Source organism: Vicugna pacos, chromosome 1 (genome assembly GCF_048564905.1).
Source record: "Vicugna pacos chromosome 1, VicPac4, whole genome shotgun sequence".
Lineage (NCBI taxonomy): Eukaryota > Metazoa > Chordata > Mammalia > Artiodactyla > Camelidae > Vicugna > Vicugna pacos.
The window spans coordinates 25,977,998-26,101,527 of NC_132987.1; the positions used below are offsets into that span (position 1 = coordinate 25,977,998).

Genomic DNA, 123,530 nt, shown 5'->3' on the forward strand with positions numbered 1-123,530 from the left:
AAAGTAATTATTGACAAGCATGTATTTATTGCCATTTTGTGAATTGGTTTTATGTTGTTTTTGTAAGATTTTTTTGTTCCTTCTTTTGTTCTCTTCAGTTGTGATTTAATGACTATCTTAAAGTGATGTTTGGATTCCTTTCTTTTTTCTCTGTGTGTGTCTATTATAGTTTTTTGGATTTGATTACTGTGAGATATATGTACACACACACACACATGTGCATTTCTACTCTCCCACCAACATTTACTGGTTTAGATATCTTATTTTACATCATTTTGTTCTGTGTATCCCTTAACTACTTATTGTGGAGATAGATGCTTTTACTACTTTTGTCTTCCAACCTTCCTATTAGCTTTATACATGGCTGATTTACTTTTACTATATATTTGCTTTTTCCTTTTGTAATTTTAATCTTTCTAATTGTGGCCTTTCCTTTTTCACTCAGAGAAATCCCTTTAACATTTCTCGTAAAGCTGATTTGGTGGTGCTGAACTCTATTAGCTTTTGCTTGTCTGTAAAGCTTTTGATTTCTCCATCAAATCTGAATGAGAGCCTTGCTGGGTAGAGTATTCTTGGTTGTAGATTTTTCCCTTTCATCACTTTAAATATATCATGCCACCCGCTTCTGGCTTGCAGTTTCTACTGAAAAGTCAGCTCATGGCCTTATGGGAGTTCCCTTGTACGTAACTTTTTGCTTTTCCCTTACTGCTTTTAATATTCTCTCTTTATCCTTAATTTTTGTCATTTTAATTACAATATGGCTTGTTGTGGTCCTTTTTGAGTTGATCCTGTTTGAGACTTTCTTTGTTTCCTGGACCTGGATGTCCATTTCCTTTCCCAGGTTAGGGAAGTTTTCAGCTATTATGTCTTCAAATATGTTCTCTGACCCTGTCTTTCTCTCTTCTTCTGGGATTGCTAAATTGTGAATGTTAGTATGCTTCATGTTGTCCCAGAGATCTCCTAAACTGTCCTCATTTCTTTTTATTCTTTTTCCTTCTTTTCTGTTCAGCTTCAGTGATTTCCACTACTCTGTCTTCCAGCTTCCCGATCCATTCCTTAGTATCATCTAATCTACTGTTTATTCCTTCCAGTGAGCATTGTACTTCAGTTATTGTATTCTTCATCTCTCTTTGGTTCTTCTTTATATCTTCTAACACTGTTAAACTTCTCACTGTGTTCACTCATTTTTCCCCCAAGTTCTTTGAGCATCTTTACAATCATTACCTTGAACTCTTTATCAGGTAGATTGCCTATCTCCACTTGACCTAGTTCTTCTTCTGAGGTTTAGTTTGTTCCTTCATTTGGAATATATTCTTCTGTCACCTCATTTTGCCTAATTTGCTGCTTTTATTTATATGTATGTGGTAGGTTGGTTATATTTCTCAACCTTGGAGAGGTGGCCTTTGTAGGAGACATCCTATGTATCCCAGCAACACTCTCCTCTGGTCACCAGAACTATGTGCTCTAGGAGTGCCCTTTATTGGGGTCTCTCTGTTGTGGCAGGCTGACTGCTGTGGGTAGTCTGAAAGTCATGGCTGGCCTTCAGTCCAGTTGGTTGCTATACCCTACTTTGTATGGAAGCTTCTGGTTGCTGGTATGTGGAGCTGGATCCCAGGGCCACTGACTGAGGAGCTGTGATGTTCCTGGGGCTGCTGCCCACCCACTGGTGGGTGATACCAGATCCTGGCTGCAGGACCCTAGAGGTCCAGGGGCTAGTGCTAGTGCATTGGTGTACAGGGCCAGGTCCTGGGCCCTCTACTGGACAGGGTTGGGTCTCAGAGTGGCTGTGGGCTTAGGAGGTCTTAGGGTAAGGGCCTGGTAGCAGCTGGGGCTAGTTCTCTGCCTGACTAGTTGCTTGGCCTGAGATGTCCCAGTACTGGGGCTCTCAGACTGGTGGAGCTGCGTCCCAGCACTAATAAGCTAGAGGGAGGATTCTAAAATGATGCTTGCCAGAACCAGTGTCCTTGTGGTAGAACCAGCTCCCCCAAATGGCTGCCACCAGCGTCTATGTCCCTAGGACAAGCCTCAGCTGCCTTCTGCCTCTCCAGGAGGCTCACCAAGATCAGCATGTGGATCTGACCAAGGCTTCTCTCAAATTGCTGCTTCCTGCCTGGGTCCCTGAGCATGTGAAATTTTGTGCACCCTTTAAGTGTGGAGTCTAATACAAATGGCCAATAGGCACATGAAAAAATGCTCAATATCACTAGTTATCAGAGAAATGCAAATCAAAACAATGAGGAATCACCTCACACCAGTCAGAATGGCCATCATTAAAAAGTACACAGACAATAAATTCTGGAGAGGGTGTGCAGAAAAGGGAACCCTCCTACACTCTTGGTGGGAATATAGTTTGGTGCAGCCATTATCAGAGAAATGCAAATCAAAACAATGAGGAATCACCTCACACCAGTCAGAATGGCCATCATTAAAAAGTACACAGACAATAAATTCTGGAGAGGGTGTGCAGAAAAGGGAACCCTCCTACACTCTTGGTGGGAATATAGTTTGGTGCAGCCATTATAGAAAACAGTATGGAGATTCCTCAAAAAACTAAAAATAGGCTTACCATATGATCCAGCAATCCTGGGCATATATCCAGAGGAAACTCTAATTCACAAAGATACATGTACCCTCAATGTTGATAGCAGCACTATTTACAATAGCCAAGACATGGAAGCAATCTTAATGTCCATAGACAGATGACTGGATAAAGAAGCGGTGGTATATTTATACAATGGAATACTACTCAGCCATTTAAAAAAAAGAATAAAATAATGCCATTTGCAGCAACATGGATGGGCCTGGAGATCTTCCTCCTAAGTGAAGTAAGCCAGAAAGAGAAAGAAAAATACCATGTGATATCACTCATATGTGGAATCTTAAAAAAAAAAAAAAAGACACAAATGAACTTATTTACAAAACAGAAACAGACTCACAGACATAAAGAAAACAAACTTATGGGTACAAGTGGGGAAAGGGAGTGAGAAGGGATAAATTAGAAGTTTGAGATTTGCAGATACTAACTACTGTATATAAAATATAGAACAAGTTTCTTCTGTATAGCATGGGGAACTATATTCAATCTTGTAGTAACCCATAATGAAGAACATGAAAAGGAATATCTGTATGTATATGTATGACTGAAGCATTATGCTGTACAACAGAAATTGACACAACATTGTAAACTGACTATACTTCAATAAAAAAATTTTTTTTTAAACAGTAGGGTCTAATTCCCACAGCCCTCTGGCTCTCTGCAAGGTAAGTAAATCCCACTGACCTTCAAAGCCAAATGTTCTGCGTGCTTGTCTTCCTGGTACAGAACCTCTGGGCTGGGAAGCTCAATGTGGGGCTCAGATCACTTGCCTTGTGTGGAGAACGTCTGCAGTTGTGATTACCCTCCTGTTTGTGGGTTGCCCATTCAGGGGTGTGGATCTGGACTATACCATGTCTCCATCCCTCCTACTTGGTTGTGGTTCCTTCTTTATCTTTTTAGTCGTAGGAGATCTTTTCTGCTGGTCTTCCAGGTTTTTTTTTCAATAATTTCTCTATAAATATTTGTGATATTGGTGTGCCATGTTAGGAGGTGAGCTCAGAGTCTTCCTGCTCCACCAGCTTGGCCACTCCCTTGCAGGGTACCACTTAACAAGATGCATGGGTTATTTCTATTTGCATAAAAATGGGGAGTGGTTCTTATATGTGCATGAAATGGTTACCTGTAGAAAGCAGGACAGGGGTTGGAAGATTTTTCACCATAAACTTTTTATGCTTATTTTGGACTATTAAAAAAGTTATCTATTCAAAAGTGAAGTAAAATAATTAAAAATACATTTATAATAATAAATAGCTTATTCTATCCCTTTCTTACAGTCAAAAAATCCATTTCAGTATTGAAATACTGCTCTAGTTATCTATTTTCATATTTTTTTAAACTGAGACAATTACACAGTGTTCTATTTATTTTAGCCCTGCCCAACTTTCAATCTTTTTGAAATCAATAAAAATATAAAGAAAATCCTATAAAATCTCCAAAATGGAAAAATCAAATCTTTAAAGAATATGGATTCCTGTATTAACCTCTGCCTTCCTTTTTCTTCTTTTCCTTATTTAAACTTCACCTTAAACATTAACCAGTAGTCTTGATTATTTACCTGCCATTTAAGACCTTAACTTTTAAGTCTCCAATCCAGAAGATTCTGCAGGCAGGGGACATTTCATGCTGTCTGTGTCACGGGTGTGTCAGAAACACCCAGCTGTCCCTACCAGCTGAGCATATTCCCTGGGAACTGCTAGCCGCAGGGCCTCTGTTCCTTTAAAGCAGTTTTTCTCCTGACCTCAGAAAGCATCAAAACACCTTTTCTAGACAGTTACTATTTCTTTCAGAGCCTATTTGTCTTTCAGAACTTATTTGTCTAGGAGGTCTGTCAGACGGATTGGTAGAACCGTTACATTTGATAAAAGCCATTCTTCTGCTGGTCTCCGGGGGGTCTGGTCCCTTTCTTACAGACATCCCTTTGTGACTTTCACATACAGTGGCCACACAGTTTCTTGATGAATTTGAATTTGATTCTAGCTTAACACGCCAGAATCATAAGGGAGGATCACTTCAGGGCAGGTGGCTGGGCAGCTCTGCCTGTCTCCCTTTGGGAGAGCCCACTTGCCTCCAGAAAGGGCTGCCCTCAGCTGACACCAGCAGAACTTGCCAAAGAGTTCACATGCTAATTTCCTGATAGGCCCAGCAAGGTTAGATAGTATCACCTCTCCTAAGCTTTTGGCCAGGCCCGCAGCCGGCTGAGTCCTAATGATGTACCATGACAGAAGTGTTTGGGCTGCAGTCCCCTGCTTGGCAGTGGAGCAACGTAGTATCAAATTCTGGTGACGGCTTTTTGCTCTGTAGTATTCAAGGAAGATCCTGGGCTGCAGAAGGGGCTTTCCTGATGCAAACTGACAGAGAAAAATCTTCAGCTCAAGGTCAGTCCATGCTGCATGGAGTCAGCGTACCCACAAATCCTTAAACTATTGATTGCAGTTCTGTTTCCGGAATAGAGATGTTAGGAGACTGTGAGTCCAAAATCCTTACCAGTTAAGGTTAACAATGTGGGTGGTTTACAAATGGTTAAGGCTGTTTAAATCCAAGTCAAAAATTATCTCCATCATCCAACAGAGCCAAATCTGAAATATTTGGGGAAACAAACATTTTATCTGGTCATAACAAACTTGAAAGTTCATCAGAAGGAAAAGTGAAAGCACCAGATACCTGTCTTTAAGAGCCATGTAATTAGAACCAGAAGTGAGTTAGTATTTTATAGCTCAAGGACCATATTGATCTATGCAGAATAGTAAAAAGTCACTTGTTCTCACCTTAATGGAAAAAAAGTGCTTAAAATATATATTTGGGGAAAAAACTTAGATATTCCTTAAAAAGCTTAAGTACCAGGACTGAGGAAATTTCTCCTTCTACATAAATACCTTTTCAATTTACAAATGACCACAACAGCACTAGGTATTCATGGTTTCAAGAATTATAGGTTCCTATAATTGCTCTATGTGCGAAATAGTGATGCATCTATCAATGCAACTTCTGAAAACATGTTGCTTTATTAAGAAGCCTATTTTCAAAAATCTTCAGTAATCATTTCAAGCAAAATGATATGTACTCATGCATGACAAAAATACCTCTGGGCAGAGTCTATTTACTGGCTCATAAAAGGCATATTCACACCTTGAAGGTAAACAATTTCTTGACCTCTCAGTTTCATCATTTTTGTCTACAAAAGGGAGCTAGTAATAGCTCCTGCCCAGGGCTGTTGGAAAGATTGAGATCATACGTGTACTTCTTACCCCTTACTGTGCCTGATACTCAATTTGCTCTCAAAGTAAGTGTCTGTCTTCCTTCAACCAGAACTTCTTTTTCTCTCTCATTGTCGGTGAAATATTTTGTCCTCCATAAGAAGACTTTTAGACAGGTGGGGATATTTCAGGAGTTTAGAACATTCCAAGAAATCATCAAGCCTTTGTTCAGAGACCCCTCCCTGGAATCAGGAGTAAGTGGTCGAATCTATTCTGGGAGCTGCTTGGGAGTTTCTAGGAGGGAAGTAACATATGTCCTCTGACACCAGCTTTTCAGGACCCGGTGCTATCTTTGCGCTTTTTCATTCCCACCCCCACTCCTCTGCCTGCCCATGGGCTAGAGGCCTCTCTCAGCCTTCCTCTCACATTCATCCATCTTCTACTTTCTGCCTCTTTCTCTCTTAGAGACTCTTCTTCAAAAATCCAATGCCCCCTTTTTTTCTCTCTATCAAAAGGAGAAGCAGATGGTGGGAGCTTATTGACATAGTGCCTGCCTACATCGGCAATGAGTATCTCTGAGGGCCTACATTCTGGGGAATGTTTTGCCTCCCACTTAAATTTCAGTGAGGCAGCACAGCTTAAGAGGCCCAGACTCACTACTCTTTACTAAAATGACCCTGAGCAATCTTCTAACTTCTCCAAGTCTCAGTTACATCACCTGAAATATAGGGACAATAATTCTGCATGAACTAAAGAAAGTCATTTTCACCTCATGGAAAAGAAAAAAATAGTGCAAAACAAAACAAAAAATAAAACTCTGTTTTGTTTTCAAACATTATGCTCAATAGACATCCCTCAACCTCACTCTCACCTTAGAGGTTCGGGGCTGAGACTGAACTCAGAGATGCGGTGAGCTTGAGGGACGGGGTGTAGTTCAGTGATGTGAAGAGGGTTCAGGTTGGGTGGGGGTACTTGTTGCAGCCTTTAGGGTTTTATTTAAGATGGAAGCTTAATTTTTTTTTAAAGAAGAATAAAACTGTTGCTAGAGTCCCAGTGGCCTTGTGAAAATATTATGTATCCAGCTGGGTTACCTGATGGGCTGTTTTGAGGACCGAATTGTGCCATTCACAAGACAGTACTTCCTATAATATACATGTTGTGACCTTGTGGTTTGACAAGGTTCTTTCTCCATGTTTTCTGCTCTTTAGGCAAAACTCCTATGGTTGATAGATCACAAAGACTTCAGATTGTAATGAACCACGGGGTCATGTTTTCTAATCCTTCTCAAATGAGGCCCTGAGTATACACATGCTGGACAAGTAGAAGCAGATGGCACTGATGTGCTTAAAAAATGTAATTCTCTAGTAATACACATGGGGACTTAGATTCCCTTCTCTCTCACTGTACCATGAGTGGACATAAGGTCATCCTAAGACATAATCAATTTGTATAAAAACAATAACCTCCATTTTTCATGATTGTAGCCAACTTTGGCAGTGAACTTTGAAAGTTACCTGCCATTCCTATAAAGTTAAATATACCATACTATACAACGCAGCAACCTCACTCCTTGTACTTGAATATTCACGGAAGCTTTATTCATAAAACCCAAGTAGAAGCAACTCCAGTATCCATCTGCTGAATGGAGAAATACATTGTGGTGTATGCATACAAAAGAATTCTACTCAGGAACAGAAAGCAATGAACCACTGATACTCAACAACATGAATAAATCTCAAAAGCATTATGCTAAGTAAAAGAAGCCAAACACGAAAGCATACATACCGTATGATTGCATTTATTTGAAATTCTAGAAAAGGTAAATGTATATGAACAGAAATCAGACCTGGGATGGGATTGACCACAAATATACAGAAGGGAAGTGTGGGGGATAATTGTGGTGATAGTTATACAACTGCATATATTTGTCAAAGTTCATTGAATTATATCCTTTTAAAAAGTGAAATCACTGTATATAAATTATGCCCTGATAAAGAATTTTAAGGAAAAGGTAACTGTCAAAGAGATTCTCTTAATTTTCAGTCTTATAATAGTTAATTTAAATAATTTAACTCACTAGCTAAAAGATAACAAATATGATAACTAAAACTTGAAAGGTGAAAATATTTGAAATGTTCAAGAGTTGAAGAACCTGGACAACTTTATCCCTCCTTTTTGGCCACATTCATATTGTTATTATATTATATTACTGGTAGAATAAATAATAAAAGTAAGATTTAAAAATCAAGCAATTACTTTGTCTTTTTAAGATTTTAAACTAATTACAGAAGGTTATTCCCATCTGGATCAGTTAGCCCTGTCTCTCTAATTTATGAAATTTTCATTTTACTGACGACTCACTACAAAAACCTCCAGAGTCACCCAAATTGAGCTGAAATTTCATCTTCTGTGCTCTACTCCCACCAGAAACCTCTGATCACTTAATTATTTACTAATTAATTCCACATTCTTTCCCCAATTCCAAAGGATCTCAAGCAACTTCATAAACAAGTCAGGCAGGATAATAATGGGGAAAAAAGTTAAAGCACAAATAAATGCAGGATGGAGAGCCTAAATAACTACTCAAAGCAGTTGCAAATTTTGCCCTAAGCCTCTAAGTGGCTTTAAAAAAAAAGAGGGAAACGTGTGTTGAGGTAAGACTCAAAATGTCTATAAGAAAAAAACTAAGTACTAAGAAGTGCAGCATTCTTTCTGATACCAAGACCAATGTGAAAATTTCCCCATGGATCCTCTGAAAGAGGAAATTGTGTAACACAGCAGACATCTTCAACAGTCCACAGGAAAAGCCACAACAGTGGGTTTTCTGTGGAATTCCATAGTGAGTTTACTTAAAGCCACAGAAAAAGTCAAGAAGATAATGCCACTCTAAGGAGGAGAACATGGTTTCTGGGGGGACAATGTAGCAGGGGAGAGTTACTTTTCACCGTACACAAATTATTCTGCAACTTTTGAGTAGTGCACAATGTACACACATTGCCAAACAGTGGTTAGTGTACAGACTGGAGAGGTAGGTCACCTGGCTCAAATCACGGCTCTAAAATTTACTACCTGCATAATGTTGGGCAAGCTCTGTGCCTCACCTCTAAAGTGGGAATTAGAGAGTACTTCATTCGATTGTTGGGAAGATGAGTTAATATGTATAAGAAGCTTAGCATCAGGTATGTGTCAGCTATTATGCCAAAGTACAGTTTTATAAAGGTTGTCCTGTGATGGGACAAAATGTTGTTCATGTATAAAGCTCAATGATATTCAGATTTTAATGGAAAATATAGATGTAGAGTATCTAGTGGATATGAAAATCAGCTGTCATGTCTGGTTTCTGCAGCTAACAAGCCTGATTTGTTTGAGTTTTGTTGTGTTTTAAAAGGCAATAAAATACTAAACATTGTTGAAAGAAAGGAGAGATTTTAGTAAATGAAAAGACATCCCATGTTCATGGATCAGAAGGCTTAAACTGTTAAGTTATTAATACTCCTCAAATTGATCTATAAATTCAATGCAATCCTATCAAAATCTCAGCTTCCTTTACTGCAGAAATTAGTAAACTGATCCTAAAATTCGTATGGAAATATAAGGGACCCAGAATAGCCAAAACAATCTTGAAACAAGATTAAAAAATAGAGAACTCGCTCTTCACAATTCCAAACTTACTACAGAACTGCAGAAATCAAGTCAGTGTGGAACTAGCATTAGTATAGACATATATATGAATGGAATAGAATTGAGTCCGGAAATAGAATTGTCACATTTATAGTCAACTGATTTTCAACAAAGGTGCCAAGACAATTCAGTGGGAAAACAAAAGTGTTTTCAACAAGTGGTACTGGGACAACTCAATATTCACATGCAGAAGAAAGAAGCTGTATCTCTATTTCACACCACACACAAAAATTAACTCTAAATGGATTACAGACCTAAATTTAAGAATTGAATGTACAAAACTCTTAGAAGAAAACATAAGAGTAAATCTTCATGACTTTGGGTTAGGCAATGGTTTCTTAGATATAACACCAAAAACATAAATAAAAAAGAAAAATAAATAAATCTGACTATGAAGAAATGTAAAACTTTTGTGCTGCAAAATGCACTAAGTGGAAAGTCAACCCACAGAATGGGAGGATATATTTGCAAGTCATATCTATATGCATATCATGTATATCTGATAAGGGACCTGTATCCAGAATATATGAAGAACTCTTCCAACTTAGTAATAAAAAACCAACTCAGTTAAAAAATGAGTAAAGTGTTTGAACAGACATTTCTCCAAAGAAAATATTCAAATGGCCAATAAGCACATGAAAAATGTTCATCACTAGTCATTAGGGAAATGCAAGTCAAAACCACAACAAGATACCACTCCAAACCTATTAGGATAGCTATAATAAAAAAGACAATAACAAGTATTGGCTAAGAAGTAAAGAAATTGGAACCCTCATACTAGTGGGGATGCAAAGTGATACTTAAAACTTTGGAAAACAGCCTGGCAGTTCTTGAAATGGTAAACACAGAGTTACCATATGATCTAGCAAATCTACTCTTGATATATATCCAGGAGAAAGGAAAACATATATTCACGCAAAAACTTGGAATCTAATATTCACAGCAGCGTTATTCATAATAGCTAAACAGTGGAAACTATCCAAAAGTCTACCAACATATTTATCTATGAAATGGATAACTAAGATGTGGTATATCCATATAATGAAATATTCAGCCATAAAAAGGAATGAAATACTGATGCATGCCACAACATGGAAGAACCATGAAAGCATTTTGCTAAGTGAAAGAAGCCAGTTACAAAAGACTACATATACGCAAATCTCTATAGACAAATCTGCAGAGACAGAAGGAAGATTAGCAGTTGGCTAAGGGCTGAGGGAAAAGGAGAGAACAAGGCGGGTTCTAATGGGTACAGGTTTCTTTTTGGGTGATGAAAATATTCTAAGCTTAGACTGTGGTGATCTTTGCACAACTTTGTGAAAATACTAAAAACCACTTAATCGTATTCTTTAAATGGTACACTTTAAATTGTATACTTTTCATAGTATGTGAATCCTATCTCAGAAGATTTTTTTTTTTAAGGCAATGTAACTAGTCGCCAGGCCTTTGCAATTTGTGGACTTTTGGCCTCACAGGATAATCTTTCTTGAAACTAAGCTTCCGATTAGAAATGGACAGGGCTGTGGTCACTGACAACAATTCTGGGTATGAATTTTGTGAGTTATCAATTAAGGGCAAAGTTTTAAGTAGTTAGTTATCTAGTTAGTTCCTGTGTCTGGCCAGATGTGGGACATCTATTTCATGGACAGTCTGTGGGAACCATTTGTGTCTTAGGCCAGCAGCTTGCCCTCTGCTTTGGAATATATTTCTAGGTCAGTTGCTTCGACCACCAATTAGTATGTGTGCTCAAGGGAATGCAAACTGATTTCAGCGCTATCTTAAACAAAACATAATTAGGAAGGTAAGTATCCTGCCAAAAAATTATGTAATGCATTCCAAAGCCAGCTAAAAAATCAATTTGAACTAACCAGGCTGCATGTACGCATTTAGCATAGATTTAAGTGGCTAATAGTTATATGTACTCATGCAGAGTACAGATTTTCTTTTTAAATTAAATCTTTCTTTTAGGAATCAGAAGTCCTGCCAGTTTAAATTTCACAGGAAAAAATAAACAAATGAGTCTTAAACATTTGTCTCACTACAACGTGCATGTCTATCTACTACCGCAAAGCCTTATAATCCAGAATGTTCGAATACCTTGCTATTCAAAGTTGGTCCACAACCTGAAATCCTCCAAGACCACTAAGTCAGAGTCTGCATTTTTATATTTTAACAAAATCCCCAGGCAATTTGTGGGCACATTAAAATTTTTTTTATTGAAGTATATTTGATATAGAATGTTGTGTTACTTTTAGGTGTACAACAAAGTGGTTCAGCTATATATACATATATATATACATATATACACATATACATACATATATATTTACACAAACATTCTTTTTCAGGTTCTTTTCCATCACAGACTACTACAAGATATTGAATATAGTTTCCTGTGCTATACAGGGATACAAAACCTTCTTCATCCTGTAAAATGAGGATACAAAACTACTTCACAAAACTACTTCACAATGGATCCTTGCTGTAAATATACTATATATATATTTATTTTATATATAGTAGTGTGTATATGTTAATCCCAAACTCCTAATTATCCTTCCCCTCAACCTCTTCCCCTTTAGTAACCAGAGTTTGTTTTCTATGTCTGTGAGTCTATTTCTGGTTTGTAAATAAGTTCATTTGTATATATTTTTTAGATTCCACATATAAGTGATGTCATATGATGATATTTGTCCTTCTCTAGCTGATTTACTTCACTTACTATGATAATCACTAGGTCCATCCATGTTGCTGCAAATGGTATTATTCCATTCTCTTTTATGGCTGAGTAATATTCCACTGTATATATATAACATCTTTATCCATTCATCATTTAGGTTACTTCCATGCCTTAGCTATTATAAATAGTGCTGCTATGAACATTGGGGTGCATGTATCTTTTTAAATTAGAGTTTTCTCTAGTTAAGTGCCCTGGAGTGGGATTGCTGGATTATATGATAACTCTATTGTTAGTTTTTTAAGGCACCTCCATACTGTTCTCCATAGTGGCTGCACCAATTTATATTCACACCAACAGTATGGGAAGGTTCCTTTTTCTCCACACCCTCTCCAGCATTTATTATTTGTAGACTTTTTAATGATGGCCATTCTGACTGGTGTGAGGTGGTACCTCATTGTGGTTTTGATTTGCATTTCTCTAATAATTAGCAAATATTGGGCATTTTTCATGTGCCTGTGGCCATATGGATGTCTTAGTCGCATCACATTTTGAGAAGATGTGATCTCATACCTACTGAAGCTGAATGCAGAACAGGCCCAGGAAAACCAGCCACTGTTGGTAATCTCAATTAAGACAACATGCAAGAGTAGACTGTAGCAACTTCAAAATGTCCCAATTTGGTTCAATGTGGTAACAGCTGTTAAGTTTTTGTTTCTGCAGATATGCATGAAACACCTGTAGTGACTACTTTTACTGAAACTTGCTGGGGGATGGGGCAGAGAGGAGCTTGTTCCTAAGGGAAGCTTACCAGTTCTGGTTGTCACCAGGCCTTTTTGGCCCCAGAACCACAAACTGCAGAAGCCCAGCCTGGACATTTAGGCTTCAAGAAGAAGGTGATCAAGGGCCACTGATGGCAGGAGGGTTCCTGGGTGAAAGATGGAAACTCCACTCTTTCAGGTCCATTTATCAGTATGAAAAGGAGCAATTCAGACCCGGAAGCATCACTCCGTTTTCCCTCTCCCCAGGCTGGTACAATTCACATATAGCCTTTATATTCCTTAAAGAGCTCCAACTCTTCTAATCCTAAAGACTTTGAATAAGTGGAAACCCATTCATTGCCCCCACATTTCCACTTCCTGCAAAGGAGGTTTATAATGTCAAGTAACCAGGTGGTCTTCCCTAGGGTATCAGTGGTCTCCCTGCCATGGTAGGGATGGGGGAAAGGATTCAAGAGAGTCTCCCAGAGGGTGGCAGTCTGGGCTAAGGACCACAAATTTGCATTTTAACAAGTGTCCCAAGGTCCAGGCCTACACTAGAGGAAACGGTGGTATAATTGGTTTGAGAGTAGCAATACCATCTTTACAAATAAATCACTTGTTCTAAAGCAGCTATTTCAGGTGTTGTCAGCTTCCTGCTAGGCTTCCACTCAGCGCTTACTGAGCAGAGACTTGTACTTGCTGTGCTGTTCTTCTGGTTGTGTTTGGGCTGGATGGAAGAGACGGGGAGAGAAGGGTGTGATCACGTTAGGGAGCTATTTCTCAACTTCCTAGAAGAATGACAAATTCACCTTTTCATGTCTTATGAAACAGATTAGCCTAAACAACTATATTGCCCAACCAGTTACCATAATTTTCTGACTTTTATCATAGCAGCGTACCAGAGATGTCATGGTCTTGCCGGTAAAAAGGTCACTTATGTAAGGAAACTAACTGCCATGGTTCAAATCCTCCCTTCTCTACTTATATGATATGACCATAGACAAGTAATTTAACTTTCGGTGCCTCAGTTTCCTCGTCTGTAAAATGAGGATACAAAACCTATTTCATTGAGTTAATGTGAAGATTAAATGAAAACACCTAAATATGTAATTGATGCAGAGGACCCCAAGAATCTAATATACGGAAGAGTCATTCTGCTTTTCAGCTAAGGCCACCAAGCATTTCTAAGAACACTAAGAAATGCTTCTAGAGGCTGATTTAGAATTCTAGGTGAAGAAAGGGGAATTAAAATTTAATTCAGGCAGTTCAGACGAATTATTATAACTATAGTGATAACAAACAGGAACTAGGATTTTCTGTTTGGTAAGTTCCCTAACCCTTGGCTTCTTTGGGAGTTTGTCCCACTTACGCCACAGTCTGCCCCAAAGTCCCCCTCCAAATCTTTGACTGGGGTGGGGGGGACGACACGGAGGCTCGCGGTCCCAGGCAGGTGCCCCTTGAGAGCAGGACCAGGACCGGAGGGGCCGAGGAGATGCACCCAGAGCCCAGACCCAGGGGTGGAAGGGCGGACTGAGGACCCAGCCGGGTCCCGCAGCCCCGGGGCAGCCTCCCGGGCCGGCCGCGCGGCGGGGAGGATGCCGAGGGCGCGGGGAGCGTGCGCGGCCACGTGACGGCAGCTATAAGAGCGCTCCGGGCGGACGCTCGGCTCCCGCCGCGCCTCCTCGCTGGCCGCGCTCCCTCCCGGCGCCGGGCTTCTCCGAGCCTCCAACCTGCGGCCGCGGCGGCCGCCCGCGCCCCGGCAGCACCATGACAGGTACGCGCCGCGCCGCCTCCCTTCTCCCCCTGCGTCCGCCCGTCCGCCCCGGGGCAGCTGCCGGCTGGACGAGGACCGGCGCAAAGTTGCAGGCTGGCCGCAGCCGGGCGTGTCGCTTCCTGCGTCGGCCGCTGCCCCGCCGCCCCGGGGAGCCGAGCGGCCGTCCGGACCCCGGAGGCGCAGCCCTGGGGGCCCGCCCGGCGCGCCGGGGCCCTCCGCCGGAGCCCCCGTTCCTGCTTCCGTCTCCTTGCCCTTCCTCCTGCGCTCGCCGTGAAGGGCGGGCGGAGCAGCTGCGCGGGCGGCGTGGGGGCGGGGAGCCGGCTCCCCGGGGGCGCCGGCCCCGAGCCCCGGAGCGCGGCGGGGCGCCGGCGCTCTCCCCACCGCCGGCGGGCCGGAAGCCTTGGAAGGGGCGGCCGCGAGGCCAGGACGCCGGCGGCCCCGGCCCGGCTCTTCGGCCGCCCGCCGCGGCGCTGGCCGCCACGCCGAGCCTATTTTTAGGCCTTCGGGGCTGGGTTGCGGGAAGTGGGAGCCCGGGGAGCGGGCCCCGCGCGGTGTGAGGGCGCCGGCCGACTTGTTGCAAGGTGACGGGGCTGCACGGCGAACCTGCCCCCGAGGACCGGAGGCCCCGAGGTAACTGGTCCTTCCCGTGCTGTTCAGGCGAGTAGCAGGGGTATTTCAGCAGTTGAACTGCGGAAAGATTGCAGACATAATCCGTAGTTCTGCCAGGCTGAACTCCTAGCCAACTGTCATTGGTCTCTGCTGTTCCTTTATAATGTTGGCTAGGTCTGGCGCTCTAGCCTATGTTCCTAAGCATTTGATCTGTCCCTTGCATCGTCTTGGAAATAGTCCATATCCCTGCTTCCCCAAATCCTTGAAACTTACTACCTTATTAAACATTTCTCCACCATCCCCCGGAATCAGGACCACTTTTACATTACATCATTCATTATGCCCCTTGGGCAGGCTGACTGAAATGGCTTCTTATGATGGGTTGAAGGAGCAAGTACTGACAGAGGTTGATGGGTATGTCAAGGGACAGAGGGCACTGTTCTGAGCTTCCCTAGGGTATGACTGGCTGGGATGCCAGTGGCCCTGCGGGGATGGGGAACACCAGTCTTTCTACAACTTAAGGGAGAGTCCAACACTATGTGTAAAGGAGGCCCTGGGATCAGAGGCTGGGGTGTGTGTTGGCCCACTTGACAACCTGCAACTTCCTCTCACTTCTCAGTGGAATTTCCATGGTCTCCAGCCTCCACTTTGGAAAATGGGCCAAGGGAGAATGAGAAAACCTAAGACAGAGAATGATTTCATGACAAACCCAACTGCCTGCTTGGGCCACAGTGCCCCAAGTGAACCCTGCCAGAGCTTGATCCTAAGTCTCCTGTACATTTGGATGGCCACCAGCTTGCTAATGTCAAAACCCCTTCGGAGACAGCGTGTGCCCCAGAATCATCCCAGGAAAGGCCTGGAGAAATCCTAAAGGCTGTGCTGGTGGCCTTGGGTGCCTGGGGTGTGTTCAGGAGGAAATAATTCACGTGTTTGCTTTCAGCCCTAGTGATTATCGGAGATTGATTTTTGAGTGTGTGAAAGAGTGTTGGGAGGGCCCTAGGGTACAGGATAGGGGGTACTGCTTGTTTCTCCAAGGGAAAAGAGGCAGGTTTCCTAGAGCTTGTGCGGCTGTCCCTAAATCCATTTAACAGCAATGGGCCACTATTTAGATAGAAGCATCGATTTGGCAAGGTGATGTTTGAGAGAGTCTTTGCTCCAGGTTGAGGAAATAGTATAAAAAGCCTGAGATTTGGCAGATGGAAGCAGCAGAATGAAGAATATGGCCCCTGCATTAGGATACTCTCTGTTGAGTTTGTTGGCTGGATTTGTGCTTGGCTGAAAATATTGTTTAGGGTACCTTGTAGGAGAAACAGAAAGTGCACTTCTTGCTCTCGTCATTACTACCTGTTAATTGTCTGAGGTTCACCCTCTGGGTGTTAAGCTGCTGTTTAGTCTGAGAATTTAGCTCGTGTGGACTCTAAATTGGATTTAATTTTTATAGCTCAATCAGCCTCTTGGAGGTTGCCAGAGATTCCCTGCTAAAGAACAGTCTGGAACCATTCTTAAAGTGGGCACTTGGGTTCTCCCTCCCACGCCACCCTCCAAGAGGCTGCTCCTTTATTGAGGGAGCTAGTTAATCTCAGAGGAATTGATTTTGCCAAATACTCACTAAAGAGGGTCCTGGGGTAATGTTTAATGAATGTGTTTCTTTCCTTGCATCAAGATCAGGCCTTTGTGACGCTGACCACAAACGATGCCTACGCCAAAGGAGCCCTGGTCCTTGGTTCGTCTCTTAAACAGCACAGGACCACCAGGAAGCTGGCTGTGCTCATCACCCCACAGGTCTCAGACTCCATGAGGTGAGGACCTTGCTGCCGGCTGTTGCTGGAGCTCTGACATCCCTCTCCCCTGTTTCTGGCATTGGTGGACATTGAGGCCATACCCTTTCCATGGGTTGAGTGCCGGTGAAGAGAGATGAGAGTTGCTGAGTGAAGAATTCCTGGGCATGAAACCTCTTCCTCCTCCTTGGGAGATGCTCCAACCAAGCTCCCCCTGGGAGGTGGTGTTCTCGCCCAGGAGATTCCGACCGGGAGCAGGGCTCTCTGTGGACAGGCTCTCTCGGGGTGATCCGAGTGAGTGTCTCGGTCCAGCCACCCCCGGCACGTCCTCAGACTTCACTTGCACGCCTTTCCCCAAATGCAGCAGGCGCTGTTTGCTCCTATTTCCAACCAGGGAAACCTAGGGTGACTTTGAAAGAAAGTAGCCGTTTTCTCCACCACAAGTTGACATTAGTAACATAAAGATCTTTATTTACAATTTGAGAGACTAGAACGGCTCTCTGAATTAGGGGCCCTGCTAGGAGAGCACCCTGAGGGGCACAGGCTGCTTGTTGGTTGGGTTAGTTTGTGTCAATTTGTTGGAATTAATTTTCGAAGTATCTGAATGAACTACTTCGATCCTAATGCTAACTTATTTTAAAATACCTGGGCACACTAGCAGCTCTGTATTGTGTTTATTTTTGCGTTCTCCTATCCCTTTTAGAAATTGAAAACGCCCTTTTGTGGCTTTTTTTTTAATGTAAGCACATGCCAAGGACCTCTGAAAAAGAGCCATTATATATACATAAATGTATTTCTCACACTAACAACCTTGTTCCTAAAGGGTAATTTAGTAAAATGCCCCCCCCCCAAATGTCTCCTATGTGTATGTCCTAATCTATAGTCTCTTTCGTGAGGATTATGTAAGAAGGCGGATGCAGTCTTAGAACCCAGCCCCCTTTACTGTGGTAAATGGTGCCACCAACCATTTCTTTCAAAAAGATCAAGTTTACTGTGGGAACTAGCATGCATTTTTGCACAGCTTTTGAAGCGATAATGCAATACCAGTTTTGTTCTACATGCTTGACATGTTTATAAACAGTGATGCTCTGTCTTTACCGTATCTTTTTCCCTGTGCTGAGTTTGGCATCTTACCTGAGGACATCCCGCTTACTTCAGCTCAGGCTTGCTTTCTAAAATAAGTCTTTAGTTAATTTTGGGCATAGAGAAGTACTGTACCTCACAAACTAGAGTGAGCCTCTCATTATGAGTGCTAAGCACATAATAAATGTTGGTTATATCTGAGGCCCAAAACTGGAAACCCGATAATTGAGTCATTTAACTTCTTTTAGGACACGGAGCCTCTGTCAACTGCTTTAGCAAAAATTATCAGCTATAGGCTTCATTGCAGATATTATATGTGCTTAACTCAGCCTCATTTGTTAAAGTATTCAGTGGGCAGCAAGAATCAGTTCTAGTGAAATATTATTAAAGACATAGGCTGTTGCAAAGGTGTATTAGCAAACATCAGTAAAATTTTCACAGGCTATTTCACAATTTGTCTGGTATTCATGGTACAGTGAAGCATAGAAAGCATCTTCTGTGATAATATTTTAAGACAAGTAGTTCATCCTCACCATAAGCAGTTCTTACTGTTTCAGGGAAGTCAACTGCACATGCAAATTAACACAGTTTGTCCTTAAGTAAATTAGGACATATTTAAGAGACTGTAATATACCAAAGTAACAGACTGCTCTAGTAATTGTGGGGCTAATAAGAATGCAGTCTTACATTAGAAGGGTCACTTGTTCTGCAGAGATGCTGAGAGCTGTTTTCTGAATTTTATTTTGACAGGAAAACTTTAGAGACAATCTTTGACGAAGTCATCATGGTAGATGTCTTGGACAGTGGTGATTCTGCTCATCTAACCTTAATGAAGAGGCCTGAGTTGGGTATCACATTAACTAAACTCCACTGCTGGTCCCTTACACAGTATTCAAAATGTGTGTTCATGGATGCAGATACTCTGGTGAGTATGGCTTTGATGGCTGGAAAGATGGATATAGTAACTGAGACCAGTTAGGCATTTAAAGAATGCTGTCAAGACTTGACAGTAAAGTTCAGATAAACTGCTGTCATAAGAAGTGTCAGGTGTTGAAGGAGAGTAGGCCCAGGCTGCCTTACAGCTGTCGTCTGGATGGTTAAGACCAGCAACAGATTGCATCTTTTGTGCTGGATAACTTAGGGAGAACTTAAGAAGGGTGTGCTGCAGCAGGACAGATCTGAAATGCTTTCCCTTCTCCCCACCCCCTGCTCTTGAATCAGGTCCTAGCAAATATCGATGATCTTTTTGAGAGAGAAGAACTGTCGGCGGCACCAGACCCAGGGTGGCCTGACTGCTTCAATTCTGGAGTCTTTGTTTATCGGCCTTCAGTTGAAACATACAATCAGCTGTTGCACCTTGCTTCCGAGCAAGGTAGTTTTGATGGTATGTATCTGTTTTCTTCATATCTGATAAGCTGTTAGTAACTTCCAGGAACTGCTCTTCTCAGGGAGTTGCCTTGGTTCCTTGTGCCTGGAAGGTAGCGATACACGCGATGTGGCAAAGATTTTAAGCTGTGTTGTTTTGGGAAATAGTGTTATGTGTTTGTGTGTGCGCATGCATCTTTTTCCTGTGGATACGTAGGCTGTTTTACAGACTTACCTTTGATTGATTTTCCTGTGTCTAAATTAGAGTATGTCCAATGAACCATGATTATTCAAGACATAGTAAAAGACTGTTAAGCAAACCAAAAACTTTAACAACTATATTTAAACCTAAGTAAACTTAAGAACTAACAGGAGGACCAATCACTATCTCCATAAAAGTTTGAGGAATAAACCTAATAATCTGGCTCTTATTCTCTTGGGGGGCCTTGAAAGAAAAAAGAAGATAGACTTTGTGAATATTTGTCTCCAGATTTTCATTCCCTGTAACACTGTACATCAGATAGAGTGATGTCTGCAAGAGTAGCATATTGGCAAAGCCAGCATCCATTTGCCACGATGTGCAAGTGTATCTGTAGCTATGTGTGTCTATAGAAAGTTTCTGACTGTTTGTAACTTAGGGCCTCATATCCTTTGGAGAATTTTGATTAAATGAAGTAGTAACTATGCATCTATTTCAGGCCAGTCTCTAAAATGATGAATAGTGACTTTTTAAAAAAAAAACAACAAGAGTACATGCTTAGGATGCACGAGGTCTTGGCTTCCATCCCTAGTACCTCCAGGAAATATAAATAAATAAGTAAACCTAGTTACCCCTCCAAAATAATAAAAATTTTAAAAATTGGAACAAAATGCACACAAGACAAAATTAGTAGTTAATATGCAAAAGCAGCTCCTTTTAAAATTAACGTTGATGGATCTTTTGAATCAAGAAAAGACCCAGTTGCATCTAGGAAGAAGGATTTGCGCTAAGAAGTGCCGTCTCAGCAGCGACTCCCTGTCAGATGCTTGACATGGTGGCAGAAGCCCAGGTTGGAAATGTGGGGACAGGCCAGAGCCCTGATTTGGCCCCCCTCCACCCCACCCCAGGGGACTTTTGGCCCCTTGGGGAGACGTTTTTGGTTGTCACAAGTGAGCGGGGAGGGTGCCACTGGCATCTAGTGGATAGAGGCCAGGGATGCTGCTGAGCATCCTGCAGCGCATGGACAGCCCCCACACCAAAGTGTTCTCCCGCTCAAGGTGTCAGTAGTGCCAAGGCTGAGAAAGTCTGCTCTATGCCGAGTCATTATGTGCTCTAAAACAGTGAGCAGGAACACCTGACCCATAGTGAATGGCAGCATCTGACAAGAAGTGCAGCCTTATTTTCAGCACCTTAAGTAAGAATGTGTTGAGTGTTCAGTGTGGTTAGGGCCAGATGTAACTTCATGTCACTGACAGTTTTAGCTCCTACTGCCTTCCTTTCATGTAAGGAATGAAAGCTGTGTTAGTATTTGAGCTCACAACATGGATTCCTTCCTCCTTCCTTCCTTCCTTCCTTTCTCTCTCTCTCTCTCTCTCTCTCCCCCTCTCTCTCTCTTTCTCTCTCTCCCTTTCTTATAGACTTTATTCTTTTTGAGTAGTTTCAGGTTCACAACAGAATTGAGCAGAAAATACAGAATTCCAACATAGGCCTCCCCACCCACACATATATCCTCCCCTACCCTCAACATCCCTCATCAGTGTGGCATATTTGGTACAATCGATGAACCAGCTTGTGTATTCCCTATTTCTACTGCTGAGACTAAAACAGTTGCCTTTGCACTAAAGGAAGATGAGAGTATTTTTAGCAGAAGTCCACTGTTTGTCTTCATCTTCCCGTCAGGGTATCTTTCATCACCTCCTCTCATTGAGTTAAAGGAAGTAGTGTAATCCTTCCAGAAATTCAGTGTAAATTCTCAACTCCAGTAAGTGAATTACATTCTAAAGTAGATCCAGCTGCTTGAAATCCACACAACTGTAATAGTGTAAAGAGAATCTAATTTCTAGTCTAGAAGAATATTAGACTTTGTTGCAAGATAATAGTGTGGATACCAGACAGTAGTGTGCCGTGGTAAATTACCCAGGTTACAATTTTAGAATTTCAGACTTATTAATGCTCTGGTAGAGACCAACTTGGATCATTTACCTTGTTCTAGAACCAAGAGGTACTAGAGGAGTTGATGAATTAGTTGTAAAGAAGCAAGAATATGTGGAAAGTGCTCAACTGGAAAGCACTCCCTGCTTTTTCAGCCAGAATCTGAAGCCACGGAGAGATCTTTCTGTGCCTGGTAGCACATTCATTGTTCAGCAGCAGGGTCTCCAGGAGCTGCCTCTCTGTAAGGTATTCCGCTTACTGGCTCGTTAGCGGCGAAGGATTGAATTTTCTGTCAGTAGAAATGCTTAATTGAAGGAGTTAAAAATCCAACTGTGTAGATGGAACCTTATAGTTATTCTCAATACATTATTGAAATTCAACAGAAGAGTAAGTCCTCAGCTCTCAAATGAAAGGTCTTTCGCTTGGTGTGTTACAGATAAGCTTTACTTAACTCATCAAAGAAAGCTCACTGTGCCGTGGGCGCCTGCTCCTCTCTGGAGGGGTTTACTGTCCTGTTGAATCCACACCTGTGTGACTTAAAGGCTTACTGAACTTACACTTTGTATTAACACAGTATTTCTTTGCGAGCTACATCCTTTTCTAATGCTTTGCTTGCTTTGCTCCACGTTCTCAGTGCAGTGCCCGATTTTGTATAGATGTCACACCATAGGCACCAAGAGGAACACTTTCAGATGTTTCCTTTCACCTTACCATACCTTTTCTAATATCCACAGGTATCCTCCCATAGCCCCAAACCCCCAGTTTTACTGAGCAGGGAGTCTTAAGTCCCAGCATTTTTAGACTGGTATTAAAGTACACCCGTTTGCAGATGACTGTCTCTCTGTCTGAATGTCTTGCAAGTCCTGCTTAATCTCTTGCATACATTCAACAAGAACTGATGGGGCCTGGTGTCCACTGACAAGCCGCACGGGCGCTGATGGCTGAGCATTTGCAGCTGCTTCCGCAGCCCTTCTAATGGGAAAGAATGTGGCTGTCGGGCTTCTAATCACCAGCCCTCTAATCACACCCCTCCCATGCCTCTGGCCAAGAGAATCATCCTAATATGGCAGTTGTGCTAGGTACCCGGACTTTTCTTTTCTTCCCAAACATCTAGAGTGTTAGAATTTAGTACTAGTGACTTCATACCTAATCATGGCTGGCATTTAATTTCCCACAGTGAAGTGTGTAAGTTCCTATACTGTTGTTAATATTTGCAAACTATCTTGGCACTTTCTTCATAGCTGAAGTTACATGTTTCCTGAAACGTTGTACAATAGCTGTTGTGAAATACATATACACTAACATTTGATAGAATGTGACACAGTAAAGTCAACCTCAGGACTCAGCAGTGAGAAGGGAAGAGAGAGATCATGATTTCATAGCTACTAACCAGCAATGTTGTCTCCACATACTCGTGTGCAACAAAGCTGATGCACTTGACTCAATCTGAAGAAATCAATCTGAGATTTATTTCCTTTTCCACCATGGCTCCAAAGTATCCTAAATTAGGGGTGCTTGTACAGTGGAAGACAAGGTGTAGTGCTTGAACATTTCTGATAAACTTCATCTGTATGTGTCAGTTTCAGAAACCTAAGTGGAAAGGATTCATATTTTTCAACTTTAAGTATCCATTTTTGAAAAATCTTGGAGTTCATTACTGTAAACTAAATACCCTAAACTTTTTTTTTTTTTAGAGAAATGAAATTTTGTTCTGTGGTTGTATTTTCAGAAAAAAATAGAGAGTAAATTAGTAATAGAATCTAGGTATGGTTTTAATTTCAGCAGAATCCAAGATCTGCTTTGAGGTCATTATACCCATGTGTTCCATATCCCAGTTCTAAGTGTTCACTGAAGATCTTTTTTCTGTGCTTGGAGATGTAGTGAACCAGGAGAGTATGATTAAGTTTTAAAATAATTTTTATCAGAAAAGATTTGGTGCTAAATTCTGTTAAGTGTAAAATTGACCCCAGTGCTGCCTTCCCTAATATTCATAAGTGTTAGGCTTCAAGCTGGACCTGCCCAAAAAAGGAATGAAGGAGAGAGGTATATTCTCATATAGTACTTGTCTTGTTCAAACCAAGTGAGCTCAGAAATTCAGGTGTGTCTCACCTGGTTTCCTGACTTGATAGGTTCCACTCTGACAGCTGTCTGTGTTGAGCTTTCTCAGGCTGCTTGTGGCCCTTAAGCTATTTTATCAATTGCTTTGAAAATTACTCTGTTCTCCTGCATTTCTGTCATTTCATTGCTATATTGGGTAGTAAGTATCTTGAATAAGTAAAGATGACAAGCAAAAGTATGTAAATAGCAAAATCAGTGAGCACACACAAATTTTATCTTTAGAGCTATTTTTATAATGACCCAGGAGTTTTTTGTTTTTTTTTTTTAAACTTAGCCATCTGTTTCTAGCCTTGTAACCAGCACAGATCATGAATCCCATGAGAAACAGAGGAGGGAAGGACTAAAGTGTTACACATGTACAGGCTGTTAGGCTGGCTGTTTTACTTACTTTTTCACTTATTTCTCAGCAGTCCTAGGAAGTAGCCATCCATCCATTCATGTGTTCAGCGGGTATTTACTGAAGGCCCGCTGTATAGCTAGTTCTGGGCACCTGCCATCATTACAGTTGGGACGGCAGCTTGCCCAGTGTCCCCGAGCTGGCGGCAGAGTCAGGTCTGAACCAGACAGTCTTTCTTGACTGCATGGCTGGGTTGTGTGAGCGTAGTTTTCTTCCTCCTTTCGCAGTTATCCCACACTGCAACATTTACAAAAATGTATCCTGAGAATGATACAGGAGGGAGGAAAACCTCTGTCACACTGGCCTGATTACAGATTAATTACTTACAATTAGTTCCCCTGAGTAGAGAAAGCAGCTGGTGTATTCCTCATTTTAGAGATGAAGACACAGCGGCTCACGTCTTCTGTCTGCAGCTGCCATTCCTCCCCTCTGAACCAGAGTATCTAGAAATACTTTATCTTTTTATTTTGTATTGTTAAAATATTAAATGCATTTTATTTTATTAATGAGGTATAGTTGATATACAATACTATAAAAGTTTCAAGTGTACAATATAGTGACTCACAATTTTTAAAGGTTATACTCCATTTATAGTTCTTATAAAATATTGGCTACATTCCCTTTGCTCTACAATATATACTTGTAGCTTGTTTACTTTGTACGTAGTAGGTTGTATCTCTTAATCCCCTAACCTTATCCTGACCCCGCCCTCTTCCCTCTTCCCACTGGTAACCTAACCACTAGTTCTCATTATCTGTGAGTCTTTTTAAATCAGCACAGTTGATAGTTGTTTTCTGGGTCTAGAAGTATCCTCAGAATTGATTTCTCTTTCCTATATCTCTATAATAATCTCTGTAGTATTTTTTTTTTAAAAAAAGAATCATTTCATCTCCTAATCTGGGGAAGATGGTAAATTTAAGGGCCAGGGAATAGATTGGTAAATGATACAGGTTTTATCCCTACGTCTATAAAGCTTATATTCTATGGAACCATAGAATATAAGCCTAATCACACAATTAATTATGTAATTATGATTCTGATAAGTTCAGAGTGCAACGAGAATCTAGGAGGACCTGCCTTTGAATGGAAAGTGAAATTTCAATCTTGCATAAATGTTTCCTTGCATCTATGTAACTATTTAATAGCTTGATTACTTTTAAAAAAATCTTTTTTAAGGTGGAAAATAAAAGCTGTAATATGAAATGGTAAAATAAATCAATTGTTCTCGGCTTACATGGATTGAGGCCAGTGAGATACAGTGATGCTGAGATCAGAGCTCCAAGTACCTGGATTTCCGTGAGCCACCTGGGGTTAATCCGATGATCCTTAGTAAACCTCATGGAAATATCCCCAAGAGCTGGGCAGTCCGTGAACTGTAACTTAGTATCCTTGGCATTGCTCTATAGGCAGGAATGGTGATGCCTGCCAAGCAAGTCAGTGTTAAGAAGTGAGTCACAGTTTCATTTCAGCACTTGTCTTATACTTCTATTGTATATATATTTTTTTGCTTTGAATTACTTGTTTGATACCTGTTCTTCTGTCCCCTTATTAGGTTGAGAACCATTTTGAGAGTTGGAATCTATCTTATTCATCAGCGTATAATGCCTGTACCTAATTTATATAACTTAAGGCATTTTATATAGAAATGACATTTCTCAGAATTACATTCTCTGATATAATAAAATAAATAAATAAGGAGTCATTCTCTGTAAGGATTTGTTTCAGAGGTTAAATGACTGTGCCGTTACAATAAATGCATCTTTAATTAAAACAAAGTCAAACTATTTAAAAAAAAAAAGGAGCCATTCTCTAAAAGACTCTAGACCAGTGCTTTTCAAATTTTAATATGTAAACAAGTCATCTGGGGATTCAGATGTGTTCTGATTCTGGAGTTCTGGCGTGGGGCTTAGCATTCTGCATTTCTGTCAAGCTCCCAAGTGACCCCTTGCTCCTGGAACCTGAACCTTGCTTTGAGTAGGATTTTAAGGGAACACTTCTTGTGGCTGAGATACTAGGGTTCATGTTTTAGGCCAAAATTGACCCACCCTCCCTGCTAGCCACAAAAGGCAAGCCAGCTGCCAACAAACTATGGGAAAGCATACAGACTACATAAGCATTGAACAAGTGCACAAATTTAAATGACAGCACTGAACTCCATTTCTGTCTCATAAAATCATGAGCCCAGTTTCTGATCAGTGCTGTAATGTGTCCATGGTTACCAGGCTCATGACTCCAGTCAGAAGGCCTGGAAAATACTGAGTGTTTGTAAGGTTGTTACTAGCACTTGGCCAGCTGGAGGGAAGGAAGGTAGAGAATCTGATATTTGCTTTTGGTTGCAAAACAGGTGCCATGTGTCTCTTGTCCCATTTCCTTTCTCTCTTATCTCTCACCTGGGCCCCCACCCCAAGCCTGCTGGATCACAGCTGCTGGCACTTCTGCTAATCATGCTTGTTGGTTCTGAGATGATTGAGGTTTAAAGTGTCTTATCCTGTCAGAATAAATAAAGCTGGCTCCAGAAGTCTGACTAAAGGTACTAGACAAAAGTCCTGGGGCTTTTGTAGTGAAGATTCAGTAGTCTTGAATGCATCTTTGTATGTTTTGTAGCACAGATGTGCTTAAGTTTGCATTCTGCTTTAAATTGTGCTCTAATTTAGGGACTTTGGAAGAGAGGATATTGATAACACCACGCATAGATTTTGCTGGTGAAACTAAAACATTTGCCTGATCTTGAGACATGGAATTGTGCATTTGGTAAAAAGGTGGTTAGAATGCTGAATTTAAAAATTATTTAAGAAGCCACAGACTTCTAGGTGGTGTTTAATTCTATTTTTAATGTACAGCTTTGGGCTAAAAGGTGACCCTTTGTAGTCACATAATGAAGCCAGTGGCCACGGAAGTTTCACGGTCTGTATGTCCTGTCCCCTCCAGAGGCGGGGTCCTTGCTGAGTGTTTAGGGATTTGCTGCCTGAATGGGCACCGCTGATTCACACGTCTCCTGCCCTGCCTTTCCCACGTCTTGCCTGTTTCCTGTCCTACCAGTGCTTCTCAGCCGCATTTTGGCAAGGCTGAGGGACTGATAGTATTTGTAGGGTACCTGAGGGTGAACGGAAGTGACCTTTCGTGGCCAGAGGCAGCCGGCCAGGGGCTCTGAGGGATCAACAGCTCCGACTCCTGTTCCCCAGGCTCACTCTGTTGGACGGGGAAGCTCTGCTTTACAGCTGCTGCTCCGACCTTCATGGAGTTAGACTTCTTCACTGCATTACATGTGGTCAGCAGTGGAATTGCTCAATTTCAAAAAGGTCTTTAAAAGTGGTGTAAAAAAACAAGTAGTAGAAAAATACATAGTATGATGCCCAATTTTACAAAGTTCAAGAATAAGTGAAAACATATATTGTCCGGAGGTATACACCTATGTGATAAAGGAAATGGGGATGATTACAAACAAAATTCATGAAAAGTAGTCACTCCTGGGAAACGGGGCAGTGCAATTAGAATGGGGAGCCCACACAGAGAATTTAAACAGTATTGTTCATGTCAGAGTTCTGAAATTGGGCACTGGGTATAGTATTATTTAGTTCTATTATTGGTATACTTTATAACCTACATGTATAGTTTTCTTTTGATAATATACTTAATAATGAAAATAAATTAACAAGCAAAAATGTTTAGAAAGAAAAGGTCTTAGCACAATTCCCATTCTTGCTCCTATTTATATTATTAATATTTTAGAATTACAGAAATAATGTAACAATATTAAGGAAGAGTCGGGGGGAGAGAATGTCTGTTAACACCAATCCCCTCACACAATTATTGTTGTTTGGTTTATTTTCTTCCACTAGGAATGTTTATGTTCTTAGTTAGAATCGTGATGTATGTTGCTGTATATCTTTCCATTACACAGTGGACTGATGGTCTTTAAAGCCATTAGTTTTAATGTCTGAATAGTATTTCCGTGAGTGGTTAGTATCACGGTGTACTGGCCTTTCCTTTATCGTGGAATATTCAAGTTATTTCAACTTTTCTGCTCTTGGAGAACATCTTCAAGGTTCTTGCATTCATTCCACAAATATCTTGCCCATGTGTAAAGCATGCTGCTGTGTGTTAGAAATTCAGCAGGAAGCAGAAAGAGCCATCCTCTCTGTCCTCGTGGAATTTAGAATCTAATGACTAAGTTCTTTATTGTATTTTTTAGCCACAGTAATCTCAGACTTTTAAAAAATCTTTTTGAGAGAATTGTAGATTTATACACAATTGTTAAAAACAATATAGAGAGATCCCATGTATTCTTCACCCAGTTTCCCCCAGTGGTAACATCTTGCATAACTAATTCCATAGCAGGAACTGATACAGTCCACCAGTCTTATTCGGGCTTCACGTGTATTCATTGGCGTGTGTTTGTTTTCTATACAGTTTTATCACATGTGTAGGTTGGTGTGACAGAACAGTTCTATCACTAGGATCCCTTGTGTGATCTTTTTGTCACCGTGGCCACCTCTCTCTCTTCTCCTCCCTAACCCCAGCAACCACAGATCTGTTCTCTGTCTTTATAATTCTGTCATGTGAGGGATGATATATGAATGGATCATATAGTATGTAACCTTGCAGGGTGGGAGTTTTTCACTCAGCATTATTCTCTTGAGATCCATCTAAGTTGCTATGGTATCAAAAACTTGTGCCTTTTTATTGCTGAGTAATATGCTGTTGTATGGAGGTGCCACATTCATACACCTGTTGAAGGACACTGGGCTCTTTCCAGTTTTGTATTATTACAAATAAAGCTGCTGTCAACAGTTCTTCAACCTTTATTTTGATGTTTATGTGTAAAAGGAAATCAGTAAGACGTTAGGCCTCTGTACCTCAGCCGTCAGTGTCTATGCCCACATTTGAGATCACTTCCCAGAATCCAGAGTAAGCCTCTGATGAACGGTATAGGGTTGTGGCTTTACTATTTTGTGTCTCAGAATACATTAATTTGTCTGTGTAGTTAAAATCTTCTATATAGCTAAAGGTTCATGTAACAAGTAAAGCATATCCTGATGTCATCTTATTGTCCTTCAAAACTTTCAAGGGTGAAACCTTGATTTGCTTTTGAACTGTTTGTCCCTTGAGGACTGGGGACCTGTCAGAGCCTCTTTGTACAGAGAGGTTACGCCATAGACATGTGAATGTCTTTGATCCATAGAGTTGATTGAGGGTATCTGGAAAGGAGGGGATCCACAGAGGATGGGTAAGGTACGTCTGGACTTTAAACCTAAGGCCCCCATCTTACTACTTAGCTCCAAATATTAAATAAACCTTCAGATTTTTAAAGTCTCTTTCAGAACCAAAAAAAACATAATTATGACAGCCAATTGGATATGCTGTGTGTTAGAAAGGAAAGAAGGTCTCAGTGCAAAGCAGACCAAAGTGGAAGGCAACTGCACAGTGTGTCAGCCTTATCCGTTGAAAGAGCAGGATTCTCCCTGCCCACTGTCCCCCCACCACACACGTGCACACTCCCGAGCTGCTGCATGGGAGGCTCTGGTTCTGTGCCTGTTTTCTGAAATCTCATGAGCCTAAGGCAGAAAGCGCATGGGCTCCTTGGCAGAATGCATTTTCAGGTGTCTTAGTGACTCTTTGGTTACATGTGTGTGTCTATGATTTAGGTCAGACACTTAGCTGTTTGGATTCTGATTGTTTCTACTTATTTTGAATGAATAGCCATGGTCCTCACTTTCCAAGGGAGGCCTGACGTCCGGGAACCCCCAAGGTCTGAGCAAGCTCTGTGCTCTGTGGTTGTGGCTGACATTGCCCGGTGTTGGCTGACCCTGGAGGCTTGGTCAGCGGCAGGAGGTGTGCCAGGGCACTGTGGCCTTCTGTTCTTCATTGAGCCTTCTGTCCATGTTGGGGGCTCCAGAAACAATTATGTGGTTTGTTCTCTTTTGCTTTTGACTTTTCTGTCTCACTGCTGTTAACATAACGTCTAAAATTTTTACCTGGAAGTAAAGTCTAAAGTCCGAGCCCGGTGAGGTCTAGTTGGTGCCTACCTCTCGGGAGATTTGCTTGTGGCCTGCGACCCCCACTCCACTCTGCAGTGCACTCACAGAGGCCGCCTTCCAGGTCTTTCTGTAGCTGCATGTCCTGCCCAACTCGTGTCTTTGCTGCATGGCAGGTGTTCTGCCCAGAACACCACCCGGCCTCTTTCTCTCCACCTGCATTTGTTAAGTCCTCCAATGCACCCCTCAGATCTCGGTTAAACACAATTTCCCCGACCCATCACATGATGTCTCCATCCATTTCCACGTGAATCTTGACTTGCTGATAGCAGTGCTCCCACCCCTACCCCTACCCCACCCCGATGGCTGTGTCTCTGCTCATCATTGACTCTCCAGCACCTCAGGCAGTGTCTGCACATAGCAGCTGCCCAGTAAATATCTGTTGAATTAATTAACTCAAGGAAATGTCCGTAGTGGGTCTAACATGGACTTTCTTATTTTAGAAGTGGAATTAGTACCTATTTGTAAAGGTCCAGTTAAGTATTCCTGTAAAATTATGACCTGTCCTTGGAGTCTGTGACTATAATTTTTTTTTTTCTTTCAGGTGGGGACCAGGGTTTACTGAACACATTTTTTAGCAGCTGGGCAACAACAGATATCAGAAAACACCTGCCATTTATTTATAACCTAAGCAGCATTTCTATATACTCCTACCTCCCAGCATTTAAAGCGTAAGTACCAATGGTTTAAATGTGAGGGGCCGGGGGACCATGAGGGCAGGGGAGTGGGGTTTAAGATTTGGGGGGTGTCTCATTGTCATTCCGAGGGCAGAAACTGGTGGGGACTTTGAGGAAGGTCTTTCTCTTATAAGAGGCTTGGCTGTCATGGGGCCGAGCCTTGGCTGTTGTCCGTCACTTTACGTTTGCAGTGACCCCGAGGGTACCTGCTGCCGGTGGGGAAAGGTTCCCGCCGGCTCCCGGGGTGCCTGGCCCTCTGATGAGTCTAGAACACAGACGCAGCACAAACCTAGCTTCCGCCTGGCGCCTGCTGCTGGGCTTCGGTTCTCTAAACGAGGATGCTGACGGCTCCCCCTACGGGAGTTCTGGGGGGAAAGCAAGGCGCTGGCCGGGGGCGGGTGTGGAGCTGGACCCCCTCGGTTAGCGCCCTGGAGGCGCCGCTTCCTGGACGATGAGCAGCAGCAGCAGCCCTGCAGACGCCGGGCTCCCGGCTGGGCTGCCCTCTGCCTCAGTGGCCTCCAAAGGTCGTTGTGAGCCTTAGGGAGGCAGCCGTGTGAGGAGGTAAGAGGAGGGCCTGGCCCGCACTCTGCGCTCCGTGCGGGGAGGTGGCCTGGCAGGACGGGTCGTCGCAGCCCGAGGGGCGGGCGCGCCCTGGCTCTGCCGCTCCCTCCCGGGGGCTCAGGCTGTGCCGCAGGTCCTCCGCGTGCAGAGCCGGGGGGAAGGACACCGCCCACCTCGGCGTGCCGTGAGGATGAAGCGAGTTCATACACGTCAAGTCCTTGCTGGACAGACGTTCGCAGTTTTTGGCCGCGTGCTTATTCCGCGCTGTTCTGGTGCGTTTCTAACTCAGCAGCTAATACCGCCTCGTTACATTGCTCGTGTCACTGGCACGGCCCAGGCCCTGTTCTTCAGCCTCTGACTCATGTGTGTGGAACCCAGAAGATGATTCTGGCTTCTTGAGCGGAGGCCAAGCTGTCAGGTTCATCCTGAGACGCAGCCGTGAGCCGTGAGGCTCTACACGGAGCTGGGCGGGGCTCTCCAGTCCCCATCCCGGGCGGGCATTACTGAGTGAGCAGAGAACAAAGGGCCTTTCACGCCTCATGTTTCATCATCCAGAGTCTTCTTTCTAAGTCTTGTCCCCCACCCCCACCCCGGTAACAAGCATGTCTGGCTTTTTGTGGCAGAAATGTTTCCCTTTCTGTTCTTTTCTGGGCAGACTCTGTCAACACGCTCCAGATAAAGATTCTAAGTATCTATGTTCTTCCCTCCCGAATGTCCTCTTGGCGTATGTCTCGGACATAGTACAGCCTCTTGACGCTTCCTTTTCTAGAACGAAACAGGCAAACTCTCAAACGTACCAGCTGTAGTCTGAATAAAGCAAACAGAACAAGATTTACTATCAATAGATGGAACGGGAGAAGCATTTTTGCCTCTAGTCTGTGGCCTTGTAAAGTACAAGCCTGTCTTGCTTGAAAGTGTGGACCAATTCTTTTATTTTTCATTTTTTAGTTTCAGGCATACAGCAGATTTTTTTTTTCAGATAATAGGTTACTACAAGATTTTGAGTATAATTCCCTGTGCTATACAGTAAACATTTGTTGCGTATCTATTTTATGTATAGTTGTTTGTATCTGTTAATCCCATACTCCTGATCTGTTTCTCCCCTCTGCTTTTCCCTTTGGTACCCATAAATTTCTTTTCTATATCTGTGAATCTATTTCTATTTTGTAAACAGATTTGGGTTCATTTCTATCATGTTTTCAATTCCACATAGAAGTGATGTTATATATAAGTATTTGTCTTTCTCTGTCTGACTTCACTAAGTATCATTTTCTCTGTAGACATGATTCTTTACAGTCCTTATTGCCTCATAACTAACCCTGCCAATTTGAAGTGTTCCTACAAATCATGGTAGCTTGACCTTCTAAAACTGGTCTGTTCAAGGGCAGTTGCTTAACTTAATTGACTGGCTTCAGCTGAGCAAGCAAAAAGATGATCATGCAAAGGAGAGAGAATCATTAGTGGTGTGAGCAGTTCTGCCCCCCAATTCCCCTCAAGTCTGCACAGTGAGCATGTGTCCTAAGATGACTAGGTCCAGGAGATGTGAATCTGACATCCTCCTTGTTGGACTCGGTTCCCAAACCGGGTCAACACAGCATTTAAAGATTCATGTTTTTCATGTAATGTGGCTCCCATTTCCCCTGTGGTTCACTTGGACTCCATCTCTTTTCATCGTACTACCAACATTGAACACACTGTACCTTACAGTGACAGCCTGGTTTGCACGGACACTGCTTGTGGTTATTTTATTTTGACAGAGAACAAGAAGCAGGTGGAGAAGTGTTAAGTTATTTGAGGGGGAAGGTATACTTACCTGCTCGAACCTTGGCCCGCTGTCTCAGGAACCCAGTTGTTTTTATATCCTCTAAATGAATTTCCCAGAAAAGCAGTTTGAGATCTGAATTACCAAAATGGTTCTGCTTGGCTCTACAAATGAGTGCTAATTTTGGAAATCTGCTTGGTGTGTTGCCATAACCATAGAGTAGATGATGCCCTGGGGAGGTTAGGAGCAACTCCGTTGTTCGCTAGACGTCAGTGGGCGTGGAGCCTGGCAGAGTTAAGGCTGCCTCTGTGCAGCTCGCCCTGGACCGGGAGATGGTGGAGGAGCGGGCCCTACATTTCAGTGATGGGACTTCTCAAAGTGATGCCTTGTCTCACCCCGTTGCTGCCTATTTAGGAATGTGAAAACCAGGTCACAGAACTCACTTTCTGTTCCCTTTGCCAGAGAATGTTTTTTGTTCTTCTTGCAGATAATCCATCTCCGGAGACATTTTTCCATACATTTTTCTTCGAGTTGGAAAGGCCTGAGAAAGCAGTTACATTTCATTTTTTGTTTGTTTCAAGTGAATGTGAAATCGTGGCCCAAATCTTTTAAGCTGAAGTAGATGGCCCTGAACATTTGGGCCTACCATCACTACCCGACCAAGAGCCCTGTGGGCCTGTGAGAATTCAGTGTGAGTTCGAAGCCCCACTATTGGGCTCAGGATAACCTTGGTGGCCTCCAGGAGCGAGTGGCTCTGTGGTGTGCTGGCCGTTCCTAGGACGGCACAGGTGATGACAGGGAGAATGAGACCACAGGGTGGTTAAGAGGCTTTGTGGGTGCAGGAGTCGAGAATTTGTCTCACCAGCTCCTAGCAAGCAGGTGTCTTGAGATCACCAAGGCGGTATTTAGATGCCCCTGAATCTTAGGGCCTTGAGAACTTAGAACAGCCTAGCCTTTTACTGATGTGTGAAGTTTCTGCTAAAGGATGGCCTAACATGAATCAAACTTAACATGAATTTGAGCCACGAAGGTAGCATGTCTAATGCCTTTCTCTACACACCATTTGGATAAGACAAGACAGAGGAAACATGCTTACTGGTTTACCACTTTGAATGGAAACTCAAACGTGGCTTCTGAAAAACAAAATTAGTAATATTTTCTGTAAAAGAAGATCCTGTTTAGCACAGCGTAATTTAGAACTAGAATGCTTAGCTTGGTAACTTTTAATTTGTAATATGTGCATTGGGAAACATAAATGTATTACTTAATGAAATAATATTCCTGAGAGTGCCTAGCAACATGTTTGGGAAAAAGCAGGCTCCTAGTTAATATTCATTTCTTTATGTTTTCTCCATCAAGAGGGCCTATTTTATCCAGATAGCAAAGAATTTGGCTTGTGCATAGTAAGAAGCAAATCTCATTAGTCTCTTTAAAATCAGCCATTTAGTCTCATTTTTGCTTTCTATTAAATAGACTGATTAAAAGCTGTTTTTGTTATATCGTGCTGTGTAAAATGGGCCTAAAGCAAAGATAAAGAATTCTCTAGTATTGCTTTAAACTGCCATGCAAATTAATGGATCAACTTGATTGACTGCAAAGCTAGATTTACCAAATAATTTAGAAGTAAATATTTTCACTTACCCTTGTACTTGAGTCTAGATATGATCTGAGACCTGGCCTGGTCTAATCCCAGAAACTAGGTCTAGAAACCCAAAATATTTTATTTCATTTGTTTACTGCTTTAAACTTTTCTAAGGGTATTCATACCCATTATTTCTTTTCCAGGAATGTGGCTTATTCACTAAGACCTTATAAAACCTCTTCAAAATCAGTGTTTTCCAGAAGGGAAATTGAACCTTCAGTGTCCTCGTTTCTGTTGCTCTTGTGTGTTCCTGATTTGGTTGTTTGCCCTTGGCCTCTGAGACGCCCATGGCTCCAGCTCTCTGTGGGATGTCGTCACTGATGCCATACGCTTTGTCCGTGTTCATTTCTTTTCACACTTCTCCATCTTTACCTAAAATCCCAAGGAGTTGCAGTTTGTGCTAGTCTTTTTTTCAGCCACTTGTTGGCCCACTCCTCAGTCGGCGGCCTGGAGCATGTAGAGGGGCCCCAGCTTCTGCTCACCGAGAACCACGAGAAGGAATGAGGGAGCGATAGCCTCATCAACGCGGCAAACGCTTGTGTGTGCAGTTTCCTGTATGTCGTACAGAACAGCCCGCCGTGGTTCCAGTGTGGTTGCTTGGTGCCTTCTTTTTCCTTTCTGGGTGTTAGTGATGCCTGTTGGGCCCAGGCGCCCCATTTCTCAGTATGGCCTTCGGTTACCACTAAGTGTTTATCAGATGATCTGTCCTCAGGTCTTACTGCTGCCGCCTATTCCGCCGCCCGAGCTGGGTCCTCATCACGAAGGGGAAACGTCCTCATCAGACACATCCCAGCCTTCAGAGGCTGCTCTGACAGCAGGCACAGAGGGCACAAGAAGCGACATCTCATGGGCAGAAGTCTGGTTGAGAAGCGCCACCTGGGGAGGGAGGAGCGTGCGGATTGGGTGGAGGACGCCCCCTCCTCAGAGCTCTCCACCTGGTGGGCTGCTGACCATATCCATCCCACAGATATATTCTGTCTTCCTTACGTGGCTGTCTTTATTTTCTCAATTGCTAATGGTTAAGAATTGGAGAATTTCACATCAGAAGCAGGTTTCCAACTCTTTTGGAAAAAATCAGATGTTTGGTGGAATGTAAGAAAAAACTGTCAAAGATGATGGTTACGGGTATGGGATCTGAGCAGCTGGTATAAAGGAGCTGCCATTTCCTGAGGTGGAGAAGGTTGTGAGCAAAGCAGGCTTGTGGGGGCGGGGGCTGACCAGAGATGTATCAGATGTATTAAGTTTGAGGCACGTATTAAATATCCTAATGGAAATGTGGACGAGGTAAGTAGCTACAGGAGTTGGGAGTGCAGGAGAGAGGTCGGGTGAGACATGACTGTGGGAGTGTCAGCATATAAGTGATACTTATAGCAAGAAGACAAGATGATATAACCAAGAGGGTGAATATGATAGAAAAGAGTCCTGGAGACTGAGCCCCGAGACAGGAAAATGTGAAGCAACAGGAACAAGAGATGGAGAACAGCGAGGCAGGAGGAAACCCAGCAAAGTGAGGCGTTGCCCAAACCAAGCAAAGAAAACGTTTCAGGAGGAGGGAGTGACCCATCTGTGCTGGATGCTGCAAGAGGTCAGGTAAGAGGACAGCTGAGAAGTGGCCCTGGACCTACAACGTGGGGTCACTGGTGACTGGCGAGACGCATCTGGTGGAGAGATGGGGGACAAAGCCTGATGGCAGTGGGTCCAAGAGAAGGGAGAGTTGGGGCTCTTCTGGAGCATTCTCTTTAAAAGGGAGAAGAGAAATGGGTTGGTAGCTGGTTGAGGAGGTAAGACCAAGAGAGGGCGGTGGTGGTGGTGGTGGTTTTTTAAAGGTGGGAGAAGTTACGGCGTGTTTGTATATCGATGGGAGTGATCGAGGAGAGAGAGGGGGCACTGATGCTGCAGAAACCTGGAGGGTGACTTCAGCAGGTGAAAGGGGATGCGTCCTGGGGTACAAGCGGAGAGGTCGGCTTCCGATAAGAGCCTGGACAGCTGTGTGGTCACAGGTGCAGGTAGGTGGGGGTATTTTTTTGGTGAGTGAATGAACGGGCAAGCAGTCAGCCGGGACAGACTAAGAATGCCATGCTGCCCCAGGGAAGCCGCCTGGTGGCCTGGCGTTGGGGCTTTCCGGGCTGCTTTGTGAAGAGAGGTCAGCCTGGTGGGTGGTGGTGTTGATGAGGTCCAAGTTTCGGTTATTGAAGTCTGGGTTTCAGTCCTACTGCTGTTCTGATTTCCAGGGCACAAATGGGAGGGTTGTATAGCTTGAAAGCCAAGAAAACTCAGGTGGGTCCCTGGTGGCCGCAACTGTTCGCCACCGGGTAACAGCTGCCTTCCGGTGATGGGACACGCGCTGGCTCCACGGCCCCCACCTCACCAGGTCCCCTCCTCCTGTGCACCAGCAGCCCGCCCCTGGGGCACTGGGGTTTAGCCTGCGAGTGGGTATGAGGGGGAATTTTTTGGTAAGACAGGAGAGGTGGCTCCTTGGTCGTGGGGAAAGGTTTGTGTATGAGAGGGAGCCTGAGGAGGTCAGAGAGTGAGTGGCCGCGGCCCAGAGCACGTGAGTGGTGTCCGTAGGCCAAGCGGGGCGGGAAGCGGGGCGGGAAGCGGGGCGCCCGCAGTGCTGCGGTGCTGTTCCTTGTCCGCCCGTGCACAGGGCACACCCAGGGCTTCGTGAGAGCCACGCGGCTCCCGTGTGCCCCGCCGTCACTTCGTTCCTCCGCTGTTCTGAACGGTTCTGGAGTCTCATCCACACGTTACCGGCTGCATTTCTAACTGCTAAACTAGTCGTGAAAGTTCTATCTGATCTTTTGGTGACACCAGGTCACAGGGATCATTTTAACGGCTAACATAAGCAGTATTATTGCTGGCTCGGGTTCAGACTCTGTCTTGTGATCTGGACGTCTCTTTTGAGATTCTATCAAGTTAAAATTAGAACACTTATTTTAAGAGCTGTGTGCAAGCTGAGACAAATCCCTATTAGTGGGGCAGAATGAATGGCACTCAGTAATTTAGAGACAATTGTGATGTGTACCCAACTTTCTTTTTTTCCTGGCTGGTAAAATTTGGTGGATAAACCAAGCAGTGAGTCAGTGAATCTCCTGATTATCCTTGCTCTGAGTCGAGGTTGGTTGAACTTGATCTCCTGACGTCAGCATTTCCCCTTCTTATTCATCGGCTACTTTGCCTGTAGTCAGGTGACGTAAATCCTGCCTCTCGTACCTGTGTGTTGCCTTTGGTGAGGGAAAGAGAACACCAGAAAAATATCCTGGGTTACCTGCCCTTCCCAGCTTGGATTTAGGCTAAATTATTCTTTTAAGCAAGAAGTAGTTTCCCCTTTTACTTATGATCTGTGCTCTTATTTCAATTCAGCCTGGTTATTTTGGATGTTCATAAATGACCGAAGACTAAATTGACTTAAAGGATAAGATATGATTTTTAAAAACATTCCTCAGGGAGCATGGTTGAGACGAAAATAATTACACGAAGTTCACATCTAGATTAATTGAAACTCCAGATAAAAATCGGAGACCTTCTGGTCATCTTTTTTGGTGAACAAAGAGTTTTATTGTGAAAGCGAAGAGAGCAAGCCCTTCATGCTACTTTGCCGTGTAAATAAACACTGCTCCATTTGTGCCGTGAGGATGGAGAGGATGAAGTTGGGTAGTTCCAACTGAGTCACTCACAAAGCTTCACATGTGGCAGCCGGTGTTAGCCTGAATATAAGGCTGCCCCTTGTCTGGAGCCCAGGGCGGCCCGCGGTGATTTCCAGGAACATCCTGGTGGGTGGCTCCCTTTTGCAAAGCTGCTGAGTCAGTTTCGCTTTCTCCCCCCACTTCTCTCTGAGCCCCGCTCAGAGGGCCCTTGGGCTGGCCAGAACCTTTCACGGTCGGTCAGTGACTCCCCCCGGCTGCTCTTCTCATGAAGCGCCCTTGCTCTAAAACTTGTTTCCCTCCCACCCCGTCCCATCCCCGTGGGTCTGTCTGGTGGCTGGCCCTTAGGGGAAAGTAATGCCTCAACACCTAAAAAACGACTTCCTGCTCCTTGCTGTGCAGACAGGCCTGACTGAAGCCCGACCCCGCAACATCTGAGGCCTCTGCATGATGCCTGTCAGCTCCAGCATCCTTCTTAGTCTCTCTCATGCATCCTCTGCCCTCACACTCCCAAATCCTCGAGAGCTCTTCCCCGTCTGCCCCTCAGTACCCTGGCCCCGAGCTTTTTTTTTTTTTTTCCAGGAAACCTCTTATTCCATGCATTTTGTGATTTGTTCTGGCGTCTGGGTAGCTGTTGGGAGAGCTACCCAGATGCTGTCTTCAGTAACCCTGCTCACCTCTACACCCTCCCCACTTGCTCCCCCAAGTTACTGGCACCCAAAGAATTCCTTTCCTTTGAGCATAAAGGGCAGCTCTGCCCACACTCAGGACCCTTTAAAATCTCAGTTTCTACCTCAAACAGACTTATCAAGAACTGTCTTAAAACCAAGTCCGCTCCATCTGTGAAACGACTATCCAGTGGACAGAACTTCTCACGTTTGTGTTTTAGGTGTTCATGGAGTGCAGTACCCTTTGACACTGTCTAGCACAGCCCCGTTCTGGGTCCTCAGAAACATCATCCGGTTCTTGCACTTGTTCTCCCCCTCCTCCCTCGACTTGGTGCAGAGTGCGTCTTCAGACAGTGCTAAGTTGCTTGCTTTGTAGCTTTCTTTCCTGTTGGTTGCCTTCCGCTGCTCTGTCCCTGACTATACTGAGGGTATTTCGAGGGCTCATTAGGCACGCTTTTTCCAACTTTGATATTGACAGGCAAGAAATTAATCCATGGAGTAAAAAATGACACTCTCAGATGACATCCTTATAGTTCTGGCTGTGTCTTACAGTGGCAGCCTAGCTGTGGTTAAGAACCTTAGCTGGGGAGCCAGACTCCTCGGGCGGATTCTGCCCAGCCCCGTCACTCAGCAGCCATGTGATCCTAGACAAGTTAACTTCTTCCTGCCTTGGTTTCCTCACATAGTTATGCTGGAGATTGAGATGAACCATGCAGATGTTAACCAGTGCCTGGCACACGTGAGTACCCAGTATAGGTTAGCTGTCATGATGACTACTGCTTAAGCATTTGTGAACTGTCCGGGGAGTGGGTTAGAAACGAATAGAGTTCATGCTCTATTCACGTTCTAATTTATTTCAATTACCGTTACTACCACTCATGTAATGACTGCCTGTGATATTTATATTTGGTTCAGCAGATCATGGCTTGAGACTCGCTGGTCACTTAATCCAGAAGGAACAAACAAGTCCTCTTGCTCCAGGCAGGGAAGTCAGGGCAGGAGAGTGGGTGTCCGAGGAGGTGGAGGGGCACCTCCTCTTCCACGTGAGCTCTGTTCTGGTTTGAGGCTTAAGTGTACCGCCAGGATGAGGCGGTGCCCATCCTCCCGCCCGTCCCCCGCCCCTATCATCATTAGGACATTTGTTGAAGGCACTCTTCATCCCGCTCATCTTTCCCAGGCCTGGTCAGGCCCCACTCTCTGCATGAAGCCTCTTGCGAAAACCCCCACCTGTGGTAATTGCTTTGGAATGTCCAGGGCCCTCGGTGTCAGCGCTGCCCTGTCTTGCTGCCCTGCTTGTGGTATTGTTTCGTATTTTTATGTAGATGACTCATCTCCCTTATCCAGCGGAGCCTCCTGGAGCCCAAGCACTGAGCAGAGAGAGTATAGTGCCTTACTCGTAACAGCTGCTTATTTAATTGATAGCCCTATCTGTGCACACATTTGAGCGTTACGATTTATCCTTTTAAGGATAAAATTGAGAGTGCTTGTGAGTGTGTAAAATATACCGCATATATGAAATAAAGAGTAAGTCTGGGGATATTAGGTTTCCATTCCTCTTCAGAAGAAATGCACTGGGGGGTGGTTAGTTACCCTTAGGAGGAAATTTACCAGAGGCTTTCTTCTTCCCGCATAGTTTTGGGGTAGCAGCACGGTAGGATAGTAAGAGCTTAGGCCTGAGAGAGGGACAAAACCGTGTCGAATCCTGTCTCTGCCACTACATAGCTGTGTGGCTCTGGGCAACTCACTTAGCCTCTAGGAACCTCCATTAATGCATTAGTAAAATTTACCTGATAGGACTGTTATTATTCCCAAATGTTTTCCTGAAGGAATGTGGGCCCCAAACATAGTAAGCTGTCAGATAATGATAGCTACCTAACAGGTCTCTGACATAAAAAACAACCAACCAACCAGCCAAGCACAAGGTTAGGAGAGAGAAAAGGTTACATGAATGGAGTTTCTGTACATCATGCTCAGATACTTTGGTTCCCTGTAGGATAAGTCCACTAAAATCTAACACTTGAGCCCAGCACCCGAGGATCTGTCCCATTTTACCTTTCCCTGTCAAAGCTTCCTCTTTGGCTCTAACTGGAGAAGATTAGTCTAGCACATATATGCTCGCCTGATACCTGCATCCTCCTGCCGAGAATTCCCTGTTAGCACCAGCTGCCCAGTTCCTATCTATTGTGCAAATGTGAAGTCACGTCCTCTCTCTCAGCCCCTCCTGCCTCACTGAACCCAGCTTTCAGTGACCTCCCTACCTCCGAATTTCTGGGGCACTCACTGTCCCATCTTCCTTTTATATTCCACTTGTATTCACCTTTCTTATTTTGTTTTATATGTGTAGATTTCGCCCCTCCCCCCCAGCCAGAACAGGACCACTCTTAACTCTTGCTCTTTATATATGTGTGTGTGTGTATATAGTGAAATATAGTATGTATGAGTGTATACAAAAAGTGTTTTTGAATCTCCACCACCCAAGTTAAGAAATGGAACACAACCAGAATCTAGAAGCCCCTTTTTGTCCCTTTTCCGTCACAGCTTCCCCTCTCCTCCCAAGATAACCAGTATCATGAAATTGATACTGATTAGTTTTCTACTCTTTAAATAGTACTTTTGTTTGTTTTGTCCTTATGGAAGTGGACTTATATGTATGTATTTCTATTTGAATTTGTATCTGTATATGTTTCTTTTTTCCAGCATATTTTAAAAAATTACCTACTTACGACATGATGTGTGTAGCTATAGTTCATTTTCATTGCTCTATTGTGTTCCATGGTATGAATATACCAGAAGTTGCCCTTTAAAAAAGAACAGGATGGATAAGTAACCATCAAATCTCAGTGACATTCAGCAGTCCGCACGTATTTCTTGCTCACGTGTTGGTGGATAGGCCAGACAGCTCTGCTCATCTCAGCTGAGTTTGGAGCCAGCCCACAGGTTTGATCCACATCTGTTGCCATCGTCTCATTCTTCTGGAACCAGCACGCTACCCAGGGCACATCCTTCTGCTGGCAGAAGTTGCAGCTTCTCAGGGAGGGTGAACAGAAAGAAGGTGCTTTTTCAGGGCACACTGTCACTTCTGCCCACATTTCATTGGCAAAAGCAAATCATATGAACACACCAGTATCAGTGAGGCAGGAACGTGTACTCCCCCTGTGGAGATTGAGAAAAGAAGTGGATGCTTGCTTACTGATCGGTAACCCAAGCTAACCTGTGGTCATTTCGGCTGTTTCCAGTTTATGACTATTTCAAACAGTGCTGCTGCTGCGAACATTTTGAGTATGTCTCCTGTTGCACATGTGTAAGAGTTCCCTAGGGGTACGTGCCTAGGAGCTGCGCTTCCTTCTGGATTGTAGAGAGTGAGCACTTTCCACTTTACTAGGTAGTAGTGAACGGTTTTTCTGGTGGTTGTACCTTTTTCTGTGCACAGTGGATTGGTGTTTGGTTATTGCATTGATCCATTGCTGCTTTTGGATTTTTGTGTATATGTAACATACAATTAAATAATTTTAGAAGTATGTCTAAAATGTTTTCAGTGAGCTCAACTTCTTTTCCAGCCACTAGAAAGGTGCAGTGTCAGTGCTCAGACTCCACTAACCGTTTCAACTTGTGTTCACTTGGCAGATTTGGTGCAAATGCCAAAGTTGTGCATTTCCTAGGACGATTTAAACCGTGGAATTATACTTACGATCCTAAAACAAAAAGTGTCAAAAGTGAGTCCCACGATCCCAACACGACTCATCCAGAGTTCCTCAGCCTGTGGTGGGACATCTTCACTACCAGCGTTTTACCTCTGCTTCAGCAGTTTGGCCTCGTCAAAGATACCCACTCGCACGTGAATGTGGTAGGTTCCGTTTTTTTCTTTCAAGTAATTTAATGCTGTATTTTTAAAAACTTGGTGTACTAGTAGAGGTGGAGTATTTAGTGGTATTTTGAACAAAGATATAATTAAAACTTTGTGGAAAGAAAACAGTGTCCATCTTAGAGGGGAGAAATATTACCAGCAAAGATAAAAGCAGAAGTAGATTTTGTAGCAGATTTCATTGGACCTGAAAATATAAGAAAGGCTTTTTAGAAGTTTTTGTATATATAAATATATATATCCATATTATATATATAATATATCCATATTATAACTATAAAATTCATGGCCCATTGTCCCAAGAAAAGATTTTAAGATGATTTCTGAAGTAGTGGTTTACAAAAAAAAAAAGTCCCATTTCATGTTTTAGAAACTGAAAAAGTTTAAATATACCTATTTATTTTTGCCACCTGCTTAGAAGAATGTGTTTCCAGTGAAAATTACAGTAACATGAACATAGAACAAATACTTTTCTAGGATTATTTTGATTTGCCATGTTATACTCCTATGGTTGTATAGGATCTTCAAAAATCTCTTTGTAAGAGGAAGATGGCATATTAACATTTACAGTTACAACCTACTTACCATCTTTTCTGACTTTAAAAGTCTTCCTCTGAGGTTTGTTCTTATGGAAGAATTGGAAGAATTTAACTTTTATGTTACATATTATGATATAAAGAATACAACTGAATGGGCGAATTGTAGTCAAGTCTAACAGATCGGTTAATTACCTGGATATACTTATAAGAGAGTATAAGGTTATAAGAGATTCTTCTCTTTGCCATGGTATAGATTTAGCCACTTCACTTATTAGCACTTTTGCCAAAATATAAAAGGGAGAAAGGGAAAAATAACTAACACTTGTGTGCTTAACACTAATTGCTTTATGTGAATCATGAAATGATACTTACACAGTACATCGAACATTGCCTGGGACATAGTAAATGCTTAAGAAAAGTTATCTATTCTTATTTAACCTTTGTAAGCACCCTTTCAAGTAAATATTATGGTCAGTTTCACCTTTTTATATATTAAAATTAACTGAGGTTTAAAGAAGTTATGTAACTTCTCTTACGTATGTAACAGACTAGTCAGTAGCAGAATGGGACTCACATCCAGGCCTGAGAACTGTTACCCTTATGAACAGTATTGTGAGCAGAGGACTCTGGAAGAGACTCCTATGATTCCTGTTGCAAGTGAAGGCAGAGGCAGAGCCAGTCCAAGGGAAGGATTCATGTTGCCTCGGCTGTAATACAATCCCATGCATTCTACCCAAATACCTTGGAGTTCCAGGAGATTTAAATACATACATATATACTTATGCTTACACATCTATATAGCAACAGAAACAGATAATCAAACATTTTGTTCTACCATCTTCTCTGTTACAAGCAATACTGAATGTATTCATTTGCCTTCCTTTTTCTCTGCCAAGATTTCCAGTATCATCATACCTGAGAGCTTGATGAAGGATAACTGATGTTCTTTTATGATACAGTTGAAGTTAGTTGCCTACCTGTGTGTAACGAGAATCACGTTTAACGTAGTGGAGGTTTGCTCCATTTCCTGCACTTTTGCTTTGTTCCTCCTGCAACCCAAGAACTGAGGGTTATGGACCAAGGGAAGGTGAAGATGGGAAATGAAAACTAATTAGAAACTAAGAAAATTGAATTAACAGAAGCTACAGGAATAGATACTTCTTGGTAATAAGCTTGACCAGGCAGATAAGATTGGCGTACAGTCTCCAACCGTTTAGCTTTCACTTTTACAGCGTGACAGCTGTGTGTGTGGTGTGGCTCTCTGCTTAGGTTTTCTCTGAAGCTTAGCCTATGAGGCATCATTTTGTTTAAGTTCTCAACCTTTCTGAGCCCACACAGATCAAGAGTTTATCGTGAGACTTGTGTTCCCTTGTCCATCCATCTTACGTTTTCTAATGAACTGTTTGCAGCTTTCAGACTTGGTCTATACACTGGCTTTCTCTTGTGGCTTCTGTAGAAAGGTATGCAGAACTTAAACATTAACCCTACCTAATTAATTTGTTCTCCCAATGTTTTCACCGAGTCAAGAAGTCTTCATTTTGTTAGGAAAAAAAAATCATATGATCCTTGTAATTCGATGTCTTTTTGTTGTTGTTGTTCATTTTGTTTCATGTACTACTTTTTGGTTTTTGCTGTTTTGCATGATATTTCATCCTGGCTTTTCTCACCTTCTTCAGTTTATCACATTCTTCAAAACGGTCTGACTTTCAACTCTAAAGGAGTCTCTGGTTATTCTCTCCTTTCTAGGAAAGTGTCTCAGGAGCCGTGTCACAGCTGTCCCTTGGGGAGGTCCCGGCTGCCGCCCAGCCTTTTGTATCCTCAGAAGAACGGAAGGAGCGGTGGGAACAGGGCCAGGCTGATTACATGGGAGCAGATTCCTTTGACAACATCAAGAGGAAACTTGACACTTACCTCCAGTAGAAACGCTGCCATTTTCCCGTGGACACATCCACTTCACAAGCACTTGTTTCTGATACTTAGTATCTAGAGCTGGGTTAAGAAAGGTCTGTTACAGTTGCTAGAAGCTTTCACTAAAATTCATCAGATGAGGGGTTTTTGCAGGATGACTGGTGAGAACTGGGCAAAAGTTGTTAAGCGGCAGTTCTGCTACATGAACAACAGTGTTCTGCTTTTTAACCTTAGGCTTATTCAACTAATGTTTCAGAAATTCTCAGTTATGCTGATTGCCAACATTTGTGGTAAGGGAAACTCAATCTTAAGCTGTTAAGATGGCTGTATCAACTCTTAAAATGTGCCAAGCCAGGCTCCAATCAGTCTCCCTTCAGAATGGGACGCGGCACCTGTCCCTCGCTTGCTTGTACCCTTCACTAGACTTGCGTTTTACAATTGCCCAGAGGCTGCAGAGCGATTGCAATAATGCTTTCAGGTAAAGACAGCCTATAACAACACTGCTGAGTGATTCATGAACATATCAACAATGGTGTTATCTGTCCCATTTTATTCCTAGTCCTAGTGTTCAGAGATGTTCACAAGTTTTCTACGTACAATCAGGCGGCATGCTGAAATGCTTTTGTTCAGTTCTGTATATCTGAAAACAGCAGTGTGTTCTCTGATGGTTACCTGCAGTGTCACCTTGTATGAAAAATAAAGATGTATTGACATATCTTGGTTGTTTAATTAAATTAAGGACCCCCCACTCCCCTCGAAGAAAATGTATTAGGAAACTTCATAATTTGTAGAATTTGTGTTTTGAAAACCAGTGTAAAACTTGACACTGGAATGTATGCTTTAAAAATTGGTTTCTAGATGATCTATATCTAATGTTCTCCAGTGATGGTGATGGGTCTGACTGGATAGATGGAGGAAAGGGAGATCAAACTTATCTAATGTGTCACCCACATTTCATCTCTGTACTAACTGGGTATGCAGATTTTAGAATATTGTAACCTTAAAGTCATCATAGGTTGATTGTCAGTCTCTAAACATACTCAGTAGTCTTTCAGGACTATTAGAATCAGCACTGGACCCAATGTCTTCTAGCGTTTTAATCCATGACTTAAAATGATAGAAGTGTAAATAAAGCGTATTTATTAAAGGTACAGATGATTCTAGATTGCAATAATGGCAAGCTAGTGAAGGGTAGGATCTTAAAATGACCTTTTAAAACTAAAGTGAATAGTCAGAAATCATTCTCTTGAAGAAAATGAGAGAGAAGACCATGACAAGAAGAAACTTCAGGTTTAAATATCCAGCAGCTGCAATGGCTTTTACAGGCTAACCTTCACAGTCACCTTCCTTTATTTCCATGATAGCCTATTGGTTACACAGGTCAGCCCTATTCAATAAGCATGTGAGTGAATACCAGGGGTATGGAAATCTGGAGGCAAGAATGGATGGGGTATATACCCTGGGCTACCAGAAAAGCTCAGGAAAAACCTGAGGATTCACCTACAACTAAACTATTAAATGATAAATGATTTCTGAAGATGAAAAAAGCTACAGTTATTTGGACTGGTGGAGAATGAGTTATGATCTTCAAGTACAGGAAGCACTACCAAAGACCTGAAGGGCCTTCACGTGTCTGGTGCTGTGGTGCAAAGACCCCTCAAGATACTCCTCGTCCAGAGATCTCAGCATGAATGGTACGAGCTAAACTCTTCCAGTGAGAATCCAGTGCATAGAGACTCTAGCTAAACTGAAATTAAATTCATTACAATGTAATTTGCAAGTCATACAAACGAGCCTTTAGTTCTGGACAGTCTATCTGTGTCTAATTTCAAAGTTCGTTTCAACCCTGTGCTGCTTTCATAGTCTCAGTGGTCATAAAGATATGTCTGGTTTCAGGGGAAGTACTTGAGCTTACTGTAGGAATTACATCAAAGCATTTATTCAGTTATCTTAGTTTCACATCAAAGACAGTGTCAGCTGCCATACACATTTAAGACAGACAACTCAGTAATTCATTCAACAAGCACTTATTAAACACTGACCATATCACACATGTGACAGGCATTAGAAACATAGGACTGTATAAGACAGACACAATTCCATACTCAGGGCATAGCTCTGAGATGGCCAACGGGAGGTGAGGGGAAGGAGGAACATTCTCTTCAGAGGGAACTGTGCGAGCAAAGGCCCTGAAGCAGGTGAGAACTTAGTGGACATAAAGGCTTCAAAGACAAGATGGAGAGCTACAGAGTGGCTTCGTAGGCCAAGGTATGGGCTTTGATTTAATTTTAAATTTAATAGCTATCAATTGAAGTTTTATTAATGTAATTTATATTTAACATAGACACAAAAGTAAGCAGCATAGTATAAAGAACCCCCATCTCCAGCTTCAACCAGTGTTTCATCTGTATCCCCACTGACTCTTCCCTTACCAAACTATTTGGAAGCAAACCCCAGATAAAAAATTTCATGTGAAGTATTACCATATATATCTTTAAAACATAAAGACTCCAGAAAACTATCACACAAAAAACGTTTAATTCCAAATGTCCTCTATTTGTGTTTTCTTTCCTCTTTGATCTTACCAGGATCCAAGTTAAGGCTCACACAGTGCAACTGGTTGGTATGTCTGATTCAGTTGTTTCCTCCCCTCCTTTCTTGTTTCCTTGCAATTTACTTACTGAAGCAACCAGGTTTGTCCTGTATAGTCTCTCAACAGTCTGCATTTTACTGATTGCAATTTGACATGTTTCCTTGTATTCTGTATTTCTTGTAAACTGATCGAGAGGACTGACCCAATTAAAGTGTGATTTTTTTTTTTTTTTGCAGTACTTTTAGGGTTGTTGGGTACTTCCAAGTCTCTGGTTGTCTTCTTATGATATGAACTGCCATTGATGATTGATGGCTGAATTATTAGGGGTTGCAAAATGGTGATACTCTGTTATTAGCTGAACCTCTTCTGTATACTTCCATTCAACAATAACTTGATTGTCCCGAGGTTAAGTTTCTATTTAAAAAAAAAGCAGGGTAAATGCTTGATTATTTCCTTTCATTCACTAGTTAGTACATAGAATAAGGAATTGGTTCCCTAGCATCCTCCAGAGGTGGTTTTGTGGGGGTTTGTTCTAGTATCATGAATTAATGTATTTTAATATAGTTCATTTCAATCCATTGCAGTCCTTAAAGAGGGGCTGATCGTCTTACCTTTGTAACTAGTATTTTAAGAACATTGCTTCCGCAGCTTGTGGAAAATGGCTTAAATGAGGACAAGAGTTGCTGGAAAAGCAAGTTTGTCTGCTGTAGTGGTCCTGGGGAGAGACAGTGATGATCCAACATACCTTGCACCAGGGTGAATGCAGTGAAGCTGGTGGATTGACCGTGGAGAGAGAGAAAACAGGAGGAATTGAGAACTAGAGGCTTAAGCAACTGAGTCTCCAACTTGGCTGTTCCTGAAAACACTGGAGACTTCATTATAAGTAGTTTTGTGGGCCTCATCACTACAGATTCTGATTCACTAGGTCTTGGTCGAGGCCACAGTATCTCCACTCCAAGTAACTATCAGGCAGTAACTGGCCCAAATGACATTTGAGAACCACTTGATACGTTAAAAAAATATTTACACTAAATACAAGGAGTCATGTTTTAGCAAAGGTGTAGCAGTTGTTACATGGCAGGGGACTCAACTTCTGATTAGTAAAGGCTTCACCAGGAGACAGGCTCCGCTTCTTGAGTGACACAGGAATCATTACCGTAAGTAACATCTACAGATAAAATTCTATAGTGTTTACCTCTTTAGTGTCACTGGTATTTGGGGCCTTATTTTGTAACACTCCATCTGTACTAAAAGAGATCACAAGATTCAAAGACTTTTTTTTTTTAAACAATTGAGAAACGGTATCAAAGCATCAAACTGAGGGGGTGGCAGGGAGAATGAAAAAGTATCATCTGGTAACTTTTGTGTTTACTTACTCCCTTTTCTTCCCTATTTTTTACACAGCATGAGAGATAAAAGCTCTAAAGTGAAAAGGCATACATAATTTATTTTAAATAGTATTTAGTGAAGGCTATTAACTTGGAATAAGAAAGTGACAAATTTAGCATAGGAAAAAGCATATAATGTGCATAAAAAAGGCTGGGAAGTCACCCAGATTTCCTTCCCTGATCTTCCAAGATACACCTTTATTAAGGTGAAGTATTAACTTTGCCATGCAAAACTGCATAATTATATTGCAAAATGTTTTCCAGGGAGCCTAAAATACCAAGGGTCATTTAGTAAGATGTGTAAATAGACAACAGCTACTCAGACACAAGAACATAATACATTTGTGGAGGTGATCAATATAGCCTTATTTTTTTTAATCCCCTTGTAAACAGTGATGGATATATAATAGCCTTTGGCTATAAGACAAATTTAACCACACAAAGGTCAGAAACATGCCTTTGGAGATGAGCTCCATGCTAGATCAAGGTCTGTGATTCACGCATATTGTGAATGTTTACCTTAATTCTTGCTTTTCCCTGTATCTGCAAGAAGCATATTAAGTGTCTTTCACTAAACAATTTATCACGGAATATTTACCTTCATCAATATATTGATGATACCAGTGCAAAAATCTGTGTAAAAAACCTACAATGTACTATTAGGGAATAGCCCTTCCCTATCCTAACAAAAAGAGTAAATTGGTTTAAACATTCAGGAAGCTATATCCTAGTTAATTTTATCTGCCTTTTTAATGAGCTAGAATGCTGAAAACATGGCAAAACTTAGTGAAAATGTTCCTAAAACATTAGTCCCATTGCTGCTATAGCAAATAGAGCATGTTTTAACAGTATATAATCTCTTGGATGACTTGTAATGTTACATCTGATCACATTAAATACCCTCTTAAAATAGTCTAAACTGGGTTTCAGATGTGCAAAGACATGCCCTAGAATGTTTTATCTACCAATCTAAGAAATCATTTTGACATTTGCCCTTCTAAATGAAGTCCCAATGTAGCCTAGCTATTATAACTTGATTGAGGTTAATGTAGGTGTCCTGTTCCATGTACATTAAATTATATACATTATTACAGCTGTATTATTTTCATGTAGAAATTAATTTTCATATTTAAAGGTAGAAATGGTTTAAATTTGTCAGAAAATTCTTGATCAGGAAGGTTGAGTAGGGAGCTGGAAAAGAGATTTTTTTGAATCCCATTTTAACCACTAAAAGATCTGACTTGGAAAAATATCTCATCTATCCCATCAAAAGCAGTAAATTGTTATGGCTTCAACGAGAAGACTGTTCTCCCTTATTACTACACAATAAATATGACTATATTAACATGGAAGAAAAAACACTACGTCTGCTTACTGAGTTTCTAATCAACAGTTTCTCCTTTGAAGTAGACATCACTGCAGGGAAGCATCTCAAGCATCATTCACAGCTATCAGTATCTTTGGCTTTTTTTATTCAGAAGTATCACACAAATGAGGTACCAAATTACAGAATGTAGAACTTGTAAGGAAAGTCATTACACACAGACTGGTGAATTAAATGAAGGAAAGCTATTGTGTTAAATCTTTTGCAAGAATTTTAAAGTTAAAATAGTTGAAAACTTAAGGTTAAGCATTTGAATTCTTGTTAATAAACAAGAACATAAAATTTGTCCTGTTTTTAATGATTCTTCCTTCCAAATACTAATGAACAGAACTTTGGCAAGCACTAGAAATAAAATGAAGAAAAAATATACCAATGCCTTTGATATCCCCCAAGAGAAAACATAATATGTGTGAATATAATTTTATTGGTACTCAGCGGTATTAAATATAAGATGATTATTTTCCTGATTATTTCCAATCCTGGAGCTGTAATTAAGGCAAAATCTACAATACAGAGTGTTTACCTAGTATACCACTACACATAGCTATCATCACAACTCCTTTTTTCCTGGCAGATGGGGACATAAAAGTAATTGAAACCAATGTTTAAGAAGATCAAGATATTTAACATAAAGTTTAAAAATATATACACTGATTTCTAAACAAGAAAGTTAACTAGTTAAATTGAAATTGAGCAAAATTTTAAAAGGGCAGGAATATGAGTCAATTATTCTCACTCATTGTTTTTTAATGTACTGTCAATAAAAATTAAATAATTATATAATATAGACATCTTAACAGAAGTGTACGACTTATAAAGATTAAATGTTCTTTAAAGAAAAAGTACTCATTAAAATTATGGCACCAAGGAAGCTAATAATTTTTGAAACTTTTATTGATTTTAAATTTAAAACAAAATGCAGTTTGAACCACAAGTGGGAATACAATGCTTTAAAGATATTTCTAAAGTTATTACTCTACATAATGAAACAGAGTTAACAGCATAAACGTGAACTTTTCATTCCAGTGGTTTACATATTTTCCTAGGATGAATTTGTTTTTTATTTAAAACCGTGTAATAGAACTGTACAAAAACAGAATGATATTGTTTTAAATGACTTGCCAAATTTATCATTATGAATGTGTTTCAAAACACAAGTCTATAAATGTCTGGGTAAGGAAGCAAGCAAAGTCTTTACCTTTACAGTGAGTTTGCAAGGTTTTGCCTTTGTAAACAAAAGTAGATGGTGTTTTTTGCTGCAAACTCTTTTTACACTTAATCTCACTGCAGTATTTATATATAGAGAACCCACATACTATACTTTGTGAGATTCTGATCAACGTGATTTTTTTGTGTAATGCTAGTCCTACAAGGTAAAGAACTTCCCTACTGCTCCTTATGCTAGTGGACCAACTTCAAGTTATTATGCTACTCTCATCTCTGCAGAAAGGTCTGCTGGTCCCTTCCCTCAGCCCTCTGCCTCACCTGCTGCCGGAGAGAAAAGGGACTGGGAAGATTCTTGCTGCCTAATCCACTGTTCCCTTGGAGCAAGGTATAGGGCACAGAGAGGGAAGGATTTAGCTGCTGACAGATTTAGCACGTATCTTAAGATGTGTGTCCTAGAATACAACCCTGCCTCCAATCTCCTCTTATCTTTCAGTGAAGTCACTTCTAACACTGTAAGTATAAAATACAAGGTGTTCTTAAATCTGTATCTTCAAACATGACGCATGTCCTGTTAAGTAACTAACTTCTTCTTTCAAGTTAAAAGTTTCCCTTAAGGAGAAAAGCCACTGACTACCTAACTTGATTGCTAAATTTATAGCTTGTTTTAAATGTGACTGAAATAGTCATTCAGAATTCTGTGGCAACTACTGTGCGTTTGATTATTAACAAAAAGTAGGAACAAGATGACTAGTTCTATAGATAGGTGTAAGGATGAATTACTGAAGTTCCAAAATCAAATTCTGATTCTAAACACAATAGCAAAGAAAATTTCCATTCAGAGATTAAGATGTCTTTAAGAGTTGAAACAATTTTGGAGGTCATCCAGACCAACTTCCATCCCAATTATCATGACTCTCACATATAGTAGTCTTCTGAATTATAAAAATTTATAAAGTTATTTCTTAAAAGCTACATAAATAAAAATTATCTATATATAGAAATACCTCTTCAGCAATTCCATAATTTAAATATTCAAATCAAATTGTGAGAAACTGTTCCTTCTAACCCTACAGACTGTATTTACACACTAACACACTGAGTTACATTTAAACAAAGAACACTACCTGGCTAAAATGGAGAAACCAGCACTCTAACACAGTCCCTAATTTTTTTATGAACACAAAATTGCAAGTCACTCATATGAATTTTAGCTCAATGAAACGGTAAAAAAACAAAACAAAACAAAACAATCCACAAAAAAACCCCAAGAACAAAACAAAAAAACCCACAAACCCAAGTAACTTGCTGTAACCTGGACTTTGGTCTCTCATTTAAGGTTCTGGAATGCAAATACGGTTTTTCGTGGTCCAATAAAATCAATTACCTGTACAGTCTGTGCACATATTAGTTGTCTACAAGGACTGTGAATCCACTGCATCACAAATGGAAGGCTCTGATGAATAACCAAATGTGTCCAACACAGAAAATAACTTTTATTTGGTCAAAAGTATAAAAGGTTTGACCTTAATCTGAAATATGAAAAAGCTGAGTACTTGGAAGATATATGAAAATACTCAGCATAGAAACTATGAAAACTTGAATAACAAACTAACTTTTTTTCTCAAAAAATTGTTTTAGGCCACAGTATGTAACAGAACTTATTGCTATTTGAAACACCATTAAAAATAGGTTCATATATAGAAGCAGACTATGTATCAGTAATATCTCTTCACTAATATAAAACGATATGCCCCTTTTAGGAGACATAAGACATACTCTAGATCTCATTTCTAAAACTGTATTTTTCTCATTTCCAAAAATTCTGTATATATCTGATCACATTGACCTTACCAAAATCCCACAAATTACAAATCAATCAAAGTTTTGATTTCATTAATTTTAGCTTGTTTCATGTCACTAGCATTTGTTTTTTTAGTTCCAAAGGCTCCAGCTGCAAGCTCTCTCTTTGTGTTTTGTATTTTCAGCATATTTTCTTCAACAGAGTCCTTCACAATGAACTTTAAAAAGAAAAAAAAAAAGTTAAATTGGTTAAATACTTTTTAGGTCACAATACTTAAACTCTTCAATGTAAAAAAAAAATTGAGACATGATGAAAATGATGCTCTACTTATAAAGGAATCTGCTTCTTTACGGTATTCTGTAGCTTTCAAAAATTGTCAATAATAATCTATCAGAAGCAGTTTAGCTCTTCTTTTTCCCTCAGTACACAGTGAGAATATTTAGAACCTGATATAATAGCTAGAGATGAGCACTGCTTTCCCTTATCACTCAATACAGTTTTCCTGTATAAAGAATATAGCTGTAAGAACGTAAGTTACATATTACAAGCTCATCATCAGATAAGAACAGCACTCAAAAAACCAAACTTTATAGGCAATTGTGTAGCTGGGATATTAGCAAAATAAATTTAGCATTATATTTAAAAAGCCAAATGAGATTTTCACAGAAATGCAAGAATAAGGCTTCATCTGGTATAATTCATAAGGTTAAAAATTAAAAATAAAAAAACATGATCATCTAAATAGATGCTAAAGAAGCATTTCATAAAATTCAACATTTATTGCTGATAAAAACCCTGACTAAAAAATCTTAATTAATCAAGAAATAAATACCAACTTGATTAAGGGCATCTACTCGAAACTTATCAAGAACAACATACTTAATGTAAAACAATACAAGTATCCCCAACATAGACAGGAATAAGTCAAGAATGATTACTGTCACTACCCTTCAACACTGTACAGGGGGCTGGGCCAAGATGGTGAAGCAGCAGGACGCCTAGCTCACCCTCTTCCACGAATACAGCAAAATTCACACAGAATACCTACTGAACTTTGGCAGAGTATTTCTTACATTGGAAATACAAGGAAGTCCTCACAAAACTGATAGAGGAAAAAGAAAAAGGAAATTGGTGCGGGACCTGTCCCCTGGGGAGGGAGCAGCAAAGGAGGAAAAGTGCCCTCCCTCTGGGAAGCCACCTCTTCAGCGAGGAGGTCAGTGGGGACAAAAAGGGAGCTTCTAAGGGTCAGAGTAGAAAGCAGCAGGCGCTTAGCAGACAGAACTGAGAGAAAACAGCACAGAGGGTCCCTGCGATCCCTAGCCTGAGATGGCGTTGGCAGGAGCAGGCTGGCCAGGCTACACGAGAACTGGCTTCAGCGGTCGAGCCCAGGGAGAGGACTGGGGCTGACTGAGAGGAGGCAGCCTCAGGGGGCTGGAGTGTGGTGCAGGCTGTGCTGGGAGTGTGTGCAGAACAGAACACCCCATAAAAAGCACCACTGCTGGTGTGCACAGTGGAGAGGGGCACAACGCAGCCCATTCACAGCAGACATCTCCACCAGCTCAGAGGGTGTTTGCTCAGCACCACTGTTGGTGCACATTCTCCCGAAGAGAGAGGCGGGATTCAGACACAGCCATCTTCTTGGTTTGCTATGGAGGGGCACAATCACTGCTGTGTGACTCCTGGTGGAGGCAGGGCCAAAACCTGAATCCACACCCAAGGGTCCTGCAACTTCACAAGCAGGACTGAAATTTGATTCTAGCCCCTGGCAGAGGTGGCAGATTTGCTCAGCGGAGGACCTGAGACTCTAAGGTGAACAAGCCAAGTTCTGACGCACGGCAGGGGAAGGTTTGGTGTGAGCAGTGGGCCTGTGTATCATATGCAGATTTAGGGCTGGGGTCTGGCGCACTATGGTGTGTCCTAGTGCCTGATGTTGGCAGATCTACACTGGTGGCTCTGCAGGTGCAGAACCTGGACAAACACGACTGGGTTGCCAATATTCCCAAGGCTGAGGCAGGGACAAGGGCAGCATCAACAAAGTGTACTTTGTAAGCCCACATAACAAGTGTCAGACAACACCACAGAGGGCACTCCCCAGTGGACATCTCCTACAGAGGAATACTCAGTGGCTCCTCTTCCAGCAGAAGCACTCCAGTCCCACCTACCACACAGCACAGCTCAGATTCCAACAACAGCGGAGCAAAACCAGTCCCTATCTGGGCTGTGACAACCACAGAGCAACGAGAAGGACCTGACTTAACAAACAGGGTAGGCTCTGGTCACCACACCACCAAACACGCCCTCAATCAAGGTGACAACAGCCAGCACACATGGGGGAAAGATGGCAACCATCCATAGTAAAAACAGCCCTCATGACAAAATTATTAGATGCGCAGTCTACATAGGAATGCTCATACATAAAAAACAAATAAATGAAACAGCCCTTCAAGACCACAGTAGATAACTTACTCCTAAATTCACAGTCAAATATGAGTAAAATGAAGAAGTATAGGAATCACTTCCAATTAAAAGAACAAGAGAAGTCCCCTGAAAGAATAAACAATGAAACAGACCAAGAGAGCCTACTACATCATGACTTCAAAAAGGTGATGAAAGCACTGAAGGAAATAAGAGACTACCAACAGAAATGCAGAATACTAAAGAAACCAAACAGAAACTATTAAGAGAATCCAATTAATCAGAAAACTCAATTGCTGAGATAAAAGCTGAGCTAAAGGCAGTCAAAAGCAGACTAAATAATACAGAAGAACAAATAAATGATTTAGAAGACAGGATAACAGAAATCACTCAATTAGAATAGCAAGCAGAAAATCAAATGAAAATCGATGAAAGCAATATAAGAGACCTATGGGATAATATAAAGTGTGCCAATCTATGCATAATAGGGGTCCCAAAAGGAGAAGCAAGAGACAGGGAGATTGAAAACGTATTTGAAGAAATCATGACTAAAAACTTCCCAAATCTAAAGAAGGAAACAGGTATCCAAGTATAGGAAGTACAGAGGGTCCCAAACAAGATGAACCCAAACAGAACTACACCAAGACATATAATTAAGATGGATGCAGTTAAAGAAAAGATTCTAAAGGCAGCAAAAGAAAAACAGTTAGTTAGTTAAAAGGGGACCCCCGTAAGGCTTTCAGCTGATTTATCTGGACAAACACTGCTGGCCAGAAGGGAGAAGCAAGATATATTCAAAGTCCCGAATGAGAAAAATCTGCAATCCAAGGTACTCTACCCACCAAGACTATCCTTTAGAATAGAAGGAGAGATAAAGAATTTCACAGACAAGCAAAAACTTAAAGAACTCAGCAATGCTAAACCTATTCCAAAAGAAATACTGAAAAGTCTTGTCTAAATAGAAAATAAGCAGAGAAGCTACAAAAAAAGAAAATCATAACTGGAAATGCAGTAACTACAATGAGCTGCAAGAGAATAAACAAGATATAAAAGAGGACATCAAAACATAAAATGTGGTAGAGGGGAGCAAGAAAATGTAGATTTTTCTCTTCGTTCTTCTTAGGATGTGTTTGTGCCTATATGACTATCAGTCTAAAGCAAACGGATATAGTTAATGGGTTAACATACTTGTAAAACAGGGAAACCACAAATTAAAAGCAATACAATAGAGTCACAAAAACCAAAAAGAAACCAAGCTAATACAAAAGAAAATTACTGGGGGAGGGTATAGCTCAGTGGTAGAGCATGTGCTTAGCATGCACGAGGTCCTGGGTTCAACCCTCTACTATCTCCATTAAAAAAAAAAAACCTAATTACCACTCCCCAAAATTAAATTTAAAAAGTAAACAAACAAACAAAAAAACATAAAAAGAAAAAAGGAAAGAAAGGAACAAAGAAAAAATACCAAATCAATTGGAAAACAAAGATTAAAATGGCAATAAACACACATCTATCAACAATTACCATAAATGTCAATGGACTAAGTGCTCCAATCAAAAGACATAGAATGGCAGATTGGATAATAAAACAAGAGCCTCCAATATGCTGCCTACAAGAGACCCATTTTAGAGCAAAGGACATACACAGACTGAAAGTAAGAGGATACAAAAAGGTATTTCATGGAAATGACAAGAAAGCGAGGATAGCAATACTCATATCACACAAAACAGACTTTAAAACAAAGGCCATAAAGAAAGAAAGACACTATATAATGATGAAAGGAGCAATAAAACAGGATATTATAGTAATTAACATATATGCACCCAATGTAGAAGCATCTAGATATATAAAATAAATAGACATAAAGAGAGAAACTGATGGGAACACAATAGTAGGAGACTTTAACACCCCACTAACATCATTGGACACATCTTCCAGACAGAAAATCAATAAGGCAATGGAGATACTAAATGACACAACAGAACAGCTGGACTTAATTGATATTTTTAGGACATTACATCCCCCCAAAACAGAATATAAGCCGATAGACCACAACTCAGACACAAAAGAAGCCTCAACAAATTTAAGAGGATAGAAATTATTTTGAGCATCTTTTCTGATCACAATGGCGTGAAACTAGAAATCAATCATTGGGGGGAAAAATGAGGAAAAAACGACTGCATGGAGCCTAAACAACATGTTACTTAAAAAAACCAATGGGTCAATGATGAGATCAAAGAAGAAATAAAAAAATACCCAAGACAAATGATAATGAAAACACAACCACACAAGATCTATGGGATCCAGCAAAAGCAGTCCTAAGAGGAAAGTTGACGGCAATACAAGCCTTCCTCAAAAAACAAGAACAATCTCAAATAAACAACCTAACCTACCACCTAAAAGAGTTAGAAAAAGAAGAACAAATAAAACTTAAAAGTCAGCAGAAGAAAAGAAATAATAAAGATCAGGGAGGAAGAAAACAGATTTTAAAAAATAGAAACAAATCAATCAAATCAAGAGCTGTTTTGAAAGAGTAAACAAAATCAACAAACCTCTCGCAAGGCTGAGAGAGGAAACAGATAAAATAAGGAAAATGGAGAAATTACACCAACACCACAGAAATACAAAAAACCAGAAAAGAATATTATGAACAACTGTATGGCAACAAATTGGACAACCTAGAAGAAATGGACAAATTTCCAGAAACATACAGTCCACCAAGACTCAATCAAGAAGAAACAGATCACTTGAACAGACCAATCACTAGACGTGAAATAGAATCAGCAAACAAAACCTAACTGCAAACAAAAGGCCAGGACCAGATGGTTTCACTGGGGAATTCTACCAAACATACAAAGAAGAACTCACACTGATCCTTCTCAAACTCTTTCATTCTACGAAGCCACCACTACCCTGACATCAAAACCAAAGACACTAGCAAAAAATAAAATTGCAGGCCATTATCACTGATGAACATAGATGTAAAAATCCTTATTAGCAAACAGAATTGAACAACACATTAAAAAGATCATACACCATAATCAAGTTGGACTCATCCCAGGGACACAAAGATAGTTCAACACATGCAAATCAATCAATGTGATATACCAAATCAACAAAACAAAGGACAAAAATCACATGATCATCTCAACATATGCAGAAAAAGCATTTGATAAAATTCAACACCTATTTATGATAAAAACTCTTACCAAAGTGGGTATAGAGGGGACATACCTAAACAAAATAAAAGCTATTTACAACAAACCCACAGCCAGCATAATACTCAACGATGAAAAACTGAAAGCCTTTCCACTAAAATCTGGAACAAGACGAGGAAGGCCGTTTTTACCACTTCTATTCAACATAGTTTTACAAGTCCTAACCACAGCAATCAGGCAAGAAAAAGAAATAAAAGGGTTCCAAAGTCGAAGAGAAGAGGTAAAATTATCACTATATGTGGGTATGATACTATATACAGAAAACCCTAAAGGCTTCACACAAAAACTACTAGAGCTGATAAAGGAATTTGGCAAGGTGGCAGGATACAAGATTAACATACTGAAATCAGTTGCGTTTCTTTATACTAACAATGAAATATCAGAAAAGAAAAGAAAAGTAAACAATCCCTTTTAAAAATTGCATCCAAAAAAAAAAAAGTTAGGAATAAATCTTACCAAGAAGGTGAAAGACTTATACATGGAGAACTGCAAAACACTGATTAAGGAAATTAAAGATAACTTAAAGAAATGGAAAGGTATCTCATGCTCTACAATTAGAAGAATTAATATTGTTAAAATGGCCATACTGCCCAAAGCAATCTACAGATTTAATGTGATCCCTATCAAATTACCCAGGACATTTTCCACAGAACTAGAACAAATAATCCTAAAATTTATATAGAATCACAAAAGACCCAGGCATGACAAAGTAATACTGAAGGAAAAGAATGAAGCTGGAGGAATAACCCTCCCAGACTTCAGATAATACTACAGAGCTACAGTAATCAAAACAGTGTGATACTGGCACAAACAGCCATATGGATCAATAGAACCGAACAGAGAGCCCAGAAATAAATGCAGACTTACCATCAATTAATCTTCAACAAAGGAGGCAAGAATATACAATGGAGAAAAGACAGTTTCTTCAGCAAGTGGTGTTGGGAAAACTGGACAGCCACATGTAAATCAATGAAGTTATAACAGTCCCTCACACCATACAGAAAAATATACTCAAAATAGCTTAAAGACTTAAATATAAAACAAGACACTAATACACCTAGAAGAAAAGATAGGCAAAACATCTTCTGACATAAAATCTTAGCAATATTCTCCTAGGGCAGTCTACCCAGGCAATAGAAATAAAAGCAAAACTAAACAAATGGACCTAATTAAACTTAAAAGCTGTTGCACAGCAAAGGAAACTATAAGTAAAACAAAAAGACAACCTACGAAATGGGAGAAAATATTTGCAAATCATGAGACTGATAAGAGCTTAATATCCAGAATACACAAACAGCTCATATAGCTTAATAACAAAAAAACAAACAACCCAATCCAAAAATGGGCAGAAGACCTAAATAGTCATTTCTCCAAAGAAGACATACATATAGCTAACAGGTACATGAACAGATGTTCAATATTGCTAATTATAAGAGAAACACAAATCAAAATCACAATGAGGTATTACCTCACACCACTCAGAACGGCCATTATTAAAAAGTCTATAAATAATGCCAGAGAGGGTGTGGAGAAAAAGGAACACTCCTACATCACTGGTGGAAATGTAAACTGGTACAGCCACTTGGAGAATAGTATGGATGTTCCTTAAAAAATAAAAAGTTACCATATGATCCAGCAATCCCACTCCTGAGCATGTATCTGGAGAAAATTCAATTTGAAAATATACGTACACCCCAATGTTCACAGCAGTACTATTTATAATAACCAGGACATAGAAATAATCTAAACGTCCATCAATAATAGATGAATGGATAAAGATATATGTGTGTGTGTGTATACATACATATATATACACATATTTATATGTGTGTATATATATATGTATATATATGTATGTATAATGGAATAGTATTCAGCCACAGAAAAGAATGAAATGCCATTTGGATGGACCTAGTGATTATCATATTAAGTGAAGTCAAAGAGAAATATATGATATTAGTTATATGTGGAACCTAAATAAATGATACAAATGAACTTATTTACAAAGCAGAAATAAACTCACAGACAGAAAAGAAACTTAAAGAGAAGGGTGGGGATAAATCAGGAGTTTGGGATTAACATATTACTATACTACTATATATAAAATAAACAACTGATACCTATTGTATAGCACAGGGAATTATATTTAATATAATAACCTATAATGGGAAAGAACATGAAAAAGAAATGTGTGCGTGTGTATATATATATATATATATATATATATATATATATATGAATCACTTTGCTGTACACCTGAAACTAAAACAGTGTAAATCAACTATTTTAAATAAAATTTTTTAAAAATAATTATTAAAAAATTTAAGAAAACCCAGTTGAGATGGTAAATATTGTATTATGTATATTTTACCATGATGGAGAAAAAAAGAATAGGTTTGATCTGTATGTTCTTATATGGTAGTCTCCAACATATACTGTTAAGGAGGATTAAAAAAAAAAAAAAGTCTGCAAAATAATAAAGTATGATCCCATTTACCTGAAAAGAAATTTTTGAAATTTACACACAAATGTTAAGTATGAATGTATATAAACACAGAGAAAGAAACTCTGAATGCCGTATGTTAAACTATTGATGGTGGTTTCCTTCTAAAAAGCAGATCTTAATATTTTACTCTGCATAATTCTATTTCAATCTTCTACAATAATATATTAACGCAGTATTTATATAATTTTAAAAACCGTATCAACCTAATTTTAAAATAGATGTCCTAAAAACTCACTTTTGTGATGATAACTTCTTGCTTCTGGCCAAGTCTATGGCATCTGTCAAAGCACTGATCTTCAGCCGCTGGATTCCAGGCCTAATAAGAACACGAGCTGCATTATTACCACCCTGATCTGTGAGTGTTCTGTGCACATTCTTTTGTTGCAGTATTATTCATTCACCTTTTATTGACTGAAATCTTTCTGAATGAATTCAGACACTGACATTATAAATGCTCTGGGGAAAAAAAATCCACATATCCCCTCAGCCTCCTCCAATCGCTACTATGACAGGCAGATATTCTCTCTCCACTGTCATTTCACTCCACCACTTCTAGAATCTAATACAGGGCCTGATACAACACACCATATAAATGGTTGTTGATTAATCAAATAATATCTTTCTGCCTTTCCCCCCTCATAGTTAAAGTCAAACTATGTATGTTTGACAGAGAAAAACAAATTTACACACCCTCTTAAGTGACTTAATTTACATTAGAAAAGATTGGTAACCAGGTCCATTTATGAAAAAGTTTTCTTCTTTTTGATGGTCTTTGGTACTTTTTCTTTCATTTTCCTCCATTCATTATGTAAAAGCACAAGATTTCAGAAGTAATCAAAAGTTCCAAAAATTATTTAAGACTTCATTGACACAATTTTCAGTATCTATATTTGAAATCAGTATGACTTCAAAATTGAACTAAAAAAGTAACATTAGCTAATTAAATAGGCATTATCATCGGGACTGTATTAAGGTGAAGAATAAAACAATGAAGCAATGAAAAGGGAAGAATAAGCAAAAGGATATAGAGCTCTTCGGTCTAGAAAGATAGGAGTCAAGCGGTTTTGAAATATTATCATGAACTGTCAGGGTAGAGATCATTAAAAGTTAAATTAAACTACTGAGTGATTCTTGAAGCTAAAGACAGGATGTTTTGAAGAAAAGGAACATTTATACAGCAAAGTACCACCTGAAAATAGAAACAAAATGATAAATGCATATGTAGATGGAACAAGTGTGTAATATGACTTAGGCAGTTATCTTCTGTTTAAAGTTCCCTTGAGAGTTAAGAGAAAAGTAGATTTTACTATTAACTTGCTCTAATTTGGTTGTGGGATTGTTTTTCAGTATAGAACTTAGATTTAAAAGACTTATTTAGGTTATGATTTTCTAAAACTAACAGTCATATTCTGTGAATATTTTTTATTTTACGATTGGACATATTTTGAAACCATTATACCAAGAGCTCAGATACAATGTTCCTTTCTGTTGTCTGTATTCAGTCTAGGAACCTTATGGTGAGCTGGCAATACATATCAAGTATGACTAGATGTATAAAACAACTTATTTCATGATAATATAAAATTGATAGCTCCCATTCTCACATATAGTGATAAAGCAATAGCTTTATCAAAAACTCATAATGGAACATCAAAACACACCCTAACTTTTATATAATATTCCATGAAGAGGTATAAAATATTTTCATGAGCAATTTTTTTTTACTGAATATTTTCTTTCTAGGGCCTGGATTTTCTTTTAAAGTTAGAAGCAACATGTCAAAGATTGAAATGTTCAATGAAAAATGATCAACTTACTATGAAATTGCTAAAACATTCTGTTTTCTGAAAGTGTAACTGTTAAAGAGTTTAATCTCTGATCAACCTTATAACACTAATTAAATTACTGTTTTTGGTATTAACAACCTCTTCCTTATCAAGTACTAAGATTTTAACCAAAGGAAAAAAAATTGGGGAATCTGTTTCAAAAATCAGCTTCTAGGATTATCATCAGGTTAGCTAACACGTAACTTAATCTGTAGTTCCAATGAATATTTTTTATAACAACCGTAAACTAAAACTCTAGCAAAGATTTAAAACTTCATCCATAGAACTGAGACAAGAAAATACGACAGACCACCGCTACCCTCGTGGCATTAACATGAAAGCCATGAATGCCTAAGCATGGCTCTGGTTGTAGTATTACCAGAAAGGTTACCCTCAGGTGAGGAAAAAAAGCTCTGGTAACAGGTACATGCTTCAACTGGATAGCTTTAAGCAGAATAACTCAAAATTCGTATCTTAGTAAAATTTCTTTATATTATGAATTTTCTGAGTTTCAGACAAGCTAAAACCACAAATCTTAGATCTGTGAATGCACAGAAATAGCATAGGGTTGCCTCTAGCTCAGACAGTACCCAGTGCAAATTAGAAACTGAATTAGTTCAGACTGCTTCCAGTCCAAAAAGCCCCTTTGTGCAATTAGGAAAAAAAGTGCTCCTATGTGGATTGCAGCTCTAAGTCACACAGTTTGGTGCATCAAGTTTAGACTGAATTCTAGCTCCCATTCTACCCTAGACCTGTATTGCACACAGCAATTGCATTGCATTAGACACTAAAATTTACCCAAAACATTCCATTAATGGTATTTGTTTATAAAAATGTGATGCTGAACCACCTGCACCTAAATCACCTATGGTCTATATAAAAATGCAGCTTCCTATGTCTCATCAAAGAACTCCTAAGTCTGAGGACAGAGGTCAGAAATTGCATTTACCTAATTCTTATGCACATTAAAGCTTGAGACCATTAGCACCATGATGGTGGCTACTTTGTCTATTTTGTTTATAGCCAGATTCCTAGTGCCTGTGAACATCCCTGACACAAAGCAGGATCTCATTATTCACTAGCTGAGCCAATGAAAACAGTTCCCTAAAGCATTAGAGTTCACAGAAATTTATTCTGTATGTAGAACGGAAAAGCATGGCACAATACTCATAAACATGGACTCTAATCCTGGTTTGTATATTACTAGTTCTGTGATGAGGCAAGTTATTTCACTTCTCTATGTTTCAGTTTCCTCACCTGTAAAATGAGGATAGTAACAAGATCTACTTTACAGAGATGCTGTGAGAATTTCAGTTGATATACGTAAAGCACTTACGAGAGCCCTCGATTTTTAATGAGATTATCTACCTCTCAAGTTTGCCTCAGAATTTTCACAATCAGTTATAATTATAAATGCACTTAACATATAATTCTTGGGTTTTTTTTTTTTTAAGAAGTAGTAACATACCAAAAAGTCTACAGAACTACTTACTGGATCCATTAAAAACACTCGAGAAGCTGCAGAAAGATTCAAACCAACTCCACCTGCTTTTAAGGATAGAAGCATTATAGTTGGAGATCCAGCTTCAGTGTTTTGAAAACACTGAATTGATTCCACTCTTTTCTTTTGGGCCATGGAACCATCCAAACGAGTAAATACAAATCCAGAAGCTCTAATGGAGGGGACAAAAGAGACAAGGAATACTTAGCTACACGATAAAGACATGTTAAGTAATTTTAAATCTTTTCATTCAACCAATTATTTCACTTATTTATTCTGAGACAAGTATTTACCAATCATCTATTAATATGTCAAGCTCTGAGTCAACTTTTTCCCTATAAATTCAGCACTTTACCATTAGAATCCTAAATTCCTAGGAATATTCTTTATTGTGACTGACTTATTTTAGATAGATGAAATGAATAAAACTGGTAAAACAAAATTTTTTTGGTTTAATCCTATGGTTTAATGCAAATTAAAACATTTATATAAAATCCTTTTGCTCAAAGTGAGAACCACTGTTGAACTTACCTGAGTGGTGTTTCTATTAAAGACAGGAATGTTGTAAACTGAGAAACAACTAAACTTTTTATGTTGGGGTTCTTCTTTCTTAAGTCAATCAATGCATGCATTAGAGCATTAATCTGAAAAAAATTAGAATATCCATTAAATTCCATTTTGAATTGGAAGAGAAAGGTCCTGCCATATTACCTCCCTACAATGCAAAAGACCACTAATTTTTTTTTAAAAATTTAAGACTAAAAGAATATTATCATATGTGAACCCTCCCTTTCTCTTTCCTCTCAAATTCACTACTAGAAATAAACATAAAGCCAGTAACCACCAACAGAGTATAATACTCACAATTACATGATTGGAAGCAAAATTATTATTTCTAAATATGGTATTTCTTTATATAAATGTAAAGCAAATACTCAAATATTTGTGCATGTGTGTTTTACCTTTGAACTGGACGTCCATTCCATATTAGACTTTTTCTCAGTGTCACATGCCAGTTCTTCTGGAGGACATTCTAATAAATTGTCTCCATGTATATCATTTCTGCATAAAGGGCATTTAGCATGTGGCTATAGAAGAAAAAACAAAGTATGAGTGATACTTAACAAAGGAACAGAAAATTTTTATAAAGCATGGTAAGTTCTGTATCCCTAATACCCAGCATTTTATTTAAACTTTTATTAGATTCATCCATTTAAGATAAATCTATACAGGCAGATATAATGTTCTAAATGTGGTAAATGGGATGAGTAAAAAAGAGGAAAAGTATGCGATCTTGGCTAGCAGTAAAAGCCTGAAACAATAAATATTATACTATTTGCAGGCATGTAAAGAAACCATGAACCATGAATAAAAGTTTCTTGACTCTAACTACAATGTACTAGTTGGAACTATTCTTTAGAAGCAAAAAAACAAAAAAACAAAAAAACCCAAAAAAACAAACAACTTTTCAATAGCTTATAAAGCGAGTCTAGATCTGTTCAATCCTATCAGGTTCATTCAAAGCAATTATCCATTGTGCCCATTTTGTATCAAGGCATACTAATAAGATTATCTCTAAAATAACTACATACCAAATAACCATTACAATAAAAAAGACTCTGAAACTAAAACAGAATAAGCATAGTTAGAAGTCAGCATAGTAGGAGAAGGGAGAGAGTAATGATTGGGAGGGAACACAGGAAAATCTAAGTAGTAGTTACATGGATATGATTACTTCATAATTCACTGAGCTGAACAATCATGATGTGTACTTTCCCCTATAAGTACATCTCAATAAAAATGTTTTAAAAAATTATACCTCAGAAGGAGGAATAATCCTTAAAGGATTTTTCCACTTTACATGAGTCTAGACCTACCTAGATACAGTTTGATAGCCAACAGCCACAAGCAGCCATTAAGCCACTGAAATGTGGCAAAGCCAAATTGAGATGTGTTGTAAGTATACAATACCACCAATTTTAGGACACTTAAGTTTAAAAAAATCATGTAAAGTATCTCAACAATTTTTACATTTTAGATAAATAAAAACGTATTGTAAGAATTAACTTCATTTGTTTTATTAGAAAATTTTAAATTATCTTTGTTTCACAGTATCAATCTATTTCTTAGAGATGATCTAAAGAGTTAGTGAAACTAGAATACTGACTCTGAAACATACCTCCAAAAACATGTCTTTTTATGTTAAAAGGGCTTAAATATAAGAAATATATCAACTATTAAAACACATAATTAACTATAAAAGGTGTATTAGTAAATCCAAGTACAAAACTCTTCATAGTCTGCTAGACTTGGGTCTCCATTACACTCAACACTAGAACACTACTCCATCAAACACTGTATCTGTACTGAGCATAAAACTAACCTGCTCATTCTGAATGACTTGGCAAATACAGGGTTTACAAAAGACATGTGCACAATGTGTTATGACAGGAACTGTTAAAGAATCCAAGCAAATTGCACATTCTTCATCGGAACCTGAGCTCAGAATTAACTTCATCTTCCTTATTAATGTCTTCCGTAGTTCTTCAGGTGTATCATTTCCTAGAGAAAAGGCTGAAAAATTAATTTCAGAGCAAGACTTGTAATATGACTAGACAAGTTATTAATCTTTTTTATATAGGAAAAAGTTTTGCTTAGGTAGTCTTTAGTCTTTTTTTTTTTTAACCATAGGCAGAAAGCATGACTTAAATCTGAAATTTTAAGAAAAATCCAGAAGCTAAAATAGTAGTGAACCCACTTAACATACATTACACAGAAGCATCATTATAACACAGTCTGCAGGTAACACAGAATAAAAGGCTGGCCCAATCTGATCTTTCATCTATCACTGGAAATCCTGAAAGACCTCATTAATATTCCATTTCATTGTTAAGAGATTCTTGAGTATATTTCTAGTTGAGTCCTATACTAAAAACAATGTCCACTTGACAAATAAACTAAATTTAGGCCATATGAAAGGTTTCTCATTCTGATTTAAATATCTCTAATAATATGATGTGTAAACCAATTGCATATACCTACCTGAGGGACCACTGGAAGACACTGCATTTGTAAGAAGGTGAGTATGACAACAAATCTGCCGCAATCTAAGCAAAAGACCCAGGACATCTGCATAGTGTGCAAGGACAGTCCCTTCATTAAAATACCTAGAGGTAAAAACGTTAAATATTATGAGGGCCTCTAAACAATACTTCCTATTCTAAAACAGTGGGAAAAAATGGCATTGTTCTCTTCTTCTCTGGAAATCACTTCAAAACAGAATGGAAAACAGAAAAGTAAACTCTATCTTTAATGAAACCAGGAGAGATTTGTGACAATAAAGCAAAATATATGAGAAATGGCTGCCAAATGCGGTGAAAGTCAAACAGGAAGATTCCAAGAGATATGACTGCAGAGCTCAAGCAGACCTGCCAGAGCAGAATTCTTCAAAATAAACAGCATGCCCTGAGGAGAAAATCATCATCTCTTATTTGCAGAAATAAAAACAGAGTGCATGGTTCATGGCTTGAACATCCCTGGACAAGTTTATACCAAGAAAGAAGGGAGGCAAGCTGAATAAGAAAAGACACGAACCTACCGTGTTTTCAGAAATGACAATGGACACAGCACTGCCTATTGCAAGGAACCCTGAAGCTTCTGATCCTGCTTTATAAGCATAAGTAAAACCTGAAAGAACTCACATGTAACCTTGAGCCATAATTAAATAGGGATATATTTCCTGCTAGTCAGGGATACAGCTATGACCCTTATCCCTTCATATGAATCTCTTGCAAATAACCAGTCCAAAAAGAACTCAATGCATCCAAATATGAGTAATAATCAGTAGTAAAGAGCAAGGGAGAGAACAAACGGCAACAAAAAAAAACACCAGAAAAATGTTGCCATATAGCAAATAAAAATTATGACCAAGAGTACTGCCATGATTTAACACCATTCAATAAAACAGTTCCTCCTAAAAAAAATGCTTAAAGCAGAGACAAAGAACTTTGAAAAGGTACAGTAAAACAGAACAGAGATGAAAGATGAGCTGGTACAGCTAAAGAGTGTGAAATAGAAAAGTGAATGCAGAGAAAGTCACAGTGAAGCCAGCATAAAAGAGACTGGCTACTGATAAAAACACAGAAAAGAACATGGGGAACAGGATTGAGAAAAGCAAAATTAAGCAGAAGGATGTAAAGGATTAGAATAAAATGATACCTATGGAAAACAAAGAATATCCAACATACAGAGAGAAAAATAAAATAATGGAACAGAAAATAGTATTTAAGAAAATTTTACAGAAAGAGGAGTGGGGGGTGGGGAAGCCTAGAATCTACAGATTTAAATTGTACCATATGTTCCAGAAAAAAATCAACAGAGAGAGGTCCTGGTCAAATTGCTGGACTTTAAAGAATAAAGTTTTCCCACAGAAATATTCAATATAAAATATAGTAGAACAAAGATAATACCAGCTCTGGAGAAAGAGTAGGTGATCCAAAAACTATTTATCAAGGTAATCTGACATTTAAATATTAAGACAATAGAAGAAATATAACTTAATGGTTAGGAACACAGCCTCCAGAGCTAGACTGTCTGAATTCAAAACCTGGCTCTGCCAATTTAACTGAAACCCTGGGCAGGTTTCTCAACCCATGTCTTGAGCCTCCTTGGCTTTAACAGTGGCATAACACATACCTCATAGGACTGTAGTTTTAAAAAAGTTAACACTTGCAAAACATTTAATAGTGCCTGGACTACAGTAAATGATATTTATCTGCTGATATTATTAGTAAGAGTTGTAGTATGACAACAAATGCTTCTCAATATTCAGGAATGCAAGAAATAAGCAATAGAAAGATTAAACTTACAAATTCTAGAATCAAAGTGCCTGAACTTAAATACCAGCTCTGTCACTCACTAGCTGTGTGACACAGCTCTGTACTTTAGATCCTTTTTCTGTAAAATGTAGGTAATCCTTCTGCTGACTTAATAGGATTACTATGAATAACACACTTAGATGAATGCATAATATCTGGTAAGTACCAAATAAACATTAGTAAATGTATTACCTATTAAATATTTTTAAAATAACATCTTTCTCTGAGAACACAGTTTAATTAAGTTTTACCAACAGTCTAATTATTCCCTGGCATGGTCACATCTTACAATGATAATCAGCATTTCAGTTTAAAAAATTTATTTTGAGTGCCACATAATGGAAGCAGAAGCCTCCTCCTACCTTCACCAGCTTACAGTATTGTTAAAACTCTTTCCTAACTTCATGCATTCTCGTGGTGATCTTACTCAATCTCCTGGCTTTAATTACCATCATTTACACACAGATGACTTTCAAATTTGTATCAAACCAAGAACATCCTCATGAACTCTAATCTCATATTCAAGTGATTTTGCAAGATCTCCACTTGGAAATTTATGCATAGGCATCACATAATCAATGTGTCCGAAGCTGAGTTTCTCATCTTTCCTGAAAAAACTCTACTGCTCCCATACTTGTGCTGCAAATGGCCATTCTACCCTTCTAGTCACTCATGTGAAAAACCTTGGAGTTACCTTTCTCTCCTCTCTCACACCCCATATTCTATCAACCAGCAAGTTCTGTTGGCTCTACCTTCAAAATATAACAGAATCCAGGCATTTCTCACTCCCTTCGTCACTACTACTGTAGTAAAAAACACCATCATCTCTTACTCTGATTTTTGCCACTGTTCTCCTTATTTATGCCTTATGCCTAAAATCTAAGTCTTGACACAGGAGCCAGTGATCTTTTAAAAATAGAAAATTAAGTCACTTTCCTGGCCCAAAACCATTCAAAGGTTCCCAAATCTCATAAAAAATTAAAGCCAAGGTCCGTGAAATATGCCACAATGCCTTACATACTTTGTCATCCACCCCTACTCCAATAACGTTCTGGTATCACTGCTTTCCATCTTGCTTATATTATGCAGTCACACTTGCCTCTTTGGTGCTCAAGTTCTTCAAGTATGCTCCCAAGTCAGGGCCTTTACACTTGCTGTTCCCCTCTGCCAGAAATGTCCCCATTCTCAATCTCCATTAGATCTTTTCCCACATATCACCTTCTCAGTGATGTCTTCCCTGAATACTCTATAAAAACAGCTTCAGCACTCCCTATCTCCTTTCTCGGCTTTACTTTTTTCCCATAGAATTTAATTGTTTTATCATCTATTTCATCCCACTGAACTATAAACTCCTTGACGGTAGAGATTTTTGTCTATTTTATTCCACTGTATCCCAATGCGTGCAACAGTGTCTAGCACACAGACACTTAATACATTTAAGCTGAAAGAATGAATATGAAGGGATTTTCAATCACCACTGTAAGATTTTGAGCTCTGAAATCTCCTGCTTAGAACAATCTTTCTAATTCCTATTAAATCTGCTTTGTATGTCACTGAAGTTCTTATTTTTTGAAGATTCTTCTATATTTTTTTTCCTGATTTTTTGTTTTTATTGAAGTATAGTCAGTTTACAATGTTGTATCAATTTCTGGTATACAGCACAATGCTTCCACCATACCTGAACATATATATATTCATTTTCATATTCTTTTTCACTGTAAGCTACTACAAGATACAGAATATCCCCTATATTCTCAGCCCTGCTTTGTCTTCACTTGTCTCCTACTCATTCTGGTTCCTACAGGTATTCATAGCAAACATGCTCTTTGCTTGGACCAGAATGTCTCACCTTCTACCAATCCCCAATATCTTTCATCTATACTCCGTTAGTTCCTATTCCCAGATTTCCATGTGTGGTTGGAAAGTAGTATTGATTTAACTTTTACATATATTCCACACCAACTGAAGCCTAACACTCTAAAACCCTTACTTTTATGCAATGGCTGCAAACCCAGTCTACCTTCCTCAACTTCCCATTACCTTACTCTGCAGATACTCTTGTCTCACAGTTCACTGATTATACTCTTGCTATTATCTACCTCCATACTAGGCTTTATTTTTCTCTAACAATTTGCTTGATTCTCTTTTCTACTGGTAGTCTCTTCCATGTTCTCTTCCTCTCAAAGTAGTTACACAAATAAAATCATAAAAAAATTGATCTAGCAGCCAACTATCCACCCTATCTACCAATCTCAGTTTTTTCCTCACTTTTATAGACAAATCGTGAAAAATGGTCTATCCCTACAGCTGCTCTACTTCACAATCCCCTTACTCCTACAATTTGGCTACATATCTCATTATTATCATGAAACTATTCTGGGAGTTAACTTCTGAATCACCAAATTAAACAGCCTTTACTAAGCCTCTGCACTATGTGACACTACTGACCATTCCCTCTTTCTTGATTACGCCGTCTTTACCGAGATTCTATGAGTTTTCTCTCCTGTCTTCATACTTCTCCCCTTGACAGAATCTCTTCCAATGGATCCTCTTTATTGTCTGAAACGTGGACATTCCTCCAAGTTTTGGTCCTTAATAGGTTTATTTTCTCTATATATACTCATCTCAATGTTTTGAATCTTCTCCCATGACACAGAACCAGGGACAGAAGTAAGCAAGGTCTTCTGACTAGTAATTCAAAACTTGCCATTTCATGTAAATTTTATATTTTTTCCTAACTTTAAGAATTACTTACCTGGTGAATTATTTATTTCACTCACTTCAAGCATTAGTTCATAAAAAGTAGTTTAAGTAGCTAAAGAAACAATTCATACTTCAGTGTATTTAAGACTTTATATCTAAAAAATATTATTCAATTAAATGTTAACAAAGAAGAAAACTATTTTGTAAAATGACTTTCTTTCTCCATACCTTCCAATAGTAGCTCTGCCTTCATTTTTCACAGACTGATAAATCTTTCTCTCTTCCTCTGAAAGTGTAATGTGCTGAATAAATACTTTACGTTCTGGTAACTCCAAAACAGGTTTTCCTTTAATTTTGCTTGTCTTTGTTCTTCTAAGTGTAATATTTTTAATTAGGGACTGTAAACGCCTAGTCAAAATAAAACAAGTAATTATATAACCTTTTATTTCTATAAGTTAACTCAATGAGAACAAAAAATATTTTGATTTATTACTGTTTTACAATCTTAGTAAAGGTTTTTTTTTTCTTTTAAAAAATCCTTTGGGGTTTTTATTCAGTCTGATAATGACAGACATATTCTACAGACAGAAAAACTATAGCAACAAAACACATTTAAATTTGCTCTCAATTCAATACCTGTTAGTTTAACCTTTTATCTCATCCTCATTTTTCTTAAGCTCTTCTCTCCCCATTTTTCTAATCACTAACCCTTTCTATTTCCCAATTCTGTCAACTACACCACCCAATGTTTGACATTCAAACTCTGAATAAGCACCTACTACTAAGTGCAAGGCATTACACTACTCTAGGCAAGAAATTTGAACTACATAAGCCTAGTACCTTGATAAATGGCTATCACCATGTTGGGAAAGGTGGGTTAACTTTTAATAGTAGTCAGAAATTTCTGTCTCCTCAAATAAGAATCACTAGATTTTAGGAGTCAAAGGCATTAAGATGTAATCACTTTTTGGAGAGGAAAGCCAACAGTCAGGTTAAAATAGTAATGAAAGTGGTAACTGGTTCAAGCTCCTAACAATTATCTGCAGCTAATATTAATCAGTTGTCATGAAATTACTTACCTAAGTCCTCCTTCATCTCCCATTGTGACAGGACGCTGTATTGTTCTATGCCACCATTCTCTATCAAGAAATGGTTTAAGTTTTAAAAAGGAAAGAAGAGACCACAAGTCCTTTAAAGAATTCTGGATTGGAGTGCCTAAAAAAACAGAAAACTGTTATAACTCTATGGCCAGAATACACAATCAGAATATCCACTTGGCCCAATCAGTTGAGACAACAGTTGAAAATGGGCACTTTGTACTTAAGCACAACCACTATCAATTAAGCTTTGATAAACATATATACAATTTCAAAATATAGTCTGGCTCTAATTTTGAGCTCTCACTTGCCATACTAACAAAAAGACCACAGGCCCCGTAAACTCAGTTTTCTCCTTATCAAGAACATTTGCTTATTTGATTTTTAAGTCAGCAGCACTAGCAAGAAGAAAAGATCTAATGTGAGTTTATATTCTCTTCCCCACCTTCCAAAGTAAAGGTTCACGAGTAGCAAGATGGGAAGTAGAAAAATTGTGATTCTGATTGGAAGATTAAAGTGTCCAGAGTTTCCAAGGTTCAAAAATAAATCTAGTGACTGTTTCATAAATGAACAATAATTCAAATGTTGCTCTAGTATGGACAGTTATAAAAAAAAAAGTCAAGATGTTTTATTACATGATTCTATGAATAATTCTGGGAGAGACCTTATTATCCACTTTAAGTTTACAAAGTTACTTAATAACTTACTTAATGATACATATTTGGGAATTAATTATTTAAAATTTACACTATCATTACCTGTCAATACCCATCTTCTTTCTGCTTCTAAATCAAGTACAGCTTTTGTCTGCTGAGCATTTGGATTTCGTATGGCATGTCCTTCATCCAGGATCACTCTTAGCCACCTTATGCTATGTAATGGACTATCACCTTTAGTCTAAAATAAATATTTCATATGAATTAAAAACACAGGAAGGTAAAATAGTACTTTATGTAATTTGATAAGTAATATGAGTTATTATTCTTAACTTATTTACTATGTGGTAGGTACTGCTTTAAGCACTACATATATTAAGTTACTGAATGTTCACAAACTTATGAAGTATTATTATCCCTATGTTATAGATGAGAAAATTGAAGCACTAAGGTGTGAAGTACGTTGCTCTAAGTAACACAGCTAGGAAGTACAGAGTTAGCATTCAAACCCAGATAGTCCAGCTCTCTGCTAAGACCTTGGTTCAAAACACTAAGCTATTCTGCCTCAGAAACATATGATGATATAAAAATTGTCAACTTTAAGAATTATTTGAATATAACATAATTACATTCTTTTATGCAAAAGTTAATGTTCTTAACTTGAAGACTAAAATTTTTTACTATTAGGTATTTCGGAAAACATTTTAACTTAACTGGAATTACAGACAAACAATAATTAGACGTCTAAATGAACTGGGAAACTTACAAACTTCAGATATAAAGAAAGCTTATTTTTAAACTAGATAATCAGTAATCAAACCATTGTGATAGAAAATATTCCATAATACTAGAAAAAACAGAATTCATTTACAAACTGCTGTATGTAATGAATTACAATTCAAATTAAAATAATTAACTTTAAGTGTTCTATATGGAAAATATTACTAAATTATGATCTAAAGGAAGCCCAACGAACCTTTTTTGCAAAGATTAAAAAACAATTTCCTATTTATTTCCTATATGTTAAGTATTTAGAAAGCAAAAGGGGAAAAGTATAAAATCTGAATTTCAGAACACTTTAGAAACTTGAAGCAATTTCTTAAATTCAACTTTTGAAAATCTGAGTATCAACATACTTACTCCATAGTCATGAGTTAAAATATTGTATGTAGTTAAAACAATATCCTGCTTTGAAAGCAAGGCTGGGTCTCTAACACGATCAGGACCATAATAAACATAAAAATTCAAGTGCACATCTGATTTTATATGTTGTCCAAACTGATCCTAAAATAAAATTAGAAATATTTTTAATAATAAGTAGATTAATGTCAAGTTCAATACGTGTATAAAATGTACTGTCTTGGCAGTAGTGTCACAAATCAAACTACTAAAATTGCAAAAAATCAAGTTTCATGCAATTTAAACTAAAATAATGATAGTAACAATATTAATTACTTTATTGTCAAGGAAACTGACATATACACAACAATAATACATTATAGAAATCTGTCTGGCCCTCCCAGTGAGCAGCAGCTTCATTTTTAGAAGGAAAAAGCAACCCCACTTTTTAAAAACAGTAATTAGTTTTTTTTAATTTAGTATTTTAACAAAAAGGATCTTTCAATGTTTCCAGTTAGTGACTTACTAGTATCAAAATTAAACAGTAAAAGAAAAGTAAGCAATATTTTCATGAATGGAGGCAGGGATTCAAGCACAGTATCCACTCTCATTCATTTATTATAGGCCTATACAGTATAATTTATTATTATACTGTTTGCCAGGTATCAACCAGAAGGGTGGTACGGATAAAAAGAAAAAGAAGACCTGATCCCTGCTCTCCTTGAGAACATGCTCAATTTAAAACACTTGTTTTTTTGTTTTTTTTTCCTAATAATGAAAACAGTAAATCTGGGAGATTTTGAGCAGGAAAAAAAAAATCATGATTAGATGAGAGACAGAAGACAACAGGGAGACACAGCCGAGAAGCTATTAGGTGAAATATGATAAAGACCTAAATCAGAATGGCAGAAGTAAGAACAGATGGAAAGGACTGGTGTGAAACAAAGACACTAAGAAGAAGGGATTGATGAGACTTCAGGATAATTAAAAGGAAGGGGAAAGGAAGCATAACGATGAGAAAGAGACAGTGAGTATTATCAGTTAAGACATTTAAAATTTCTGGTCACTGTAGAATATCTGAACAGAGAAGTATAGACTAGGAAAATTTAAATACTGGCCTGTAATCTAAGTGTAGAAATGGACTTTCAGGTTAAGAGTAGACAGTACATGAAGTTATAGGAATGAAAAAGATCTTCTAAGGAGAGCAAATACAATGAGAAAAGGGAGCCAGGGGAAGAGCCTATAGAACAGTAGTATTTAAAGAGCAGACTTAAGCTTCTATTGGGAAATATGACATGATGTCTGGGATATGATTTAAAATACTTCAGCAAAGAAAAAATAAAGCAAATGTGGTGAACTTTTGATTCTTGAATCTAGACTAAATGGTGGTCTCATTACAAATTTCATAATACTAAAAGAAGAAAATCATGCTTTAAGGGGAAAAAAGGCAGATTAAATAGAAAGCATGGAAGGAAAATAGAGAAAAACAGTAGTCAGAAAGTTGGGACAGCAAACAAAATCTTGGGAGGAGGATTAAAGAATATCAAAGTTTCAAGAACAAATATAAAATAGATTTTTTAATTTGTAATTTATGTTCGTTTCCTCTCTTTACCAAAAGGACTAACGATGATCTACTAGGACAGACTTAACAAAGGTAAGAAAAGCAGAAAGAAAGTCAGGGTAGAGGAAAAGAAAAAGGGAACTCACCAGACATGGCAACAATTAAGTCACCGAAGGCATTCACAAAAAGTTTCTATGGAGGGTGGGAGCAAAAACTGGATTTACTATGGGCTGAAGAAAGAATGTAATCTGAGACAATAAAGGCAAAAATACAGAGACAGGATAAAACATGCAAGAGTTACGGTGAAAATGCAGAGACTTTTATCAACAAATCTGGTGGAAAAGGAAAGGAGAGAGAAAATAATCAGTAAATGAATCAATAGGCTGCCCTGAAATGAACAGAGAATACTTGTGGAAAGGTTAGACTTGAAACAGAAGAAAATTAACTCTTTGGAGAAAGAATTATAATGAGTTTCAAGTCACTGTGCTAGGTTATGTGTGTATGTGTATGTGTGTGTAAATGAAATAGGTGTCATTATTTCCTTTTCCATTGGGTGGAAAAGTAACCTCTCAAAATATCCAGAAAAATCATGTGGTAGAAGTGAGATTGGTATCTTACTGTTTTAACTGAATTCTACTCTATGTCTGAAGACAAAGAAAGGAATATAAGGTAGCTCTAGCCTGCTCATTAGTGCTAGGTAATGTGACTTGGGAACTAGGAAGAGAGCAGCTTACTGAGAGATTGCAAGATTCTAATTCTTATCCCTATGTGTTCAACCATCACATTTCTTTAAAAATCAGTTTTTCCATAACCTCAGTAGGCATGATTTTGCCAAGGTTTCCTTTCTGAAGTTTATATCATCTAAACTTTTGTTGTTTCCATATCACCTAAACTCTTGTTGTTTTCCAAATATAATATATTGAAATATATTTATTTCCAAATATAATGAAACAGTGATTACTCATTTTAAAAAATACATATCCTCACCCCCAACCATCTAAAGAATCACTGTTCTTTTGTTTATACCTCCAGTGGTACTTGTAAACTTCACCCTGAAACTGCCATTCAAGTACCCATGTATTGTCCTTCTGGCAATGGGTCACAGATGGGAAAAAAAAAAGCAGTAATTTTGTTGAATTAAAAAAAAAACAGCAAGAAAGAACTAAAACTCATTCTAGTCCTAAGAGGAAAACGACACTAATCAGGAGAAGGTGTAATTAAAAAATAAATACACCAAAAACTTACAATAAAAAGGTAAGTGCCAAAGAAGGCAAGGCTATATAAAAGTCAAGAAGACAGGAAAGAGGCCATGGAATTTGACAATGAGACAGTAACTACTGACCTTTTCCAATGCAATTTAGAGAACTGGTGGCAGAAGCCAAATTACAATGAGCTAAGGAGTCAGTAAGTAAAAGCACAAAGGCGAGCACAAAGTGGAAATTAAACCCCGAGGTATGACAGTGAAGGAAAAAAAAGTAGTAACTTAAAGGTGAGACATAATCAAGAGAAAGTATTGAAAAATGAAAAAGATCTGAGAACATTTCATGAAATAGCCAGGGGGGAGACCAAGAAGAAGAAAAATAACAGACAAAATGCAAAGGCAGAAAGAGAATCTAATGTACAGACTAAGGTATTGATCTTATAAAGAGCAGGACCTCTTCCATCTCTGAGATTAGAGGAGGAAAGGCCAGGAGAGATGTAGATAACTTTGGAGGTGGCAAGAATGGAAGTTCACATCCAGTGGCCTTTATGTTCACAATGCTTCCAATAGTCACTATTTCATTATAACATGCAGCTTGAAGCTCAAAGTGGAAAGGAAACAGAACCCAAGCTGCTCCTTACACATAACACATAGAGGTTTCATTCCAATGTAATGTTTTAGAACAGAAATGCAGTGTGGAATAAAACATAAAAATAAAAAAAAAAAGACAAAATTTTCTGGTGAGCAGCCTTAAAAGCATAGGCTCCAGAGTCAGAACGTTGAAGACTACATCCTAGCTCCATCATTTATTAACTAGATGACTTAGGCAAGTTACTTAACTTCCTGTGTTTCAATTCAGTCACCTGGAGAATGAGAACAGTTGTGAGGATTACATGAGAAAATCTATGAAAAGAGCTTAGGGAAAAACTGAGCACACAGAAGCTCACTAAATGTTGTAAGTTGTTACAAAAACAAATGTTATTTTTAGTGGTATTCTTAGAAAAGAGGTCCCAACAGTTCATAAATATGATGTGGTCTTAAATTACACCCTTTTCCTACTCTGGGGGACAGAAATGGAAGAGGCAGAAGTACAAACCAAATCCTACCATAGCAACTGACAGTTTCTCTATCATAAATCCTCTAAGAAAAATCACTTCCGTTGAGCAAATATAATCTCAATTCACTTAACAATTATTTGAGTTTAGATACAAAGTGCTGACTAAATTTATTTCTCCCAATGAATGACTCTGTAACACAATACTTTTTATAATGTAAAACAAATATAAATTATATCACATTTTAAAGAGCTGGGAAGACTTACAATCCAGTTGCTCAACACAGAAAGTGGACAGATGATCAGTGTTGTTCTTGGTCTCTCTTCAACATCAGCTTTCTTTGAAACCTCCACTGCAGATGCTCCTGAAAGAATCAATCAGTGACACACCCTTTAGCTGTTCTCTTTTCCTCAAATACACATGGAATCAATAAGGAGATGATAAAAGGAATTAGGAAGAATTAAAATGAGGGATTCTGTTTCTAGCCATAATGAAATAACAGAAACTAAATTTTACTGTGCCACTTTATACAACTAAAAATCCAGACAGTGATTATTTATGGGGGGAGGTAGAGGATTGTGGCTGGGAAGGGGCACGAGGAGAAAATTTTGGAGTATCTCCTGATATTTGTTAGGTTATTCAGTTATTAAGGTGAATATTTATTTTATGTGGTTTTCTAAATTTGTATTATAGTTAATATGGTAGCCAGACTCCAAGACGGCCCCCAATGATATTTACTTTCTGACACTCACAATCTTGTGTAGTCCCCTCCCACTCACAACTAGGGCTGGTTTACGGGACCAATGGGGATATGGTAGAAACGATGGTATACCACTTCTGAGATTAAGTTATAAAAGATGCAGCTTCTGTCTTGAGTGCTCTCTCCCTCTCTCTCCTGATCACTCCCTCTGGGGGAAGCCAGCTGCCATGCTGTGAGGACACTCAGGCAGCCTATGGAAGAACATACTACAATTTTATTTTCCATTCCTCTACTGGACATTATTTCCAATATTTCACTAAAATAATGTGGCAATGACAACTATTTTTTCACATCTACTTGTATATATCTGTAGAGTTCTAGGTAGTGTATCTTTGCTTCATTGTATTTGGCCTACTTGCTCTCCATGGCAATTTACATTCACATCCACTGTGCATTCCTGTTGACGCACAACCTTGCCTATACTTGACACTGAGATTTTAAAATATTGTAAATATGATGGGTGAGATGGTATCTCACTATTCCTTTAATCTGTATTTCCCCAATGACAGAGTCTGCCTATCTTTTCCTATGGTTACTGGTCATTTGGATTTTCCTTCCATGGACTGTACATTGATATTCTTAGTATCTAGCCTCGTATTGGGTTGTCGTTTTCTAACTGATTTGTAAAAGATTCTTTACATATTCTAGATATTAATCCTTTTTTAAGTTGTAGTTATCACAAATTCTTCTTAAGCTTTATCATTCCTCACTTTGTTTGCATAGAAACTTAAAATGCAGCATAATTTAAACAACAATTTCCTTATGACTTCTGGTGTCTTAAGTTTAAGAAATCACCATCACAAGACATGGCTTCCATCTCTACTCACTCATTTTTGCTTCTATTCTGCTTCTCTTCTAGAAACATGGTTTTTTGAGTTTAACATAGCTATGATTTTTCAAGATTCTCTCTTGTATTACAGCTATTGTCTGCAACAGAAAGGGACTTTTTTCTGTGAAATGAATTCTATCTCAATTAAAAATTCCACATTTCTAAAAATTTCTAAAGTTAGGATCAAGTGTAGTAATCTATCTGAAATGCCTATATATTCTATTCCTAGTTGATTTTCAAATGAAAAGTTGGTTCTTTCTAAACATTCTTCGTTAGCTCAAATATCACCTTCTTAAATATGCACCTTCAATCAATCTTTATTTCATTATGGTCTTTTATTTCCCTAACAGTACTTATTAAAATTGTTCCATATATATTTAGGTGCTCCTATGTTGGTACATATTTACTTAGAATTGTTATATCTTCTTGGATTGATTCCTTGATCATTATGTAGTGTCCTTTGTTTCTTGTAACAGTATTTATTTCAAAGTCTATTTTGTCTGATGTAAGTATTGCTACCCTAGCTTTCTTTTAATTTCCATTTGCATGGAATACCTTTTCCCATCCCCTTGCTTTCAGAGTGTGCATGTGTCTTTTTATCTGAAGTGAGTCTGCTGTAGGTAGCATATATATGGGTCTTGTTTTTGTATCCATTCAGCCAGTCTGTGTCTTCTGGTTGAGCATTTAGTCTGTTTACATTTAAGGTAATTATTGATATGTACTTCTTATTGCCATTTTGTTAATTGTTTTGGATCTGTTCTTGTAGGTCTTTTCTTCCCTTTCTTCTTTTGTTTTCTTCTCTTGTGACTTCATCTTAAGTGTCATGTTTGGATTCCTTTTTTTGTGTGTGTATATCTATTACAGATTTTCGATTTGCAGTTACCATGAGATTTTGTATAGCAGTCTCTCTCTATATAAGTGATTGCTTTAAGTTGCTGATCTCAATTTCAAACGTATTTTATTTTATTTTTTAATAAAGCATTTTTATTGTTTTGGTTTTTGCTTGTTTGTTTGCAGAGGAGGTAATTAGGTTTTTTTTTTTTTAATGGAGGTATGGGGGATTGAACCCAGGACATTGTGTGCGCTAGGCATGCATTTTACAAGTGAGCTATACCCTCTCTCCTCAAATGCATCTTAAATACCCCACATTTATACTCTCCTCCCCTCATGAACAGTTTTTGAGATCATATTTTACATTTAATTTTTCTGTGTATCCCTTAACCACTTATTGTAGATATAGATGATTTTACTACTTTTAACTTCCCTACTAGCTTTGTGTGTGGGTATTTCCTACCTTTACTGACTACTTGCCTTTACCAGTGAGCTCTTTCATTTTGTAGTTTTCTTGTTTCTAGTTGTGACTTTTCTGCCTAGAGAAGTTCCTTTAGCATTTATTGTAAAGCTGGTTTGGTGGTGCTGAATTCTATTAGCTTTTGCTTGTCTGTAAAGCTTTTAATTTCTTCATTAAATCTAAACGAGGGCCCAGCTGGGTAGAGTATTCTTTGGTTCTAAATTTTTCCTTTTCGTCACTTTAAATATATCATGCCATTCCCTTCTGGCTTGTCAAGTTTCTGTTGAAAAAAATCAGCTGATGGTCTTCTGGTATTTCCCTTGTATGTTATTTGTTGCTTTTCCCTTTCTGCTTTTACTGTTCTGTCTTTATCTTTAATTTTTGTCATTTTAATTACAATGTGTCTTGGTGTCTTCCTCTTAGAATTCATCCTGTATGGGACTCTGTGCTTCCTGGACTTGGGTGACTGTTTCCTTTCCCAGGTTAGGGACATTGTCAGCTATTATGTCTTCAAAAATGTTCCCAGGCCCTTCCTCTCTCTCTTCTCCTTCTGGGACCCCTGTAAAGTGAATATTAAAGCACCTGACATTGTCCAAGAGGTCTCTTAAACTGTCCTCATTTCTTTTCATTCTTTTCTGTTCAGTAGCAGTGATTTACACAGAGCTAGAGGAATCATGCTCTCTGACTTCAGATTATACTACTAACCTATAGTAATCAAAACAGTATGGTACTGGCACAAAAAGAGACATATAGATCAATGAAACAGGATAGAGAGCCCAGAAATAAGTCCACACAATTATGATTAATTAATCTATGATAAAGGAGGAAAGACTATATAATGGAGAGAAGACAGTCTCTTTAATAAGTGGTACTAGGAAAACTGGACAGCTACATGTAAAATAATGAAATGAAAACATTCTGACATTGTATACAAAAATAAATTCAAAATGGATTAAAGAGCTAAATGTAACACCAGATACTCTAAAACATCTAGAGGAAAACATAGGCAGAACACTCTTTGACATATATTGCAATCATATTTTTTTTGGATCTGTCTCCTAATTAGGTAATAAAAGCAAAAATAAACAAATGGGACATAATTAAACTCAAAAGCTTTTGCACAGGAAAGGAAACCATTAACAAAACCTACTGAATGGGAGAAAATATTTGCAAATGATATGACTGATAAGAGATTAACAGCCAACATACATAAACAGCTCATACAACTCAACATCAAAAAACCAAACAACCAGATTTAAAAATGGGCAGAAGAACTGAATAAACATTTTTCCAAAGAAGACATGCAGATGGCCAATGGGCACATGAAAAGATGCTCAATATCGCTAATCATCAGGGAAATGCAAATAAAAACCACATGAGATATCACCTCACATCTGTCAGATAACTATCATCAAAAAGAACACAAATAACAAATGTCAGTGAGGATGTGGAGAAAAGGGAACTCTCCTACACTGTTGGTAGGAATGAAAATTGTTGCAGCCACTGTGGAAAATAATACAGAGGTTTCTCAAAAAACTAAAAATAGAATATATGAGCCAGCAATTCCACTCCTGGACATATATTTTAAAGATATAAAACCACTAATTCAAAAAGATACATGCACCCCAATGTTTACAGCGGCATTATTTACAATTTCCAAGAAATGGAAGCAATCTAACTGTCCATAAACAGACGAATGGATAAAGACAACATTATACACACACACACACACACACACACACACACACACACACACACACTGGAATACTACTCATCCATAGAAAAAGAATGAAATCTTGCCATTTGCAGCAACATGGATGGATCTGAAAGGGCATTATGCTAAGCGAAACAATTCAGAGAAAGACAGACAAATATCATTTATATGTGGAATCTGAAAAATACAACAAACTAGTGAATATAACAAAAAAGAAGTGAACTTACAGATATAGAGAACAAATTAGTGGTTATCAGTGGGGGAGGGGGGATTAAGAGGTACAAACTGTTAGGTATAATATTAGCTATAAGGATATACTGTACAACACAAGGAATATAGCCAATATTTTATAATAGTTACAAATGGAGTATAGCCTTTAAAAATTGTAAATCACTATACTGTACACTTATAACATACAATATTGTACAGGAACTATACTTCAATAAAACAACTAAAATTAAAGAAAATTATATTTATTCATTTTTTCCATCATTAGACATAAGCTCCATGAAAATACGTCTATCTGCTGTATTCCCAACACGTAAAACAGAAAAGACTAAGGTGCAGAGATATTTAATAACTTGTCCCAGATCACCTTAACCACAGTTCAGTCTCTTTCCACTTCAAATATTTAAGACTCTTAAGCAGTGTCATTTTCCTATGAATTACAAAATATGAAGTTATAATAAATATCATTGACATTTTTAATTGAAAAGCAAATTCTTCTCATACCAAGAATTAAAACTTTATTATAATTCAAATAAATCCAAATTAAATTTTAAAGCAGCCATTAAGTGCTCAATGCCTTCACTAGAAGAAATATCTCTGCTACTGAGAAGAGTAAGTAACCTCTTCCCAACCATATTTTTGACCTAACTAAAACAAATACAACAGAAAAACATACTCATCAAAATGTACTTTTAAAAATGAGATTACTTATTTCTCTACTTTCTTAACTTCTTATAATATGGTTTTATAACTTGTCACTGAAATTGTTTTCTGAAAAATAGAAAAAAACAAATCAAAGCTAAAAGCTCAGCAGATTTACTGACCTTTTTTCAACATTTTCTTTTTTGTTGCAGGGGTAGATGAAGTAAGTGCACATGCAAACTCTGCATCTTCTTTAACTTTAGAAGAACCTGCTGAAGCAAAAAACAAAGAATCATTAAGATATTTGAAAACTAATTTTCTCCTATACTTAGGTACAGATATTTTCTAAGGATAGAAAATATAATACCACTTCCACACTCTCTTAAGAGCTTATATAAAGTAAAAATAGTATCTAGTAACCAAAATTGCCTCTTCTAACACTAAGCATATATTTCCAGCTCAGAGAAGAAATGTAGTCATTCACGATAAATTGTTGCTTCTCTTGAGGAAGAGATGTGAAAGTAGAAGCAGCTGTATGCAAAGTGATTCAGCTCCCAGGTGGAAGGAGAATTTTTTTCAAGGTTAAACACTTTTTATGAAGAGGACACAAAATTTTCAGATCAGTCAACAGTGATGAGTTATTTTCCAAATGCTACACAGTTTCTTAACTTATTATGAATACAATATGATCTGATTAAGAGGAAAAGGAATGTTTTAAAGATAATGGAGAAAGATATTCACTGAATATGTATAAATCTGTATAGTGTGAACTAACATAATTAATAGTATTATGTTGCTAAGAAGGCACTTTCACCCTACTTTTGCAACTACAATTTATATGTATATGGAAAAGGTTTTATTAATGTCATTTTGTAAGTAATAGAAAGTACTCTGTTTTGTTTAAAATTGGTTTAAATATTTTCTCTTAGGTTTTAATCCGAAACTATCCTTTCAATTTGCTTCATTCGTTTAACACCCTTGGTAAGCTCCATAAATAGTTGAAATGTAAAAAGCAGTCAAATCTATGACCTATTACTAAAGAATTCCAAGCTAGACAGATACAAATCAATGAACCTTAACTTTAATAATCTTTAAGTGTAGATTATGGATATTGAAATATATATACATACCTTTTACTCTGATTTTAATCTCTGATTGCGTATTTTTCAATTTGCCTAAAAATAAAACCACATATAAAATGCTCATACTAGGGAATTAAAATACAGGACACATTATTAAATCAAACTCATTTCATATTACCTTTCATTTTCTGTGGCAATTCACTTGTCTCAATTTCCTCTGAGTCACTGCTTTCAGTGTACTGTATAACAGTTTTTCTCCTAAAATTAAGTATACACAAATTTTTTATCACCCAAAACAAAATGGGATATAAAAACTTACATTTAATAAATACAATACAAATGCTTTTGCCCTAGTTTATTTTTTTTTAATTTAAAGGAAAAAAATTTTTATTTGATAAATTACAGTCAAATTTGCTAAAAGCATTTTGCTTTCACAGCCAGATGCATTCACTATAAAAAATGCAGTATTACTATTATTTTTAAAAATCTGAAAAAATACACCATTCCAAAATAGTAATCACTTCAACATTTTCTTCAATATTTGGTAATTCAATTAAAATGCTTATATAAAACTGGAACAAAAAAGAAATAACTGATGATCAAAGAAAACCAAAAAAAATGAAATAAGCAGCTAAGAGGCAAAAATATAAATCTTTCACAATGAAAATTTTTATAAATTTTGTGTAGAAATAGTACAGTATAGTAGTTAAATGCCTAAGAACAATGGACTCTGGAGTAAGACTGCCTCGATTCAAATCTCCATTCCGCCACTTATCTGCCTTATTTAGGCAAGTCACCTAATATTCTTATAAACTTCAGTTTCCTCTCTTGGAAAACAGGAATAAAGATACAATCCACTTTATAGGATAAAATGTGTTATTACATGCAAAACCCCTAAAAGTGTGTGTTGCATAGTAAGTATGTATGTATTAGTTATAGTATGTGTTGGTTGTTGTTGTTAGTTTTTCCCATGTCATCATTATTTCCATGCCCTTTGATCTGATCTGGTACACTAACAGTGCCGTTACCCAGACTCACAGTCAGTTCAGAGTTATAAGATATGAGATCTAAATTAGAGGGAAACTGATGAGTCCTAGTTTTATATTCAGTTCAGACAGATATTAGAGCTAGAGAACAATTAACAAAGCTCCAGTTTTGAGACTCTATTGGTGGAACAGCTAATAGGGATTCAGATTTGAGGTTATGCCTGCAGAAATTGATGGAGGACAATAAAACACAAAAGCCTAGTATTTAGATCTACTTCAGAGGGTAAATAAAATTCATAAACTTAACAGATTCAAGCTGAGATAAGAGGGGCATTATCTGTTTTATTCAAATTCTCCCTCTAGTCTACATTAATATAATACTCTCCAAAAATAACTTTATTATGTCTTATTTCTACTAAAGGTGAAATGAGAAAGAACTAAGATGAGCAAAGAATGCTTTTGTCAAGCCATCCAATAAATTATTCATCAGTTCTCATCTCCTCAAATTCATAAAGAAAACTCTTCTGAACAAAACCAAACCAAACCCCAAGAGCTAGATCTTAGTTTCTACGTGAAAGAAATAGGAAAATGTCTGAAAGACAAGTGATTATTTAAAAATTATCAGTTCATCTCTTATATGTTACTTTTTTTCACCTATAAAATGGTAACAGCCTACCTGCCTAAGTCACAGTGACTTTAGCAGTTTCAAATTAAATATATTTGAAAGAACTATGTAACTGAGATAATGGTCATATCTCTCTCCTATATGTAAGAAAATGGAGAAAGAGTTTAAACATATTACATATAATCAAACCATAATAGAGTTTTACCTTTTGGGGCGGGAGCTAGACAATTCTGACTTGGGATATTTATTCTTTCCCTTGTCATCTGAAATACTGGGTCCTCCACTACATCTAGATCCTTCCATTTCAAAGAAAAGGACAAATATAGAGTATTAGTAAATTGTCTTAAACTAGCAGTATTCTTCTTAAAACTTTGGTTTTCCTAACTTGATAGTTCACCATTCTTAATACCATCATTCCTATTCTTTCAATCAGCCAGCTGTTCTCTCTACAGCTTCCTAATATAGTATTTTTTCCACTAGAAAGTACCTTCAGTTGTTTTGTATTCAGTCTTTCCCCTGTAGTCATCCAGCCAAATTTCCTGGCTGAACTTCCTGCTATACCAAGGCAGCTGAGAGCTGCTAGAAAAAAAATGAACAATAAATAAAAGTACATTTTCCAATCTCAGCTGTCACCATGTGTCATTTGGCAATTCTTTTACCTAGCACACAACCTCCCTATCCACTCACCAGAATGATTTATACTACACTGGATCCTCTGCCTAGATTTTTAACTCCTTTTACTCCCGTTAGATGACCTATTTCACTTTACAAAGAAAATCAGATGTCATCTTCTATAAACTACCAATTTTCCTACTTTTTTATTCCCTCAATTATCTATATTTTCCCTCAACCCTACTTCCTTTCTTTCTAATGCTAACTCATATACTTATTTTCTTGATTTCATTTCCTCCCATAGGCTTACAAATTACTCTCCATAGTTTCCAAAATCTCTTCCTACCCATGGATTTCTTTCTTAAACCACAGCCCCCAACAACTCCCAGCTCTGTCGTCCTAACAAATTTTCTATTTTTCTCCTATCTCAAACACAGCAAAATACATAAAAGCACACAGTTGTTATTTCCAATTCTTCATCTACTAGTCTTACCTCAAAATATTTTCAGTCTTGCTCTGCTCTAACTCAATTTCTAATCTCCAGAAATTAATTTTGTGAAAGTCACTGACTGCTAAATCTAGCCAAACACCTGTTAAATCCAGAGATCCCTTTTCATTTCTCTTCTGACTTTAGAATTTGTCCCTAACCTATCTTTGTTTCCTTATCTGCTGTTTTTCAAGCATATTACATTATAAATACTATACACTACTGTGAGGTCACAAAACATGTTCTATGTTTTGTTTTGTTTATAGCTGCCTTTTCATGGGATTTTTTTCCCTCAACCAAAAATACTCTTCTTCAGTTTCTCTAATGTACTACTATCCAATTCCATTATTGTCTCCTTGATGAAATTTATCCTGACTACCAGTCCTCATGAGATTTTCTAAAAAAAAGAGATCTGAAATTTCTGTATTGTACAAAAGCCAGAACTGGAATTACAATCATTAAACTGGAAAAATCTAAATCAAATATGCGGTCATGTTCAAAATTAAAGTTTACCTTTAATTAGTCCATCAGCCTTTTCACTGGTATTGTTCCCTCCAAGTTTCATAGATTCATTGTAAACATTACATTCCTGGATGAAAAGGCATATTTCTTACACAGTACTGCTGTCAGTTTCAAATAAATTTCAAATGCATCCTATTTTATAATTGCTTTACTTTACATAATAAATACTACTTAAATTGCTACCTCATTTTGGAGCAACGTTGGGAGGTGCATTAAGAGAAAAAAACGTACAAATTGATGAAAAATTTTTTCATAGGTATCTCAAAAAAAAAAAAACTAGTCCATCTTAACCTTTTCAAAAGGAATACAAAAAGGAAACCTCAATTATAAATGGTATATTAGTCACTGTGACAAACATTACTCTAGAATTAAAAGGAATTCTACGACTACAAACTTTTAAACCAAGTCCCTACTCAGTAAATAATAGATCTTTAATGAGGCTGCCACTGACATCCTTTTTCTCTGGAATTTCCAGGGTGGGTAGACGCAAAAGTCAGGTTTCAGAGGGTCTCCTCCCTTACTCTATCAGGGATTTTCCTGCCAACCCTGGCCTTTTTCTTTTCCCTTCATACGTTCTCCCTTGTTTCAAAATAGACCTATGCATATGTGAGTATAAAAACTTCCATTAAAGTAAAATTTTATACTTCTTTGTGAAAATATTTTCAACAGAGTTAGTAGGGCAGGGTTCCTCCAATCTTATTTTTAATTCTTGACTTGATTCCCTAGGTAGGAATGACAAATAAAATTGCATTTAATCAATTTTTCCAGTTTAAAAAGAAAGGTAAGTCATATTGTAAAAGGTAGGTCATATTGTGAATCAAAACCTCAGAGTGGAGTTTGGGATTGGATGGCAGGAGTACAAAGTAAGTTTTGCTAAGAATTAAGGCTAATAAAGGATATCTGATTTTAGTTTCTTTAAAAATAGAATTGTAAATGTTTTATAAAATCCCATTAGAGTTCACATTTTACTAAAATATGGTTGAAAAAATATGGCATGAGTCTAAATAAGTTAAAAATCAAAGATATATCATTTTTAGATATGTAACTAGAAGATATAGATAATTAATGTTTTAAAGCATTAGCTCCAAGAAATTGATGTTAAAAATGCCTTTCATCAAACATTCTACTCAGCCTTCCCCAATAATCAGTAAAATCATTTACATTAAACAGCATGTAAAAATAATTTAAGAATTTATCCACAAATAAAGGGTGTCCTCTACATTATTCTTTTCATATTAAATGATTTTGCTCAGCAAGCCTTTTCTTCATAGAGTTCAAAGATAAATGTATTTGTAATAAAGTCCAACCTATTAAATCATACTATGCTCCAATCTCATGGAATTTAAATCAGTAACATTTCAGTCTGTAAGCTTAGCATATCCAAATCTATTTGAATTAATGAAATATTTGTTGTAATAAATGCTTAGTTGGAAATTACATTTTCAGCCTCAATTTCAACCAATGCAGCAAATTATCCTAAAATCTTTCTACTACGTAACACCTTAAATGCCTGGTTGATTTTGTGGAAAAAAAGGGAAAGCCTTACTGATAACAGATAATTTTTAAATTGATAACTGACAATGAAGCTATAAATAGTCTTAGGTGCTATTCTTCAGTTTTAACAATCAAATGTAGAAAGAAAAGGACGTAAAGCACTGGACTATTTATTTGGGGTAAGGAATTGAATCTCAGACGTTAATAGCAGTGTTAAATGCCTAATAAAAGTACAAAGAAGGAAATGCAACTAAATGCAGAAATCAATAAAGTAGAATCTTAATAAATAGTGGCTGGAAAATGATGTGCAGTATCTTTGGAAGCTGAAGTATCATAAGAACAGCAGTAAACTCCAAAAAAGAGATATTTTGCACACGCCTTTCACTTAGTTATTTCCTACTTTAAGTTCTTTGAATTTTCAGCTGAGAATGAAGAATAACTTTCATTCTAGTAACATTTATTTTTCCCAGAAAATTAACTATTAACTCTTAGAAACCAAATATAAATATATTATGTATATATATCCTATAAGTAAAAACATACATAAATTAAGTGTCAATAACAGTTACCCATACTCTCATCACTAGGACATAATTATCACTATTAATATTTTGGCACATATAGTGTGTGTGATTAAACTTAGACAAATATAAACATGTACTTACAAAATGAGGACTCAAATTCTATACACACGTGTATGCATCTTTTTTCATTAAAAAATATCATGAAAGTATTCTTCAAAAATAGGATTTTGTAGTTTCATAGTACTGAATTTTATGGCTATATCGTAATTCAACTGTTATCTTACTGAGAGATGTTTCTTTTCTGCCTTTAAAATAATGCTGGGGGAAAAAACTCACATTATTTTTCTCTTAGGAAAAATGCATTTCTGGTAACTTTTTAGATAGTTTCTTTGAAATGGCATTACTGAGTCAAAGATTATAAACACTTTAAAGGTTTTTGATACACGTTACTAAATTGCCTACCAGAATGTGGTATAAACTTTCACTCTTATCAGCAACACACAAGAAAGGCCATTTATTACATCTCTAAAAACCGGATATTATCAATTTTTTGACAATTACTTTTAATGACGAAATTGAAAGGTTATACAATAAACCAGAGACTTTAGAAAAAACACACTAATACTTTACCTTCTTCAGATTTTTTTTAGTTCTTTCAACAGGAAGAGATTTGCCATCATGGAAGTTGGTAAGAATCACTGCAATGGCTGTCAGAGTTTTGCCCTTTAAAATGTTTTACAAAGACAAACTGTCAGATTCTGAAACCCAGTTGACCAGAGAGCATTCCAAAATTGATTTTAAAATCAAGTAAAAAAATATCAGACAGCATTCAAGGCCACAGAAGTGTGCTAATTATTATATTAAATAATATACATATTAATGAAAATTGATTAAGTTAGGAAATGCTTTACTACACTGTAATTACTAGGAGTTATTAAATAATTTACTCCATAACTAGTATAAGCATCTGTGAGAAATCTTATTTTATTGAATGACTGCCATTTTAAGATTTCACATTTAACCCTGAACTAAACTTTATCATGAAACCAAAACTATTTGTTTGCCATGTAATTCAGAGCTAACTTAAAATGATTACTAATTTCAGTATGAATGTAAGATAATTATTTCATTAAATTTTATTTAAAGATAATTCTAAGACTTAGGCTGTATCTTACCAATAAAGCATAAAGGACATATTTCTTGTGTAAAAATATTTTCTTAAATGAAAACATAAAATTTTTCGTTATTTTCCATAGCTAAATTTACACTTCGCAACACAGAAATAAATCTGTCAGTTTTAAAACAGTGTAAAGCAGCAGTTTTCAAAGCATGGTCCACAGGTCCTAGTGGTTCCTCAGGACTATTTCAGGAGTATATGCAGTCAAAACTGTTTTAACACTACTAAAGACCTTGTTTGTGTTGGTATCTGTAGTGATTCCACAAAAAAACAATGGTGGTAAAACTGCTGCTACCTTAGCATGAAACAAAGCAGCTGGGACAACTGCATTTTTAACCACCACATATAGTAAAAACAAACAAACAGCTTCACTTTAAGAATGTTCTTGATAAAGCAGCACATATTCATTTTATCAAGTCACCTCTTAAATACATACCTTTTTAATATTCTGTATAACAAGAGGAGAAGTACACAACATACTTATTTTGCATGCCAAAATACGAAGGTTATTTAGAGAAAAATCACTTGTGAAACTGAACTGCAGGTTCAACTAGCTACTATGCATCACCATGCATCATCACTTTTCAAGTATCATCATTTTAACTTGAAAGACTGACAGCTAGTTATTCATAACTAAGTGGCAGACATTTTCTTGAAAAATGAATAAAGTGAGGCTATCAACTTCAAGGGAAACAACTGACAGTATCTGTTGTTAATGATAAAATTTGAGCTTCCAAGCAAAAATGAGAATGTTAGAAAACTTGTATCCAATGCTACAAGCATAGAAGCTTCCCAAATATAAATGCCTTTCTCATAAGATCAGCAGTACTATCAATGAACGTACATTTTTTTATATTGTGTGATGAAATAAATCAATATTTGGCAGATTTGTGTAACTCAGTGAACCAGTATTTTACAACTGAGTAATACGTAATGTCACAAAATCAAGCACAGGTAAAATATCCATTCAATGTGCAAGCTACAGCAGTGGATTTTAATGGAACAGAGTATAAAAAGTTCATTGATAGGATTTCTAAGTCCCACATTATAACTATTAACCTTTAATAAACTAATACTAATTTTACTGTTGTATCAAAGACGATCTAGTTATCTAAAAAGGGTATTAAGATACTCCTTCCTTTTCCAACTAGAAATCTGTGAGAGGACTAATTTTCTTTACATTAAAGAGATCTATAAAAATGTTCAACAATGCCAGTCTTCTCATCAAAATTGCTTTTGTTTCAGAGTATTTTTCATTTTAAAATGTTATTTCTGTTAACAAGTAATGAGTTTATTTTAAAAATACTAATCAAAAAGTTTAATACCTAATACCATAAATATCAATAAATATATTAATAGAGATAACCCACAAAAACAAAGGCTCTTTGGGATCCTCAACTTCTAAGAACATAAAGGACTGCTCTTCTAAGAACATAAAGGACTGCTGAGAACAAAAAGTATAAAAACTGCTGATATAAGGAATTATATCTTTCCTTTGAGAAGACTCATGAAAGTTAAGTTACCTTGAATTTCAAAAGAAAACTGAGAAACATGTTTATATCATTACTGCTAATTATTTTAATTGTACCATAAGCAAACAAACCAAAAGAAAAAAAAAAGCTTAGCATTATTTTAAGTTAAAACTGTGGAAAACTGTTCTACATAAACAGTGAAATCTAATCCCCACCTGGTGCCAACATATCCCTATCTCTACCTACTTCAAAATTATTTCCTGTAAAATCTTAGTTGCAAAATAAAATATTAACTTGAGAAAAAAATAATTACCAAACCCATATCATCAGCTAAAATTCCTCCATGAACATTTTCTGGTCGGTCCTTCTCAGAAAAATTTGTTATTGTGTTATAGTATACGTCACTTCGTTGTTCCCAGAATGGTGGAAGTTCTTCACTGTTTTCCCGTGAAATCATCCAAGCTAGAGCTTGTTTTTGATGTGGAAGCAACGGTGTTTCAACAGCCTATAAATAAAAGAAATGTCATACACAGAAATACAATAAGCCCTTTCTTTTTCCCCTATGCAGAATCTGGAAAATAGCTGATCTTATGATTAAAAAATGTATAGATTAACACCATATTTTAAAATTCCAAATAGTTTGAAATAGGAAATGTTGGATCAGTACCTCAGCTGGTTCCATTTCATGAGTTTTATCATCCTCTTTTAAATCTTCAAACAATTTGTCAAATTCTGTTTTTAGCTACAACAAATAGCAAGAAGAAACATTATCAAACAAACCAATTAAAATAATATTTGCAGTCAATTAAGATTTCAAATCATTTAATTAAATAAAAGTCAAATAATCAAAAGGTACATAAATAATTCTTTGAGATACTACACTGCTCAATAAAGGTAGAATAAGTAAGTCCTTTAGGTAACTGTTACAAGAATTGTAAATCCTGAATTTCAGTCACAGCTCTGTCATAAATAAACTAATATATAACTTTGGGCAAAACACTCAACCTTTATGGCCCTGTACCTTATTCCTGCAAAATGAAAGGGATGAACTAGATTTAGAGTGTCTTCAAGGTTCCTTCTGTCACTGAAATTCTGTGATTCTATTAGCTGTATTCAAACCATTTTGACAAGATTATACCAGGTATATTCAAGTTTTTCAAACAAATGACATTTCACTTATTATTACTACAAATCAAGAACTAGCTATGTGCTACAAAATATTACAATGATTTCAATCTTATGCTAATTTAGCTGGTTCTTTAAATTAATCTAGTCCAATTTTATAGTAACATATATGCATTATAATTCCTTTTGTAAATTAGCAAATAAATATATAGCAGCAGCCCAGAAGAAATCAGGCCAAGTCTAAAAAGTGAGGAGAGGTTATCTGGGTTTTACTCATCAGACACAGGCTCAAGCCCTTCTAACAATGAGCAGGGAAAACATAGTAACTATAATTAGTATATAAAAAGGCTAACATTGATAAGTAGAGACAAAAACATCTTTGATGTAATTTGTAGATTCATCTGCCTTAATTTATTTTATACCCTTTTCCCCCTCCAAACTAACCCAACATAACAGTAGCCTGAATTACAAAGTAGACAAGAAACAGACTAAGGCCAAAGATTTGGAACAAATTTTTTTAGCACTGCATTTGCAATCTTACCGAAAGAAGGAGTATGCTTCAAGTTTCATTTAAAAAAAAAAATATGGACATTTAAAAAACTTCAAATAATATAAAAATATCAAAACATGGTAAAACATCCTAGGCATATACAGCAATGTGTGTGTTTTAATGTATGTATGAATGAGTGTACAAGGTGGATATATTCCTTATCACTGCTTTCTTTCTACATAAATGTTTGCAATATATTTTATTTATTCTGCATATTTCAAAACTTAATATATCTAAAGATTACTAATACTAGCATATACATATTCATCTTATATTTTAAACATTAATCTTCAACATTTAAAATTCACTTTTAGATAACAAAATGAAAGAGAAGTACACCTGTTCAGTTGTCATCTGTACTGCAGCATGAACTGGCATACTATAGCTTGGTCCAGCTCTTCCAGAGCCCCAACCACTTTCCAAACTGAATCCTAAAGCTACAATTTACAAAATGAAAAGAATAAAATCACCAAATGAAATAAATTATCTTTTAGTAAACAGCTTTTAAAGCTTATATAATAAGCTTAATTTAAAATTCCCCGAATATATTTAAGAAAAATTTTAAAGCTAAATCTCCTAAGTCATTCAAAAAAATACATTAAAAGAATTCCATATTATTTGAACAAACTCTTAAAAAACAAATAATACTTTTTCATTCTCTATTGGAAGATTCTTTTTACCTCTAATTTATTGAAAAGAATGTTTAAAATCAGGGATTTCCAGATATTATCTTTGGGGGAAATTTAGGGGCGGAAATCCAGGACCTCCTTATACATTTTTCTGTGTATGTGTGCAACCTCTTATAAATCTATAGTTATTTCAAAATAAAGAAAAAAATTCAAGGATTTCCTTTAAAACAGTTTTAAAGAAAGAACTTGGAGCCTTCAGCACAAAATAGTTTAGCCAACCAAACTCAAAGTATCAGTCAAGAGAATAAATGTTTTACAATTTCCTTATCTTACAATATCAAAATAATAGTAGGTTTAACCCTAAACTTACTTTTTGGTGCAGGACCCAATTTAAATCCATGTTTCTTCAACTGATCTAAAACTGCTTTTCTATTTTCTTCTTTTCCCCAAAAGGTCATATAAAGAGGCATGGTAAAAGCATTGTTTGCACCAAAAGGAACTACCCTATTATAATTGAGATGGAAAAATAAAAAAGAGAGAAATTAGAAGTGATTTTTTTACATTTAATTTTCAGTCCCATTAAGAATCTGTTAAGTAAATGTCACATTCAAATTTTGCATGTAAGTAAAACAGAAAGGAACTAATTGGGAAGGCCAGAAAAGATAGACAGCTTAAAAAGGACATGGAATATCACCATCAACAGAGAAGAAAAAGGTGTTTTTTAGGATCAGAATGTCAGAAGAAACTGAGATGAGATAAAAGTATTTAAATACACAGATAACTTATTACCAAGACTGCAACATAGGTGAAACAGTAAGTTTAATTGAGAAGGTAGAGCTTCCACGAACAGAACCACTCAGTGCAGCAACCCATTTTGGGAGAATGGGGAATGATTTGCAAGAACTACTTCTGATCCAAGATTCACTAAAAGTTCACTCTCAATATCTGAAAAACTTGATGAAATGAGAAAGGAGACAACAAATAAACAAATGAGACGACACTGCTGAGTATCTTCAAATTTACCTTTTTATATCCTAAACATCTTAAACATCCTGCATTTAAACTGAGATCACAAACACAAATGCATAAAAGAGAAAAGGTAACCAAGAGAGTTTTAAAAAAGGAACAGGTAGTAGAACTAAGACAACTGCTGTTACTCAGCTCCGGTCAACTGACATTACAGGGAGATGAGTATCCTGCATCACTAGATCTTCCCTTTGTCAAGAGAAATCTTTGTAAATAATTCTTTATAATTAGGTAAAAAAATCAGTGTGTATAAAATGTAGAATATCTGGAATATTGGAAATAATTGAAAAACATTTTAAACACTATGTAGGCAAAATCAAACTCATCTACCTACATCTGATCACAGGCTATCAGTTTACAACCCCTGATTTAAACAAACACTTCCAAACTTCTCAAGTAAATGCACTAAAAGGCTTTCTAAAGAAGCTTTTTCTTAAAAGATGGTGTGGACTTTCTAATAATTGAAGCAAAGTCTATTTTTCTCCATGATAACAATCTACTAGGAAAGTGAGGGCATAACTTTTCATGGCTAAGGTAGTAGAGACAAATGAAAGAACTAAAACATTTATTGCATACATAGTAAAGGTACAGTGACAAAAGTTGTCAGGGCTACTATATAGACCCTTAAATTCAAAGATCACTACAACTCAAAATTATTAAAACTCAACTCCAAAAGTGCATTACCCTTCAATTTGTGCCAATTTGTTGTCCATGATATAGGCCAAAGCAGCTGCAAGATCTTTCTTTAAATGGCCAACCTGATTTCCATTCACATTGTTTACTTTAACTGCATTCTTATCATAGGGGTTATTGGGCTCTCGTTGTAATGCAACCATTTCGTTATTATTAACCTAATAAAAATAATAAACAGATATTATTAGAAATAAACATATGATAGCTTTCTTCATCACACTTTATCAGGGATTTCCATTCATTTTTTAATGTTTACTATATCACACTGCATGTAAGAAAACACATGTTCTTGGGCTCATTTCTATAAAAATATTAAAGAATATATTTTACAATAATTCTTTTACACTACTTTCCTAATTTACATTCATTAGGAAGTTAACAAATCCTTGGTATATAAAAGATACACTCAAAACTACCAGATTCACATTATCTACAACAGTCAACATTATAACTTCTGAAAATAATCTCTTGAATGCTCGCTCTATGTCAAACACTGTTCTAAGTACATTACATAGATTGACTTTTAAAAATGTTACAATCCTATTGGTTGATACTATCATTATCTCCATTTTACATATGAAGACACTAAAGCACTGCAAAGTTAAGTAACTTGCCCAAGTCATAAAGCTAATAAACAGGAGAATTAGGATTTGAATCCAAGCAGGGTGGTTCCTGAACCTAAATTCTCCAGAATCTGAAAGGGGTAAAAGGCATTAATTATAAGTCAGAATGGAACACATCCAGCCTTCAACTCATGCAATTCTCTGATTCCACTTGATTAAAAACTACCTGAGGGTGACATAATTGAAAATGGAAGATTAAGGATTTCTAAAAAGTCTCTTCCGTAAAAGCAATGAAAAAACTAACAAAAACTGTCAGAATCAACTTTTTCAGAATGATAGAAACTAACCAAAAGATTGCAGAAACCCAGGGAGTCTTAATTCAAGAAAATGGCTGAATGTTAGTGCCCTAGCCCCATCTCTGGCCCTCAGCTACATGGTAGTGTTTAAAAATAACAACCTGCTGGGATTCTTGGTGCAGCCTAGCAGTTAGAGGGACACACTGGAGCAGCATCTTTTGAAGATTCATTCCTATAGATTTGTCATTATTTGACCTGCATGGTGGTTCACTAGAAGATTCCCACTTGCAAAGCTGTTTCTATTTAACCTCTGAGCTTTCCCAATACCAAAAACCTCTCCCTTGGGTGGGTGTTTGTCAAAAGCAATTTTACAGTCAGTGAGCAATAGCTGGGGCATAAAAAAATAATAACCAAAGGGCTTAAAAGGAAAAACTGGGGAATAATTTGTCCATAGGGGCTTTGGAAAGCTCCAACATATTCCTGGGAATCTAGAAGGCCAAATGCAAGCACAGGGCTGTAAGGCATCTCAGGAAAGACCTGAGAAGGCCCTAAGCTCTAACCTCTGGCTGAACCTGAAGCTCTTAATAGGCAGGAAATAAAGGCTAAGGAAGAGTCATCAACTGCCTAGGTGAGTGTTGAAGGAGTGCCCCAAATGCACACAGATCCTCTAGGGATATGTGTACTGGGAAATGTACTGGTTCTAGTACAATCATTAGCTGACCACTAAGATATCAGCGGCCAGACACAGCAAAGAATAGGTTACACAGAGTTAATTTAGAAAAGTTACCAAATAAACAATTACCAAAATCAGCAACAAGGAACCCTGGGGAGAAGGAAGAATTTGATTTCTGGAGTTGCCACATTATTTAAAACATCTACTTTTCAACAACAACAACAACAACAACAAAATGAGACCTAAAGAAACAAGAAAGTATAGTTCATACATAGGAAAAAAACTATCAGAATCACTTATTCCTAAGGAAGCACAGATGTTTGACCTATTAGAAAAAAATTTAAATTTTAATCTTAAATATATTCAAAAACCTACAGCAAACCATGTCTAAAGAACTAAAGGAAAGCATGAGAACTATTTCTCAATAAATAAAAATTTCTGGTGTCAAAAAAGTACAAAGTTCACTAAAGTCAAAAATTCAAGAGAGGCTCAAACAGCAGATATGAGCAGGAAGAAAAAAAATCAGTGAAGCTGAAGACAGGTTAATTGAGATTATAATGTCTGAGGAACAGTTACAGAGTCTGAGCATCAGAAGGAAAAAAGAATGAAGAAACAGGTCCTGTAGGACAACTGCTAGCATACCTACACACACATTATGATTCTCAGAAGGAGGAGAAAAAGAAACAGAGTATTTGAAGAAATAATAGCTGAAAACTTCCCAAATTTGATGGGAAAACATTAATCTACATATCTAAGCAGCTCAACAAACTCCAAGTAAAATAAACTCAAAGAGCTCCAAACCCAGACACATCATAATCAAACTGTGGAAAGAACACTGACAGCAACAGAGAGAAGCAATTCATGACTTACAAGGAATCCTCAATAACATTAACATCCGATTTCTCACCAGAAACCATGGAGGCCAAAACACAGTGAGGTAACTTTTCAAAGTGCTAAGAGAAGAAAACTCAACCAAGAATTCTGTATCTGGCAAAACTACCCTTCAAAATAAATTAGAAATTATGACATTCCCAGATAAACAAAAACTGAGAGAATCCATCACCAGCTGACCAGCCCTACATGAAACATTAAAAGTAGATCTTCAGGCTGAAATCAAATGCACTAGACAGTAACTTCAATCTACATGATGAAATAAAGAGTACAGGTAAAGGTAATTGCACAGTACATAATTTTTGGTTGTAACTTTTTCCTATCTGAATTAAAGGGACATAAAGCAATCATAAATCTGTGCTGATGAACATGCAATGTATAAAAGAGTTACTTTGCATAACACCAGCACGAAGGAGTGGTGAGGAAGAGAATGGAGCTGCAAGGAAGAGAATGGAGCTATCTGAAAGCAAAGTTTTTGTAAACAGTTGAAATTAAGCTGGCACTAATCCAAACTAGGTTCTTATGAATTAAGATATTAACTGTAATCCCCAGGGCAACTACTAAGAAAACAATGCAAAACGTATAATAAAAGAAACAACCAGGGAACTATAATGGTACATTAGAAAATATTTAATACAAAAGAAGACTAGTAACGAAGGCCAGAACCAAGAGCCAAATATTACATGATTCCGTTTATACGAAATGTCTAGAGTAGGTAAATCCATAGAAACAGAACATAAATTAGTGCATGTCATGGGCTAAGGGGAGGGAGTAATGTGGAGTGATTACTAATGGGTGCAGGGTATTTTGGAGTGATGAAAATGTTCTAGAACCAGACAACGGAAATGGCTACACAACCTTGTGAATATCTAAAAACTACTGAATCGTACACTTAAGAATGGTGAATTTCAAAAAGATACATGCACTCCAACGTTCATAGTAGCACTATTTACAACAGCCAAGACATGGAAACAACCTAAATGTCCATCAACAGATGACTGGGTAAAGAAGCTGTGGTATATTTATACAATGAAATACTACTCAGCCATAAAAAATACTACAATCATGCCATTTGCAGCAACATGGATAGACCTGGAGATTGTCATTCTAAGTGAAGTAAGCCAGAAGGAGAAAGAAAAATACCATATGATATAACTTATATATGCAATTTAAAAAAAAAAGAAAAGAGAGAGAGAAACAAACTTATTTACAAAACAGAAACAGACTCACAGACATAGAAAACAAACTTATGGTTACCAGGGGAGAAAGGGGAGGGAAGGGATAAATTGGGAGCTCAAGATTTACAGACGTTAACTAATATACATGAAATAGGTAAACAACAAGTTCATACTGTACAGCACAGGGAACTATATTAAATATCTTACAGTAACTTATGGGGAAAAAGAATATGAAAACAAATATATGTATGTTCATATATGACTGAAGCATTGTGCTATATACCAGGAATTGATGTGTAAACTGACTATACTTCAATAAAATATATTTATACACATTAATAAAAAAGCATCCAAAAAATGGTTTTTATCGTATGTGAATTACTTCAATTTTTTAATTGCCTGAAAAAGACACAGGAAAGCTGCTTTAAACCTATCTCAGTATCTGTCTACTGACTCAAGAGACTATGGCCTGATCAACCAGATTATCAGACAAATATTCCTTTCTAGCTCTTTGAAGCCAGACTAAGAGTACATAGTGTATGATTCAATGTATATGAAACCCCAGAAAGGCTAATCTACAGTGATAGAAAATAGACTGGTGGTTCTTAGGGCAGGGCAAAGATGAATGATTACAACAGGATGCAAGAGAACTTTCAGGCATGATAAAAATGATCTATATCTTGATTGGAGTGCTGATTATTAGGTATTTATCTTTGTTAAAACTCTTAAAATCACATATTTAAAATGTGTGCATTTATAAATATACATATCAGTCACATCTCAATAAAGCCAAAAAGGTTGCAAACAGTAAGTATGCAAAGATAAATACCTCAATTTTTATTACAATATTTTTTATCAGTGATCAACTCCAAAATGCCCATCAACAAGGAAATTAAAAGTACCATATAGATTTGTATTGACATGAAAAGATATTCCTAATATTTTACTTTAAAAAAAGGTGACTACTATAAAATGCACAATACAATCTCATTATTATTAATACATAATATAATTTCAATTCACATGTATATGTTCACAGAGTAAAGTGTAGAAGACATAACAAAGTGCGTTAAGTTGTGGTTGTGGATTTAGGGAGACTTGATGCTTTTTCTCTTAGCCATCTTAAAATAATAAATGTGTATTACTTATAAAATAGTAATACATATTTTGAAAAACAAAAAAATTAAGTGATTACTTTTAATCAGCCCATCATATTTTTACTAGCTTATCAGTGCCATGGAAATTATTCTAAGACCAACAAATAGTGATTGTTCTAAAATCAGTAACAACCATGACCTAATATTTCACAATAGTTTAAAATAATTTAAAAATAATGTTCAGTTCTGAAAAAATTTCACAAATCCAAAATAGGAAAGCTCAGAAGTGAGTATGAGAGCTAGAGAACAGATGGATATATAAATTCAGTAAGAACTGATAGACACCACGAAAAAATTAGAATAGAAAAACTTTCCGAATTAAAGACTAAAGTAGAAAGAACACAGACGTGAACAGATCTCATTTTTTAAAAAACATGGTAAGGGAAATATATGATAAAAAATAGAAAAGTGAAAAATACGATCTAAAAGATTTCAGAGGACTTAATAGGCATATAAAAATGGCATACATATATGCAGAGAAGATCTAAAACAAAGAGTAGAATCTAGTCCTCTGAAAAAGAAAAACAAGCTTTACAACAAAGCAAACATTTAAAAATAATTAAAGAAATTTTTCTGAAATAGAAGAAAATTAAGTTACAGAACAGTCAACACTGAGACATAACCTAACGAAACTATTAGACTTTTAAGATAAGGAAAAATATTCTTTAGTTATCCAAGCCAAAAAATTTCAATTCACTTATTTTGGAGAGAAATCATATTGCTATCAGAATTTTAACCAGCAACATTTCATATAACATCAAGATTTCATGGAGAGAAAACATGGGTCAAGGATTTCATATTCAACCAAACTGCCTTTGAAGCATAAATATCACAATTACAAACACAGAGAAACTCAGGAAATATTGTTCCTTTCTAAGGAATCCCCTAGACAACACACTTCAACACATTTCAGACAATCACAAAATAATCTTAGATGCTCTGATATTATAAAGAAAACACAGGAAAATAGAAGACTAGACAAATCTAGATCATGGAATTCTTTCCCAAGGAATCTCCTGCAAAACACGCTTTAGAAAACCAAAAAATGATCTGAGAAGCTTCAACATAAAAAAAAAAAAAAAATGGGGGAATGAAAGACCTGACAAATTCAACTTTTCACAGAACAATATATCTAGTTTCTGCAATAAATCAATGACCAGAAAGAAAGGATAGGTGGGTGACTTATGAGACTTGACAGCCAAAGGTAATATTATTAATTTTTTTGAATCAGTATCAAAACAAGTTAACTATAAAAACACACTTTTGTTGTTTGATTTGGGGGGGATTAGGTTTGTTTGCTTGTTTGTTTGTTTTTCATGGAGGTACTAGGGACTAAACCCAGGACCTCATGCATGCTAAGCAGGTGCTCTACCACTTAAGCTATACCCTCTCCCTAAAAAAAATTTTTAAACAATCAAGAAAACTGATTATATCAAATACATGTATGTATATGCATGACTGGGACATCGTGCTGTACACCAGAAATTGATACACTTACTGACTGTACTTTAGTTAAAAAAAAGAAAGAAAACTGATTATGGATAAGCTATCAGCTATAATAGGGAATTATTATTAATTTTATTAAGTATAATAATGACCTAAGAAAATGTCTGAATTTTTTTTATAGATACACACTTAAATGTTATAAAGTGATACAGTTGGAATTTTTAGTACAAAAGAAAAGCAGAAAAAGTAATGAAGCAAATGTACAAAAAACTTGTTAACTGCTGAATCTGGATCATGGGTATATGTAAGTTTATTATATTATTCTTTTATAAATATTTGAAATTTTTCATAATTAAAAATATAAAACTAGAGGTATATCATCCAGATAATGCAGAGGCACACTAGACAACCTTAACAAAGACAATTGCTTTCTGTCTCCGTTCTCACACGCAAGCACACACATACACACTGCGGAGAACAGAGACAGAAAGATAAATATGGGAAGAAAAAGTGGGAGACAGTCTTCCTATAGAAAGAAAATAAAAAGGTCCTAAAAATAGACAATCTCTTATCTAGCAGGAGTTGATCTTCCTAAATTAAAAATATTAAAGTGTAGAAATGTGCTGAAGGACATAAGAAGAGAAAGCAATGGATTGACTTGGAAGTCATTTTGCAAATGTACTACACAGTATCTGTTTTTTGGGCAAATCATTTAACTTTCCTAAGCTTCAGTTCTCCAGTTCTAGAAGGGGATAGCAGATGTCTTATCTACCTCAGAGACACTGTAGTGATCAAATGACACTATACAGATACAAGTGCTTTGTATATTGTAACCATGATATAAAGGTAAAATAAGATGAGTAGTTAGGCATTTGTTATCTCTTGCTCAGATATATTTCAATTACTTAATGTAAAATAAATATTAATTGCATAAATTATCTTATTTTCTAGGCTAACAACATATCACATCACATTAACTTAATATCTAATGTTATACTCACTACTCCTGTGTAATAGCGTAGACCAACTACATGACCTCTCAAAGTTCCAAATAAAACAGAATCAAGCTCTTCATCACTAGTTAGGAAGTCATCTGGAGGAATAATATCTTGGAATTCAAAACGGGGAAAGAAAGTTGGATATGAAAGGCGTGGAAAATTTCCATGGATTCCGTACTGTACAGTCTGCAAGTACTTCCAAACAGGATCTCTATTTAATTTAAAAAAAGGGGGGGGGGACAGAAAGACAATACAATATTTAATCAAGTATTTCTCTAAGACTATACTATATTTAAAGCCAGTTGCTTTCTCACACTTCATTTCAACAAATTAAATCTTATGTGGGTGTACTATGTAAAAATTTGAATCGAGTTCCTATTAGACTACTTAATTAAAGCAGAGAATGGAGTGAGTGGAGGCTTCTAGAAACCCTACTTGTTGAATAATGTCTCTTCTACCCACAGAAAGTGAAAACCCCAATAAGGGGTTACAAATCTCTTTCCTAGTGATGATCACCTACTTAAATTGAAATGCTATGCGATGTGTGTAACTAATTATATGCCAAAATTTCAACAGACATTGAGCTAGGAGAGACTTGCAAATATAGAATTTTTTAAAACATGAAGCCATTTATATCCTTATAAATACAAATTTAGCATCATTACCTTAATTCCCTTCGAACAGAAAAACCCATATTTTATTCAGGTATCCCAACCATGCCACCATGGGAAGTTGACCTCAATCCTCCCACTCCCTCAATCCCGACATATAACTGTTTAAGGGCTCCCTCAACCCCCTGATGGATAACTGTTTTCTGAACGGGTACATGAATCAATTTGGACAACGAAAAGTAAGAGGAAGTCGGCTGGGGAGGGCTTCCAGGAAGCTTGTACTCTCCTAAGGACGGATAGAAGCTATCTCCCCTGCATTTTCCGGCACGTCTCGCATACCGCTTTTGGCTCTTCTGCAAATATATTATTTTGCATGTCGGCGCAAGCACATCAACTGTGAGCTACCTGGGGACAGGAGCTGTCTTACCCAGCCCTTTATGCCGAGCACAACGCCCAGCTCACACTGGGTATCTAATACGTGTTTTGTGGGGAAAAGCAAAGGACGCGATCCTGGCTAAGGAGTGGAGCTTTGACCCCAGGACCCCCACAGCCCTTGTCAGAGATTTCCCCGAGACCCTGGCACCAGAGGAGCGAGAGGAGCATCCCCGCACCAGCCAAGACTACGCATTTATTTCCCCCGCGGCTACAGGAGCCGCCAGCCGGACGAACACCAGCTGCAGTGATCGCAGAGGGAACGCGAAGGAAACGCGGGGAAGGTCAGGTTCATTTGGGGACGCCGCGGGGCCGTTATCCCCGGCGCCCCACCCCCTCCGCCCCTTCACCTCTTGAACATCCAGGACATGGCGCTGAGTGGGTGACGAGGGGAACGCCTGGGCTCCCGGAATCGTTATCGAGCCGCCTCGATACACCTCCTTCCAGGCACCACCGCCGAGAAGCCGGGGAGGATTCCGAGCGCAGAACTAAGAACGCGCTGCTGAAAGGCAAGACGCCGCGAGGCCAGTCAGACGTCGACGCCGTCTCCTTCCAGCAACAATCTGAGAGACGAGCGACGCTTTGTGACTGGCACTGGGAACGTCCAATCCCGATGAAGGGCCTACGGAGACGAACCAATCAGGGCACTGAGAGGAGCGCAACTCCTCCCCGCGTAGAGATTCAAAGACTGTGGGGGGTCCCGGCTGCAGGGGCGGTTCCATCCGGGTTCTTCCCAGCCCCGGAGACAGGCGCGCGGGAAAACCACGCGGCCCCGCGAGCTCGACTGCGGTGCCCGCTGTGTCGGCGATTCTCTCTGATTCCCTTCCTCAAAAGGGGTAACGACTCTCAATTCCACTGTTTCCCTCAAGCCCTAGACCTAAGCACCTTTCCTGAGGCCCTACCCCATCCAGCCTCTAATTTAATCTTCATCTGATGTGACGTATAGTAGGATCTCGCACTGAATAAAGTACGCGCTTTACGAGCCCTGGAGCTACCGGCGAGACCCTTTAGTTCGTTTCCTGTGGTGAAACCAGGTAGCTGCTCTCAAAATACTCATTTTAGGCTCCACTAGCGAATCAACGAGACACACCGGCTTTAGAGGGCTTAATTGCAATTTAGAGTTACAGAGTCCCCCCTCCATCTCTGTTTTTTAAGGGAAATTTTTCATTTCTACCAGAGGAAAGCCATTAAATGTGATGAGAGCACAAGAGCTTGGTTTTTGACCGCTGGAAGCCCTCCCAAAGTCCCCTGAGGGCACGGGGCTGTCTCTGCAGGGAGGGAAGCAGCTTGTTTCCCTCGGGGAGCTGTAGGAGGCCCTCCTAAGTGCTTAAGTGCTCCGTTGCTGGCTTTTGAGTCTGAGGAGACTCAGAATTCGGCTTTGAGGGGACGAGTGGGCCGGCTGCAGCCCAGGTGCTCGCAGGGCTGGTCTCTGCACCTTGGGAGCCTTTTAACTGGTGCAGCAGCAGCACCAAGGTGAGAAGCTGGTGATGGCCCTGACCTGTACTTAAGGCTCAGGGTAACTGTCAAGAAAATTGCAGGCTCAAAGAGGAAATGTATTTGAGGATGTGATCAGTATTGACCCCTGCACTTCACTGAACGGTCCATTTTACGCTTCCATCAGCGGAGTATGAGAGGTGGGTCAATGAAACAATTTTTCAAGAGGCATTTGTTTGTTCATTATATTAAACTATCACGATCTGTAAATATGAACCTGCAGTGGAATGAGAAATGGAATTTGCAGTACTTATCACCTCACTTCACTAAACAGAAGGAAGATGATGAGGAAGATGAAGAGTGTGGCATTTTAAATTATTGTAGTTATTTCACTTTCTTCTGAAAGTATTATGAGGCAGATGGCAATTTTTGGTGTGCCAGATCTAAATAAGTTCTTGGAAAATATGCCAGAAAATGCCCAAATTGAAAATGTTTTGTGTGTAAAGTTAATAAAGAAGTCATGATCATCCAGACTGGAAAATAAAATTCCAACTATGACAATACAAAATGTTACCCTGACCCTTTCAAGAATTGACACCTATGAGTAAAGACCATCCCATGGTTAAAGAATGTGGATTGAATGAAGAAAACATTTGTTAAAGTCATATTTTTTCCATCTTGTTAATATTTTACATCTCAGATCTAGCAGTTGAACTTGGACACTCTTTAATCATTCCTTATTTTTATTTTGAAAAATAAAGTAAAGTACAATTTGTGCTAGTTAGATTTAAATGTTACTACACTTACAAATTCAGAACTATCACACAAGATGTTTTCTGAAAAATGAACATTTGTAACTGAAAGAAGAGAATGGGAACTGTATAGTGGCCTGTGTGTTGCGCTGATGTGTAAGGAGGAGAATGTCACAAAGAGTGGTGAGGAACATAAGGGCCAGAGTACATAGAAATTTATGGTCTATAGTAGAGTTTGTATTTTATTTTAAATGCAATAGAAAGCCAGCAAATGTTTTAAGAAGAATGATGATCTGCAGTAGGCTTTTACAAAATTCATTCTGGCAGCTCTGTGGAGACTGGATTAAAGGGAACAAGAACAGAAACAGAGAGACTGCTTAGTTGATAATTAGGAAACTATTGTGTCCAGGTAAAAGATGATAGCTCGGAATGCAGAGGTGATGAAACGAAGATGGCCAAAAGTGTTTGCTGATGAATTTGGATATGGGTGCTAAGGGAGGGGAAAGAATAAAAAATTCTTCCAGCCACCCACAAACAAGCTTTCTCATCCTCTCCCCCACTTCATGCAAATTAAATATGTCACTCCCCTGTGTGATGCTGTAAGTATGAAATCAAAGAATGGCATGTGTGGCTTTTTATAATCTGTCCCCTACTTCCCATTCCTGTCACTTCCCAACCCACCCTTCCTATAATGACCTCCACATTCACAACAAGAAGGCCATTCTCACATGCAGCAAAGTTAATAATAAATCAATCCTTGATGTCTTTTAGTAACTAGTTTGTAATCCAATTTTTACAACTGTCTCAAAAAATGTTCTTTTATAGTTTGTTATTAACAAAATAAAATTTTGAAGCCCTAGGTAAAGAAAATAAGAATCTGAATTTCCAAGTCTGGCTTCAATACAAAAACTTCTAAGTTTATGTCATAGCTAATAATAGATTCTAGAAGAGTATATGATGTTGTAAGAACTTGTTTTTTTTTTTTTTTTTGGCTTCATTCATCTAAAAGGAGAGAGAGACAAAGTTCAATAGAAGAGGAGATTTTTGAAATGACTTAGGAGAGTTCACAAAGTAAATATCTAAGTGGATCTTAGGGAAAGGGCCTGAAATGCCATCACCCTGGGCCAAACACCACAAAGCAAGGGATGATAGATTGCCTAGCAAAGTTTCTGGAGATCCTATAAGAAAAGGAAGCTGTGCCTTGTTTTCCAGGGAGTGGCCTCTAGATTCTGCAGATCTTAGAGAGAGACTCAGAGATGAGAAATGTGCTAGGGCAGTAGAGAAGTAAAAGCTAACGAAGTGGCTCTGTTAAGGGCACAAGGGCAATTTTGGAAATCCTACAAGAGTCCTTGGTGAGTCTCCAATACTGTGAAGGCTGCAGATCTTCACTAGATCATGGTTCTAGCAAGCCCAATAGGAGCCTGGTGACTAAAGATGAGGTGGGTTGAGTTATATCAGCAGGGGGTGCCTGCAGAAGATAAATGAAAGTCCAAACCTAAGACCCTAAAAGGTAAGAGAAAGAAGACTGAATTTGAAACCTGATTTTAACTGAAGTTTTAAAATGAACGAACTACCTGGAAGTGACTAAAGTAAGATACCTCCCACTAGGCAAACTGAAGGTTTAAGACAAATTATTCAAAAAACATAAAATAAAGTTTTACCTTTGCAAACAGTCAGTAGTTGAAATTAATACATGCTATACATCCATATACACACACATCTCAATGAATTTACATCTAGATATTTATAGCAGATGCCTCTGGTTGGTTGAATTAGGGGATTTACATTTTCTTTTTGCTTATATGCATGTAAAATGTTCTCTATATTGAACATGTATTGGTTTTTTGCTATAAAAAAATAATAAAAGATACAAACTAAATTGTAGTAAAGAAGTTACCGTTTTTCCAACTTTCTGTTTTCATTTTAAACTTACAGAAAAGTTGCAAAATTAGTAGAAAAAGTTCCCTCACATCTCTTACCCCATTTAACAACATACATAATCACAGTATTAAAAGCAGGAAGTTAACACTGATACAATATTTCTGATGCATTTTAAAAAATAAGACAAGGCAGAGGAAATGATAGAAAATAAAATCTTTTGTGACTTATTTATGACTGAATTTTCTTACTCTTAATTGGGACCCCTACAGATTCTGGGGCAGATTCATGGGCAGAATAACAGCTGACAGGATAGAGGAAGTAATGTAAAATGAATGCCAAGTAAAATTCTTTTTAATAATGTAATGCATATCGGGTGCCTGCCTTGAAGTAAGCACTCAATAAATGCTCTTATTATTACTATTATTGTTGTAATAGAGTTATTATCTAATGAGTCTTCCAGCATTTAACAAAGAATATAGCTAATTGAGGCTGATTTCCTTGTGCTCATCAGCAATTTGTTCCTAAATACCAGAATAACACTGTTTCCAAAAGCCAGTCATTTTCCCAGGTGCAAGTCCTTGAAACAGACTGAAGTGTTTCATCAAGAACCAGAAGACACTCTGATCCCAACTCCCACTCTGAGAAATCTACAGTGTTCCAGATTACAGAGGCCTTTCCCAGGAGATAACTGTTTCCTCCTCCTTTAGGCCTTGGCTCACTGTGTGCTCCTACGTGCCAAAAGACCAGAGTTGCTGAAGCATTAAGCCTGTCTGGGATCTGTCCTCTTCTCTGTTTCCTGTTCAGGATGCTTGTCTCAGCTTCAGGAAAGCACCACTCTGGGCTGTTAAAAAGAAAACCACGGTCCCAAGATGGCATCACTCATGCTAAAAGCACAAGATACCAAACTTAGACTTAATACCTGATCTTTCAACCTCTCCCAGAAATATAATCTTAATTGACCAGTCCAGAATTTTCTGGTCAAACACGAGTAAAGCTCTCTAAATCAATCCATCTCTCCCCCAGAGGAGAAGAGGCAATCTGCATGACAAAACCCTGCAGTTACCTACCCACCCCAGCCCCCCAAAAAGATGTCCTGGCCTAAAAATAATCCTTTCTTTTCTTTCGCTACAAGCTCCCCTGCCACCCCACCCTTCTTCCTATAAAAACCTTCCATTTTGTACAACCCCTCTGAACACTCTTCTGGTTGCTACATGAGATGCTGCTGGATTCACGATTTGTTGAATAAAGCCTATTAGATCTTCACATTTATTGGGCTGAATTTTGTTTTTTAACAGATTCATGAAATTATTTAGGGTTCTTGTCATGGCCATGGTCAAAGTGCTTTTTATTTTAATGAATACTATAAGGAGTGATGAACATTTTTCTGCCTCCTTTATGACTAGAAAATTAAAAGCTTTTAAATCTAAATGCATATTTTTAAAAATTCACTTTTGATATGATCAAAACCACTATTTTTTAATGTGAGAAACTATATTGTATTAGCAAATCAGTTTTTAGTCAGCATCACAACTCATCAAACTATTGTATCTTACAGCTATGCCCTATGCTAATCCTAAAATTAAGGTTTAACTTGCCATTTCGAATAGTCTTTTAGAAAGTTAAAAAAAAACTCTTAAAAACAATCAAATGTATTTCTTAAATTTGAAAAATTAAGAAAGCATTCAAATAGATATTTAGAGCAATTTAATTTCCTGATCTAATACAATTAGAAACTCCAAGAGATTCAAGTTCATAAACAGATGAAGTTTTAGGATCAGACTGTATTAATATTCTGCTTGCACTGCTAACTTTGTAATATTTACAAATAAAATTTTTATTTCTCAAATATTTTTAGGTGAGGTGTTTGATCAAAGAGAAATAAGGTAAGATGCACCCCCAGATGAACATTAAAGCATTGATGACCTAGGTTAGCATACCAAAGGCAACAAAGTTGGCTGTAAATATTCCAAAAACTGGAGCTTATCAGGAAAAATAAAGAGTTGGCTACATTATAAATATGTAGAAAAGAAAGATAATTAAAAGGACAAGACATACATTTTTTACCCACAAAATGCAGATTTTTTTTTAAAGGATGAAAAACACAGCCTGGTGTTCTAAGAGGAGCTCCTTTTGATATTTCTGATAAGAGACAAATCACTATACACTGTTTTCAAATAAACAGTATTGGAAAGAAAATTTGCAGATAGGAAAGAAGTGATAGTAACTAATAAATATATATATTTTAAAGTTTTTACTAAGTACCAAAGAGAATAGTTTTCAGTCTTTTCCCAAGAACTCCTTTATCATTGAAAGATTGTCTAAAACTTGATTTGTTTATTCAGGTTTTTAACCAAGAGTTTCTTACTAACTTTAACAAACTTGAAATGACATATTTTGAGTAAAATTAATTTTTAAAAGCTTTGTTAAAGCTGTATATTTTAATTGAGGGACTATGTTTATTTTTTTATACCAAATATAGGTGAATAAGTATTATTACCTTTGGCAGGAGTTCCTGGCTTCAGGCTGGGAATTATAGGCTGTATGTGCTAGACACTTACACACGTAAAAACAAAAGTGACTAGTACACACGTCCACTAAGTAAGTATAAAATATAAGTAATGGGAGAGGGTGTAGCTCAGTGGTAGAGTGCATGCCTAGCATTTATGAGGTCCTCAGTTCAAGCCCCAGTAATTCCATTTAAACAACAAAACACCTTTATCTGTCCTTTCTCTGTCACCCCGATACTGGAAAGGACGCAGCTTGGATCCTTGGATAGGCCTGAGAAACAGTAACAAAGACCTTCTTTATTTGGGAAGATTTTCTCCAGGTGTGGAAATCCCTCGGGAACTTAAAAACCACATGCAATCCCCAAGGGAAAATCATCCCTCTGACACCCTCTCCTCCAAGCCAAGAGGCAGAGATATGCCCTGCTACAGGCCTCCTTCAGTTCCCTCACATCAGGGAGCCAGCCCAGAGGGAGCTGGAGACTTAGGGCGTCTTCTTAAATGGAAGTCCCCTCCTCTCTGCTCAACTTGAGGTCTCCTCTGTACTCTTCTCTACTTTTTTTCTGGAATAAAATCATTAATCTGGTTTTCACTCCTCTGTCCTTGTGTGTATCTTCCTCCTGCCAAGCACAAGTGCTGCAAGCCCCGTGGAGCCTCTCCTCAGCTTGGCCAACAAGAATCTGCCTAACAGGGAAGGCCCTTACCTGCCCTGGCTCAGCCTGGCATTGGCTGTGGCCCCATCCTGCCTCTTTTTGGTTTCCCTGTCACCTCCCAGTCTGCGCCCGCCCCTCCCCCCTCCGCTCTGTCTGGTCATTCTCTCCCTCCCTTATCCTCATCCCTCTCCCTGCAAAATGGTGACATTCTATTGATTACTTCCTCTCTGTTCTCTGGACCTGTGAGCGACTCCTCCGCCAGGAACCTTGGCCCTGTCCATATATCTTGCCGGACTCTTACCAACTGGTCCTTCAGGTTTCAGCCAGAACCTCAGTCGCCCAAAAAACCCTTCACTAAGGAAACCTTCCCCACTTGCTCGCTTCTGCGCAAAGCAGCAAGTAAAACACGTGCTCTTTTACTTACACTGTTTTGTCCGTTTTCTTGTTAGCTGTTTCCAGGTGTGAGCTTTAGAAGGAATAAAGCCTACGCTGCAGGAAGGGCAGGGCCATTTAAAGAGGTAAGAGGAAGGAGCAAGACCTGCACTCGCTCACAAGCCAGCCTTTAGGGAGCACCAACCCAAGCCTCAGGGCACGACCACACGTGCCTACATCTCGCGAGATCCAGCACCAGGCTCCAAAGCCCAGTGTGCATGCGGAGTCGGGCTGCTTATCCAGAGCCCGAAAACTACTGTTCCCAGAACTCTCTGGGAAGGCATCTTCTCATCCAGGACTGTATTTCCCAGAAAGCCTCTCAAGGCTTCGCTCAGAGTTTGAAAGCTCTTCTTTCACCGGGAATGAACAAGGCGAGGTTAACCCGCATCTTTCCCTCTACCTCGGGAACCGAGGCAGTCCCTACCTTCCCCGGGATGGCGCCTGCAAAGCCTCATTTAGACTTGTCACAGTTTGTTAGATTATAGTGTCATTACAAGTTACGAAAAATGGAGATTGGGGAGGGAGTGGAAGGAGTGGAGATTGTAATAAGTGCCAAGCTGAGGCAGGTGGCTAGAAGACGTGGGGCTTTTCTCCAAGTCACACTGGCCGGAAAGGTCTGTTGGTCCCAACGGTCCCAGTGCCCTGGGAGTCACGCCTTGGTGGCCACTGGGCGTCTGCTGTGGAAGGAGAGGTAGAGGCAGTGGAGCCGCTGACTGTTCGTAGTCTCTGTCTCCAGGGAAGCTACCTGAATGGGGCCCCAGACTCTCCTTCTCCCTTGCTCCTGATCTTCAGTTTCAAATTCCACTCCATTTCTGCTTCAGGGACTCTGCCAATGTAGGTGCAAGGATCCACCCTACCCCCAACTTCCGGTTCCTTAAATCTTCAACCTCTAGTGATATCCTAGATTCTTTCAGAACCTACAATCCCATATTTTGCCCTTGTATTCCAGCACCACTCATCGTTATCTCATATTGAGCATGTCACACCTCTAGTGTCCCATTAGTGCTGGAGCTACAGGTCATCCAGGGGCTTTCAGAAACCTGCCTGGAGAGGACAGTTCTGTACTTGGGCCTCAGTTTCCCCCTTGGATTCAGGACAGAGAGAAGGGGTGTGTTGAGATGGACGGTTTAGGCAATACATTTCATTGAGCCTTAGTCTCCTCATTCGTAAAATGATTATCCTTAACAGAAGGCCCAGTCAGTCAGACTTCCTTTGCCAATAGTGCAACCTTTGCCTTCTGCCCTACAGGAGAAATCAAAACCGTAGGGCATAGAGGAGAGAAATCACCCCTCACCAGATACTTCTGGCTCAGATCAGTCATGTGACTCAGTTTGGCATTTGCAGGAATCAAGGTCATGCTTAGAAGCTAGAAATAGAACTTGGAAGCTATTGATGCACACTGGTGGTGCTCATACTGTGAAGCTGTGAAGATGAGGTCTCTCTCTGAGGGAGGATACCCTTGAGAGGAAGGGGAAGTTGGAGGACCAGTCAAGTTTCGGTTCCACAGCTATCAGTGATTCTTGTCTTACTGTCTAGGCCCCAGTTTCCCTTTCTGAATAATATGTGTATGTGGTGGAGGAGCAGAGGAGTGGTAGAACTTGATCATTGACACCTTTTGTGTGTGTTAAAAGCGTTCCTGCAGGGACTAAATTAGATTGTTATTTTAGGTTCTCATCACACCACCAGAGGTCACTATTGACTATCTGTCCGAAGAGCAATTTAGCTGATTTGAGGACAGCCCTGTTACTTTCACAATTTAATACACGTTATTTATAAAAATGGAACAGTGCCCCAGGTAAAGGCTTTGATTTATTCAGAACTCTAGACACAAAAGGAAAAGGAGTCTGTTAAGCCTCCAAAGTTCAGAAACTTTGTTTCACATTGGAATCTTTAAAAGACACTGATGCCTGACCCCTGCCTCCAGACATTCTGATTTCACTGATAAAGGGTGAAATGTGGACATTAGTACTTTCAAAAGCTCCCCAGTGCAGCAAATTACTAATGTGCAGCAAAATTTGGGAACCACACCCTTAAGCCTTTCTCTCAGTTTTAATAAAGGACTGTGAACCTGACCTAAACTTTGTGTGTATCAACTTCAGAGGAGAAAAACAGGAGTCCTCAGGGAAGGGTTTCCACGAACATGCTTTATGTAGCTCCAACTGGAGACAATAATGGACCCTCTGTTCCACTGAGTATTCCCAGGAACAAGAACCCCACTGGAGTGGTCAGGGAATTAAACTGAAAGGCAATAATAGCAGCTTTCACTTGTGAAGCTCTCGTAATGCTCCAGGCATGTCTTACCCTTAACAGGCTTTAGCTCATTTAATCTTCAGAATAAGAGGTTAGATGCTATCATGATTTAAATTTTACATATGAAGAAACTGAGGCACAGAATGGTCAAATAATTTGCCCATGATCATACACCACAGCCAATAAGTTGCAGAGCCAGGTTCAAATCCAGGCAGTCTGACTCCAGGAGCACCATCGCTATGCTATTCTACTTCCTAATCCACAAACAATAAAAATTCCCCTTTTCTCCCTACTTGGTCTGTGTTTCTAACATTAGTATTCATATCCATTCTCATCTCTCCTTCATTTTCTGCTCTCATCTGCAAGGCCTACATTTCTGGTCATTGTTCTTTCTTAAATTACTCAAATTTCTAATACCACATAGCACTGGGGACTCTGGGGAGATTTAGGGATATGACATTTATTTTCTCACTATGTGACAGGCCCTATCTGTGTATTATTTTCATATGAGGCTCACATAATTGTACTGCAGGTGAAGAAACAGTCTTGGTAACTTATTCAGCTGATATAGTTTGGTCTCAGGCTCTTTCCCCTGATTTCATTCAGGGCATTTCCATCTATCTTATCAGGGTACCAATAAGCATTTATCAAAAAGAGAAAGAAAAGGAAAAGAAAGGAAAGGAAAAGAAGAAAGAAAGGAGAGAAGAAAGGAAGCAAAGAGAGAAGAAGGAAAGAAAATGGGAAAGAGGCTATCTTCTGTTAAAGATGTTAATATTATAAAACAGATCCAGATTCCCTTAGTCTGAGATTGAGCGAAGAGGTAGTTTTCCTTAAATCATACTGCCGGATGGAATGCTGAAGCACTATTATTTGGGATTTCCCTCTGGTTTGGGCTGGTATCTTTTTTTGTGGGTAGGTATCTTGTGTCCCCAGGTAGAGTGCAAGCTCTGTTTCATACCTCACTTCACTCAGCACATAGGCTTGTATGTTAGCATCAAAGAATCATCAGATGATTTTAGAGATGACGACACCTTAGAGATCGTCTTGCTCACTCCCCTCAGTCTGCAGATGTATAAACACAGGTCTAAGGACACTGAGAGTTGGCACCAAGATCACGATTAGTCATAAAACTGGGATCAGAATGCAAGTCGTCTGTCTTGACCATCAACTCAATGCTCTTGGTACTCTTTCAAATTCAGTAAATATTTGTGCATTGATTTATTTTAATGTCAAAAGGAACCATATTGTATTGGTAAAATATATTATATATCAAATTATTTTATGATAGAGTTACTATTGTAAATAATTTTTGGCTTTAGTAAGAGTTCAGATCCATCCAACCAAATAGTTTAGTGAATGGTTCTCAAAGTTTGGTCTGGAGGTCAGCAACATTAACATCACCTGAGAATTTGTTAGAAATGCAGTTTCTCTAACTCTGCCCTAGACTTATTGAATCCGAAACTCGGGGGAGAAGGCATAGCAAAATGTATTTTAACAAGTCCTCCTAGAGATTCTGATGCACATTCAGGTTTGCAAACCACTGTGTGGCATGAACTGTCTGTCTATTTATTGGTTTGGTTTAATAAATATATAGCTATAATGAGAAGACTCATTTGAAAGATTTTGTATAATGGGATTTTAAAAAAATAAAATATCCTTTTTATATGTTATCTTGACTAGGACTTGTCTGGCCCAGAAACAAGGCAATGTCACTTATTTTATCCATAATCCAGTTTTTATCATATAATTGTCCTCTAGAACCAATCCTTTCATAAAAGATTTAAGCTTAGACTGTCATGACAAAGGCAATGCAAAGCCAGTAATTGCAAGTATGTGTGTTTGACAGGCACAGTCTTATTTCTAAAAAATTAATATAGATAGTTCATAGAAAATTCTATCAATAGTTCACAGAAAAGTAATATTAACTCATAGATATATTTATGTGTGAGAAAAGATGAAATACATAGAATGTTTGAATCTGAGAGTTGCGTTACTAGTTAGGAAACGGTTTTCATCCCGTTTCAGCAATAACTTAGCCCAGTAGAGGGTGCTACCAGCTATTTGAATGTAGGGGCCATTCTCTGTAAGGAAATTCCAGAAGAGGGCACTCTTGAATAAGACATAAACTGACCTCAGCATAACCCAGTTTAGAGGTCACCAGAAATGTAAATTGTCTCTGAACAAAGAAGGCATCTAATCCATCAGCTCTGCTTTATTGGGTCAAAAGGTAGGGATGGAAATGTGTGTGTGCGCGTGTGTGTGTGGCATTGGGCACAGTGAGACATTTACTTTGCCAAAGGAAATGGGAAACGTAGCCCAGCCCTACTCTGAAAACTGTGAGAATCTGTAACCTTTGGACATTACCCATATTTGTTATGTTCTGCTGCTGCCTGTTGGTTTTATTTTCCTAACAGTAATTAGGAGCAAATATATTCAAAACTAAGAGTGCCTAGAGATTGGCTTTAGTAGTCTTATTAGGGGAGGAAGCCCAAGACAAAGAGCTGGTAGCAATGGGAGCTGCTGAAGGGAAGAAGAGGAAAACAACGCTGGCCTGGCTGGGCCTCGGTGGAGGCCCTGGGTAGAGAAATAGAAGGTCGTGCCAGGGCAGTCTCTCAAGGCCATGGGTGACAGACGTTAGGAGAACATGGCTGGAGGACAGTTTTGGTAGCAACTTAGGCATAGGTGCCGTTGCTATCCAACATTCTAAATTAAGAATCATTCTGAAAAAGAATATGAAAAGGAATATATATATATATATACACACATATATATATGTATAAATGAATCACTGTGCTGTACACCTGAAGTTAACACAATATTATAAATTAACTATACTTCAATTAAAAAAAATCATTAATCCTTTTTTTTTTTTTAAAGCCCAGGACAAGTTCTGGACACCAATATACTTTTGGTTCCTGTAGTAATCCACAAGGTCTACTTTAATAACATTTGGTATTTTAAACTTCTAGAATGGTTGGCCCACCATGACTTTTGCCCTAATGAGTCAGTCTCTTGAAGTAGAAAACTGCAAAAAGACCTGGGGTGATGTATTGGTAAGAAATTCTGAGCTGGGATATTTTATTCCTTTAAACAAATGTTTCCTGGGTGAAGGTTCTCAAAGATGTGCTAGACATTCGTGTTTTTAAAACACTAACAATATGTTTTTATTTTATATTTTCTAAATTAGTAAATAAAATAACTATGGAAATAAAAGTCTAAAACACCAAGACAATGTGAAAGACCCTAAAAGTTTTTTAAGTGAGGGGCTGGGGGTTAGAGGAGCTCAGATGTGCATTTGCTATGGTTATCCATATACGGTGCACACTCAACCCTGTGGTCAGTGGGTCTGGGTATGTTACCAGGAAAAGGAGGAAAGGTACAGAGGTCAAAGATGGAGGTCACTTGCATGGAGGTTAAATTCCCTCAGCAGAGAATTCAAAGGATTGCTTGCTATGTAGAAGGGCTCAGGATTGAAAACAATGCAGGGAGGCTGCTCTGAATTCCTCCTGATCTCTGGATGATGCCTTGATGTCTGTCCCCGGGCTTGTTATATTCACCAATCAATGTTGCAAATGCAGCCACCAACCCCAAGCTTCTCTGTGGCCGAGGGACAGACCACCCCTCCTCCCAGTCTGTTAACAAACGATGGGGTACTAGCAAATGGAGGGGTACTCTTAGCACAAGTGTGGGTTGATCAATGAATGCATGGCGTGATTCTGAGAGCAACTCTCCATTTCTTTAGCAGCCATCAAACTGGTCCAAACATTTAAAATGGTAAGATTTACTTGAGTAAGAGATTATGATCTTTGTGTCACCTTACTGTCCAAGTGCCAGCCTCTAAATACCCTGGCTTTGCACATTCTGGGGTCTAAGGGCCCGACCATTAGTAGAGGTCGGGGGTACCCAGTGAGTCCCTGGCAGTCTTCTGAGATCTCCACAGCTGGAACGCACTTCTCCTTGAGGCCTCTAAAATTCCTATGAATAACGAGGGTTCTATTAAAATAACATGTCCCCTAGAATTCCGGTTGTGATTATTATTCTTGCTTTCAGCAAATCCACAAAGAAGAAAAGTGAGTCTATATATGGTCTGTCATCTCTTCAGACAGGCATCTGCTGAGATGTTTGTCTTCCCTGTTGATTTTCCATGGTCAGTCTTCTTGTGACTGTAAGGCTTTTCTGGCACTGTTTGCTTATTTCCCTCCCCTCCAGGTCCCTAGGACTGTGGGAAACCAGAGGGGCTGTTTATGGCACCCTCCCATGTCCCCACTAGCCTTGGCTGCCCTGGGGTATACAAGGAGACGCGAGGCTGCTCAGTCCCCATTGCCTGTCTATCCTCACTTCAGTGCCACTTCTGCAGGGCCTTTGGCAACTCTGCCGACCAGTTCTTTGCTTTCTGGCCGCTTTCCTGTCCTTAGCTCTTGGATTCTTTAAATCCAACTGATATTTTTGTCATTTCATCCTTCCCTGGGCCCCTTTTGTGTGATAGTGGGGAGCCTAGGTTTGGACAGAGCCAGGGCCCCTTCTCAGAAACACATACGTGCCTTTAACTACTTTGTTCCCCTCAAACCCTCCACTTCACCTCAATTTAGCACACTTTGAACAATCAGTAGTTTGGGAGGCAACCAGTCCCGCCTGATGGCATAATTTCCCAAATCTTTTTGAACTACAATTCCATCTGAGTTTTTAAAATTTTAAAGACAAGAATTAGATTCTCTGGTTCTGCTCTGTCATCATTTCCCTGAGGGCAGGGAGTATATAATTCCCTGGCTCCTGCTGCCTAAACTGGGTGAAAGGGTCATAGGTCACAGAAAAATGGCAGAAATGAGCAAAGATATCAAAATATAAAAGAATAAGATAAAGACAGAAACACTCTGCAGCACTCAATCGCCTTTCACCATGCATGAAGATTTACTGAAGGTACATAGATTCACTTTTCATCTTTCCCAGATGGGAGCAATGCTCCCTGTTTGAACTGCCAACAATCAATTATGAAAATGTGGATGTTTCGTCTGCCTGTTTAATAATTGAAGACAACAGTATACTTTAGTTAGAAAGCTTCTTCATTAAAAGGAATGTAACTTATCTCCTCTTCCCTCTTTCTTTGATGATGGTATCACCCACCCACTTTCCTCCATTATGTGCTTTGGACTTGAAATCTAAAAGAGATTGTCATTTCCTTTTCTGCAACATTTTCTATTGGGTTATAAATATATAATGATCCAAGTGCAGAGGTCTTCCCTAATGACTGGTCTATGCTGAGTTTATTCTTTATAAATATGCTATAAATAACTGGATGGCCTTAAAAATAATATCAGCAAAGTTATTATAAAATCAAAACACCCCATACCTTGGGCATGCACAGCTTGGAAGTTACCACAGTATCTTGGGCCAAGTTTATTAATAATTTCCAAAGTTTCAACTGAGATGTCTTCTTCAAAGAGGTACGAAGGGCCCAGACACCATGTTAATGATGACTTTTGTTTCTAAACTCGAAGGGTAGCAGTATATCCATAAACATCACAAATGAGAATGGATCCTTTAAAAGGAATGGTCCTGGTAAGGCCTGGATATACAACATCTGTTAAAATAAAAAGACTGACAGGGTCATGGGGAGGGGGAAGGGGGACATGGGAGGTGTTTAATCAAATAAATACAAAAAATTAAAAAATTGTAAAAAGAATAAGAGAATGTGTGAACCACCTGCCAAGCACTGTGTGAAATGCTTTAAAAGCATTATATCATTTAATCCTCTTGCCAACCCTTTAAGGTAGGAATGAGGAAACTAAGACTATGAGAGATTAAATAACCATGACTATGTGACTGTAAGGCTCCCATTCATGTAGGTCCAAGCTCATTCACTTGCCAAATACTTATCAAGCACCTGCTACCTGTCAGGCAATTTTCTAGGTGCTGGGGCTATAGTTATGGGAAGACATCTACTCTCAATTTGCTTCTTTTCTAGTTGAAGAGAAAGATAAAAAGCGAACAAATGTATAATCTATAATATGATGCTAACTAATGATAAAAACTAAGTAAGAATGAGAAAAATAAACGAGGGTGAGATGATAGTACTAGAAGTCTGGGGTGGAGGATAAATTATATGAGCTGTCAGGGAAGTAGTATTAGAAAGGACTCGAAAAGAAGCAAGGCAGTAAGTCATGAGAAGTAAGTAATGGTCTCCAGTGGTGGTTTTGACTTGCATTTCTCTAATGACTAATGATACTAGGCACATACGGGAATCCTAATACCTAATGTGATGGTGTTAAAAGGTGAAGTCTTAGAAGGTGATTAAGTCATGAGGGTGGAGCCTTCATGGATGAGACTAGTGTTCTTACAAAAGAGATCCCCCAGAGCTCCCTAGCCCCTTCCAGCCAGTGAGTACACAGTAAGAAGTCAGCAGTCTGCAACCCCAAAGAGGACCCTCTCCCACCTATGCCGGCACCTTGATCTTGGACTTCGCAGCCTCCAGAACTGTGAAAAAATAATTTCTGTTGTTTATATGCTGTCTGCTCTGTGGTATTTTGTTATAGCAGCACAAATGGATTAAGACAGTGGCCATCTGCAAGCCAAGGACTGAGGCCTTAGGAAAAACCAGAACTGCAGACACTTTGATTTTGGATTTCTAGCCTCCAGAACTGTGGAAAAAAATTTTTAAACACTTATTGTTTAAGCCATCCATTCTGTGGTATTTTGTTATAACTGCCTAGCCGACTAACCTAGCCTCCCAGAAGGAAATGATGGTGTGTCCACTGCTACCTCTGCATTTGTAACAGGAATACAAATAGACAGCTCCTATTTACAGCTACTGACAAACAGGGAAACCTGGCACATCCCCCATCTTTCCTTGGCTACTATGTTTAGTCTCGAAGAATCTTAGATGAGCCCAGGTGCATGCAAGTATGGGGGAGAAGTGGCTATTTCTAAGATTGGTGTTGCAAGCTTTGAGCAAATCTCACTTCTTTCTCCAAACTAGACATTTTAAATGTAGGTAAGATTACAATAATTGTAAATTTAGTCTTGAAATTTTAATTTAGTGCTAAAATTGTAATTTTAAGTCTTGAAAGAGAAAATTAATCAGAAGAGGACAATAAGGCAGATATTTTAGTGGAGAAAGGGTGTATTCATGAGTGTCGTATCTAAAAGAATGAGATTGGGGCTGTGTTAGGCTGATTGTTTTCTACAGGAGCCTTCTATGAGTTTGCAGCCCTAGCTGGCTGACCAGAGCAACCTCCTTGTCCACTTCTCAGCTTCATTGAGTTTGATGAATGGTTGTCTCCCAGTGAGTCCCTATTGGTTGGGTGAAGGAGAGAAGGTTATTACTTAGGGGTACTTTATTCATTTAGAGAGCTTAGGAAATGGGGATAGAGTTTAATTAGCTTCA

At 38.2% G+C, this 123,530-nt stretch overlaps 2 protein-coding genes across 8 annotated transcripts; one reads left to right on the forward strand and one right to left on the reverse strand.

Moving 5' to 3' along the window:
- Nucleotides 1-14,544: 14,544 nt before the first annotated feature.
- GYG1 (glycogenin 1) lies at nucleotides 14,545-46,177 on the forward strand. 3 transcript variants are annotated; one of them, XM_072958942.1, is made up of 7 exons: nucleotides 14,545-14,683; nucleotides 16,956-17,091; nucleotides 18,904-19,078; nucleotides 19,375-19,537; nucleotides 30,744-30,870; nucleotides 42,778-42,997; nucleotides 45,301-46,177. In XM_072958942.1, the coding sequence occupies exons 1-7, from the start codon at nucleotides 14,677-14,679 to the stop codon at nucleotides 45,472-45,474; spliced, it is 1,002 nt and encodes a 333-aa protein (XP_072815043.1). In that variant the 5' UTR covers nucleotides 14,545-14,676; the 3' UTR covers nucleotides 45,475-46,177. The 3 variants fall into 3 exon arrangements, with proteins under 3 accessions (XP_072815043.1, XP_072815045.1, XP_072815044.1); XM_072958944.1 differs by having other exon boundaries at nucleotides 14,558-14,683; nucleotides 16,961-17,091; XM_072958943.1 differs by lacking the exon at nucleotides 14,545-14,683 and adding an exon at nucleotides 15,031-15,313.
- A 5,526-nt stretch (nucleotides 46,178-51,703) lies between these two features.
- On the reverse strand, nucleotides 51,704-106,796 carry HLTF (helicase like transcription factor). 5 transcript variants are annotated; one of them, XM_015237965.3, is made up of 25 exons: nucleotides 106,594-106,796; nucleotides 105,204-105,411; nucleotides 97,990-98,156; nucleotides 96,650-96,783; nucleotides 95,990-96,087; nucleotides 94,643-94,717; nucleotides 94,289-94,480; nucleotides 91,957-92,049; nucleotides 89,300-89,375; nucleotides 87,893-87,983; nucleotides 86,255-86,334; nucleotides 86,125-86,169; nucleotides 85,177-85,263; nucleotides 79,797-79,894; nucleotides 75,735-75,878; nucleotides 74,697-74,835; nucleotides 73,921-74,056; nucleotides 73,070-73,249; nucleotides 68,304-68,428; nucleotides 67,645-67,823; nucleotides 66,224-66,349; nucleotides 65,793-65,905; nucleotides 65,253-65,433; nucleotides 62,170-62,250; nucleotides 51,704-54,012 (listed from the first exon to the last, which is right to left on the reverse strand). In XM_015237965.3, exons 1-25 carry the CDS (start codon nucleotides 106,611-106,613, stop codon nucleotides 53,860-53,862), a joined length of 3,021 nt encoding a protein of 1,006 aa, XP_015093451.1. In that variant the 5' UTR covers nucleotides 106,614-106,796; the 3' UTR covers nucleotides 51,704-53,859. The 5 variants fall into 5 exon arrangements, with proteins under 5 accessions (XP_015093451.1, XP_031534638.1, XP_006202849.1 ...); XM_031678778.2 differs by having other exon boundaries at nucleotides 67,645-67,835; XM_006202787.4 differs by having other exon boundaries at nucleotides 85,177-85,266.
- Nucleotides 106,797-123,530: the final 16,734 nt, after the last annotated feature.

Excerpts from the sequence above, each read along its gene's own strand:
- GYG1 (XM_072958942.1), top strand. Across the intron at positions 17,092-18,903 it reads CAGGTCTCAGACTCCATGAG|GAAAACTTTAGAGACAATCT; the intron begins GTGAGGACCTTG and ends TTATTTTGACAG. Across the intron at positions 19,538-30,743 it reads CGAGCAAGGTAGTTTTGATG|GTGGGGACCAGGGTTTACTG; the intron begins GTATGTATCTGT and ends TTTTTCTTTCAG.
- HLTF (XM_031678773.2), bottom strand. The coding sequence starts at position 106,613 with ATGTCCTGGATGTTCAAGAG. Across the intron at positions 98,157-105,203 it reads TACGCTATTACACAGGAGTA|GTTAATAATAACGAAATGGT; the intron begins GTGAGTATAACA and ends TATTTTTATTAG. Across the intron at positions 65,434-65,792 it reads TTAATAGAAACACCACTCAG|AGCTTCTGGATTTGTATTTA; the intron begins GTAAGTTCAACA and ends CCCCTCCATTAG.